The sequence below is a fragment of the Cheilinus undulatus genome, linkage group 2 (genome assembly GCF_018320785.1).
Source record: "Cheilinus undulatus linkage group 2, ASM1832078v1, whole genome shotgun sequence".
In the NCBI taxonomy this organism is placed as follows: Eukaryota; Metazoa; Chordata; class Actinopteri; order Labriformes; family Labridae; genus Cheilinus; species Cheilinus undulatus.
Genome location: NC_054866.1, coordinates 7,444,210 through 7,588,388, shown reverse-complemented (window position 1 = coordinate 7,588,388; position 144,179 = coordinate 7,444,210). Strand labels below are relative to the sequence as shown.

Below are 144,179 nucleotides of genomic sequence, written 5' to 3'. Positions count from 1 at the left end.
CTGTGTGTGATAACACTTCATGTTCTCAGGCTCAGTATGCACCATTGCTTCTGTGTTCCTGGCTGAGTTGATATCAATATGTTTGAACTTTTTTGACTGTGCACGCCCACTCGATGCTCCGCTGGCTCTGTCAGCAACAGCATGCTCTGCACAACCATGTGGCTGTTTGGACTGCACAATGAATGGGAGAGCATTTTCAGTTCACATAAACCCCCTTGCCATTGCAGCCCCATGATTGGTTGGATAGAGTGTATTAGGACTCTGCCATCAGGGGACAGGGCGACCATGTCAGAGGTCATAATAGAGAGGAGACGATTAGTTCTGTCTTTCATTGAGTGCAAAGGTGAAGAAGAAGTGTCATTTTCCTCCATTCTGTCTCTGCTCTCTTGGCTCTTGTCTTTTTCCCCTGCAGCCCCCGCTATACCTTACAGTTCCATTCATCCCTCCCTTGGATCCATCCCTCCTCTCCTCCTCCTAGGCTTCATTAGCTCTGATTGATCTTCTTGTCAGAGCTTATGGCACAGCAATGAACTGAGTTGCGACTAGCAGCATATAACAAAAAGGCAAGAATAGAAATCAGAAGACAAGCACAGTAAACATATCACTACAAGGACATAATGGAGGGAGTTTGTTGTCTGAGGATGCTCGCATTTCTTTGTGCTGAGATATTCCCTTTTCAGCAGAACAAATGTCTCTCACTGTTATCCTTGGTAAGTAGGAGCTCAGGACTTATAGGTCCTAGCTGCATAGTCTGATCTGAAATATTTAAGTCTTCAACCATGTCCTCATTGTGAACCGGTATGAGAGAACAGAGCAGCTGACCAGCGTTTAATAGCGAGGAGAACTGGTGAATGCATGAGGCGGAGTGGTATGTTTGCAATGGAAAATGTGTGAATTATTAAACAATCTATCTCTGCATGCTTCTCCAGCTTTATCCTAAACTAATTCATCAGTCAACATGTTGGTTTAACTTATGCTAAAAACAAAAGGATTTTGGTGCATTGGAGTGAGAAATACGTATCGATATTTGTTTATTATGCTGCATTATTTACAGGAGAAATGTAACTTTAGGGAATAAGTACGTCTATTAACATTTAAATTATAAATTGTGTGAGTGTGAAGACCCTCAGAGCCGCTCTGTGCTCGTTATATGTGAATACATAATTCATGCTCAAGCATGTTTTTTTCTTGTGCATTGAACATTGCAGTATCCACAGCAGACGTCCTAAAACGTAACACTTACATACTGTGGGGGTTGTATAAGATCGGGTCTGATTTCAGGTGAATCTGAATTCATACTCTTAGATATACACTATATTGCCAAAAGTTTTCACTCACCCATCCAAATAATTGAAATCAGGTGTTCCAATCACTTCCATGGCCACAGGTGTATAAAATCAAGCACCTAGGCATGCAGACTGTTTCTTCAAACATTTGTGAAAGAATGGGTTGCTCTCAGGAGCTCAGTGGATTCCAGCGTGGTACTGTGATAGGATGCCACCTGTGCAACAAGTCCAGTGGTGAAATTTCCTCACTCCTAAATATTCCACAGTCAACTGTCGGTGGTATTATAACAAAGTGGAAGCGATTGGTAACAACAGCAACTCATCCACGAAGTGGTAGGCCACGTAAAATGATGGAGCGGGTCTGATGGTACGGGGTTGCATTAGTGCATATGGTGTGGACAGCTTTCACATCTGGAGAGGCACTATCAGTGCTGAAAAGTAGATAGAGGTTTTAGAGCAACACATTCTCCTATCCATACAACATCTCTTTCAGGAAAGGTCATGACTGCAGATGTTTGTGGTTGAATAAGAATATTAGAACTGATCCAGACCAGCGTTATACTCTTACCCCAGTCCTCTTTCCTGCTCCAGCTGTGAAGATGAGTGTGCACGCATCCAAAAACCCATAAACTCACACTTTCAAAGGCACTCCATCAAATAATGATGTCTGAGGTCTGAAGCAGAGGTAGACCATGGATTTAAGCTTTAGTTTGATCGTAAATGTTGTTTATGTTGGATGTTATGAGCCTATAAATGCTTCTCTTTTTTTAAGTATGAAGCTGTTAAATATGATCACCCACACTGGTCTTTACTTCATATCATCAGTCAATGTTTCTCTTGGAGTTGCCCTTATAGAGTAATGAATTTAAAGTTATTTCTTTTCAAAGTAACTTAAATGGCATTGGTCTTAAATTGTACATGGAATGTAAACGACGGAAGAATCTCATTTTGATTATTTTTCACAAACCCTTTAGGAGGATCTTATTCTGGAGGGAAGCACTGAAACGATGCACGATTAAAACCGTTTCTTCAATCAGTAAAAGTGAACCAATGACAGGTGTGAGCTCATGTTTAGCCAGAGCCAACGCCTGATATGAGATATTAGATACGGTTATCAAAAAATGGTTCCATAAAAAACAAGAAAAGCACTTGGAGAGTGCAGACCTACGCCATTAGCCCTATCTCCTATGAGTAAAGAATCCTTTAAAAAATTCCTGGATCCAGATGGTGATCCAGATCATTCCCAAAATCTAATCAGTTCTTCCTTATGCCATTTCTGACATGTCCTGTAAATTTCATCAAAATCCGTCCACAACTTTTTGAGTTATGTTGCGAACAAACAAACTAACAAACCATCCTGATCACATACCCTCCTTGGCAGAGGTAAAAAAGAGAGAGAGAGACTGCATCTGAGTGTCAAAGCTCTAGCAATTTTGCAGTGATATTACTGATTTTAAAGTGCTAAAATGAAAATAAGGGAATTTAACTAAACAGAGTAAAAAAGTACCTCAGAAGGTTCAGCATGCATACGAGAAGGCTGCAGCTTTTCTGCAAGGTAACACCGGATTAAGCTGGTTTATTACGTAGGACGCTGAGCTGAGACGTTATCTTTCAAACATAGGTGTCTCCCTTTGCTTTATAATCTCAGGTTACTTACCCTTCAGGGAGTATCATTCAGGCTCTTGATTGATTTTATATCCATACATTAGTTTGACTGCCTGGTGGAGTATCAAACCGGTGAGGTTTTTACTTTCAGATGGTGTTTTTATCTTTTTTTGTTTGTTTGTTTGTTTTTATGTAAACTCTTCAGGCTGTCTGTATTGCACCGAAGCACTGCAAGTTTGGTCCAACCGAAGGTGAGCAACTTCGCCCACTGGAAGCAATTCTACAGCGCTGCATGGTGGCACGCAGCCCTGATCAGCAGGAAGAGATCATGGGAGAACTGCGAGTTCATGCAGGAATAGTATGTCAACAGTGGACTATTTTACCTTTGGGCTTAATTTATCAACCTTTCTGGTAAAAGTCCATGATATTATTGCTTCCACTGTTGGGTGAGTACATTAGGAAGTTAAAAGGTTATTGTTTGCTTAAAGGATCTGTGGTTTTATGTAAATGTTTTTGGCTAAATATCCCCAAAAGTTAACTTTTTCCCATCAATGGCGCCGTTGTAGCTCTGTGACTCACCGACCTCTCTGTGACCCTTTGCTCTCACTGCAGGATGAGACGTAATGTTGATATGGTGATGATTTACGATCAGGAGTCCGTGCATTGTGTTGTATTTTGAAAGAACTGGACATTCTAAGCTTGTGACTTCCTCTTCTGGAGCTTTCTGATTGATGGGTATTGACACGGTTTGGCAGCGAACAGCGCTGAAAATAGAGCTGCAGCTATCTCAAACAAAGTGGAGCAAAGTGTCGGTCCAGGCCTGTGCCACTGCCGGTCTGGAGCACCAGCTGTGGAAATGCTCTGATAGACCAGAGAGGGAGCGATGTGCTCCACAGTACGATTCCCAGCGCGTTTGCTGTATGTGGAAATTGGATGTGAGGAGAAAGACATTTTTCTAACTGTTTTGCATTTAGAGCTATCATCATCAGAACACTACATTTTGCCAATAGGATGTAGAGAAAGTCCAGACAAAGATGAAGTAGGATGACAATATGTGAAGTTATCACAAAATAAAGGGTTTCCTCCCTCACCAATTTTTCACTGCCCCCTAACATCAAATCCCACATACATCTATGCAGCAATCGCAGAACACTGACGCATATAAGGCATCTTTTTGTAAATTTCCTTCAACTATTTAAAAAAACAAACAAAAAAAACAACAACAATTGAGATAGATAAGAAATGTCCAGATTGGTTAATTTTTTAAATTAATTTTATAGAAATCCACCCGCCACCAATTGTTAGCAAATATGATGTATGGCAAACACATATTTTGAGTGCATTCTTGATTAAAACAATGCTTTTCTTTTGACCTCAAGTGTTTCCCCACCCGAGAATCAAAACTAAAGACTTTTCTCTTGCACAAGTTTTTCTCTAATCTGGTCTTACTTTTAGAGGCTAAAAATGGCATACATTTGAAAAAGAATAAAATATTTAAATGTGTTAATTAGACAAAAATGTACCTTGATTTAAGTTTGTTTGAAAGTCCTGCCCCCAAAGCACCCATCAAGGAAAAACCTGGCCCTTGTAGTTGTTGACCCCTGCCATAAAGGGACTGATTGACTGTAATGTTTGCTGGATTTCACCTGTTTTTGGTATTTCTGAATAAACAGCAGGTAGATGCTTTTTATTTGTTAGAATCCACCTGTTGTCGTCCCAAGTGGAGGCAGTATCTTTTTCAAACAAGCACTACATTTTTAGTGACAAAACCAAACAAGTACTACTTTTTTCTTTCATTCAAAATCTCATTATATTTCTATACCTCTGTGCTGGCTATATCCAGGCCTAACATGTTATATTTCTGGGTTATCTGTTGATCCGCGTCATCCTTGTAAAAACAATTTTAAGAAAAAAAAAAAAGCTTAATTTGAATGAACAGTTCTGCCAAAGCAGAACAAAATACCTCCAGAGACTCTGAGGGGTTTTCTTCAAACTTTTCATACATTTCCACTCTAGGACAGAAATGATCTGATTGGACTTTGAAGGTCAAAGGTCAAGGCCATTGGGTTTCATGTTTATCACTCACTTTTGAACATGTGATCTTTGTACAAATGTCCAGTTTTGGAGACTTTCAAGGTCACTGTGATCTCAGATCTTTTGAGCACAGTAAGAACTCTTAGTGTGAGTTGGGCTTAAGGATGAACTGAGGAGATTTTGAGGCCTCACATTCTGTAAGGTTGCAGCGACCTTTCGCCACATTGTAGCTTGTAAGGAGCTAAACCGTCTTGAGCCACCTCTTTACTGCACTTTAACTGTCACGCTATCGTATACCTCATGAAGGCATATAACCTCCAGGTAGTAGCCCTATTTCTTACACGCTATTAATCTTATTGTACAGCCCCCTCCAAGGGGGGAGCTCCTGTGCACACAGTGTGCTGTTGCACCCCTCCTAGTACAGAGCAGACAGCCGTCATTGGTATTACTTTGACGGAGACTAATTTGGTAAATATGAGTAAAAGTAATGTTTATTCATTAAGGAGTGTTTATGTTGGGCAAACGTTTCAGCCTAAAGCAGGGCCAATTACTGCATGACTGACTCCCCAAATAGCTCCAGGGAGACAAGCACATTTTATAGCATCTCATTAAATCCTTTAAAGAAATGATATGGGGAAACATAGGAAAACAATGAAGATATTAAGCATTGGAACTGGATGTCTGTTTACTAAACAGAGAAGTAAATGTGGACTTGACTTCTTCAGGGGGCTCATCCATCATGACTGTCCATGCTTCAGTCAAGACCCCCAGTGTCAGAAAGCCTCATGTAAGCTAAGCTATGTGTTAGAGGATATACTGTAGTCTGCAGGGTAGGGCTCCTTTTGAGACCTCTTGTACTTCACAACTGCAAAGTATTTGAAGTGTTTAATTTGCAAACAGACACATATTCCCAGTATCACTCCAAAGAGAAGCACTAGAGAGAGTAGACCTGCCCCCTTTGAAAAGTGTGTTGAGATAACTTTTGTTATGAATTAGTGCTATACAAAGAAACAAACCATTGCTTCCCTCTCGTCAACTCATCTTCTTTCACATTAGTAACATTTAGTGCCCTGCCAGAGCATACCTTCAGGAATATTGGCAATTCACTAGAGGGTTGCTTGCAGCCTTTGCAGACTTCTTGAAGGCCTTTGACTCAGTGAGCAGGGACGCCCTCTGGAGGATTCCTGAGCTCCATGGGATTCACCTGTCCAGCTGATGTCTACCCCATATTCTTGTAGAGAGAGTGCTGTGAAGTGTGGGGCTCCACCTTTGACTTCATCCCAGTTGACTCTGGGGTGAGGGAGGGATGCATCTTAGCTCACTGATTTGGACTTTGCTGATGCTGTGATCCTTGCAGAGACTGTGGATGTCCTTGTGGAGGCTCTTGACTTGCTGAGTCAGGAGGCTGAAGTGGGGGGAATGGGCTTAGACAAAGATCTAGACATTCAGGGATGCTTTGGGTGCTGCCATTGAATCTGTGTTTGTAAATGGTGAGAGTGTGGAGGCTGTGGAGCAGTTCAGCTACCCTGACTTTGTAAAAGGCTAAGATCAGCCAAAGACATGGACTATTGCATGAGGCGATAGGTTTGCTCTTGGCAAGGCGGTGTGGCACTCCTGGTATTTCATGCAGATGAAAGTCAGAGTCTTTGGTCCCCCTGGTCTTACTATACTCTTGTGAGGCCTAGACGCTGACTGATAGCCTTTGTAACGACTTCCCTTTGGTGCATTTCGGGGCATCGTTGGTATCGTCTAAGGCTAATGTGCTCAGTAGAGCAGGGAGGGTAAGGGCCAGCTGCAGCTTCATTTGTATGGGCACAAGGGGAACTTTCCCAGGCCTGATTTATCTCTCTTCAACTGGGGCCCAGGATCCACTGGGCTGGAAACGTTGGGAGCAGGTGCATGCGTTGTGCAGTGGTCAGCTGGGAGGGTACCTGGGGAGATGGGGCATGGGCTTGACGTAGGCCTGGATGATGGCCATCAGGAAGCCAGGCTTGCACAGGATGAAGGTTGATGCAGTGAAATGTTGAACCAGCTCTCACACCTGACCTTGCAAGAGCACACTTGACCATGTACACAGTTCATCACGATAGGTGGTGATATGAAAATAGTTGGTGTACAAATCTGCCTTAAAAAACTATAGAAGAAGCAGCTAATCACATCATCAATGTGTTGGGTTGTATTTTGTGAGGACACTGGAATCCGTCTTGCTCCTCTGGAGGTTCTTACCAATTTTGAGAAAACAACGGTGACCCTCTCTCTATGTCGACATGAACTGTGTAGCTTTGACATTTTTATAAAAGGACTGGAGATAACTAGAATTGCCTTGTACTTGAGCGCAGTTGCTTTCACATTTCCCACTGAATATGTTTAAACACATAAATCCAGCCTGAGACCACCCTTTCAAGTGGACTGAGTCATGGTTTGCTGGTATGCTTATGTTCACAGTGATCACATGAACCAGATCTTTGGGTCAAGTCTACTTGGATTTAGGCCAAATAAGAAAAATAGGAGACAAAAGGATAAAGAAGTGTAAAATACCTGAAATGTGATCCGGTGGCTGAATCCACAACTGAGAGAAGATATAATCCCTTAAGTGGAACAACAGTTCAGTGTTCTCAGTGGATTTGCTGACCAGGTGTCCCTTTACTTTGTACAAATTTGAATTCATGTTCCTCTCCTTTCATTGGGTTACTTATGTGTCTGCTTCATCAGACTACAGTCTTTAGGGTGGGGGGTGTAACCAGAAGACCAGATCATAATCTGACTTTAGACTATAGCTGAGGGAAGAAAAATACATCCCACCCCTCCATAAGTATCTATGCTTATCCCATTCATGGCTGCAGGAGGCCATGGATCCTAGCTGCCATTGGATGAGAGGGTCAGTACACCCAAGACTGGCTGCCAGTTAAAAAAGGATGAAATAGAACTAGAAACAAGTATTCACACTCAAACTTAATTTAGAGTCACCACTCAGACTGGACTCAGCGGACTGTAGGAGGAAGCTTCAGTACCACCCATGCATGTACGAGGAGCAGTGCTGCTCGATTATGGCAAAAATCATATCAACGATTTTGACTGATATTAAGATCACAGTTATAAAGTGATTTTACATCTTCATGCATGCATGAACTTCAAATACAGGGCAAAGCCAGTTGTTATGTTGCCTTGAGAGGCTACCAGAGTTGTGCAACACAAATTGTTCAAATTTTGTGGTTTTTAAAATTTGATAGGATCTTATTCCATCTTACAGGACAGGCTGAAGAAATGTGTACTCAATAAATTAAATTAAATTAAATTAAAAACTACATAAATAAAATAAAACAAAATACATTGAAATAAAATAAAATGAGTGCTCTACAATTGAACATATTAATCATTCTTTGTTTTACTGGCTGTTTGATCTGTGACCTCAAACCTTTTAGAAGAGTGGTGATGGGTCATATTACTTTACAGATCTCAGGAAAACAACCTTTCTTTATTTAAAGGGGCTCTATGTAAGATTTTTGCTTTAAAACTTCCCACTTTGAGTGTATGATGGTGTGCACTTTAACCCGATGTTAAGAATAAGGCTCTTTATGTCTTCCTTGTTTGCCTTTATAAGCCTGTGGAGTCATTTCTTCATGAAGAATTCAGGCTGAATTTGGCAAGAAATCTCAACTGAAGTGACGTCGGGTACTACGTAATGTGCGCACCCCCTTGCTCTGTTTATACCTGACAATGGCGTGTTAAATGGAGAAGAGAAACAATTAATGGAGAAGGCTGTTTCCGTGTGTAAACGACCGGCTAGCTCAGCCCAAACACCCACACAAACTCTGCAAAAACATACAAAACTAAGGTAGTTTTATCTGCTGAAGCCCATCAAGCTAAAAGAGAGTGTGACTGACGCAGGGGGATATCGAGGATAAATATCAGTGGAGCATTTGAGAAATGGAAGGAGCTTCGCTCAGCGCTCGGGATAAATACCGATCCAGAGATGGCCGTCTTTCTGTTGAAAAGGTAATGCATCGCTCCAGACCATGAAATACAATGTAGTGTTTTATGTTGTATAAACCATACGCTACATCACGTTAGCTTGCTTACGAAGATGCTATCCAAACAATGAGAATCTCACGTTCCTCATTTAGTGTTTTCCAAATAACACTGCATCCTTTTCTTGCTTCATGGCACTGGACTCAACTTACTGAGTTGATACTTAGTTCATAAAATATCTTCAACACATAATGTGCTGATATCTGCGGTCAAGGCACGATTATCAGAGCTAAGCAACATTTGCCCTGTTGCTTCTGCTCTATTCGATACACTTTACACATTACACATGTAAAAAGACAATAAAATTGGTCAATGCTGCACTGAGTAGCACAGTTGTTCATTCATAGAACTGGTCGCGAAAATATTGTCCTTTTTTAATTGCCTCATATGAACCAATATTTAATTTTGTGCCGTGTCTGCACTAGAGGTTCAAATATACTTTATTCATTTTCATTATTAGTTTGTGGAACTTTTAAGTGTTACGTCACTTACCTTCTCTGTATACATGATGCCGGTAAATCACCTTGGTCTGCGTGTGTATCAGCTGATAAAACGGAGGCTCGTTCATGAGCAAGGAGCACGCTGTCGTGGACAAGCAACACAGTGTTGTTGTAGTTCGCCTATTGGCTGGCGGTGTCACTACACTGATATTTTTCTAAATCTTGCATAGAGCCCCTTTAAAAAAGAGAGCCTAATAAACATACAGGTGCAAAAATCATTGCTTGCACTGCAAGTGTCACAGTTAGGTAGAGTAAGATCTTACATGGATAATTATCACCGTAGCCTGATGGTTTCAATCAGTTTTCAAAGTGTTGGAAAGATAGAGACACCACCCATAAAAATATGATTAAAACAACTTTATTCGAATATTTTTATATCATATATATTTTTGGTCCGCATGTGTTTTTCAACATCCATCTTTCCCAGGTAATCAGTTTCTGGATTAATAAATGAACTTATTGCCAATACCACCTAATTATAAGGCGCCAAGGTCTAATTTAGTGAGAACTACTACCTGTTATTTGCTTTTTGTCATTGTGGGTGCCAAAAACCTGCTCTTGCACAGCCTGTCTTAGTGATTACAGCACTGAATGTCTCGGTTACCTCCAGTGACCAAAATTCCTTTAACTTACCATCAAAAAATTCCCCTGGCTTAGCCGCTAGACTTTGTAATTTTGTCTCAGTGACCCCAGGGTTGACACAGCCATATGCTATCAATAGCTTGTGCACCTCTGTTAGTGGAACACTGTGTCTCTGGAGCATCATCAGGACCAATGCAGGAAAATCCTAACTTTAATATTCGACTCTGGTATGTCTCTGCATTTATTATGAATGTGTTCAATTTGCCACATGCACAGCAGAGGTTAGCAATGCAAAACACCTTATTTCAGTTTATGGTTCTGTGGCGCCCCCTCAGGGAGGTCCATCTTGAAAGGCTTTAGTGATTCATGACTGGTGAAAGCTCGATGGGCCTAAATAAAGATTTGAACAAATTTGCAAAGTAACCCCAATACTGAAACAACTTCAGAATAAAAAATGTTTGAAAACCCAGGCTGTTGTGTCATTGAGCTGATTGTGCTTTTACTTTGAAACATATTCAGGAAGTGAATTGTGCCCGACATTGTTGACCAGCATAATGCATACAGTGAGTCTGGTCTGGACAGTGGTTTTCAACTGTCTTTACCTCTCAGATACACTCATTTGGTGGCTCCAGACTGATCTACATTTACATTTTTTACAAATTATAACATTTAGCATGTTCAGACAATTCTGCAAGCACTCACTGTGCTTTGAAGGGTGGATGCATGTGCTCCATGTCAAAATGAGCACATAACAGCATAAGGCACAGTAATCTTTTACCTTCAATTTTCTTGCTTCAATGATCATTGGAAGCTAAAATCACAATCGTAACTAGGGCTGAAAGCAGGACTGAAGGTCCCCCACACCCCTGCACATTTTGGGTGTGTTGCAAGTGTGTAAGAATAATTGAGTGTAAGCAACCTGAGCAGTGTGCTGCAGCAGAGCATAGAAAGCATATTGATCCTCCTAGGACTGATATTTATCATATAAAATGAGAAAAAGACCAGGGCATTACATGTTAGACATGCTTCTGCTTTCTTATAGTGGGTGACCCATTAGCAAAAACATGTAATATACATTCAAATACAAATCTAAATATGTAGAGTGGCAGATTCTAATCATACATTTGAGATTTGATGCAAATCAGAAGTTTCATGTAAGAGTTGGAGTGACTTTGTGTTAACTGGCATAATAATAAATCATTCGCCAATAAGTACACTTCCTGTTGCCAGTTGGGGGGGGGCTACATCAAAATGATCAAATTAACCTTAGACTATGTAAATGGAAAGACATTGATCCTATGTTTGAAATTTAAAGGTAATCAGATGTATAGAATGAGAGCTGCATATACTTCCTGTCAAATTGGTGAGATATCAGAAAGCTCGCCATCTCCAGTGAGACATCCTGCAGTGAAACATATATTTTTGTGGCCAACTATTTAGGCCTTTCTTTCAAAATCAGAGCTTGATAGGTTTCGCACAACAAGAATGAATGTAGATATGATCCATTTGTGTCACTTCCTGCTGCCAGTAGGGGGAGCTGTGATGACATGTTGGCATGTAAGCATGTTCAGTTAGATATCATTGTATAGCAAGAAGGAGCAGAAGATCCCAGAATATTGCATACTAAAATTATAATGGGTTAAAGTCAAATGGCAGCATCAAAAATGCCTTTATTTTGAAATTGTGATTAAGCTGGTTGACTTCCTGTTGGGGAAGAACATGGCTTCCAAAGGATTTTTTGTAGGTCTTATGATGATTCATATGCAGACCAAATATCATAAGCCTAGGCTGAATGGTGGAGAGGAGGCTGAATATTTAAAGCAAAAATGTGAAAAAAAAAAAAAAAAAATCAGAGATGGAAATGTTCAACGGCCAAAGGGGGGCGCTGTGACACAGTAGTGATATTGATGCATGAGTGATGAATGTGTGAGCATCCCTGTGAAATTTGGTGATGATTGACACTGGCATTAAAAAGTTATAAGGCATTGTTTATATATTTTTACCACAAAAAAATTGTACAAAAAAATTAATTTAAGTTTGGGCTCTGGTCACGGCCCCACCCTATGGTGAAAACTCGCAGTTCGTACACCTCCAGGTTGTCTAGTATGAGCGAAAATATTCTGTGGTCAATCAGATAAAATCCCTCTGACTAGTTCATTAAAATATTAAATTTGTGAATCGCCTAAAAATGCCCAAATTTGACCTTTAGCTATTTCCAGTCCACTTCCTCTACATGTAAGAGGATGGTCCAAGGGCCTTTTTTCCATCTATTCATAATACATACTTATACCAAATGTAATACATTTAGCTCTTACCCAGTCCCCTATCTCAACCTTTTCAGCTTGCAACCCCCAAAATACAGGTGCCAGAGACCGGGGACCCCCACTGTACCTGAAGGTGGTTGATCACAGCCGTGCACAATTCGGAGTAATCATGTGCAGACAAGGCCGTGCATAACGGGGGATAAATGGGAGAGCTTTCTGGGGCCCAGCCAAACTGGGGCCCATGGAGGTCAGCAAAACCATGGTGCATTGTTATGTGATATCCATATTTCATATTTAATCTGAAAAAATAACCACTCTTTTTAAAGATGCAATTTTTAAATCATTTTTTTTTTTATCAAAATGGTTTAAAAATTGCTACAATAGTTAAGTAATGGCAAAAAATGGTGGAAAATACGATGAAACTGGATTTGAAAAGTAGCAGAAATGGGTTAGAATTGGCAAAAATTCGATAAAAATGGCAACAAAAAAAATGTGACAATGGATTAAAGTGGCAAAAAAGGGGCATAAATAGTGGTTAAAAGGAGTTCAAATGTGGTTGAAATTACTTTAAACTGGCAAAAATGGGTTTACTGAGAAAAAAAATAGGCAGACTTTGGCAGAAATTGCTTAAACTAGCAAAAAAGGCATATCAAATGGTGAAATGTGGTTAAAATGGGGGAAAAAATTGTGTAAAAAGGGATTAATAGTGGCAATAATGGGTCAACAGAGGCAGCATTAAGCTTAAGTGGCAAGAATGGGTTTAGATGTGGCAACAACAGGTAGAAAAGAAGCGGTGGAAAGAGATTAAAATTAACTCAAATAGGTGTTAAATGGTAAAAATGTGTTAAAATTGGTGGGAAAATATGATGAAAAGGGGTAACAAAATTGACAAAAGTTGGTGTGAAGTGGTTACAGTTTAATTTGAAAAATATTCTTGGCTTTTAAGGGCATCTGGAGAGCCCCTCACAGTGTCTCGCTACCCCAAGGGGGTACCGACCCCAAGGCTGAGATTGAGAACCACTGCACTATATCACCTGTGGGGTCCCTGTTTGATTGGTCTTCACAATTCCACCAAAATACAGATATTTTCACTCGCTGACCCTAGGGTGGTGCCCAGCCCTAGGATTGTGCATGAAGACTACACAGGAAAGCTGTGTCCAGTAGGGATTCAAACCAGGAGCCTTCTGGTGCAAACGACAGCACTAACCACTGCACCAATTTGCAGAAAAGATGCATGTGTATGACAAAGTCAGTGTTATTATAACAGGCCGTTAAGGAACAAAATACCAATTCTAGGGATTTCTGACTTGTTCTTCTGTGTGTGAAACAGATATGCACTTTTTACCTGCCACTGTATCTCTGCGCATCCCTAAAGGTAAAACAATAGTCACACTCCAGAGAACTAGACTGCAGCCTGCCAACACGTATAACCAGGACATACTTTTATACATGCTTCTCATCTCACACGTCATCACCCACTGTACTGAACATGCTGCAGCCACATCCTGACCATCTGCTCATGGCGCTGAGACGAACACATTCAGAGGTATGAAGTATGGCATAATAAAAGCATGCATGATTTCATTTGTGTTTGATGCAGTCCAGCAGAGAGCGGACATGCATTAAAAATGAGCCCTGTAGTGGAAAAACCCACAAACTGTGGGTCAGGCGTCTCATCTTTGTCCTCATTCTGGCTTGACAGCTGAATCCTGGTAGATGGGTTTCTCTCTAAACGCACATGTCAGCACAGTTCAGAAAGCACTGACATAAGCTCAGTTTCTGAGTTCACGTTACACCTTCAAATTATTGGTCTTGTTAACAATTAGCTGAGAAAATGACCAAAATACATGGTCTCCTCCTTATGTTAATGTCATAACAAGTGGTAAATGCTTTACAAGCAATCTGCAGAGTTCAGGATTGCTATGCCTGGCCTTTAGCACTTTGCCATTTTTACTCTGTGATGATGGATATGGAATATGAATGCTCAGTGACATGATGACCCAGCAAAATGGCTTCATCAGTGCATGACTGACCCACTCACACCCCCCTTTGTGCTCTCTCTCTCTCCTACACACACACACACACACACACACACGCAACCATTACTCCAAAAGTACCAACACATTCAGCTCAAACCAAGCAGACCAAACTATATAAAAGCCACTGAGCATAACTATGTGTTAAACTGTTTGTCATAATTATAAATTAAAGAGAAATAAATGAGTCTATCCTATTACGGGTCTAATGCCAGTGCAAGGAACTTTAAATATATCTATGAAATAAAACAGTGTTGCTGTACTTAATGATGATGTCTTCTGCAGACTGTGATATCAATAAACTAGATCCACAGCCTGGAAGGTAAATTGAAATCAGAAGATGAAACTGAAACACAGGCAGTCATCATTTTGGAGCTGTAAATCATCTCTCCTGGTTGCAGAGGTGCAACCTGACAGGTTTGAAGATGTTGCAGAGCAGCCTGTTGCAGGATCTATCTGATCTTGTCATGAATATTCAGTCTGAACTGATCCTAACAGACTGCATTCCACCAAGGGTGAAAATGCATTCCAACACCTTGTCCCTTGTCATGTCCCCTGGTCTTATCCATCAGTGGCAGGTCATGGAGAGTGAAAGGGATTTTCCAAGAGTCTGATTTAGCCACAGGGACTGAACTCTTCTTTTTCTGTAGATACTTAAAAAAAAAGGAGGATCACTTCTAGTATTCATGAAGACCATCTGTCTAGACCCTGGCAGAGATGTGTTGATGTCCAGTGGTGGGTAGAGTACACAGTTACAGTATTCAAGTAAAAGTACTGTTACTAACAATAATAATTACTCAAGTAGAAGTAGAACTACTCGTGAAAATAAGTACTTGAGTAAGAGTAAATAAGTACCTTATTAAAAAACAACTCAAGTAGTGAGTAACTTCATTTTGTGCAGTTTATTGAAATATAATGAGAAAAAAAAACAGACTCATTCTCTCATTATAGTTATCTTATTTCTACATGTATCTCACATACATGAATTTATACCTTGCAGTTCTTACTTTTTAATCACATTATATATTAATCATGTGTTATTGATTTTTGCCTCATATTTATGAAATTAATCTTATGATCTGTCCTCATTTCCAACTTTTTGCCCTTTTTTTGTTTAATTTTTACTTTTAAGCTCCAATTTATGACTTTTTATCCTGATTATCACTCAATAACTTTTGCCCACTAGCCTCATGTTATAACCGTGTTAGGTATAATCACTGATATTAGAGATATGCCACACACGATAATAGTATCACCTACAACGCAACTTTCATAATGCCGTGTAAAATCACATTTGTGGCAGAGTTGCAGAGGTGGTTGGACACGTGATATCATTTATTACTGACACAACTGTGTCTTTGCAGTCTGCAAGTTAAAACAGAGATTTCAACTTACTTTAGCTTCAGCTGACTAGCAATGCAGTCGTTAGCTTGTTTAGCTTTCTTACCACAACGTGCTTTCTTAGATGTGACATGCTATTTTTGAAGCTCGAGATTCCACTGTTTAAGGTAGACATGGTAAGCAGCGCATTATGTGGCTGTTGTTCCTCGTCGTTTGAAAGGCAGAGAGTCTTGATGTTAAACCAGGGATGAACACGCTCCTCTGAAGGAGGAGGTATTACATCTTCAGCCATTATCTCCAACTGTTGATAGTTCAGGGGGAGGGGGTCACTTCTCCGTTTACTCTGTGGTGCTGAGGATTTTACCTCACGCTGCTGTGAGAGCTCAGCTGAGTGTAAAAAAATACTTCATGAAAATAAGTTATAGACAAGTAAAAGAAGCGACCAGTCCCAATGTAACGGAGTAGAAGTATTGTTTTTTTATCACAAATGTAACAGAGTAGGAGTAAAAAGTACTCTGCTCAATAACTACTCTCAGAGGTAGGATTTTTCAAAAAAACTACTCAAGTACATGTAACGGAGTAAATGCAGTGGCCTGCACAGACTTTTTCAAGGGCAGGGCGAAAAGAAAAACTTTAGACATGTTTATATGTTATACAAATGGCACATTATAAAGCCTTAAAACAGACTACTCAAGTTAGTTTGTAGTTAGGATCAGCATCCACAAGAACTGTGTAGATTCAACAATGGACTGTGAAGAAGAAAAAATGTATTTTTCTTCTTATTATTATAATTATCTAATTCAATTAACATTTAAAATACTACCATTTACTTGTATTTTTGGTTGAGATAAATTAGTACAGGTATGGTGTTTAAATGAAGTAATATTAAACAAACTAGAGTTTTTAAACTTATTTGTGGTTTGTAAATCAAAGTGTCTTAATTCACTGAGCAATAACATCCGTAAACTGTAAACAAGCCCAGAAGACAAACACATCAGCTACAAAATAACTTCTAAAGTGAAGGATCAGGTGTGCTGTTACCTCCAGGTAGCTGAAGTTGCTGACTGATGTCCAGTGGTGTCTAATCAGTGTAAGGCCAGCTGCTCCACTTTAGTTGCCTTTTTAGCTGTCATACAGTTCGCGGATTCTTGTGACAGTAGTTCTCATAGGTGTTCTGTTGTCATCGGAGGCGACCCGGATGATGTCTTGAAGCCCCTTGTCATCGGTAATGTCAATGGTCTGCAGCCTCTGGCGACCCGTTAGCGATCGCATTAGTTAGCTTAGATGTTGTTTTGGGGACAAATCTGGGTCTGCTGGACTGCGCCGGTGTAGCTTGACATTATGGCTTGATCTCGTGTTGTTGTTGGCGTCTTTGCTAGCATTAGCAACATTAGCTATCATTGCTTGATCTCGTGCTGTTGTTAACGTCTTTGCTAGCATTAGCAACATTAGCTATCATTGCTTGATCTCGTGCTGTTGTTAACGTCTTTGCTAGCATTAGCAACATTAGCTATCATTGCTTGATCTCGTGCTGTTGTTAACGTCTTTGCTAGCATTAGCAACATTAGCTATCGTAGCTTGATCCCGTGTTGTTGTTGGCGTCTTTGTTAGCATTAGCAACATTAGCTATCATTGCTTGAACTCGTGCTGTTGTTAGCGTCTTTGCTAACATTAGAAAAGATGCGTTTTGCCCAGAGGTGGTACTTCAGACTCGTTGTGCTTCGGTGTCACCGTAGTATGTACACACAACTTTTGTTTCATCCAGACTTCCATTAAGCAGCTTTTTAAATCGAAATTTGCCGTGAAGCAGACCTGTGTCTGTCTCCTCACTCATCACTGCTGGCTGTTTTATCCGCCTTCAATCATTTCATCCCAGGGACGAAAACATCCGTGCAGGACTTCGGGAGGTAGTTGTGGTCAAACTTAGTCATATGATTAAATTGCGTTAATATTTTTTCAACATGTTAAGCTTTCCAGATTAATCACAAACGTTAACACGTTTATATTAACAGGTCTACTATTCAGGTAATTCCTCTGCCAGAGAAGAAATTTGTGCAAATTTCAAAGGTACCCTTGGAAGTGTTCCTGAGCTATCCCGTTCATAAGTGTGACACTGACAGATGGAGAACCTGACAGCATAATGCCTCTGGTCCTGGCCTTCGCCACCACAGAGGCATAGAAATGCACCAAAACAGCTTATCACTGGAATGACATTACTCTAAAGTGCTAACATTTTTCTGAACTTCCAATTTAATCTAATGCGTTAATATTAAATGAAAGTGATCATCAGTCCTGTGTTATATGTCTTCTGTCAGGCAGTGGATACTCAAAGGAGCACCTTCGGCAGGTGGTCAGTCAGAGATTTAATGGTGTAGGCTTGGCTAAACCCTCCACAGGTCAGGTGAAACACCAGGCTTTGACATTCAAGTATGTCCTACTAGGTTAACTTGGTTAATGTTGATTATTATGCTGATAAATGATCTTGTTCACAGATATTCAAAACTAATTTTCCTGGCCACATTTTTATTTCTACAACAAATACCCATTTGCTTCAATCAAAAACAGTAAAAGTAAAGGTAACCCATCAAGATTATTATTTTTTATATCTGTGAAAAAGAAATGCATTTGCTTTGGATGCCTCTAGACTTCTATACTTGAATCCAGACTATCCTACTTTAAAATAAATCTTGATGTCTTTTTTTGCATTTGATGTTGCTTTGACTGGAGTTAAATAAATGACAGAGTTCATTAAACACATTAAAGATGCCAAGAAAAAAAAAATCATTTGATTAACTTTCCAGTTTTTGTCCAGACCCAAACCTTTAGACAGTGATCAATATTAAAGAATGAGGGCCTGAGGCCTTTTGTGCTCTGGCAGCAGCCATTTTCTTTACAAAACCAATACAGCTCAGTGTTTTCATCACTCATGCCCAAAAACAGCTCCAGCATCAGCGACTTTTTCTCATAGCACCCATAACTCTCTCTGTTGAAAATACTGTGCAATTTCAAGCCAACTCTATAAAAGTCATGTTGGGATTTTACAGTAGCTCACTGTGCTGTTCAAGACACACAACTAATGCTAACAGTCTATATTCTAACACTGTATGGCCCAGTCATTGACAGCCTAAGAGCTTACCATGTGCGAGTTAAATCAGGACAAAATGTCAGAAATTTCCTTTGAAATGCCTACTGTTGCCGTGATGCTTTTAGAGGCTGTTCAACATTTTCACAGGCACAATCAAGACAAAGAGTCGGCTAGTAGCCCCTTCTAAATTTCAAATAGTCTGTGAACGCAGCGTTCTGTGGGTGCTGTGGTTTTGCGGATCAGTTACCGAAGCACAGTCCTGATGAGCTCGAGACGAGAGCTCATAAAGACCGGAGAAAAACTACGAAGTCATGAGAGAGTTGTGAGATCACATAATAACTGAGACCAATAACAGAGTAAATGTAAACAGGGGATTGCTCTGCTTTTGCAGGTTAGTTGGCTGTTTACCTCAATATTATAGTAGTGTATCAGGAAATTGAAAGGTTTATTCTTTTTAAGTTAGGTGACAACATCATGTGGTTTTCTACCTCTAAAACTAACTTCTCTTGTCCATGGTGTCTTATACCTCCGTGACCCACTGATGACCTGTGGCTAGTGCCACCAGCTGGGATGCCATGTAGAATGGTAAGATTAATGACAGGAATTCAGTGCATTGTGTTTTATTTTAAAACTGACTGGGTCCTGTGTGTGTTTTAGTCCCTGTTTGGATCAATCTGCTTTACATGGATTGATGTGTGCTCGAAGTGAGTTCCAAGCAAGTGTGCATCTCGAGTGGTGCACCAGAGATGGATCACGACCCGTGCTGTGGAATTACAAAGATTTGCTATAAAGGCAAGATTTGTTCAGAAGATCCGTAGATTTGAAATGCTGTACATGCTGGTCATGACAGAGTATGTGGAATTTGAGGGTCACTGTGCAAGTGTGTGCAGTCATAACACAAAGGTTCAAGGTTCAGTATCCCTGTGAAGGGCAAATTGTTTTGCAGCCAGTGGTCAAACATCCAGGCCAATCATAATGAACTGAAGCTTAAAGAGACAGTAGCTGGGTTTCCATTGCACTCGGAAATGCGCAAAATCGAAATAGTGCAATAAAAAACTGGTAATGGAAACACTTGAATTTCGAAAAGACCCTAAAATATTGCTAAAAAGTTTTCACACTTTCATGAGGAGGTTTTTCAGGCGTTTTGATATAGAAATATATAGCAAAAGTGCAATGGAAACACTTCCTCCACATTTACAAGTCACAAGACGTGACGTACGGTGTCACATGACCAGTCACTCCGAGACAACATGGCGCGGTACATGTAGACAGAAGAAGAGACCAGACTTTTCTTTACATCATACTTCTACCCTTATGCGTGGCTTTTGCCATACATACGGACTTTACCTCTGAACTATCATTTATTGCCTTTGTCTTTTGTTCAAAATTATCAAGGCAGCCGCCGTAGATGTAACCAAAACCGTACCAACACGCAACTGGTTTTGAGCGTCAAGCTTCCCTGCAGCGGTTTCACTCGAGATGAGATTTTACAAGAATTGCGAGGCCTGTGCCCAAAACTCCCTTCAATGGAAACGCATTCAAAGCGCAATTGTACTTAACTGAAATTTAAGAAATAACGCTTTTATTTTTCAAAAAACTGTAATGGAAACCCAGCTAGTGAGAAGTACAAGAGTAAAACAGGGAGCCAATTTCCATAGCCTAGCAGCATGAGTGCTAGTAAAATGCACTTTGAAATTGAGACTGTCAGCTCTGCTATCTTCAAAAAGTCATTAAAGGACAACAGCTCTAATAGCACTACTGCCCATTTATTTGATTAAGGGTCACATGTTTGACTAATTTGCATCTGAATGCAGGATGAGATCAAAAATGGCTGCCTAAGATACTTCTCAACAACTGATAATGTGAGCATTTTTCCAAGGAACAAATTAAAAATGAAAGCAGAATACTGCTGGTGATCCATTAGTTCATGTGTAGCTCTTAATCAGATTTATGGTCAGCTAATGCTTTGTTGAAGGTAAGTCAATCAGGATCGACTTCAATGAATCATTAATAAGCTGTTCCCTCATTACTTGTGATGGAGACTCTGATAATGATGTTTTTGAGGAACAGCCTGGGAGATTCTTGTATTAATTATTTATTAGTTATTGAATTGATCATGCACATCTGTAAATCATACACTATTTTTTACTTTAGTTCTCAGTTAGCTCTGAACCAATAAGGCAAAAGCAGCAATACTTAATATTTATTACTTAATGACTTCAAAAAGAAAAAAGGGATTGACTAAGTAGAGTCTACTGGCTGGCAGACATGTTGGCTGCAAATCAATGTGTAAAACAATAATGATTATTTTTGCTAATGGTTAAAGCCAGCAGAAAAAAAAAAAAAAAAAAAAAAAAAGAGATAAGAGACCCTTTGCCAAACCCACCCCATTAGGTTAATGTTACAGGGTTAAACCATAGACTGTAGAAAGTATTAGGCAAAGTCTGAGTGATGTTAACCATTTGGGTTCTGAAGGATTTTAAATCCAATCTGTGGTGGCTGCCATATTGAAAATGACTAGAAAGCATTGAAATGTTTTCTATAATAAGACCTGCTCATGTTCTCTAAAAGATGACAAAAAGAGCTTCCCTGCTTCCTTTATTATCTCCTTCAGCAGAGGATATCCTGGACCACCTTTTACACAAGGACAGATGAAAAGACGACCCACAATTCTTTGCCTTAATTTCATTTCAAGTGGTACCACTATTGATTGCTCATTTAAACAAGTGACCAACATGAGACAGGGCCATGTCTACCATTGTTTAGCATCCCCTCTTATTTTAACAGCAGTGTAAATATTTGAGAAGTGCTGGAGTTTTTGAGGAAGAATGTTGTCCCATTCTTGTCTGATGAAGCTGCTCAACAGTCCTGCCTCTTCATTGCTGGATTTTTCCTGGAGCAATGCTTCAAATGCTCTAAAACCTCTCCACATGTGTAAGCCACCCATGCCATAGACACTAATGCAACCCCATACCATCAGAGATGCAGGCTTTTGAACTGCGCCAGGTTAACACACTGGATGGTCCCTCTTCTCTTTAGCCGACAGGAAGAAACAGAAACATGGCAGGAGCAAAACAAAACTGATCAGGTACAACACAACAGAGTAGAACTATCCAATAATTTGTGCCAGAATGGAGTTAAAAAAAAAAAAAAAAAACAATTGAGTGCGATGCATGCGCTGCACATGTCAGAGTAGTTTTCTTCAGATTAAATGTATGATGCATGAGCATGCACATCTGTAGCATCCATGTGAACAGAAAAGTTTAAATCTCGGATTAGAAAAAACTCAATCAGATTGTGAAAAAAATGCTCAGCAGCACCATGTGTGTCTGTCTGCCGGTTGTTATAGTTAACTAAAACTAACTACATAACTAAAACTAAAATTCAACAAATACAGCATAGTGTGCTTACAAAACTAATGAAAATAAAATAAAAATAGAGAAAAAATATCCTTTGTTTTAGTCTTTGACACAACCATACTGACTGGCACCTACACACAAGTCTGGAGAGTGTCCAATTCCCTGAAATGATTTGTTAAGACAAACATCATCTTTAAATAAATAAAATGATAAGTGAAGAGTAGCCTGTTTTAATATGTTTTTATAAATGTATGACGTTTCCTCAGCCCCGACATCTATCCGAAAAACTAAAACTAACACTAAAACAAATAAAAACTAAACTAACAAACCAGCAGTAAAAAACAAAAAAACTAAACTGGAATTGAAAAAAGAAAGTGAAAACAAAATAAAAATAAAAACTACTGAAAAAAATACAAAACTATTATAACCTTGGTCTGCTGAAGTGTGTGTTGCAGCAACTTCGCAGTTCATTAATTGCTCACGATTATTTCTCCAGTAACAAATCAATTAATCACAGCCTTCCCTTGAGTAATGCCGTTAAAAAAGCAGAGACATCTGTCCATCTGGAAAGGTCAGAGCTATGACAGTACGAGACCTTCAGCTATCTGTATGTGCGCTCATTAATTGATCCTGGATCATGTTATTTATCCAAAAGTAAACCAATCAATATAAATCCTGATTAAGTGCTGAAGCACCTTCAGCTGTGTCTGTGGGTTTTATCGTATTTCTCTGGCTACGGTAGCTGAATTAATCCAGAAAAGCTCAGTGTTTCCTGAGTTAGACCAGATCAAGGTCAGTTAGTGTTCTCACCATAAATGAACCGCACCAGAGTGTGAATGGAAGTGGACTGAGACCCACCTTTTCAAGAGGTCTCAGTCTGGTTTGGTCTGCATCAGAGTTTGGCGGTCAGTTTTAACACCAGCAAACATGAATCGAACTAACTCTGCAAAGGAACTTGAGTTTGTTTAAATCAAACCAACAGGTTAGGTGTGAAAGCAGCCTAAGACAATTAAGGAGGTAGACAGAGGGGTTATTGCACCTTTTCTTGACCCTGTGATGTTTTTTATTGAGGTCAAGTGCACAAAAAAGTGCACAGGACAAGACTTAGAAGTATTTTTTTTAGACTTTTCAAACAGAGCCTTTAGATCTACCTCATAACAAGACAAAGAGGTGGAACTAAGCCTTCTGACCAACAGCTACATCGCTCCAGCTGTATGATTCTGTAAAGTCAAAACCCTTATGTGAACCAAAATGGATGAGATTAAAAAATAAATAAATAACTCAAATCCCCCTTCAGCATTTAGGAAGCACGACTCTTAAGACACAACATATCTCAACGCCTTTTGGAGACACAATGTGTTGACACTGATTTCTGAGACATCTGTGCACTGAAGAGCCATCCATACGTCAGTGCGGTTTTGTTTCTTTGTTCCAGACTGACAACACTTGAGGACAAAGTGTCCACATCATGGGCCCCAGGCTGTGGAGGCTCCCCCAGGGACCAGGTCTCTCCTGGGCTTTCCACTTCCCAAAACAATTTTGTACACCCCCTTGACTGTGCTGTTTTTAATGTGCTTGGATTTGTTACTCCCCCTCTCCTGTTGTGAGATGTTTTAAAGAGCTTCAGAAATTAAATTTCACTCATTAATTTCCAAACATTGATAAGAATAAAATGTTAACCCCACCTGTGAGTCATTTTTGATCAGTGGCATGTTTTGTTGAATGAACTATTCTTCCATCTCATAAACAGCAACAGATTTGTTTCTTCAAAATAAACAGAATAATTATTGCCCTAGTGAACCTCCATCTCTCTTATTAAAGAGGTAGTGAACACTTTAACATTTTTATTCATCTGTACACTGAGGTAATTTACTGAACTATAATAAAACACATCAGTGTTGATGTTATAGCTGAAATTTGCACCAAACTGATAAAAATCAGGATTTTACGGCTTTTAATTAGCTCAGAAAAAAAGTTTAGGACTCTTCAGCTATGGGATCAGGAAAGTGTTAGCGACTTTTACGCATCATGTGCCTTTCAGTCGGTGTCTACAGCTTTGTAGCTGAGCTGCTGTTCCTAAACGCTTCCACTTGTTAATAGCAGTTACAGTTGACTTTGGAATATCCTGCAGGGATGAACATTCACAAACCATATAACTGCGATGGCATCCATCACAGTACCACGCTTGAAGTCACAGCTCTTCAGAACGACCCATTTAGGATCACAAATGTTTGCAAATGGAGACTGCATGGCTAGATGCTTGATTTTATACACCTGTGGCAGCAGGTCTGATTCAAACACCTGAATTCAATAATTTACTGGTGTGACCAAATACTTTTTTCCACATAGTGTATTTGGAGATTGCAGTATTTCCAACATGCTTTTACTTGATATTAAGAACTGCCGCCATACTAAAGGAGCTACATCTGAGGTGAACGCTACACTGGCGGCAGCCATCGCTGTATGTAACTAAACCCTGACTGTAGATGACTGCCTCGCTCTCTTCAAATGATGCTGATCAATTGTTTCTATTCAGCTGTTTCAAATTGGAGCTTTGCCTAACAGACATGGAACTTAGCCAACCAATCTGCTTTGCAAGGTAAGGTTTATTTACTAAATAATATAATGTGTGTCTGCTAGTACAGGAGAATAATGGGTTAAAATTATACTGACAACAGCAAAATAAAAACAGCTTTCTATACATTAAAAATTCTCCTTTCATAAGTCCTCTTAATATGAGTATCTCTCGGTATCTGACCGTTCTTGATCGTTTTTGTTCTTGAATTAATTCACTAGCAATCAGTTGATCTCCAGCTCAGTGAAATCCACTCTAACATCAATCAGTGGGCTCATATGTATTGATTTTGTCACCAAATCAATAACTTCCAATAAAACGAGCTGTGATTACGGTGATAAGGTTTTTAACCAAGAAAAGTGTTTATGTTTTGGTCTGTGTTATGTTTAGCACTAGCATCTTAGCTAAACTTTAGCTCTGCCATCTCAGCAGGTCAGATTTATGAGCTGCTGTTGTCCTTAATTTCTTTTCTCTAAAGCGCACAGATGGGCAGACATTTTAAAGTTAGCCCTCCATCATATTAAGTCCACATGACTTGGTTTCTGAGGTGCATAACTGTAACTGGGGGATGTTTTGGCTATGACCTGTGAAACACATCCAGCTACCTAGCGAGCACCTACAGCTACCGTTAGTCTTGTTTAAAGGTAAAAGGTCACCGTGAGGTGTGTGAGATTAAAGACGCTGAGCCACAGCATGGTGGAACAGACTATGATAGCAAACTGCAGAGGCTCAGTGAACCGATCTCTAATGTTAAAACCAGTCCAAAGACCAAATCATGCTTCATTTATACCAATCCGGGCCTCGACGGGCCGATGCACCCAGACCTTTGACGTTAAGCTCAGGTAACCGATCCATATCGGTTTATCTTTGCACCGCTAAAAATAATTTTCACTTAACATATCTTCGTGAAAATCTGCTCATGAAAGGAAATCCCTACTATGTTTTCTGAATTAGCAATAAAAATACAGTGCTTAACAAATTTATTAGACCACCCTAACCCTAACCAAAGTAAAATTTATGCCACAGCTGCCCTAAATTAACAGCATTGGTAATTACCTAAGTCATTTTTTTATGTTTCTGCAATGGTTAATACACCAATATGTAGAAGCTCTTTAACCCATATATATTTTTAATGCTAAAATATCATTATTATTGTTATCCATGAAGTTTTAAATTTACTGATTTACCAAAAACTGAAAAAATAGTAAAGCACATTAATATTTCTTGATTAATATGTCAAATTATAGTTATTTACTTGCATTCCTGAACAGAAAAATGAGTTTTAGTGCTTGAATGTTATGCTTGATTAATTTCTGACTTCTCAAAGACGCCCAGTGAGCCAGCTCAAATTTGGGTGAATTCAGTTTGAAATTCCTCATTCCTGTTCAAAATGGTAAATGTCATGTTTTTTCAGGTTATAGTAATTCAAACCCTCAAATAAGTGTGTCTCTCTGAAACATTGTTTTTTATGTTGTTTTCATCTGTAAAGAAGTTTTTTTTTCCTTAACTCTAACCCTGTTGAGTGTAATAATGAGATAATTCGTTGAGATTTTGGCACAAGAGAATTTTATTGCTGTAACAATGCTACCTAAAGATGCATGTGCAAACTCAATTTTTACTATTACAAAAATCTAACAGTACTCATTTGATCTCTTTCTGATGCTATGTCTATGAGCCAGGCCTGACCTATCATTTGCAGTTTTGAATGTCTGTAGTTGATTGACAGAAACTGATGCAAATGTGGACAGACAGGCGCTTTGTTTGCTTCCACTGATATGTATCTGATTATCAACGGCACTTCAGGGTTAATCCTTTAAACATAGTTCTTATCAGTGAGGACCTGCAGTCACAGTCTTGTTTATGTAGGCAGTGAAAAGGGAAACATCTGACAACATCAGAAGATATGACCATTCAATCTGGAAGGGCTTGAGAACTACCACATTTAAACCTTACAATTTTTTGCTTTCTTTTGCGTACCTTACCATTATTTAAAAAATGGTTATTTGCTATATATAGTATGATGAATAATATTTCAAGTTGGACATGCTGGACTTTCCCCGCCACCCCACCTGATGGCTTGATTCCAAAGCTCACAGCAGACTGATTTTCATGATACAGCAGATCAGAACTCACAAACTCAGACACGTTAGCTTCAACTTCTACATACAACAGCTCTGCTTTTTTGGTGAGATGAATAAATATGACAGGCTAAACATGTTTTAAATGGGTGAAAAAGGACCCAAAAGTACCCACAGAGTAGTTCCTGCATTTCAAACTTTTATCGTTAAAATACTTTCATCAAAATAAATCTTACCAGAGGTTTCCTGTTGTGCATTGTTGATCCCTAATTTCACATTTTAATGTTTAAAATTTCTTTTGTCCATTGTTATATTTTGTATTATCAATGTAAAACTGAAGACAGCACCTTTTCTGCACATACAGTACATGGACAAAAGTATTTGGCCACACCTGACAGTAATTTTCATCTGTTTCAAGCAGACCTGTAGCCACAGGTGTATAAAATCAAGCACCTAGCCATGAAGTCTTAAACATTTGTGAAACAAAAAGGGTCGTTCTGGTGCTGTGATTGATGCCACCTTTGCAATAAGATGGTTTGTGATATTTCTAAGAGAGTTTGTTTAGCATTGAGTAGGCAACATGTCCCTTTAGCCATCCAGGCTTGAGCAAGACAGACACTTTGATGTCAGATGTGAAAGGTCAATAGTTTGAGTGTATTTGCATCTTCTGTCTAAGAGGATTAATCTGTGATTGATCCGTCCTCATTCACTGTTCATGATTGCCCCAGATTGCATTGTTGTCAATCAGATGCAGCCTCCACAGACTTTTAAGTTGCTAAACCAGCCCAACAATCAGTGCAGCTTTGTGGTCTGGTTGCCATACACTGTGGCCTTTTGTTGGAAATAAAAGGGATTAAAACCAGGGAGATGATCTGACAAACAGGCAAATCACTTGTTGAATTAAAAGGCTTATTGAGGAAAGCTTGTCATCCTATAACAATACAGTGGATTTAGAAGAAAAAAGGCAAGGCTAATCTTGTTGTGTGTCAACAGTAAAGTATTGTGGTCATCAATAGAATACACATTCTGCAGCATGTAAGGTAATACAGCGTTTTTTCCGTCACTTTTACTGGAAACAATAGAGTTGAAAAACTACTCCCTTCAAGACCTGCAACGTGTCTCTCCTTTGCATCTAGAACACCTTCAGCCCATGGACGGGTTTGGTTTCTGCTGACCCAAGAGACCAATATATCTGGCTCTTCTTTTTTCTATCTCTGCAGCTTCTCTTGTCCCACTCTATCACCCATTTATGCTCTATGGCCTCCATATATTATCCCACCACAGCTCTGCAGATGTTTGTGAAGGAACAAAAGTGTGTTGTGCTGAGCTGTGAAGCTCTGACGCTTGATTCATGGGCTCAGTCCCATCTCCAACATTTGAAAGGGATTAATGTTGTTATTATATTACCTTAGTAAAGTTGAACAACTCTCTAAGACCGTGATACATTATCAGAGCTTGTTAGTGGAATTTACATAAACAGACGTCACAATGTTTCTGTGCACTTACAGTATGCTGTCTTCAACCTGAATATTTGCTGTAGCGTGGACTATTGGCACCAAAGAGCTGGCTCTTTCATGTGACGGTTAAGAGCCGGATCCTGTTTGAGAGTCTTTTTATATCATTACTACTTTTATCATTATCATTATTATTATTATTATTGTTCTTATTATTATCACTATTAGATATTGTGTCCGTGTTATTTGATGGATTCGTAGGGATGACTTTTTTTCCACACTACTACAGGCACACCATGCATTAGGGACTCATTCTTGATGATTTAACATTAATGTTTCATATCAGGTGTGTTAACCAGGGAGCAGATTTCATCTGACCCTAACCCCTAACCCTGTCCACGTATCAATCATTTGTCATAACATTGCTTAATGTGGCAGCTCAGATGAAGCCAAACTGGTACCCAAATAAAGAGCCATTTGGGAGCCAAAAGAGTCGACTCTTTTTGCTGAGCCGAGTCAAATGATCCGGATAACTGAAAAGAGAAAAGAGAGAATTCCCATCACTAATTGAAACAATATTAAATTTAGAAAATACAAAGGTTGTCTCAATTTTAAAATCACATTATGAAAAAATGAAATTAAAAAATATACTTGCATTTGTTTAATTATTTCATCAATTCTTGCTGATGAATCACAAAGCATTCTGGGAGAGTTCCCATTGCACTCATTTTGCAGTGTAGATCTGGAAAATCTTAAGGGCCATGCACCAATAGCACTCATCCTATCCGTCCATTCCAACATAAACTCGGACAACCTACCACAAGACTTGAACACGCAAAGCAAAGATGGTAGTGGCGAGAGGTCCATGTCTTAGAAATAATTATATTCTGATAATTTGCAAAAAAACTGGAGTAAAACATGCATTAAAATGTCAGTTGTATTAATCAGAAAAACATACATTATTCCAGGGCTCACACTGAAACCTTGCCTTGTTGTGATCTGGTGAGGAAAAGCTGGGGTGGAAACAATGTGTCTTTGGTTAAAAAAAAAAAAAAAAAAGCCACTTTTATGAAATAATCCAAAGAGTAAAAGGATGATGTTTAGTCCACCCCTCCTTGCCACATGTACACGTAATGCATTCTGAAGTTTTTTATACCAAACACATGAAAACTTGTAATTCTTGGAGTTTAACGGTTTGGTTTGACCACAGTGAATGTTAATATTTTGTTAAAAAGATTTCTGAATGGGGCTCGGCTAGTAGAGCGATTATGCTAGCATGCCCAGTGTGCAGAGTCCTTGGCTGGGTTCAGGGCCGGTCTGTGGCTCCGCTACCATCTCCCTCCAACTTCTGACTCTATCCACTTTCCTTTGCAAATAAAGACTTAAAAGTCAAAAGATGAATCTTAAAAAGAAGAAAAGGCCTAGCTGGGCTGACAATAAATCAAAAATGGCACCAAATGAAAAGCTGTTTAGGGAGCCAAAGGGGCCGACACTTATTACTGAGCTGAGCAAAATGATCCAGATCACTAAAAAGAACTGTAATTCCCACCTGAATGTGTAATGCAGTGATGAGTCCTGAAACATGGAAGTAATGGCTATTTTTCTAGAAGTTGTTGGGAGTTTTGAATGAGATTTCAGTTAGACGCCCAAAACAGGGTCTGTGGTAAACACAACATTATGAGATCTGGGCATTTTTTCATGGAGTCAACCACGGGGCTTATGTTAATGAGGAAGTGTCTTTAAGGTGTTGGCAGAACAGTGAGGAGGAAAGATCCTCCCTTTATTCTGTGCTCTTTTGTGCAGGAAAACGGGGCAGGGGAGGGGTGGACGGCTCTTAACGGTGCTGCGTCTCCCATCATTCACACTAAAGAGCTGGTGCATAGTGCCAGCTCGTTCGCAACGACACATCACTACTCGCTAGTGAGGTCATGTGATGTGAAAGTCAAACTTCTGGACATTTTCTTGTTGGCAGAAGGCTAGAACCTCCTCGTTTGGCTTTCAGTGTTCGATTTTTACTCAGTACTCAATGCACCTGAAACTCCTTCAAACTATTTTAAGACAACTTTGGGAACAGAGAGCAAAAAAATAAGCCTAGTGACAGTGCCAGAGCGAAGTTTCCAGAACTTTTCACTTGAATAAAATCAAACAGGTATGATGGAAGCAGGTGACGTATACACTTGTAAATAAGGATATGCTAGTGATAAAGCCTACGAGTAATCAAAGAGGGCCAACCAGCTCAGTCATAGAGAGTACAGTGACGTGTTAAGGACTTAAGATTAGTTGACCTCAGAACCGCCTGGTACCCAGTATCTAAAGATACTTTAGTTAATTTTAACCAAAGTATCTGTGCTTTTACTTGAGTATATGGTCTAATTTATAGCACTTTTCATACATTGTAGCACAAAGAGCTTTACATACAAACAAAATAAAAAAGAATAAATCAACTAACATTTGCTTTTATTTTTGCCAATTGTGTTTCTGTTAAAAATGATTAAAGTAGTGTTCATCATTTTCCCGAACAAAAACCTGCAAGTGCACAATTTTTTTCCAAATAGATGTTATTTTCAGTCGTAATAATAAAAGAGAAAATCATATTAACCACACTGCCTCTGTTCCTGTGGAAACAACATGAAGGTAAATTCCAGGTTGGCTTTAAAAATGCGCCATCCCTGTATCCCTCTATCGCTCTTTTTCCAGATGTTTCTACCACCCTCTCTCCTGATCCTTGTCATTTTTTTTTACTTTTTTTGCCAGGCATCATGCAAAAACTTCAACCCCAGTTTGATCAGCCAATCAAAGGTGTGCATGCATGTTTCTATAGTAAATAATGCAAACAGAGTGTGTTAGTCATTGAGACACAGAGAACCAGAACCAGTTACAGAAACAGTACAGACAGGTTTTAGCTTTGAGTCATGAACATTCAGAGACTTTCTTTTCTAGGAAAACTTCATTCATAAATCATGACAACAGAAAACTTCCTTCACTGTGGTGAAGTGGGAGTGTGGTGAATAGAGGTCAGCTCGGCCCTTGGTGCCAGGCATCTGTGGGGTAAACAAATTATCAGAGCTGGGGAGGGGGGAGGGGGTACCTGATAGATCTGTGGGCGTAAACATCACCTGGTTGATTTGAGCTCTCTCAGACAGGACAGTATAAATGCAGACAGGTGTTGGTGAGCAGAGGAGGATGACACACCTACAGTCTCTGTGAGTGGTGAACAGACAGGAGCTGGGATTTGGCATTGATTTGTCTCTGGATTTGCTTTTTGGTTTGACTTCAGATCACACAGGTGAGTTTGGGCTAAAGAAAGTTATTTTTATGTTAAAACATTTTATTTTCTGCTGTAAATGTAGGATGGATGGTGTCTCTTTGGTATGAATAGTTCAGATTAAATGCAGAAAGAAAACTGGATTTTTAGTGACTGTTCTAAAATAAATAAAGAAATTGGGTGTAAAAACACTGTAGTTTGTAAGACTTTTCCCCCTATAAATATGACCATAACTGCAAATAAAGATTTAAAGTCTTTTTATTCCAGCAATATTCTCTTTCATTTAGGGGTGTCCAAACTCATGTAGCCTAAACTAATATATATATACCTTTTCTATAATTGAGAAGAGCAGAGTCTCTCCTGTATTAGCGTTGATCTGTTCCTTTTATTGTGAGTCTATTTGTTCTAGAACCCAACAGCAAGACAAACAACATTTGATCCTAGAATAAATGATATATTTTTGCAGACATTTAGAGATAAATAAATGAAAGAAATGTCTTTGAAATACATGAGCATTGAATGCAAAATTTATCTTGAATAGTTAATGCAAAAGCAAGCGTCATGTGCCTTTTTGAGAGCTACAAACATGACTGTAACAACCTGCAGACACACAGTGAGCATCATGGAGAACTAAATAGAAATGACACATTTTCAAAGGAGCTCATACTTTAAAATTAGAGTCAGTTCTAATTAAACAGCAGGTTTAACAGCAGGGTGGTTTCCTGAGACAATCCTGACAAAGTGCTTGAAATAACAAAAACATTCTTAAGAGCAAAAGTTTAACTAGATCAGTGCTGAAACGTCAGTCATTAAACCACATATAAAGAGGATAAAAAAGAAGCTTCTGCTGAGGGAGGTCTGTTGGTCCTGGTTAAAACTACACAAACTTAATGCTTCACTTTATTAGAAGTAAAAGTATGGCACATTTTCACATTTATAGATGTATAAGCTGTACATATCAGCAGAAAAATGTTCATAAATCTGCCAATACCAAGAATAAACTCCCTTTTATCTGATATCAGTGTTTTCCTAATAATATTTTGCAACCCTCCTTTATTGTAGTGTCTACCCTGCTGCAGCTGAAATTGTTTTACAGTCAGTAGCAGCTTTAATGATGCGTAGTATGATGGTAGATAGCCCTTACTAATATTAGAGCAACCAAAATAGATGCAGAGTTAAAATTAAGGCTGAATACATTTCAAATAAAAATATATTTTTGTTAATCTTACCCATAATTGGTTAACCAAAAGCTGTTGTATTAGTTGTAAAAATGTGTTTGTAGTTGTTTTGTTTAACCCTTTCAGTGGCTGTAAAAAAGTTCACGAACCCCTGTTATAATGCCACATTGTTCTAATGTTAATAAAACGCCAACATACAGCACTTCTCTTTTCCCACCTTTAATGTAACCTATAATGTAAATAATTCAACTGTAATAGCAGCAAAATTATTTCCAGAGGAATGAAGAAAAAAGAAAAGTGATACTACTGGATGTATATGCAAAACCTAGACCAATACTTTGTGAAAGTCTCTTTAGATTTCACCCAAACACGCAGTCTTTTTGCAGCAAAAGCTTTCAAACTGTCAAGAGAGTGTGGATATTTCTTGTGCACAGCCCTCTTCAGGTCACTGCATAGATTTTTAGCAGGATTCAGGTCTGAGCTCTGGCTTGTATATTCTTCTGGTGAGGCTATTTTTTTTTTTTTTTTTTTTTTTTTTAGATTTGGATAAATAATTTGTACGTGCAGGTAAAGGAAAAACAAGCAGATACTTAAATCAGAATGCACCTCAGTTTATCAATGCAGCAAACTGTAAAAAGATTGGTCATCCACAAAAAGCTCTGCACTCATTATCCTCGCTAGTCTGTTTATCATAAACAAAAAAAAATAATAATAAAAGAGCCATGTCTGCAGTACGCACTTCTATGTTGCACTGATTAAAATCTCATCTCAACAGAATTGTCGAAACAACTCAGAGTGATTGGTTAAAATCTGAATTAAAAAAGACTACATAGAGAAAGAAATGTTGGGTTAATATGGGCCGGGCTGGGCTTAGAGAGAGGGTGCATGGGCCCAGGTAGAGTCAGGCTGGATGATTTTGACTCAAACTAATCCCATCCCACCTCTACATGCAGTCTGAGCTATCAGATAGTTCGTCTTATGCACTGAGGTGCATCCATACCTAAAGATTAGTATCCGAATGCCCTAAACTGATGATAATGTAAGGTTTAAACAGGGTCTGAGGCTCTGTAGAGCTATGTAGGTTTAGTTTATGTTTAGATTTTATTTTGTACTTTTGGGGAGTATTTTTCATAATGAGATAATAGCCTGCTATAGTCACTTGTCTGGGTAACTCGTCTTACTTACTGTCGAAAAAATGAAAAGTCAGAACAATTACGCCTCTCTTTAAATGGTCTATGCAGTGGCGGATTTAGAAATTCTGGGGCCCTGGGTGAAAACAGACATGAGGCCCTCCACATCCATTGTTATCCCCCTTCTAAATTATTCTCTATCAAAACAGGTGCCACTTGTAACATGATGTAAAATACAACCAAAAATGATTGTTTAGCAGTGTTTTTGTACAGAAAAACCCAGGCAGTTTTTAAAACGTCTAAATGAACATCTGGTAACCAAATGACATCAGAGCAATGTAATACTGAATTTGCATGTTTATTCTAATGACAAAGGACAATTAACTTAAAGAAAAAAGTTCAATTTTGGATTTTTTTCTGGCATGTATAACCAATGAAAACCTCTTGAAACAGCTAAATATATTTGTTTATGTTTGTATTAAATCTATCATAAAATATTTGATGACATAACAGTTATACCAATTGACTTGTTTTTGGTGTTTTTAAATGAAAACTAGGGGAAAAAAATCATAATTCACAAAAATTTTTACTTTTACATTTTAAATCCTGGGCTGCACTGTGGCGCAGGGGTTAGTGCTGTTGTCTCACAGCAAGAAGGTCCCTGGTTCGCTTCTCGGTCAGTGCCTTTCTGTGTGGAGTTTGCATGTTCTCCCCATGCCTCCCACACCAAAAACATGCTGGTTAGGTTAATATAGGTGACTTTAAATTGGCCGTACGTGTGAGTGTCAGTGTATTCTATATGTTAGCCCTGTGACTGACTGCCGACGAGTCCAGGGTGTACCCCGCCTCTCGTCCGATGACAGCTGGGATAGGCTCCAGCCCCCCGGTGATCCCCAGCGGGATAGCTGTATAGAAAATGGATGGATGGATGAATTTTAAAACATTAACGCCACTACAACAAGACCAAGAGTACTATAAATTTCAAGCTTTTGATGAGTGTGTTAACCCTCTAGAACAGGGGTCATCAACCACATTAGTACAAGGGCCAGCTTATGTCTATGCAGATACTGTGGGGGCCGGACCATTAAATGACCTAAATAAAAGAAACAATTTAATCTAAATAATTATTTTCTTTGAAATGTTCCTGATTTTTAGCCTTTAGCAGTGAACTCAGTCCGTATTACCTTTACTGAAGCCAGCCACAAGGGGGCGATTAAGATATTTAAGCCACATTTTTCTGGGACTGTCATGTAGCTTCATGTGAGTATGCTGCATCATGATTGGTGGAAAACACATGAAGGAAACAGATCTTTTGTTTTCATGCTTGGGCAGTAGAAAATAGATTCTCAATCCCTCTGAAAATGTAAAGCCAGTCTTTACAAAGAATGTTTCCATCTCACTCATTTTTGGAGTTACTTAAATATCTGTGCAGATTAAAAGAAAACCTAAATACAGCAGCATTTTTATTTTCTTTAGCACATTTTCAGAATTTTTTAAGCTTTGGGGGGGCAGATTGGAAGCGGGGGGACTCCAGTTGATGATCAGTGCCCTAGAATTTTAGATGAACAGACCATAGGCCATTGCAGGAGAGGGAGGGTTTGTCATGTGTTCAGGGGGCTCCACGCAATTGCGTACCTCAGTCTAATGGTAAAGTCTGTCTCTTGATCTACGTGCAATCTTGCACAGAAAATATGTTTGATCAAAACATTAGCCTTCCCTGATATATTCCTAGCTTTGGTAACATGATGATTTTATGGTTGCCTTGCTCTGACTGAGTCATGGCAGAACGTTGAAGCCTTTTTAGATCCAAAGCTTAACATCCACTCTGTTGCAGACTCTCCTGAGGAGATAACTTTCACTGACCGTTTCCTTTTATGGAGACAGTTTTCTCATGCCAAGCATGTCATTTAGACTTACCTGTCATACGTACAATCAGCAAACCTATTACCTAAAATTATTCCAGCACATATCTTGTTACCCAGGGAAAAAATGCTGACCTAATGATTAGGTATGGAATGACAAGGTGTACGATGGATTTAAGCCTACAAACAGGCCACACCGTGTGATTATCAGATTTCTTTTTTGCAAAATAACTGGATGTGAGCTTTGAGGGCTGAAAACAAAAACATAAACTGATGGCGCTGATCGTTCTGTACTACTTCACACTCACTAACAAGCATGCAACGAGCCAAATGGGTAGTTTGCATGACTTGGCAAGCACAGAGGCAATACTTATTTGGAAACCTCCGCACAGCCAACGCTGCCAGTTACCATCCATCAAGTAGCAGACTTATGAGAAGTCAGAGCTCGAATAAAGTCAAAGATTGTTATGACTGTGACTAACAGGCCGCCTGGCTGGGTTTGTTCAAATTATTTTAATGTAATGTTTATTTTTGCAGCGATGAAGCCAAGCAAACAAAGCTGATCCTTGTGTTGAGACATTAGCATGGGATCAAAATTCAACCCAATTTATTTGGAGCACTCGGGAGTTGCACTTGAGTGGAAACTTTGTTCCTCATTAACTTCATGTCTTCCCCACGGTGTTGCATCTATGGAAGATTTTAGCCTTTTAGTGAAGTTTAATCTGCAGCAGGGCAGAGCAGCTTGGAACATTTCAGACTACAGTCCAAAGTGGTTGGGGCACATGGAAAATAATGAATTAACAAAGACATGAAAACAGGACTTCCCTGAACAAAACAGAGAGACAGGTGATGCAGCATGTCAATAAGTGAACAGAGTAATTTGCAGTAGATGCCATCATTTCATCTCAAGAGCTGCTCATGCATAGTGGTGGCAAAAATGATACTGGAAGCAAGCAGAGAGAAACAGGAAGAAGCATGCCAAATACCTGGTTTAGAGAAAAAAAGGTCCTGCAGGCGCTGTAGGATGGCAGAATTAAAACATGAACAAACCTTGTTATAGAATGCAATCTATAGATAAAACACTGATGCTTATGCTTGTATTTATAATAGTAGCAATTTTAGTGATTAACTTTGTTCTAACAATAGATTTTATAATTAACAAAAAGCTCATACCAGTCCAGCCGTTCAAGAGCAGTTAACCATCAGAGTTGAGTTGTTTTTGTAAGCTTATGACTTGTAAAACTGTTTTAATCCTTCCTGCTGGCTCATCAGTAGGTCAGCCCTTAATACTACGAACCATTTGACCACTTTCTGTATTTACAGACCTGGAGTCTCAGCTATAAATGTTGCGTACGCACAAAACAGGGCCTGAAGTTGACGTGTGCCACTTCCCATGCGAAGTATGTGATCTATAAACACGGACCTGTCGATTAAATGTGAGTACACGTAAGCTAACTCTGACCCAGGCGTACAAACGTTCTGGACAGCGAGGTGGAAAATTGAAGCCAGTTTGAAAATTGAATCCATATATATTTATTACTTTCACTGAATGCAAACTTTATTCCTCATCATCATCGTCATGAGCAGACTCTTTCATTTTTGCTCATGCCATGAGCCGTATTTTATTATCCAAAATGTGCTAATATTTATGTTTTTAAAACTGCCATGACTTTTATTATCAAAGTCTCCCCTTCATTCGTCCTCATCATTGAGGGAAAAAACTATAACTTTATCATTTGATGTAGAAATCCAAACACCAAGAACTGTAAATGACTGCATACCATAGTGTCAGTATTAACGTTTAATATCTTCCTTATCAGTGAGTTAGCGTACGACTTGCGGAAAAAAACGAGACACAGTGGTGTCTGCTTCGCAAAGTTTTGTCTTTGCCCTCTCGTCACTGAAAACATCTTTATACCTGCCTGTATTTGAATGCAAAGAGTGATTTTATTTTGAAAGTTGTCGCGTGTATTTCCATTCAGATAAAGATGAAATCTCACATGAACAGTCGAGAGAGTGGCCATCAGAGTTGTAGGGCATTGATCATCAACTGATGGCCCGGGGGCCACATCAGGCCCCCAAAGCTTCCCATTTGGCCCCGTAGAACATGTTTGAATTCAGAATAAGTGAGGGATAGAAAAGATGTGGTTTATAGGGTATCTGTCATCTTTAAATACCTTCAGTGATTAAATCGACCCTAAAAACAGGTAATTTTGAAACAGTTTTATCAGGAATTCTGGCAGGAATCCACCTCTCTGCTATAATTAGATAATATGACTCATGATAAACACATAACCTCTCAGTCCAATCCTGATTGAATCTGCAGTTTTCTGTGTCAACTCTCCACAAAATATCTCAATCGACCCCTTGAGGCTGCCTGCAGTATAGACTCAGGAAATACAAATACTAATAAGATATTAATTAGTAATAGACAAAGATGGTTAATAGACCAAAATGTTCTTATTTTAGCTTATTTGAGGGCCTGGCCTGCATAAGTACCTGGCCCTTGTACAACTCTAGTTAATGACCCCTGATGTAGGGTCCGCAGCCAGACTCCTCTCAATGCAGAAAGAGAGCTGGCTAGAGCAGTGGTTCTCAACTGGTGGGTCAGGAGCCAAAGGTTGGTTGTGGGGCAGTTTTTTTAGTGGGTGGGAAACAAGCATCTGGAAAAAAATGGTGGCAGTCTGTGAAGTACTTCAGTCCTTACTGGACATCTGTTTAACTGTGATAATGGGTAAATTTAAATGTTTTCTCAATATTTTAACTAAGTTATCACCTTTTCTCGTGATAACAAAGCTGCTTTTCCCATAATAACGGGGCTATTCCTTAAGACCTTTGTCCTGCCTCTTGAAGAAGTGGAATAATTCATGGCTTCCCTGGCCATCTTTTCTGTATATGCCAGTAGTAATGGTAAAAGTATGAGCGGTATTAGCAGTAACAACACTGAATGATAATAGACAGTCTTTTATTACTATGAACAACTATAAAGATAATGTCATCTATTGACAAGCTAATAGGATAATTGGAGAAAGCCTGCAGATTGTCCAGAAATTTCTGATGTAAATTGCTTAAGCTGTCAGTCTGTCGATCTACCACAAGATAATTTTCTATTCCTAGTATGGCTCAGATACCAAAAAGGTTCATGTGTATTGTTAGTACTGCGAGACTTAAACTGAAATTAGTTTTATTTGTACAAAAATGGCTTAAATATTTATATTTAAATATTTCCCATTTTTAACCAAGCTTGACCCTACCACTATATAGCTTATAGCTAACGGTAGCTACATTGGTATAAATTCCCCTTAACCTTAAATTGCATTATTTGTTCTTTGCAACACTGCCCTCCTTTGAGAATCAGCTCCATGTTGTTTGTTAATCAATTGGCATACACTGTTAAACATAGTATTATTGTATTTGAGGAGGATTACCAGTTTGAAGGGTTCTGTAGTGCTCTGTAGTATTACACACCAAGATCAACACATGTCTGGGCTGCAAAAGATTAAAAGTGTCCCAGAATTTTATCATCATGACAAGTCAGCTATTATTTTAGTAAGCTTTTGTTCCATGGCAAAGTTTGATTCAGTTTGTTTTGATGTTACTGAGTTTATGTTTCTATATTTTCCTGTTTTATTGTCCTCTAGGTTGTAGAAAATGATTGGATCGTGCAGCAAACGTCTCCAGGACTTCCTGGCTGAGCGGAAAAGTCGCAGAACCAGGCTAGTGACCAAAGATGGCCGGTGCAACATTGAATATGGAAACTTCAAATACAGCAAACACTTTGCCTTCCTGGCTGACTTCTGGACCACGTTTGTGGAGATCCGATGGCGTTTTGTCCTCTTCCTCTTCATCGCCGCCTTCACCCTAAGCTGGTTCATTTTCGGCCTGCTGTGGTACTGGATTGCTCGCAGTAATGGAGACCTCACGTGGCAAAGCCCTGCGTCAGATCACACTCCATGTGTTGATAATGTTGTCGGACTCACCACGGCGTTCCTCTACTCACTCGAAACCCAGACAACCATTGGGTATGGTGGGCGAGCGCTCACACCTCTCTGCCCCGGTGCTGTAGCCCTTCTCATCATTCAATCTCTCATTGGAGCCATTATCAACTGCTTCATGTGTGGAGTCATCCTGTCCAAAATCTCATCCCCCAAAAAGAGAGCCAAGACCATCACGTTTAGCGACATGGCAGTCATCAGCCCCAAAAACGGAACTCTTTGCCTGTCAATCAGAGTTGCCAACCTGCGCAAGACCCTCATGATCGGGAGCCAGATCTACGGGAAGCTGTTGAGGACAACAAACACTCCAGATGGGGAGACGATCATTATGGACCAGGTGAACATCGACTTTATGGTGGACGCAGGGAAGGACAACCTCTTCTTCATCTGCCCTCTCACGCTTTACCACATCATCGACAAGAGCAGCCCCTTCTTTGAGATGGCAGTGGACACGCTCAACAAGCAAGAGTTTGAGCTTGTCGTCTTCCTGGATGGCACCGCTGAGTCCACCAGCTCCTCCTGCCAAGTCAGGACCTCATTTATTCCTCAGGAGATCATGTGGGGCTACAACTTCCTGCCAATCATCTCCAGAAGCAAGGAGGGCAAGTACAGGGTGGATTTCTCCAACTTCTCCAAGGTGGTGCCAGTGGCCACTGCGCACTGTGCCTACTGTTTCCACAACATCAAGGGTCATCATCATCACTCCAGGAACGGACATGACAACCAGGGCTTTGAGGTGATTGATATCAACGATCCCCCAAATGTCACAAAGATGTGAGGACATGAATATACTGTAATGAACAGTAAGAACTGAGACTGCTGTCGAGGCCTTTACCTCTAAATGACGAATGCCTTAAGGACGAGCAGTTGCAGGGGGCAGCTGGGGTTACCTGATGGCAGACAGGGCATTGTGTAGCATTTAAATACCTAAAAACCTACGTATTTGTCATTCTATTGTGTTTAACACAGATAAGAAAGACGTCTGTGGGGCAGGACTGTATTGTGGACTATTTGTATTTTAAACCACACCTGTCACTGTCTGCTGACCAAAAACCTGTTTTCAAAGGGGGACACAGGTTATGCAAGGTGGTTGAGCTACAAATCAAGAACAAAAAATCCTCACAAATCACACAGGCTTTTGCTTTAAATCAAGATAAGTGGTTATTTACTTGCAAAATGATGTTTTATACTGTGTATTGACCTAATGCGCCTGATGTCCATCACGCCCTTGCATAGATAGCAAAAGGAACTTGTTACCTACCAGACACCAGTGCTGAATAAATAATTACTCTTTACAAATAAAATATCTGCATATTAAACCACGTTATCTCCCAGTGTGCCAACAGACAGGGCTAATGTAGTCTTGACAGAGGCAGATCACAGCCATACACCAGGAAAATTGGCAGCCATCTAATAGCAACCAACAGTTTAGTGCACATTTTGAACAATGAAAGCTAAAAAAGCTTGAAATGTCAGTATTAGATTATTCATTATTGTAGTCACAACAATTTTTCATTTGCAACAGAAGAATATGATAGGTTAATGCTCCTGCAAGCAAATACAAATGATATGGTTTAAAGTGACACTCTGCTTACTGTCAGCCTTGCAAAGTTACTGGATAAACCAGATCTCATGTCAGGCAAATTCGTCTTGCAAAGCTCCGATCTGAACAATTGTGCCAGGTCTGAAAACGAACCTGACCTATAAGTGCTAAAAGTTGGTAATAATGGCTGCTCCCAGTAGGAGTTAGCTTAGATGTTACTGTAGTATAGCTACAGTTTTATCAGAACTGAGCCAATTCCTACATAAGGAGGTTTGGCATGAGTTTGTGTAGGTACAGGTGAGGTTTAGTTGTACTGTGAGCTGGCATAAAATCCTGTTAACTTGGATGCGGCCACATTGGAAGTTTTGTCTAAACTGGACCACATTTCTTTAGTAGCAGTCTAGAGAACTGCACAGAAAGCTTTCTATGGCAGACAAGATGTTTCTGCTCTACTCCTGACCTGCTTCAGCATGAGATTGCGATAATTCTGGTTGGGGTTTAGTTGTATTGCAAGACAGTGGCAGTGACTGCCTGCGTTAAAGCTATTAGCTTGGATTTAACGTTAGTTGCAGTTATTTGTCTGATTTTTTTATTGAAAGAGGAGCAAAGAACCACACTAAAAAGCGAGACAGATGTTTTTGCTCTTTTCCCTACCAGCCACGGCATGAGTTCTATCCAACAACAAGCTCCAACATTGGTAAACAGTGACAGCACCTTATGCACAAATCTCAACGGTACTGGGCCGACGTGTCCCGCCATTTGACGCCCTTCAATAGCTGTCCTAAACACACATTGGCAGCAGTGCGTCATTGGTTAAACTCTCCGCCAGGCACTGCATGGCCAGGTACTTGATACCGGAGCCGAAAGCTTGCTCAAGGATTGCTTCACCACCTCACTAAGGAAGTGAATAACAATAGAGGCAGTGGTATTTTAACAGCAGCTGAGGCCTCCTGTTTATTATACATGTCAAACAAAATTGGCACTAAATTCTTTTTCCTGTGCCCTCAAACCTCAAATAGAGCCAGCCAAGATGTACAAATCAGCTGTTTTCTTGTGGAAACACTCCACGGCATGGCATGTCCATGCACATCTGGCTGCTGCCGTTCTGGGTTTGCTCATAGAAAGCAATTGCCGATCATTTTAATGCTTGTCAGATGGTGCTGGTGTGTTTTGGGCTTTACTGCCTAGCTTAATAGAGCTGAGTGTGTCTACTACCTCATTTTGTCTTGTCAGTCTGATTGGCCCGTAATGAATGTGACAGACAGAAAGTTCGTCCAATCACCTTCCAAGAATTTTCTTTAAAAACCCTGCCCTTTCCAAATCACCTGTATGGGAGGTTTCCCAGATGAATGTGAAAAAAATATGGTATAATATTAATATTAATATATAATAGCTCTGATGAGCCCATTTTGACATTTTAAAGGAAAAGCTACACAAAAAGGCATTTGTGAGATCAGTGGCATATGCATCCAGGGATTCATATTCTTTAAGATCACCGCCTGTGGGACAGTGGTGATTAGATAGAGACCCATAAATGCAGCTGGTCTTCCAGTCAGGCAGCACAAGTTTCCTGTGTGTTGTTCCCACCTCTCTTTATCTTAGTCTCTACACAATCACCATCCTGTCCTCTCCGAATAAAGGCAAGAGGACCTTGAAACACATCTTTAAAAAAAAAAAAGATCAGATCAACCTGTGTCAGGAGAAACACCTCTTTCAGTCCAATCTTCACACCTTTCTCTTTCCGTTAGCTTCCTCAGGTCGTCTCTCTTCATTAAACTGAGTCACTCATATTTGTGTTCAGTAGGCTAACTGTATTATGTTCCTCGCTGTAACTTTTATTACTCCCAAATCTCAAACTTGATTATCGATTGAAATACATAGCTTTGTCAACATCAGTGCTTCCACCTTTGAATGTAAGCCACATCACATAACTGCAAAAGGTCGATACATCATAGAATACTTGAAAGATCAGTGTTTTAGACTTTGAATGATAACATTGCTGTTCAATAACCCTGACTCCGCTGGTGTACACCAGGAAGGCCCTAGTAAAGGGTTAGGCTCAGGGGCCACACTTTTCAAAGTGATGATGATGATGATGATGACGTCTTTCCTCTTTATTGAAGACGCAGCAAGAGAACAAATGTCTTCAAATATTTATTGATGGGCTGCATACCACAGTGTGTATAGTATAAAAATCACAAATGTTTGTAAAGTCTTTTTTTTTTTTTTTTGCATTTTCTTCTCAGGAACAAAATACAATCGAATAAAGTCTATTTTTATCAAAAAAGTCTGTCCTGTCTTTTATGGCCGTATCCATCTGAGAGCAAAGAGTCAAATAAGGGTTAAATAAAGGCTATTATCAAGAAGGTCACGACAGCATCATGCCAGCTACCAAACCCCTATTATAGCCTTTCACCCATAAACAAAGTGAAGTTGTGACAGCAAACAAAGACCTAAAGACAACAGAGTGGAAGTGTTTGGGAGATAAGAGCGGCTGCTTGCTGCTTATTATTTTGCCCGCAGGTTCAGAACATGAAACCAGAATTCTCCATTTAGAGAAATAACAGCACATACTTTAGGTTAGCATGAAGATTTAACTGGTCTTCCTCGAGGCTAACCTCCCGATATGGAGTCAAGCCAGCTGTAATTTATAGAGTACATTTCATACACAGAAGGACGTGCCTCACATTCAATCACCAAGCATTCGTATTTCTTTATGCATTTACTTATTTTCATGTTTTTAAGGGAGGCTTTTGATGCCTTTATCAGACAGGACAGCGGATAGAGTCAGAAAACGGGGAGAGGAAGAGTGGCGTATGACGTGAGAAAGAGGCTACAGGCCAGCTTTCTTTAATCAGGAAGAAACCTCACATGCATACTGAGCAGACTTCTGCCTAAACTGATTAGGAAGAAAGACAAACAAACACAGCTACTACAAGAAGATAAATTTATGGCTGCAAAGTATTACAACCATGAACAATAATGCATGGATCACTCTAATAGAAACATCTGTGTCCGTAAAGATTAGTCGATGGAGAGGTGTCTACTATTTATGGTGCACAGCAACAGGAAGTCTCCCTGCCCACCAGGGGGCGTTCCCATGATCGTGTGCTGTGATTTTAATGCTGTGAATATATCAGCAGGAACAACCATGTTTGACTTATCATTCTGACATTAACAATAGCACCTATAATACTGAAATCTAGCGGTTATCAAGGTTAGCTTTTTCTTTTTTTTTTAATAAGGATGATAACACATGTAAGACTGGTATAAATAGTTATCAAGGGGCCTTACAGGTGTGCATATACATCAGTGATTACTTTAGTAATTAATATGGGATATGTATAAAGCACCAGGAGTGCTTAAAATAGCATCAAAATGAAATTAAATGATCAAAAATGTGCCTTTGAATGATGCCTTTGCCCCTTAAAAATCCCTTAAAAAGCCTCATCAGGTCTGCATATCAAGCAAATTACAGCATGGTGTCTTTATTAAATCAATACACATGTAGATTTCTGTGCAGTAAAATGGCAAAACAATGAATAAAAATCCTGATATGTGGTGGAAGAGCTGGTTTTACATTTAGAGTGCATATATTGTTTTTTTTTTTACTCAAAGGAGTGTTGATGAGCAAGTAATGATGGTTAACATTTGCGTATATCTTGTAGTTATGTAGTTTTGCAACTTTTTTATTGAGAAGAAATGCTTCAAAATATTTTTTACTCACTATGATATCTTTAAAAATGTATAACAGCCCCAATTTGTTACTTACCTTGGGCCTCCAAACTTCTAAAACCCCCACAGAGAGTCAGAGAGGTCCAGGGAAACAGCCTAGAGCAGAGGTCCTCAAATGGCGGCCCATGGGCCACTTCTGACCCGCCAGCAGGTGTCATCTGGCCCGCCAGACATTTGGGAAAAAAGATTGAAATTTTAACAAATATATTAATTTTTCATTTTTACCCTCTTAGGTGTTTAAAATACAAATTTTCACCCATTTATCGTTATCTTTCTATAGTTATAGCAAGGAGAGGTCGTAATGCTATGCAATAAATGAGTTAGGCTGGATACATTGAACTCTCTTTAGAGCAGGGAGGAGCATTGTAAAAAGACGCACTGTGCGTCACGCACAGCAGACTGCTTTATCACCTCAACTCTGCAAACATGCTGCCCAAAAAGAGGCTGATACAGACTGTATGACTTTTAAGACTGAAGGAGAAGTATTTATTGTCTAATTTCATATTGATTATTTTGTTGAAGATGAAGAATTTTAACACCGTGCGCAGCTGCACAGACTCTCATTGAGTCCAGGCCTTTCCGAACCTCTGATAGCTTTCCTGCATCTCAGGCCTTAACAAATGTCAGAGGGTTTTGCCTTGTAAAACCAAACTTCTATTCCTGCGGGAGATTAAAACATCTGCTCTCAGGATAGCAAACACTTTCCCTGCATAATTGTCCATCGGCTCCAAACGCAGACATATATCTCACTTTGGCGATTTAGTTCTATGTCAGCCTGATTTAATCCCTCATTATAAAGAATCTGTAATGCCAAACTAGTATCAACTACATTTATTTACATACAGTTTAATTTTATGTCAACAAGACATGCAATTATGGTCTTAATCATCAACGTTCAAACGGGACATAGTTTATAAATCCTACGGTATTTGACTCCAGGTCTCCTAAAAAAAAATGGTAAAAAATTACTCTCATAACATAAAACAAATTGTTTATAACTGAAAATATAACTATTCCTAACCTGGACACAGGCTGTCCTATGACATGAAAGATCAGCATTTTTGGTCTTTGTGCAGCGCTAAAAGACATAATTACACACAGAGATGTACTTATAAGTCAAGTTTTCACCCAGTAGGTGAGGTGAGGACTCTCTTTCTGGACTCTGCACTCATCCTAGGTTGGGTGAAATAATCACTCGGTAGGTGAGGGCTTATAGCTCTTTGAGCAGTAATAGAGCAGCCATCACATCTCAGCAGGATCCTACTCTCACTCTTTTTGTAGCATCCCTCCTGTCTGAATGATGGTTGACTGTCGTACTGATGGTTTTCGTGGTTTATTTTAACTGGAAAAGTCAACAAATTGTAGTTGCAGAAGACCCAAACGCATAAAAAATTCACCGTAAGAGCTTTAAGCCTGCACAGGGGGTGCTAGGTTTTCACTTTCTACCGTAGCTCTCTTTGTTTACATTGCTCCGCTAACTGTTCTCACCGTAGTCAAGTTACCTTGTGTTACTTCAGTCACTTCCTTTCCGGCGATTTCAAAGAAAAAGTCTGCTACTGTTAAACAGGAAGTAAAGTTACCTCAGCTTAAATCAAAACAAAACTTACAAAATAAATCATTTCAAAAGGCTATATCTGTAGAAACACTTAAGGCTCAACATTTACACTAAATTTGGTTACTTACTCTCTTTCTGGACTCTGCGCTGATCCCAGGTTGGCTGACATAATCTCAGGGTCTGATCAGATATTGTGGACAACAGGTTGCCATTTTAGAGCCATAAACAGTCATGCTGAATGAATGTTTATGATGAATATTCCAGTCTTGTAAAATTAGCATCAGTGGGTCTTAAAAACGTTAAAAATGCGACAAAATGCCACCTGATACAAGGACAGCATGACTGACCTGTTTAGATTACTTGCAAATAAATCCTCTGTCTAAAGTAGCTAATTAAGCCATACTCTGTGTGAGGGTATGTGTGTATATATCTATAATATATATATATATATATATATATATATATATATATATATATATATATATATATATATACACATATATATATATATATATATATGAACATCCAAGAACTCATGTCTGGCCCTCGGCTTTCTGTTCTTGAAAAATGTTGGCCCCCAGGAAAAACTAATTGAGGACCCCTGGCCTAGAGGGACCAGTGAGAGCCCTCTGATGAACTGCATACTGTCTGATGTGTGTCTGCACACAGGGGGATCTTCTTTAAGAAAGGAGGGAAGGATTAAATGGACAAAGATGAAACACATTTATTTAAAATAATTGATTTATTTTTATAAAAAAGCAAGAGAGAGAAAATGTTACATAACTGCTGTGGTTATTCAGCGCTGGTTTTGGTAGGATATTTTTGTTGTCATGGTTCATGCACGCTAATACACCAATTTGCAGAGCTAAAAGTGTCACTTAACACAGACACCATGCTGACACACTGCTCATTAAATTACTGACGCCTGTAATTTAAAGCTGCGCTCAGAGAGGAATTAAATGATGTAAACAGTCAAACACTCTTCAGACTTCCAATTTGATGCACATTAGTGTTAAATTCCTTTACACCTACAATGTCCTTGCTTTTGATGATTTCACACTTGAACATGTGTTAGAATTGAAAAGGAATGAGCATTTTGTTCACTTTGAGAAAATGAAACTTATCTTAATGGCAGAGATCTAAGATCACTAGAGAGAAATAAAAATTAACACAAAAAACTCAAGACTAGCAAACAGTGCTGTGACAAAGGATTTACCCTCTTCCTTTGTTTACGTATTTTTCAATCATCTTCATCTTTCAGACCATCAAACAAATTTAAACACTAGTCAAAGATAACCAGAGTAAATACCAAAGGGAATTTTTAATATCAATTTAATTTATTAAAGGAAAAACATCCAAACCTACGTGGCTCTATGTAGAAGGTAATTGCTCAAGTTAAGCACAGTGAGAGCCATTATCCACAAATGAAGCAAAATTGGAACCCCAAAGGGGAAAAATCCCTCCAAACCTATCTGGCCCTACGTGAAAATTGAATTGCCTCCAAACCTAATAACTGGTTGTGCCACCCCTGGCGGCAACAACTGCAAACAAGCATTTGTGATAACTGGCATTGCTGTGAAACAATTTTTGCCCACTCTTCATTGCACAATTGTTTTAATTCAGCTACACTGGAGGTTTTCCAGCATGAACAGCCAGTTTTAGGTCATGCCAGAGCATTTCAAACAGACATTGTCTAGGCCAGTCCAAAACCTTCATTCTGTTTTTAAGCCATACAGAGGTGAATTTTCTGATGCGTTTCAGATTATTCCTCTGCTGCTTAACCCAAGTGCTCCTGAGCTTGAGGTCATGAACTGATGATGAACTGAACTAACCTTGCAAAGCAGATGGAGGATACGCCCGTTTTCTTGTTTTCCATCTTGCGAAGCTCCCGTCTGAACCATTTAGGCCCAATCAGTGACAAGGGGCAGTCCTTTCAGACGTGGCAGAGTCGTGACGTAAGCAAGCAGCAGCAAGAGGCCGGTACAGTTATGGTGGAAGAGCTTAGCGTGGATGCTGCTAAAGTGCCAGTTTTATCAGAACATTTCTTGGTTAAAAGAAGAACAAAGAACAGCAGTGAGTTCTTTTCTTTTCAAAACCGACAAAAGTCAAGTACTTGCATGTCTATAGTCGCCATGTTTCGTGTTAGTCCTCGATAGTGGCTAAGATACATGTTTTGTTGCTCTGATTTGCCTGTAGAGATGTGACAGACAGAAAGTTCATCCAATCACGCTCCGAGTTTTTTTTTAAAAGCCTCTGTCTTTTCCCAAACGTTTCCTTTTGAAGCTTTGATGTGTTTCACAAATCCATCTGGCGTGTCAAGTTAGAACTGAACATTCGCCTTCAGGATTTTCTGGTGGAGATCAGAATTCATCAGTCCGTCAATTATGGCAGCAAAACAGCCCCGGACCATCACAGTTGTTTTATGCCAGATGTAACGGGCTGCACACCTTCCAAGAAGTTCAACTTTTCTCTAGACAGTCCACAATATTTTCCTGAAAGTCTTGGGGATCTTTAAGATGTTTTTCTGGCAAATGTGAGACGAGCCTTTGTGTTCTTTTTGTCAGCAGTGGTTTTCACCTTTTCCATGGATGCAATTTTTGCCCAGTGTCTTTCTTATCGTTAAATCATGAACTCTGACCTTAACTCAGTCAAGTGAGACCTGTAGGTCTTTAGACCTCCTGGATGAGTCGTCGATGCACACTTGGAGTAATTTTGGTTGGCTGGCCACTCCTGAGAAGGTTTCCCACTTTTCCAAGTTTTCTCCATTTGTGGATAATAGTTCTCACGATGGTTTTCTGGAGTCCCAAAGCCTTGGAAATGACTAACTCTTTGCAGACTGATAGCTGTCAATGCTTTTGTTTCTCATCTGTTCTTGGATTTCTTTAGAGTGCACCACGATGTGTCTTTTTGAGACCTTTTAGCCTGTCAGACAGATTCTATTTAAGGTTTCTGGATTCAACACTTCTGGAAGCTTTCCAAAAGATGTGGTCAATCATGGTTAATTCAAGTTTTAACTAGAGGGGATTACTTTTTCACACGGGGCCATGTAAGTTTGGATGGCTTTATCCCATAATAAATTAAATCATCATTCAAATTTAATTTTAATTGCATATTTTTACTTGGAAATGAGTCAGTCAGAGCAGTTATCAAAGAGGATGGGGCATCACAAAGGATCATTAGTTGAGTTTAAGGCACAGGATACAATTGTGGTCCATTTTACCATTTCAGTCAGGACCACTTTGTCAAGAAACACCCATGATATGTGGCTATACTGAATCAGGACTAATGCTGTTGTTTATGTTTGGCGGTGTGGCTGTTCAGGGACTCCCCTGCCCTTCCACAAGCCTACATGGAACGCACTGAACAGGAACAGCACACATTCTTGGTCTTCCTTTGCTGGTAAGAGAAACGTGAGGCAGGGAGAGAAGCAGCAGAAAGAAAAAAAAAACAGCAGAGCAGGCACTAATGACAACAGAATCACATTGATTTGGTCAGAAGCTGAAGGAGGAGCTAGGGTGGAGGAGGGTTTCAGGAGCAGCTTCTGGAGAGACCAGGTAAGAGCAGCTTAAATAAGGCAGCATAAGAGTGATTAGCCTATAGCTTGCTTGGAGCAAATCAGCTGGCCACCAGCTGATGAGGGCTTTTGTGAGGTCAGCTGATCTCACTTATGGTAGTGCTTAATCCTTTCCCACCTGAACTAATGCTATATGCTCAATTTATACAGCTTTTTATAATCTTTGTTTCCAAATGACCCTGAAACGCTACCATAACTTCATCATCTGTTCGAGAACTTGAATGATGGCAGACGACAGAAGAAGACTTGAGAGGTAAAAACATTTATTTTGTCACATTTCCTATACAAAAGCCCTTTTTCAAAAGGTAATACTTCATACATTGCAGGAATGACAATAAAAATAATACACTGGTTAATTGTAAAATTATACACATATATTTATATATATATATTTGATATCCAAAATACATTGCATATATGAAGTAGCACAGATCCCTTTCCATTGATAATGCTCATGAAACATGAAAATGAAGGGTTCATCGCAATAATTTCCTTATGCTACAAATACATCTCCTTGATTTTGTTCTTTAAAGCTATACATTTCCAGGAGAGATTGGTTCTGATTAGCAATAATGATTGTATAATTCTGCATAAATTACCTGACATTCTTGACTCATCAGGTAAAGCAACCAATCCCAGGGCTGTTTGGTGTGAAAAGGAATCCACAATGGAGAAGATCCATTATAAACTTACGTTGCATACAGAGTAAAGGAATCCCTGGCTATTGGATAATTATTCAAGCAGGCTATTTAGCTTTTGGAAATACAAGAAAATACCTTCTGTGCATAAAGTCACTTAGAACCATAATTCAGGACTTATAAAAATTACAAGAAATAAATGGTAACATGTATTGCCCAAATGTACAGATATAAAAACGCTTCAATGCTGAACAAACTACTTAGCAGAAGTGGACTTTCAAGGTTTGCATTTTTTGACCGAGGTCAACTCGTATTAATTCTCTTGACTTTTTATACTGTGTCACATATGAAAATAACTCTGCATAATTTATACAGTAAGTTGCTTTAATGCCTAGTTGTCTGATGCTTATAAAATAATAAAAAATAGGTCTGACAAACGCACAGCGTTTGCGAATCTGAGGATTTCTTTGTTTTGTCTTGTCATATTTTGCTGGTTTTGTTCTCTGATAAACTACTTATCCTAAGTCATTCATTTTTTTTAAAGGAATACATTTGCAGCCACGAAAACACCTGAAGATGGATATGTTTTAAAATGAGATTTATATGCATTTGGCCGGGCTTCACAGGTGCATCTAAAAATGGATATCATGGAAATTTATTTTCTGTAATTTAATTCAAAAAGGGGAACTTTCCTTTATTCTAGATATATCACACATAAGGTGAAATAAATTCAATCCTTTTTCTTTTTTAACCCTGATGATGATTACAACTTATAGACAATGAATATGCAATGTCCAGTATCCAAAAAATACTATAATATTACATAAAACCAATCAAAATAAAGGTTAGGACACAGAAATATTGACTTTCTCTTAAAGTGGATCACTATGCAGCAGTCTACCAAGAGATTTAAGAGTATCTCATAATTCCATGTGCTGAAAAGCTTTAGGGAAATTCTGATTTTCTTTTCCAGTAGGACTTGGCGCCTGCCTACAGGTGAAAAGATGAAAATTACATTTACAACAGGAGTGGTATAAGCTGAGAAGAGCATTAAAAAGTTATGATTCAATCTGTTTAGGTTTGTTAAGCACTGTATATACATTTCTTATACTCACAACTGTATTTAATGAATTAAAATGGCATTTTTCATGTCTTTTCTGTTCTTCTTGAATTGATATTTGAAAGCATCATGGCATTTTAATGGCCTCACTGTAATTTCCAAGCAGACCTGAATGCATCATACAAAACTGTCTTTGAGGTTGTTAGATCTACAAATGAATTTTCATTCTGCAGATCACACCACCGATTTCAACAGTGGATTATCATCTTTGAATAAAGGGACTTAGTACAAAAAAACTTTCAGCACTGCTCTGAGAATATATATTTTTAGCTTGCAAAAACAGATTAATGTTTTTACTCAAGTGATAATCAGGAAAGTCATAAAAATTCACTTGTGCTGTCAAAATGTTCATTTAATTTAGATTAATAAATCACGGAGGTGAAAATATATGCTGATTAGTCTCATTCTGATGTCATCACACAACGGTCCCAAGCAGCTTCAATTGGAACACGTAAAAACTCTCTGTGCTCTTAATTTTTATAATGTTTTGGATAAAATCCATATTCTAGAGATTATTATAATCTTAGATTAACTAGTAAGTGGATAGTCTGTCCTTGGTCTCAACTTATCTGGTTTTAAAAGCTGGTAGAAAGTTTGGTGCCCTTCAGAGTCAGGTCTTTTCTGACTGTTAATATTATCTTTAAATCTACAAGTCTTTCTCAAATGTTGACAAATGCCATTAACTGTGTTTAACTATAAAGCCCATAATTAATTAGATGATTTTTTTAATTAACTGACAGCACTGATAATGATCACAGAGCCTGGTAGACCCCACAGCAGTATCCGTTTGCTAAAATGTTATTGATTTGCAGGGTTTTTGAATTAAAAAGTCACGCCCTGCAGGCAGCCAGGGTTCGTGTAGGCCTGTGGCTCCTTCTCGCAAGTCTCACTCCAACTCTCTCATCCCTATTTCCAGCTCTACCCACTGTCCTTCTCTCTAAATAAAAAGCCCAGAGAGATCTAAAAAAACCAGAACCTCACTGTTTCAATCTTCATCCCTAAAGAATAGAGACACCAGATACAGACTATACAGAATACAGACGAGCTGAAGGCTGATAAGACTACCTGGGCTTCAAAACACCTCAGCAGTGCCACAGGCTGATTGCCGGCACATTGCATTCATACAAAAATGTGGTCAGCATATCTTACCAATAAGTCCTTTTTTGGTCCTATGTATTCCTTCCTTCTGAAATGTTGGATTACTGATTTTTATGAGCTCTAGTCATCAAGATAAAAACAAAAAAGAACAGGTAACAAATAAAGTTTTCCACAATATTCATTTGTTTTTAAATGCACCTGTGGATCAGTGAGAAACTAACATTCAAACACCCATGCTGCTCATTAACTAGGATCCAGCCCTGGTAAAATGCAACTTAATGGTCCATTAACAGGATTTACTACAAAGCCTCTTCTCTGTACTGACCTCTGCGGTCCTGACTGGCCTAAGGAGAGAGGAGACGGTGTGGCAGCCTTTAAAGTCAGAGTGCAATCCAAAATCAAAAGTTGTCAGATTTCTGGTGCAGATATCTAATCATGAGTATTATTTTCCACGTAATGCACTTATTGTCTTAAGAACTGAAATATGATACAAACAGCAGTTCAGGCACTGTGAGAGATATGTTTGTTTTTATAACACACATTTTAAAAGCGTGCACACATGGCACTGTAAGGCACTCTGGATGGAAATAAAAAAACACACAAAAAAAGTTTGCATGCAGATAACATCCACATTATCACTTCTGGATGTTTGTTTTTGGAAGGTTTGGATGTGAGCAGCAAGCAAAATGAGGGAGGGTTCAAAAACATCTGACAAGTTTTGATTTTGCTGCAGGGTATCCCTTTTACACGCAATTCACAAACCAGAAGACATTCACATTAATACTGACATGGTCGAGCAACAACACATCTGGAAATGGCATGGCTGAAAGGCATCATGGCAAACATTTAATAGGCTGCTGTGTGCCCCCCTGAATACATCCGACCTGGGTTGAATTATTGTTGCAAATGACTTCAATTATATCCCGCCTCAGCTTCCCCGGCACACTGGAGCCCACTGTGTACATCAGCCACCTCACCACACACAGGGAGCATTATCAGTCACTAGGTTGACCCAGGTCAGCAAAACATACAGCGCTTACTTCACTGGCAGTTAACTCTTCTCTAGCCTTCCAGTTTGGAGGATAAATTAAAATGTGAATGGCATATTCCAGTTGCCAAATTTCATTCAGTGCTGAGAAAAGTCCATCTATTTGAGAGCTTCCCCTTGTCCAGCGAATTTCAGAAGACTCTCCACACACATAAAAGATGCAGATGGACAGACAAGCAAACAGAGACAGTGGAAACAGGAGGTTGGACGTGTGGGAATAAGAAAACCCAGTAAGGCAGTAGACAAGCGGAAAAGACAGATGCTTTATAGCATAATGTACATAATGTACTGAGGATGTAGATTGAGACCCATAAATTAGGCCCATGTCTGGTACTGTAGGATCGCAAAGAGGCAGACAGAATGGAGCTGTTCACCCAGGCTTTAGGCTTTGGGTTTTAAAGGTTTTGGGTGGGAGCACCTATCGGTGCTTTTTTTCAGGAGAACATGAAAGAGAAGGCACAGGAAACTCAGATGCATATCTGAAAAAAATACAAAACATTAAAAAAGTCACTAGTCTTGTAAAAGGTAAGTAGTATTCCATTTTGGACCATAGCATCCAGTTGTTTACAGATTCTTACGATAAAAAAATCTCCTTCATTTTCATCATTCTTTCATCAGGAGCAGAATTCCTTCAGAGGACAAATCCTCTTCAACAAAGTCTTCATTGGTTCAGCATTATTTGGAGTGCAGGTCAGCAATCGTGGACTTCATTGGAGGGAAGGGATTTCTTTCAATGGTTAGATGGAGGTGTTTAGTAATAACTACCCAGGTGTGAAGGCACATGGGTGTTAGGGTGGCGGGGCACATTTGGGTTGGGGTAAATGCCTGCAGTGGGCGAGCTCCAGTACGGAGCAGTGGGTCCAAAGAAGTTGGAGGAAGTGACGGGCATGGATGGAGGGTGAGGGGATACAAAGTTGACCTTCTGCTGGTGGGCATGGTAGGAAGGCACATAGGCCAGGTCCGAGGGGTACTTGTACATGGAGGACTCAGTGGGGTGCGGCTGCAGTGCCTGAGCGATCCCGTGGAAATCAAACTTGTAGGCGTAGCGCTTGCCGTGCACCTTGGTCATGATATTTTTGTCGTAGTAGTAGCGCAGCGCACGGCTCAGCTTGTCATAGTTCATGTTGGGCTTGCTCTTACGCTCGCCCCAGCGCCGCGCCACCTCGTCTGGGTCCGTCATCTTGAACTCTCCGTTGGTGCCCTCCCAGGTGATGCAGCCGGCGTTGGCGCTGTCCGACAGGAGCTCCAGGAGGAACTGCCACAGTTGGATCTGACCTGAGCCTGACGGTGTACACAAACAGTCATCACTATGGAGTAACATTCAAATAAATATCATTCATCCTCTATTCACAGCCAGGCATCCCTTTATCCATTCACCTAGGCCTAAATGTAAGGACATTTCAAAAAACGTTCTAAGGCAACTGCCTATTCACAGCAAAGGCATTAAAGAGACTTTGGCATTTTCTAAACCTTACCTGGGTTGGCTAGGCGACTGCTGGTTGGACCCAGAATCTGGTAAGGATCTGTGAACAAACGGAGAGCTTTGTTAGATTTGGTATTTTTATATGCAGGTTAAAAAAGTCCAACTATTGTTAGTGCAACTTAAAGCAGACTTTTGAAAATGCATGAAAACATGTTAATCCAACTACTCTTGGATGTACACATTTCAGAGCAGACAGGATGAGGCAGTCTGTGCACAGTTTCCTAGTTGGGCTACAAAGTTAGTAAGCATAAATGCTAAGCATCACATTGTCATCTGACTTTATGGAAGGATAGTGTGCACTGAATGTGCACCTTAAGTAAAGCACAGAGTATGTCCAAAATAAAGAGATTTTAAAATGTGTCCAGTTTGCAGCTTCCTAATTTACAAGCAACAGAAGGAAGAAGTTCCACAGAGGCTACCTGAAAAGGGGAAAAATCAGTCTCCTGCTGTGCATGTACACGGGGACAATGACAATAACACTTCCTAATCGAGCTATAGCTTTAGCTTAACTTTACTATGCTTGTGAACATAGTGACTGGTCACTGCTGTAACAACAAGCAATGCCAAATGAAGCATGGAAATTGAAGTCAAGTGCCAAGCTGCAAAAAGGCGAAGTTTCACCTCCACTCCAGCCTCATCCTTTATCACCTACTGCCTTTATTGCACCCTCATTCAGTTTCATGCTACTGATGTGTAAACTGTAACTGAACTAACTCTAATTGAATTCTGAATGCATTGTCATATCTGCATCTGTCCATATGGAGGTTTCTGCTTGACTAACTCATCCAATTAAACTTGCACATCGATTTTGCATAAATGCTTAAATGTATAACGATAGTGTTTTAGACTAGACTTTACTTCTTGGCGAGAAGGTCGGCTTTGACTCAGCATCTTTGATCCCGCAAAACACGTGGTGACCTTTTACCTTTACGCAACAGCTACGCTTGATGTTGGGGCTTGCTGGGTAACTAAGTCGATGGGTTGCACTTTACATCAGTGAAACAGCTTACAGTTACGGTTCTCCATCAAATTAAGTCATATGGACTGAATGTGAAGGTAGGATAAGTTTTGAAATGTCTGCCCATCTGTATGCTTTGGAGAAAAGCGATGAAGTGAAACTGCAGCTCATAAATCTCACCTGTTGAGATAGCAGAGCTAAGGTTTAACTAAAGATGGTAACACTAAATGAAGCACAAAAAGACTTGAATATTAAGCAGCTTTTGAAATCAAAACTTGGGGAAATCTTCAGTTATCAGGGTGTCCACAGCCCATTTTAATTTGTGGGTTTACAACCATATGGCATTTTTAAGAATGATTGGTTTGGCGACATAAATGCAGACTATAAGCCGCTCTGGTCTGAAAGCCCCTGGTGTTTTTTGGAGTCACCCCAAAAAAACAACAACAAACAAACACTGATTTTGACTATTCCTGAGTGACAATTTCAATTTCATTCAGCAAAGATCACAGTGTGCATAGTACATCATCTGTACATCTTTAGCTAAGCCTGCAGTGACTGTAGTGAGTCAGACTCAGTCCAGGAATCACGTTACCCACCTCTACATATTGTCTTTAACTGAGGAGTCTTTTCAGTCAAAGCACCACTCCTTGAGGTTGACTTCAGTAAACCCCCTTTTAAATGCAGGATTATGACCTTATGAGGGAGAAAACTGGTGCCTACCCTGCTGGTCTGGTCTGCATTACTGTGTTATAGCACATTGTGAGCTGTGATTATTGTGTGCAATAATAGAAGTGAGTTTTCAGTCACATCAGGTAGTGAGATGGGTGATGGAGGCAGCTGCACTCATGGTCATGTTTCAGAATTTTATGCTGATTTTGGTGGATTTGTTATGTAGGATGAAGCTAGTTTAAAAGTAGAAATAGGGAATGAAAGTGTGTCTCATACACCAAATTTTATAGCTCTTAAAATAAGCTTAAATTAATTAGTACCAAACTCTAGTGACTGAGGGTAAAAATCCATTTTAAACAGACATATAATTACACAGCAAGATGGAATTCCTGCTTCAGAGTTACAGCTTATAGCTTTGTTGACTTTGTGTAAATATACATTGATCATGAAAGAATCTAAGCCAATACCTGGCTGAGCTCTGGGCTGCTCTGCAGTCTTAGTCACATTCTGGGTAACAACTGGTGAGCCTGCAGAAAGAGAGAGACATAGAAAGGTTTAGAGACAGCATCAGTAGGTTGGCTACAGATAACCACCCTTCACAACATGAATGCACGTCAGCACAGTTCCAAAGTAAATAAGGCAGTAGTACTGGCTTCTGTAGACTGTCTGTTAACGTTCTGACAACAGAGGTGGTAATCTTTAGGAGCCTGTCCCACACGTCTAGACATTGTGTATGCTGGAAACGCTTTTGTGGTCAGTATGTATGCATGCAGTTAAAAAAGTCAAATTATCGCATAACTTTGAATGAAACAGCATGTTTAAAATGCATGTTAATGCAACTCATGTAATTGTTCGAAGTTGGTCTAACACAACTAGATTGTGCAACTGGAGATCAATTAAACCTTGTACATCTCCACCTCAATCTGACCAGACAGGACTAGGCCTACTTTACATGCTCAACAGTCTGCACCAACTTTTGACCTGGAAGTAACAGCAGAAGTCACACTATGGTCTCTGTTTGGGTTTCACAATAGGCTACAGATGTAGCTTTCATCTCATTTGCACCAAAAGTAAAGCACAAAGCACAACGCTGGTGTTGTAAAATAAAACAATCTGGTACAGCAGACCCAAGACTGTTGAGTATCTTGAATCCTACATCTGACAAGAATGGGACAACCTTCCTCTACTAAACTCCAGCAGCTGCACTCCTCACTTCCCAGGCATTTACAGTCTGTTGTAAAGACAGCAGGGGATGCTAGTCAGTAGTAAACATGGCACTGTCCCTACTTTTTTGAGATGTGTTGCTGCTATCAAATTTAAATGAGCTAATATTTTTCATGAAATGGTGATATGTCTCCATGTTGTTGAATAAAATATGGGTTTATGAGATATGCACATAATTACTTTCTACACAGCATTTTTCAAGGGCCCCAACTTTTCTGGAATTGGGGTTGTAAAATGTGTTCATATTTTTACCATCTGACATATAGCAGGCCAGCTGATGCTGATGCTGATGATGGCCAGCTTGTCAGTAAGGTAAACAGGAAGAAGGTCCACAGTAACTCCTTGAAAGGGGGCATATCATCATCTAGCAGAGTCGAACACGCTCCTGTCAATAAATCAGTGCTCCTGCTGTGCATGTAGACGGGGACAAGGATGGTAATTTGGCGAGCCTGCAAGCTAATTCAGGCAGACAACTTGAGCTGGGCTGATTTCACACTTGACATAGTGCGTTATTATCCAATCACCTGACAAACATCCTCCCGACTGGCAGTCTATTTCAGCGGCAACATCTCTGGTCTCTTCCTCTGCTCTGCCATTGCCAGCCTTGCCCTGCATCAGTACTGCACCCTAGTTTTCAACCTGCATACACCTTCCCGGCATTCACCTGTGGGCTTCACTCATCACTCCTCAAATGGTGCATGTTAAATGAATCAGGGCGGATGAGATTGGATTGCCAAACCTGAACTATCACTGCTGCTGTAACCAAAGTTCAAACCATTATGACTGAATTTTCTGACTAAAAACGGGTCGATCCTAATTAAGCTGAAGCTGTAGCTCACTTTTACTTTGCATGTAAATAGATTCACCAATGTTGACTTTAGAGGTTGAACAGCATTTTCTTAATCCTGCTTATGAAGATATAATTGAACATAAATGCATTCCTCACCTTTGCCACTGTGCATGTTGTTTGACCATCCTGTCCGCCGTACAGCATCATATGAAGAGTCTGAAAAATAGAGAGAAAAAAAGAAGTGAATGGGCGAGTGGGGAGCGTGATGAGTCAAGAGCACTGAAAAATAAATAAACGTCTTCCAAATTGAAGAGTATTATCAATAGTTTCACATGTGAACGAGCCTGGTGACAAGAGCTTTTGTCAAACCTATCAACAGAAACCAACAAGGGTGGGGCTCCCAGAGGGCCGATTGATCAGAGTAATCAGTCTGAGGTACTTTGCCCAAACAATGCTGGCCCCGCCCCTCTCTGGGTGAAAACATTCAATCTAAATGAGTGGTCATGAATGAGAATGATGCGGTCGTTAGGTCACACATTGACACACTCTGATGTTGGATGAGAACGCCTGGCTCTCAGTCTCCGCTCTAATTCATCCCAAAGGTGTTCTATGGGGTTGAGGTCAGGACTCTGTGCAGGCCAGTCAAGTTCATCCACACCAAACTCTCTCATCCATGTCTATATGGACCTTGCTTTGTGCACTGGTGCACAGTCATGTTGGAACAGGAAGGGGCCATCCCCAAATTGTTCCCACAAAGTTGAGAGCATGGAATTGTCCAAAATCTCTTGGTATGCTGAAGCATTCAGAGTTCCTTTCACTGGCCAAGCCCAGCTCCTGAAAAACAAGCCCACACCATAATCCCCTCTCCACCAAGCTTTACACTTGGCACAATGCAGTCAGACAAGTACCGTTCTCCTGGCAACCGCCAAACCCAGACTCGTCCACCAGATTGCCAGATGGAGAAGCACGATTCATCACTCCAGAGAACGCGTCTCCACTGCTCTAGAGTCCAGTGGCGGCGTGCCTTACACAACTGCATCCGACGCTTTACATTGCACTTGGTGATGTATGGCTTGGATGCAGCTGCTCGGCCATGGAAACCCATTCCATGAAGCTCTCTACCACTGTTCTTGAGCTAATCTGAAGGCCACAGGAAGTTTGGAGGTCTGTAGCCATTGACTCTGCAGAAAGTTGGCCACCTCTGCGCACTATTTGCCTCAGCATCTGCTGACCCCGCTCCATCATTTTACGTGGCCTACCACTTGGTGGCTGAGTTGCTGTGCTTGATTTTATACACCTGTGGCCATGGAAGTGATTGGAACACCTGATTTCAATTATTTGGATAGGTGAGTGAATACTTTTGGCAATATAGTATATATATATATATATATATATATATATATATATATATATATACACACACACACACACACACACACCCACACACCCACACCCACACACACATTCCAGTCAGTGCAATTCTCTTCTTTCCGTTTATCTATCAAGTAATTTCCAGCCAGCGAATGGGGAAATTACTGTGTGTAAAGCAGAGGAGTTGCAAAAAATCTGCAAAAAAAAAGTCATACAGCACAAGTGGTACTCAAAATATTTTGTCAGGTCTGAAATATGTACGTATGCAACACTAGCCATAGGGGAGTCAATAAGTCAAAACACCTTCAAGCTGCACAAATTAGCAGATGTTTGACAGAAAACCTGTGTTATTTTGTTTCACAGTTTTTTAGCCTAACAAATGACTGCAACTGCAACAACTAGAAAGCCGCTGCCAGGTGGCATCAATAAATCTATCAAAATATGGTCCAAGGTGCTCTTCACAGGATATCTGGGTATTGAAATGTGGTTTTTGTTTGGCACAGTGAGATGGGTAAATGATGGCACAATCTTTGACAGGGTACGGTTGGTTCAGCAGCTTGCAACACTCCAACCACAAATAAAAGAGCCTGTGCAAATTAACGTACAACACAGCCACACATAGACAATACATGCTCCTAATATTCACCCTCATGCCCCTCCCTACACAAGCTGCTTTTGTCAAACCTTGTCAAACAGCCAAACCGGCCCAGTTTGCATGAGCTCTACCTGCTGTGTGTCTGCGCTTCAAACCCCACTGAGAGTGAAGCTGGACTGCTTCCAGTAACAATCAATCACTCTGACACAAGCAGATAAAACAGAGGATGCAACGTTCCCCTGGCAGCGTCTCAAAAACACCCTGGTATACTCAGTCTGCACCTGGCCAGTACCCTTTCTATTATTTCAGGCTAAAATAGTTCAAACAGTTGCCAGAACACTGGGAAACATGATGCCTACTATGGCCAGATATGCTTTACACTCTCTGTTTTGTGCAACATGCTATTCACAGGGTTATCATGATGTGAAAATCTTTTTGTCAGCAGTGTTTCTCCCATAGGGCAGCGAATAGAGTCGATGTAATGGGGATGACAGAGCTTGTTGCTGAGATAAGCAAGCTGTTAGAAGGTCAAGAGGCAATCCTGTTTCCCATCAGTGTAGGTGGAATTTTTGAGAAGCAGGCTTACTGACGATCAAAGCTGACAGTTTCAATCTCTAAAAATCTTAACAGCGAGAGACTCATCTCGCTGTAACAAAGCACACGTTGGATTTCTTCTGGGTCAGCGGCTGGCGTATGTAAGCTGAAGCATCATATGCCTTATAAAGAGCATCAGGTACATGCTATGAAGATACAATGATCAGTTTTGAACATTTTAAAAGAAAGGGCTCATGCATACCCCAGACAATAAACGCGCTGTTTGTGTTTTTATTTGTCTGCGTAGGTGTTTGTTGGCAAAGCATGAATATTTATGCATTTTTAAATTATGCTCAATTTTGTTCTAACCACTGTATTTATGTAACCTGCAAGCTCACAAGCTACCAAACATTGAGCAACTTAAACTGCCATCTTTGAGCATCTATCCTATCATACTCATACAAATGCCACATAACATTATCCAATTGGTTTTAATATTTGCTGCAGATTAAGTCCAATACCCTTCTGCTTCTTTAGCTTCCATTTAGATCTCTACGTAGCTCATTTGTCCATAACAGCACATTTCTATGACTACATGTGATAAAAACTAGGACAAGAACGATGTTTCTAAGTCTCTGGCCTCATGCAGCTTCTCAGAGCATCAAGGGACAGGAGGTAGACTTTGAAGGGAGCTACAAGTACCCTGGGACTTTCATGATAAGATGAATTTAAGCGTTAGATCCCTGCAGTGAGTGTTGTGCCTCCGTAAATGGTCTCGATTTTATGTTGACAAGTCCCTCTTGATGTTACTCTTCCAGTCTGAGATTATTCTGACTCTCTTTTTACTTCAGTCTGAAGGTTTGGGAATAACAGCAACATGGCAAAACATTGTATGGTGAATGAAGGTCCTGTGACCGCAGAAGGCCTCCAGTTTTTGCACCAGCGCTAATTATTGCAAGGTTATGAATGCTGACTTCTGCTTTCCTTGGTTGTATTTTATTTACAGGTCTGTTTTAGATAGCTCCCTTATTCAATCAAATATAAAACCATGCATCCCATTCTTGCATCAGGCAACTCTAGACATGGAAATTTAACCCTTGAATGATGATATCTGGTTCGTTTCAGCGATGCTCCTAGGTGACTGTTTTCATATCTGGGTAACGTGCATTTAAATTGCATTTAACCGACTCATCCAAAGTGGAGAAAATGCTGACAAAACATTCATCATTGTCATTATTGTCATCGTCATTGTGTCCGTATGTTTATGTCAGGCTGTTGTGCCGAGTAGAGTGTGGCTAAAGTTAGCAGCTAGCTCCACTAGCTTTCATTCCTCTATCATGCTTGATGTTGTTACGTATCAATTCAACCAGGTGGTTTATACATGACTATAACCCTCAACAGCCTACAGTTTTATTCTGTTTTTTTTAGTTAAAAGTATTGAACTGTTCTTATGACATGCTAACTACTTAGCCTCTCAAGTTTATGTCTGGCAAAGAGCCAGGGACAATTCTACAAGGAAGGTTTTTGATATGCTTTTAATGTTACTGTATGTTACTTTGAGTTTCTTTGATTTTGTGTAATATTGTGCTCATTTTCTAAATTGTATTATGTGGAGGCTTAAAATAAGCTCTATGAGTTTCCAGCCTCTTTCTGCACTGTAGATCTATTTCTGTCATTTTATGTATTTTTTTTAAATGTGCAAAATAAAATAAAATAAAATGTAAAAAAATAAAAAGGTTTTAACTGTGATTTACTGAGGCTACAGCAGCTATTAGTGGTGTGAGGCTTGATTACAGTTTTCAAAGAGTATTTGACTAGGAGAGCAAGCCTGTTTGTTATAATATTAGATAATCAGATTAACTAATTACTTTGATGTTGAATTTATCTGCTTAGCTGGCTAACTGTGCACATTGCTAGTTAGTTTCTCCATTGAAATTTCTATTGACAGAGTAGATATCCCACCCTTTCTTGATTTGATTGGTCAAAGAGGTAGAGGTGACATTGGCGGGCACAGTGCTGCTCCAAAAGTTGAACTGTTTTCAGCGCTGTGAGCACAGTAAAAATTAAAAAAGGCTGACACTGAGGGCTTTTATTTGGCACCACTAGACTGGTTATGTATTAGAAAAAGCACTGCCATTGCAAGCAGCATCATCTGTATGCACAGGTCCGCCAATCACAGAAAGGTACAAACTGAAGATGAATCTCTATTTTTTTCCAGCCCTTGATTTACATACCTTTACCTCCAGCATTACTCTTTCTAATGCAGATGAGTTTTTATTGTTGTTTATTTAACCTGATATTGGTGTTTGTAGTTATAATGAAATAGGAAATAAGTTGATCATATTATCAACATATTTGGTCACATTTTATTTTGAATGTCCATACTGAATTTGTAGATATATATGTGTCATTTGTAGCCCTAATGGTGAATTTGTAGATGTTAATATTGAATTTGCAGATTTTCAATCTGAATTTGTGGAAATAAATGAGTAATTTGTAGATGGTAATGTTGATTTTGAGATGATAATACTGTATTTTTAAATGTTCAGGATAATTCGTAGATGTAAATGATGAATTTTAAGGTATGAATGCATAATTTGTACATTATAATGCTGAATTTTTAGATGTTATGGACAGATTTGTGCACATTAATGATAAACTTGTTGATTCTAGTTGCGACTCTATAGATGTTAATGCTTAATTTTTTGATGTAAATAAGGAATTTGAAGGTTAGAAATGCATTATTTGTACATTTTAATGCTGAATTTGTAGATGTAAAGGACACATTTGTGGATGTTAATGAAATAATTAGTTGATTCTAATTGTGACTTTGTAGATGTTAATGCTGAATTTGAGGTCTTAATGCAGTCTGAGTTTGGCATCAGTAAAAACAGTTGTTAGACTTACTGTCCTCTGCAGAGCATCTGTTTCTCCCTACAGCGTTGTGTGTCTGTGTTGTTTCTATATTGTACTCTGTCCCCAATGTCTCACCAAACTAAACAGAGTAGTCGAGTTCAAACACACAACCTTGACCTACTACCCTTATAAAACCACACCAGAGAGCCATCAGTGACATTTAATACATCGTCAGCTTCATCTTCATGTATGGTCCCCTTCAAACCCTGTACAATACTGCCCTCCTGTGGATCAAAGCATAACTACACCTCAGCCTTACTGAAGGGGAACCCTGCATTATAAGACATCCTTATTAGTGCCTTTTACATCTATGTCTGTAGTGCAAAGAAAAGTTCGATGGCACGCACATCCCATAAAGTTGAGCACTGGGTGCTGGACCAAAAGAGTGAATCAAGTAGAACAGGTAAATGAGTCCGCACACCAGAAGCTGCTCCAAGGGCTATTTAATAAAGATTATCACCACATGTGACGTTTCGGGCCTAAGCCCTTCATCAGACAATGAGATACAGGGGATACACCTCCATATATGTATGGTCTGGATCACCTGACAAGTCATGTGACAAAATAATGTCAGTGAAAGGATAAAACATACCAAGAAATATATACACATCTGCAAGTCACATATTAAATTCTGTAGACATTTTTCAAGTCACATATTTTTGGACAATTGTACACTATTAGATCACAGTCTATGATCAAAGACTTTGAAGTGAGTCCAAAATACCTCAATATGGGTGAGAACCATCTTCATCATGGTGACATGCAAAGGATATATAGAAAAAGTAGTAGTAAATTACCCCTGTCAATTAAAGACAAGTGATAATCTTATCGTAATAACCATATAAAAATATTCATACTACAGGTAGTGACTAAATGTAAATATCTATCCCACAGTAAATGGAAAACAGACAACGTACACATTTCAGTCATTGACTGGGGGAATGACATCCACACAAACAATAGGACCAGATAAGCACATCAACAACATCCTTAAAGTCGTTAGAGAAAAGGCCTAAGATCAAAGTCCTCATCGAGCCCCCTTGAAGACAGTGTGTCCAATGTATAAATCCAAAAAGCCTCCCTCTTCAACAAAATCGAATTGATATCTCCTCCATGTCTTGGTAGTTTAACCAGTTCAATGCCACAGTATCTAAGAGTGGAGACACTGTGTGAACAGATTGTGAAGTGTTGTGCAATTGGGCTGTTGCTGTCATGGTTACGAATGCTGGATCTGTGTTCACAGATTCTCGTTTTCAGGGCTCTTGTTGTTTTACCTACGTATGCTAAGCCACAAGGGCATTTGAGCATGTAAATGACATTTCTGGTGTTGCAGGTAATGACACCTTTGATGTTGAAGACTTTCCCAGTCCGAGGGTGGTTGAAGATGGAGGTCTTATGGGTGAAGTTGCACTGGGGGCAACTACCACATCTATAGTTACCAGAGGGGATGGACTGTAAAAAGTGAGGCTGTGTAATAGATGGAAGGTTGACACGTACTAAAGAGTTTCTGAGGTTAGGTGGTCTTCTGTAAACAATGCGTGGTGGTGTAGTGAAACCTATGAGTGATGGATCAGATGCTAAAATATTCCAGTGTTTATTAAGGATGGACTGCAGGCTGTTACTAAGAGGAGAATATTGAACAATGCAATTGATTCTTTGTTCAGAAGATTTGACTCTAGTTTTATCGAGACATTCATCTTGTGTTACATTGTCAAAGCGCTTGCGTGCTTGTTCAACCCATTCTTGTTTGTAATGTCTTTGTTCAAACCGTGTTGCTAGGTCTGAGGCTTGAGCCTGGTAGTCCTCATCTGTGCTGCAGATGCGACGGATGCGGCTGAACTGAGAGATGGGAAGACTTTTCTTGAGAGGAATGGGGTGGAATGATTGTCCATTCAGTATAGAGTTTCTGTCTGTACTTTTGCGGTACAGGTTGGTTTCTAGTCTATTACAGTTTTTATAGATGAGAATGTCCAAGAAGTTCATTTTAGATGCATTAAAGTCCATAGAGAATCTGAGATGATGATTGTTTGTGTTAATGAAGTTGTGAAACTCTTTCAGTTGGGCCTCAGTACCTGTCCAGATGAAGAAGATGTCATTGATGTATCGTCTCCAGTTAGAGATGAAGGAGAGGTAAGGGTTGCGATGAGTGTCTGGCGAGTCCGGTATGGTTCTCTGGGGGGAGGTCTGCCTGCATTTTTCCGGAAAAAAATGCAGGCGAGGGAAGAAGACCTCCCTCCAGAGAACCATACCGGACTCGCCAGACACACAAAAACAACAGGTCTCAACAACAAGACTCAATCATAATCCCACGCTAGACTTCAAACAGCTAATAAAAAACAAACTGGATTCCCTCCTGGAAATGGGTGAAATTGCTAAACAAGAGCACTGCTTCATGGTAGTTGAATGTCCAGTCACTCCTGTCCTCTACATTCTCCCCAAAATCCACAAAAGTTTCACCCATACACGCCCTGGCCGCCCCATTGTTGCAGCCATTGGTTCTCTTACAGAGAACATTTCGGCCTTCGTTGATCATTTTCTCCAACCTCTTGTCACTGCCTTACCATCCTACATTAGAGACTCTATGGAGTTCATCAAAATGATTAAATCGATCCAACTGAGTGACAACTGCTTTTTGGTAACTATGGACATAGAATCACTCTACACTAATGTTCCTTTTGAGGGAGGATTACATTCTGCTGAGTTTTTTCTCTATCAACGTCTTGACTGCACTCCTAGCACTCAATGTCTAGTGGATCTTATTGAGATTGTGCTTACATCGAACTTTTTTCTCTTTGGCTCTGACTTCTTTCTTCAGGTATCAGGCACTAGCATGGGAGCAAAAATGGCCCCTAGTTTTGCCTCACTCTACTGTGGACATTTTGAAAAGGAGCTTATCATGAACCCTCATCGCAACCCTTACCTCTCCTTCATCTCTAACTGGAGACGATACATCAATGACATCTTCTTCATCTGGACAGGTACTGAGGCCCAACTGAAAGAGTTTCACAACTTCATTAACACAAACAATCATCATCTCAGATTCTCTATGGACTTTAATGCATCTAAAATGAACTTCTTGGACATTCTCATCTATAAAAACTGTAATAGACTAGAAACCAACCTGTACCGCAAAAGTACAGACAGAAACTCTATACTGCATGGACAATCATTCCACCCCATTCCTCTCAAGAAAAGTCTTCCCATCTCTCAGTTCAGCCGCATCCGTCGCATCTGCAGCACAGATGAGGACTACCAGGCTCAAGCCTCAGACCTAGCAACACGGTTTGAACAAAGACATTACAAACAAGAATGGGTTGAACAAGCACGCAGACGCTTTGACAATGTAACACAAGATGAATGTCTCGATAAAACTACCTTTTAACTAGCTATCACATGCAATTGCACTTTTTATATGTAGTTGTAAAGTTACTGTTTTCATATTGTCTCAGTACCTCCTTAGGTATTTTGAGTGTAATTCATCTGCTAAAAGAGAGAACACAACATAAATAAAGTTAAAGATAAATTTGATTGATTGTCCCATTATTTTCAAAATTTTTGTTGATATCGTGATATCGTTATCGTGACATTTTTTGCCCACGATAACCGTGAAGTGAAAATCTGATATCGTGACAGCCCTAGCCTGGATTCATGGCTCTGCCAGTGTTGTAAGACTACTTCCTGTTTCATGGCAAACAAAAATCACCATGGTTATGTTTTTTGATGTGGATTGAGTTAAGGCTGACTAGGGCCTTGTCCACACAGAGACGAAACCAAAACATTTCTGAAAAAATATGTTTTCCGTTAATATGGGATAATTTCAGGAAATTGCTCATTGAAAACAACTGGAAACGCTGTAGTATATATGCCAAGCCTGTAAGTGGCACCTTAATGCTGCCACGGAAATGCACCAAGAGATAGAAGAAGATTACAGAAAAGGCCACAAACTTTCTCCCAGTCGCCGGTCTGTTTTTTTTTCCGTGGTGGATCTAAGAACATCTGGTGTGTGCTGTTCTCTGTGGTGGTAAAGGGGTATCAGATTTTGCTGTAAAAGCCATAATAAGCTCAATAGCATCTGCAGCACGAACACAAACCTGTAATCCGCCATTGTTGCTTTGGTTTGACTCTCACATGCGGCGTACGTAGACTACATTATGTGTGACATAATCGTTTCAAGAAAGAGATGTTTGGCTGTCTACACGGAGACAAAACAGTAAGCGTTTACAGAGTTGTTCACTCACATCTCCCAAAATTCCCTTTCTGTGTGGATGAAATGCCGATACGACAAAAAACTTTTGTGTATACTCCTGAATTCGTCTCCATGTGGACGGGACCTTGAACCCTCTGGTAGTTGTAAAAAGGTGACAAGAAACGACGATAAAGTCAGAAAGACTGCAGTAACACAGATATGACCAAACAAAGCTTTTTCTTAAATCACAGATAAAAACGTAATGACGCTTCAAGTCCAATTACGTGTCCTGTGCTTCTTTCAAAGGAAGTTTTGTTGCTTTGTGTTCCTTTTTCCATTAATGCAAAAACTTCCTGCTGCTAAGAGGCCTCTTGATCTCTTAACTCATTTCCAACTTTTCAACTTTTACCCCCTGACTTTTTCAGCAAAGCTCCCAGTCCTGTCTGGAGATGACTGGAGGGTTTCTGTGATGAAAAGAGGGATAATAAAAACAGTAAAAGTGCATGAGCTACAGGTGACGGTGCATAAACCACAGAGTCATGGAAGTTATGAGAAGTTAAAACAGGAAAAGAAAAATGGAATAAATTGATTTAAAAAAGACGAGTAATGGAGAGTGAGACAAAAAGAGGAAGAAAAAGGGACAAATAACATGCGGGCTGCCGTGGCTCAGCGGTGCTGTCAGGTTCAATCTGGTGTGGGCCGGCAGGATAGCCAAGGAGCAGCGACTGGGGGAGAGTCCTGGGAGACTTGCGTTTCCTGCCTGCCTCGCTTGCAGACAACCTCTCTTTGTTTTACTGGCCCTTTTTTCCCCTCTACTCACCGCCAGCCGCCACCCCCCCTCTTTCCCTTCAACTGCTCCCCACCACCCCAAAAAATACACCAGGGCTACCTCCACACGTGCAAAGAGGGGGGTAATAAACAGGACGGAGCACGATGGGGGAGAAGTGAAGAGGAATGAAATTTTACTTTCTGTCTGGAGGCACAGAAAGAGATTTTATTAACCAGCAAAGGGGCAGAAGATGGAGACAGAGAGGCTTGGTGCATGAAAAAGCTGAAAGAGAAAGAGGAGAAGAAGAAACGTAAGAGAGGGGGAAGAAAAATAACAAAAAAAGAGTCAGACAAAACACAACATTGGAATTCGAAAAGAAAATAAAGGCAGCAAACCCTGCTACCGTCTGGTATGGGCTGGATGAGATGCCTGGTAATGCTTCCTCACATGTTAATAATCATATGGTGGGCAGAATATTACTTTAACCACCAGAATCACTACCTACAAGTGAGAATAGGCATGATAAAATATTAGCCACTCTTTTTGGGGTGAAGTGAACAGAGTGAAAGGGAGGGAAGCTGAAGGGAACATGGACAAGAAGGAAGAAGCTGCAGAGGCAAAATGTGCAAAGCCCAAGTGGTCGGGGGTACTCAGGGCGAGCCAGCCATACAAACACAGACACAGACCAAAATGTGCACACATAGAGCCCCCCTCCTCCATCTCGCCTTCATTTTTCCAGGCTTCGCTCTGACTGAGACTTGAGCCAGTTTCCACTCTGGTCTGGGGTGTGGTGCACGCTCCTGGGAGACTCTGACTGCAGGACCAGTTAGTCAAAACAAGGCCGGAGTGCTAGACAGAGCGGGAGAGCGAGAGGCAGAGAGACATAGAAAGTAAGGGAGAGAGAGAGATAGGCAGAGAGGGAGAGAAACAAGCTTAAAGGGTGAGCAGACAGAGAAAAAGAAGATAAGGCGATAGTCGAGTCATGGACTGTTTTTAACCTGCAGTCTGGGCCAAGGAGAGAGACCCAGACAGGGTAAACTTTTTTAATACCCGTAATACAGGTGCCTTAAAAGCCAGCTGTGTGAGGACAGAGCCATGAGAGGAGCAGAGAACAGGAGTTAGACGAAGTCAGGATGCAATGCTGCTCACATGCAGGAATAACGGAAAACTCACATGCAGTATTACTGTCTGACCCTTCTTTGAATTTCAAAATAAAACTCGTAAATCTAATGCAGCTCGCACAAACACCAAAATGCATCGCCAGTTTGACGTGGCAGCAAATAAATAGATTCACGGGGGTGAATCATCTGTCCTCGTTCACCGAGGAAAGAAGCAGCGGAGAATATGAGTGTCCTCGCTAGGAATTAGAAATTTCCAAAATGTCATAGCAGCGACACAAACAGATGCTTAAACTTGAAAAAAAAAGGTACAAAACTGCCAGAGGAAGGACAAATGTGCTGTAAGCAGATATTCACATCCAGGTATTGGCGATGAGTCTGTTATCATACATGGTTGTTTTACAGGGCTGCAGTTGTGAATTTATCTGTTCGTTATTGTTGCTCTGCATATTTGTCTGTTTCTCTTTCTACATCTCCCTCTATCCCTCCATATCCCCAAATTCTTTCAGCAGATGGCTTTAAAACCCAATTCAGTGTAAATGTTGGCAGCTTTTTAAAATTTAGTCTTTTTATTAGTCTTCAGAATAAAGTTTTTATCCCATTGGGGTTATTCTCCATGGCTGTCTCACACAAATGCATATCTAAAATGCTCTGCATAACAAAACACACAAATGCAAACAGCTACAACTGAAATTTAAGTAGCTGAAACACCAGTACAGACAGGTGAAAGTCAACCCCAAGATGCTGTGATCTCTCCGCAGCACTGCACTACAGCCCTATCCTAGGTACTAGGGATGAGTGGTAGCCAATGTTTTTAATTCGATATGATACCCACACTTTTTGATGTAAATTTACCGATACCGAAGAAAGCATAAAATATTGGGCTATCAGTCTTTTTGAGGTATACATTTCAGGCATATAAAATGTGTATCCAGATCGTTCAGAAATTTATTTTCATTAAATTTAACTCAACAACTTAAATTTAAATTTACTAGGATTTAAAAATGTCAACTAAATTAAAATGTGATTGGTCCCCAAAGTCACATGATACGGTAGGGTAGACATGTCTGATTGGTCTCCAAAGTCACGTTACCTGCAAAATCAACACAGTCTAGGGGAGAGAGAGGGTCCGTTTGAAAAGTCCAAAAAATTACCAAAGTCCTTTTCTAACCCCTTTCCCTTAACCTTGGTGAAAAACGTAACAGGGTCAAGGAAAGGTGGGAGTAAGAGGATAGAAAAGGAGAACAGTAGTGATTAAAGAATCCGACTGCACTTTCCCTAGGCGGATGTTACAGACGTGATGTGTGCTAAAAACTACAATTTAACGTAACCAAGGACCAATCAGCAACCAGAAGCAGTACTATCAGGCATGGTGGAGTCGTGACGTCAGCAAACAGCAACAAGAGGCCGGTGTAATTATGGCGGAAGACATTAGCATGAATGCTGCTAAAGTGCCAGTTTTATCAGAACTTGATGACATTTCTTTGTTTAAAGAAGAACAAAGAACAGCATTGAGTTGTTTTCTTTTCAAAAATGACAAAAGTCTTGTACTGACATGCCCACAGTCGCCATGGTTCACGTTATTCCTCAGTAGCTGCGCACGCGCACCTCAGTCGCAGCTATGTCACATGTTTTGTTGCTCTGATTGGCCTATAAAGACGTGACAGACAGAACGTTCATCCAATCACCCTCCGAGCTTTTTTCAAAGCCTCTGCCCTTCCCCAAACGCTTAGTATTGAGGGTTTTCCAGATGGATGTGCGAAACATTTCCATCTGGCGTGTCAGGTTAAATTTAACATTGATGGACTGCAAAATTCGCATCTACCACTCAGTGCGTTCTCCATGTTGTTATGAGCAACAAGTGAAACGTGAAAACCTCGGTGAGAAATGCGAGCTCATTAAGATTTTTATATCCTAAAGTTTCTTCAGGGGTCTCTTCTCAGCTGAGAGGAGGACCGCTACTTTCATCAGGAGAGGAAGGCGAAACTTTCTTACAAGCAGGGAGGGCCAATCAAACCTGGAAAGTGTACTTTGCATAATATGAGACCTTTAAAAACTCTAAAAACTACTTCCTGTTTCATGCCGAACAAAAATTGACCTTACTTGTTTTTTGATGTAACTTGAACTGTAGCTGACTTGAGGCCACACAAACAACAGATGATCATAAAGATTTTTCATGTTCATATTACATTTATGGGAAATTATTATATTTTTACCTTCCCACAAATGTAATAAATGTTATAGTTCTTACCTTATGGGGAATTTATTACGTTCATAGGATTGGAAGATGAAAAACTGAATATTTGTATTATGTTTGTGGTTTATTTCATTTGTAGACAGGTTTGCAGTAGTAACAAGGCATCACACATACTGGCACCAGATTTTGACTGCACAAATGTTTTACTGATTAATGTAATGTTTGATTAGATGTGAAGCATTCAGCATGTGTGTTCCCCGGTTTTTAGAAATGCTCTGCATACATATAGTCTGACTTGAGTTGTCTTGATAGATAAAAACAAACTAGACAACAATAGAGAAACTTTTCAACATGTGCACTCAAAGGCGATCCATATTCAAAGGGTAACAGATGCTATGTGAGACAGTCAGCTTCCCACCTACACACAGGCCTGTCCACAGGCACACTGTAGACACAGACACACACCCTTTCATAGCTGCTGCATTCCGTGTTTTATATGCTCTCTTTTATTCATAACATTGCATTTTACACCACCAAGTCTGGAGCAGATTAAGGGTTGTCTCCTGCTGCATGCTTGTGCTTACTCTACCCCAAAGAGCCTGAATGGTATTTGACTGTTCTCTAAAGGCAATATGAACTGGAACATCTGGCAATGCTGCTCTGAGAAAATGTCCATAAAGGATTCTCCTGCTGTAAGACTTTCTTCTAATGTTCAATCACAAACTCACAATTCCAGTTTTCAGCTTTTCCTGCTCAAACTTTTGAAACTCAAACTTAGTGATAAGAAATGCTGCTCCTTAAGACCAGTTTTTCATAGTAGGTTTTAAGTTAATGAGTCACATAATTTGATAATAGGTCCTTTCGTGTTTCAGACCCAGGTTTCTCTCAGCAGATCATCTGGGATCACGAGACACAGTCAGAGGCACCGCCAGTGTTACTGGAGCCCATAATAGAAGTCACCTCTTGTGAAAGGGAAATGCTGTTGAAGGGAGTGACCCTCTATTCCTGCCAGTGCAAATACCTGGCGCTGAGAACCAGGAAGAGCAGGGTCGGGGGTGACTGAGCAGAATCTTATCTGGCCTGCCCATTGCTCTATTGGTATTGAAGCGGGGCGAGAACAAGTACACAGCCTGCTAATGCTCACCACTGGGGCCGATAGCGAGAGGCAGAGGGCATTCTCGGACACTTATCAGACCTAGTGTTTCCTCTCGGTCGGCCTTGATAGGGCCCCTCATCCTGTGAGCGAGGCTATCACTGTTATTGCAGTCCTTTCTCCCGTCTCTGGTGGTGACACCATATAGCCGATGTAAAGGATGTGTAGCTTTTCTTTTTCACAGATATGCAGCGTAGCCTTCAGCAAGCTGCCGTTGTGTCAGCACAAAGTAATGTTTGTAGAGTGAAAAGGTATCCAGAGGAAAGAGACAATCATCCTGGGCCGCTGTGGGCGTTGTTCTTAGAAACTCTGCTTGACTTTTAGAAGACTTTAGCCACAACTACTGACATTACAGCAGGCCTCACCTAACTGTTGCATTTTTTTTACAGCTGTATAGTAAAAATAGTAAAGGTTATTAAAGTGTTAGATCCAGTAAGCTGATGTTCAGCTATAGTAGCAATAGCTCACATAATAAAAAAGAGAGAAACTTTTGCCTAATGTGTCTTAATGAATCCCTAAAAATCTAATATGCATTATTATGACAAACAACAGTTCCCAAGATGCTGCATTTGCCAGTTTCCTTAAAAGTTTCTAAAAAACACCCATTGATAACTTTAGGACACACAGAGCATAAGAAATTACCTGACTTGCATTAAGAAACTGCAGTAATTGCATTATGAGCCTTAAGACTGAGGCTGAATTAGCATTTTAGCACCACTGTTTCCACCGTCTCAAAGTTTGGAGGATTTTGGACACATTTGTGGTTAGATGCCCGGTGTAAAGTCTCCACTAAAGCTCTAGAGATTCAACTTTTCATTTGTTACATCTGTAAGTGACCTACCTGTGAATTTTGAAGCTTTTTTTGACATCTTATAAGACGCAGCTTCTATTAAGTGGGTGTCAAACATCATCACATTGAACATGCATGTTGTGCATTGCAATGTTTTATTGACAGATATTTAAAATTTAGTCTCTTTAGTCTCTTCTTTTTGCCCTGTGTGGCTTTAGTCAATAAAAGAATCACACCATTCAAGTCCAATCAAGTCGCTAAAACGTCCTTAAAGTCGAAACCTTAGTCAAAACTTTTTTCTCTTTGCCTGACATTGGTGAAAATCATACTTGTGTTCTCTATGCACCCTGCAAAACTTGGTATCCCTGCTTTCTACAGCTGACAGGCAGAAGAGCTTCAGATTCAACCTGCCTAACAGCTTGTGCTCTCTCATGAATTCAGGATGTCAGACCAAAATTAAATTATAAACTCAACTAGACAGCTTTTTAGTAGCAGGTTTGTCATCAAAGATATATTTTAGTTAGTCTTGTCTTCCTCATGGAAACAATTTAGCCAACTAATATTTTTAGTCACAGTTTTAGTCAGTGGAATTAGCATTTATTCTAGCATCTATTCTAACCATCTGCTTGTTTTTTTGCCCTAAGTACCCTGACTCAAACGTTGCTATTTGTAGTTTGCACTAGGAAGACAGTCATTTATAGAAGAGGTGAGAGCAGGGTTGCCAGGTCTGGGTGACAAAACTAGCCCAATGGCAGATAAAAACTAGCCCAAAACCATGCCCAACACTGAAATTCAAACTATGCCAGTAAAAGCTATACCATCCTGCCTCTGTGTGTGGCGTGTATGTCTATGTGGGAGTGTGGCACAGAGAATCTTTGGTTGTGTGCCGTGTCTTCCTGCTTTTCTGCTGGTTGATTTAGTTGCATTAGAGGGTAAATAAAGTACTTTATTCTGCTTTGGATATTAGATACTAGGGGTGCACCGATTGTAATTTTCTGGCCGATCACTGATCATCGATCTTTAAAAAGCCTGACCTGCCGATTCTGATTTTGGCCGATACCGATTTTTTTATAACTTACAGCATACACCTTCAATGTTCCAGTCTTATTTTATTGAATAACATTGAACAATACCTGTGAAACAATACAAACTTGTTGTTTTAACTGCACATGAGATAGTTCTCTCAAATATAAATGAAAAGTTTAAACCATTGCTGTCCAAACTACTAAATTATATCAGTTCCTTTAGTCTTTCATTTTTCACATTTTAGTAGGCAGAGGCATATGAAACTGATCTTATCCACCGATTTCATTTACAAGGATCGGCCGATTGGCGATCTCCTAAAATTAAGGAAATCGGCACCGATACCGATTTTGGCCAATCGATCGGTGCACCCCTATTAGATACACATACACAAGACATCAAAAATGGGTTCATTCAACCCGCGGACAAAAAATGTCCCTGCGGCAGTACATCAAAAGTAGCCCAAATACGCAGGATACGCAAATCTGAGTAAGAGTGTGAAATAAAAGTTGAAAGTTTTGTGGTGGTGATGTTGAAGTCAACTGTTTTGTACTTTCTTTAAAGCTGAACATTATCTTTTGACTTCCATAAATTGGGTTTATACTTAAAAATTGTGACAGTATGGTTCTTTTATTTGGATTATTTTGATAAAATCATGCAAATCATGAATACGGCAGTGTTCTTCTATTTGTGGCATTCTGTGTTGTTCAGGTAACAGCGTGATTCCAAAACAATTGTAAGGGCTAGAAAATCTTCAACCCTCAACAACGTAATGATGTTTTCATTGCAAAATGGTTAAAAGTGGAGCTGAGTCAGCCTTGCTACAATAGTTCACTTTCACACACTGTAGAGAGCAACAAACACATCACTCAAGTAATCAGTCAATCAAGCTTTATTGATATAGCTCCTTTCAGAAATCCAATTGCAGTCTAAAGTGCTTTACAAAAGGCTCTTTTTTTTACTCAGACTCCTCTTCTCTGTTTACCACCCACTCTGTTGCTTTAGCACCCCTCTATGACATCCCTCCAACAAACAGCTTCATTCACCAGTCTTATGTGCCCCTTCTTTGCCATAATCACCACATTTACCATCTGTTTTCAGCCCCATTGCTGCAGAAAGGCCACATCAACACCCAGCTTTTGTCCACTTGTTAGTTTACCTCTATCCTCAGAGTGCCTTTTATAAACATGGTGTGTGCTCACAGGTAGAGGCTCTCTCTAAAAAAGGTAGCTGCTGCAGCAGCCTGGCACATGTTGCTTTTGGAATCACAAAAGGTGCACCTGCACCGAGCGTAGTCGAGGGCAGCTGGGCTTCAGGTGTGGATTTGTTGCTTTTATGTGAGCACTTTCAGTGCTACTGTCTGTTTCTGCTTGTCTCAAAATTTGTCATTTTATTGTTCCCACAGGGTGAGCTTCTCATTAAACTCGTTCTTTTTTATTTCAGGGCCACAGTCTCACCTTGCCTCTTTCTAACTGTAACACCAGCCCCAGTGTACCAAACACACATGCATATTACAGCTCAGAAAAACTTGAATAAACAGGGTCCTTACCATCTTTGGCAGCCAGGCGTGGGGATGGGTCTGTATGAGATGGTGTGTTGTAGGATAATGATGAGCTACCTGGAATACAAAGAGACAAAGGAGAGATGGTAAGACAAAAATAACATCACAAAATCCACTTTTTAAGAGATTTAAAATCAATTCATAGCTGTGCACATTTGTTTTTTGGTATAAAAGTAAAGCTCTCAAGATAAATTGCATTAATCTTAATTAAATAAGATCCCCAATTAGTGCATTACATTTTTGAATTGCAATTAGCTCATGCTTTTCCCCTTTTAGTAAACTGGTTGAGCCACTGCAGCTTCTCTCTGCAGCCACAGTGATGTAAAATAAGTTCACCACTTCTACTTAATGCCATATTTCTCTCTGAACAAAAAAAAAAAGAAACTTTCAGACTGCTCAGTGGACAATTAAATGCTCATCTGCACCTTGTATTAACAAACATTTACCATTTTACTATTTTATGGTTTCCTTTTCTGTGGTGTATATTAAAATCTCTACTTATAAAAGCAGGCATGTAGTAAGAATGAGCCAAAAACAGTTATAAACACAAAATATTGGATTTTTTAAATGCAATGAAAGGGATGCAATTAGTCATGAATAACTAAATAAATTCAGAAATTTAAAAGAAAATCTTTGACTGCTCTAACAAAAAGCCGACATTAACTTTAAACTGGTTTAAGTATGGCCTAGTTAACCACATTTCACATACGTAATTATAATATTTCTATTTTAACTCAACAGAGTGCCTTAACTAAAAGGTTTTTAGAGCCATAGTGTAGGATTTAGCATGTAGCAATTACTGTTAGCCAACCGATGAAAAGGCTGCAAAGTGCAAGATATATGGTGCACATGCTACAAGAATATCAGTCAGTGCAAAGATTATTTTATTTTACCAGTGTGATGAGACAGACAGCTGCTTTTTTTGTTAAAGAGAGAGAAGTGCATAGCTGAAACTGCAGCCTTGAGCTGGACTCTAGACATGAAACATCCTTTTTTTTTTTTTTTTTTTTTTGTTGTTGTTTTAGATACGAGATCCTCCCTCATTGCACGCAGCCATAGCTCCAATGTTGACAATGACTGTGAGCACATCACCAGCTGCATCTGATACAGACAGAGCATGATACAGGTGGTCATCTCTGTGAAGAGGATTCCTGCCACAGACCTGGACTGTTTTGTAAAGGTCTGTCACATATGTGATGTTTCATAACAGTTACAGTTGGCTTACTTCCCCATTACCGCCCCACCTTTCCCTCTCTGTGACCTCTGTCTCGCCCTGTTGTAGCAACTCTAAGGGAAATGGCACAGTGCTCATCCTCTGCACCAACTTCTAATCATATGTTGATATATACAGTAATTCACATTTCTCTTTATTAAAACTGTATGTTCTGTCATTTGTTTTTTAAGGCTATGGAGAGAGAAAGAGATGAGAAAGTGACAGTGATGGTTAAGAGGTGAACAACACAGCCTCACACAGCCTCAGAGTTAAGACAGGTTTAGGCTAGTTTCATGTTACCACCATTAAAGGTTACTTTTACTCTGAGATAATACATGGATTTGTTCATTTACAGTGCATTATCAACATTAGTCAGGACCCACTGTTCTTAAACACTATGGAGTTTGAAACTTAAGCAGTTTTAATTGCATGCCTTATGCAGATAGTAAAATTTTCAGAAGCCCATCCTCAGTACAAACACCCTTCTTCTCTCATTGCTCAGTGGCCAGGCAACAAGAGAGTCATGGTTGTGCCAAACTTTTACCATTTGAGAATTATGGAGGCCACTGTGATCTTGGGTGCAGCAGATTTTTTCGAAGCCTTCTCCAGATCTGTGCATTGCAACAATCCTGTCTCTGAGCTCTGTAGACACTTTAACCTCATGGCTTGGCTTTTGCTCTGACATGCATTGTCAGCTGTGAGGCCTTCTTTAGAGAGGTGTGTGCCTTTTCAAATCATAATCAATCAATTTAAGTTGCCACAGGTAGACTCTAATCAAGGAGTAGAAACATGTCAGCAAAGATCCAGAGAAAAGGGAGGGACCTAAGGTGAATTTCAACTATTTTTGCAAAGGGTCTGAATACTTATGTGAATGTGATATTTCAGTTTTTACTCTTTTATAAATTTGCAAAAACTCTAAAATTCTGTTTGATCTGGTACTGAGTGTAGATTTTTTTGGAAAGGCACTGTAAAGACTTAACCATGGAGAAAGCATCTTGTGCAAAGAGCAGATGACTTTAGACTTGTCCGATGAGCTGTCTGTGAGTTCTTTAAAATGAAATAAGACAGTCAGGGGCAGCAGAGGACTTATTTCAGTACTTCTCCCTGCTGGTTTGCTTTTACATCACCTTGTGTATGTACTCAGTCTGATACAACAGGTGGCAGTATGCTGGTTTACAAACCTGCCAAAAAGGAGAAAGAAGAAGAAGCTACCATGGCAACCCCTCAGGTCATGACCTGAGCGAATAATTTTTATGTTTTGACCATGGATGTTTTTTAGATCATTTTTAAAATGATCAAATTGGCTCACGCTGCAAACATACAGACGTTCTTAAGGGGACAGGAGACTTTTATTGTCTGTCCATCTTGCCTTACTGACTCCAACTTGTGTTCATCCATAAGGCGAGTCATAACAGACGGTTTGTTGACTTGATTCTGATGATTTCCGCCTTGTATTGAGGAAAAATGTGAGTACACTGTTGCACCAGGGTAAACAGTTTGGCTTTTACAATGATGTCATACAGCTGATCGACACTCTGTCCTGAAACTGGATGCAGCTGCATTCACATCTCATTGGAACTGTGCCAGATTCCACTTGGATTGTGCTTGAGAGGATCTCCCCAAGTGGGCTCAGCGCCTGGGCATGGTTTGTATGCATTCACATGGACCAAAACGAACTGGACTTTGGGCTCAAGTGCACTTGAAATCGTTACAAGGGCCCTAGTGTGAAAGACACCTTACATCACTGTGGCTGCAGGGAGACGCTAACCTTGCAAAGCAGATGGCAGACGCCTGTGTTTCTCACTGGTGAATCCATCTTGCAAAGCTCCCATATGAACAGTCTGGGTCCAGTTAGAAAGTGACAAGACCAATCAGCCACGAAGGGGCAGTACTTAGAGCTGTGACGTAAGCAAGCAGCAACAAGAGGTCAGTGCAATTATGGTGGAAAAGCTTAGCGTGGATGCTGCTAAAGCGCCAGTTTATCAGAACTTGATGACGTTTCTTTGTTAAAAGAAGAACAAAGAACAGCAGTGAGTTGTTTTCTTTTCAAAAACGACAAAAGTCGTGTACTGACATGTCTACAGTCGCCATGGTTCGAGTTCTGCAGTTCTGTATCAATTTACTCCTCGGTAGTGGCTATGTCACATATTTTGTTGCTCTGATTGGCCTGTAAAGATGTGACTGACAGAACGTTCATCCAATCACCCTCCAAGATTTTTTTCAAAGGCTTTGCCCTTTCCCAAACGCTGTCAATGAGTGGTTCATCAGATGGATGTGTGAAACAAATCCATCTGGCGTGTCAAGTTAGTGAGATGCTGCATTCGCTCAACCAAAATGTGCTGAAAGGGACAATCAGTGATTTAAAAATGTGAGCACCAATTAGGACCTTAATTAACTGTGATTATGCCATTAATTGTGACAGCCCTGGTTAAAAACATTTTGACTTTGACTTAGATTTGCAATAGGAGTCTTTTGCCCTCCTCTGGTAGTGGTTTCAGCATTAAAAAGCCATTTTTTCATGTTTTTTTTGTGTGCATGCAACACTAATGTCTTTTTGCCAGTCTGCCTAAATGATGAACTACACTACTTTTGGTTTACAGCTGTCACAGATGTTTTCAGCATCATCCTATTATCTTTTTGTCTTGTGCTTCATGACTATAAACCCTGTCGCTCCAGTCCTATAGACAACAGGTGTTAACATACAGACCTGGATGATGCCATCAAGCAGTGAATATTTAAAGTAGAAGATATAAACAACTCTCACAATATGACTGTGAGTCTACTGACACTGCTCTCAAATGGTTTTAGAAGAATTAGCCATTATAAACCAATCCAGATTGGAGTTACAGTGTTAAGAATCAGACATTTTGACCATTATTTACAAAGCTGTATGAGGATGTATGATGACTGTGTTAAAAGCTCACTTTGTTTTAAAGTAGCCAGCAGGAGGCAGTAGAGGGTTCAGCTCATGAGGACACAGAGCTCTTTTCATGTTTAAAATTGTGCTCCTGTTTTTACCGTTAAAATAGTCTACTACAATAATTCATGACGCATAAATGTGGTCCCAAACAGAGTGAATCTAGCACACAGTCAGCTCTTTAAGAGGAGGGAAAATCCTGGAGCCTGTCCGTGTTTTAACTGCAATCCTTCCTCCTGAATAATAAAGTCAGGGAGGAGAGAGTCTGCATATGGCTGCCTATTCATTTCACCTTATGGAGCAGAACTCTGCACTGCATTCCTCCACTTACACAGGCACCCTGGGCGGCACCAAAATGCTCTCTTAATTTTAGCTGCCCCCGGGCATAAATCAGCGAGTGGAAAAACAGAGCCAAAAATGCACAGAGAAAACACAAGAGCAGCTACTACGCAGGGAGTGTTAAGATTTAGCACTGCGATGGCTACAGAAAGCTGCTGAGTAAGGGGGATTTATTTTCTGAATGGCATCGTATGAAAAAGAAGAAAAAAAGCCAAAGGTAGCGTTAGATTTGTGATGTGCTTTAGTTGAGATTTGATGCAGGACCAAAGTGGCTGTGCTGCAGGAGGGATGGGGGTAAGGGGCCCATGGTGGCAGACCAGGGGTCTGTTTTTTTAGGGGGTGGCTGGGAGGGGAGTGGGGTGCTCCACAAATGTATTCTCACCTCCCAACACCCCACCCCTCCCAGTTCTACCTACTCCACGGCACCCCCAAGGCTCTGGGTCTAGTTTAGAAACCTGGGGGCCTCAGAACAGGGGAGCCATTGTATGAGGCCAGGTCCCTGCACAGCAATCAAACGCAGCTCCCCGTACAAAAATAATTCCACACGCAGAGTGTAAGCGCGCAGGGGCAAACGAGCCACCAACGCGCCATCTTTGGAATGAGGCAGAGAGTGTAGGAGAAAGATGAACAGACAGAAAAAATGAAGGAGAGGGAAAGAGGGGAGGAGGAAGGGGCCATTAACCCTTTTCCTACTGTGTGCCACATATGTGGGCTGACCCAGACGGGCAAACAGGCAGCATTGCTGAGAAAACCTCAAACCACCCCGCAGAGAAAATCACGACTGCTGTACAGAGAGAGTGAGAGTACGTACGAGGAAGAGAGAGAGAGAGAGAGAGAGAGACAGCTGACTGTTTAGCAATGGTGGACAGCAACAAGGTACGTTTACTTCACTATTGCAGTAGTTAATCATCACAGTGGTGTTAAAATGCACCAAAACTGTTCAGAATGTACCGTTGTGCAACACTGAAATCATTTCAACAAGTTTTACATCGAACACCTTTTCCAAAAAAGTTGGGGTGCTGTGTAAAATATAAATAAAAACAAAATATAATCATCTGCAAATCTTGCAAACCCAAATTTTATTTACAATAGAACATAAACTAAATCAGATGTTTAATTTAAGACATTTTACCATTTCATGAAAAATATTAGCTCATTTTTAATTTGATGGCAGCAACCCTTCTCAAAAAAAGTAAGGCCTCAGTCCATTTTAAATCAGCTTTAGCCTGGAGAAAGATGGCGGCGTTTCTGGATCCAGTTCACGCATGGCTCTTTGCATGATACAGCTTTAACTTACATTCATGGATGGCATGACCAACTGTGTTGTTGTCATTTCCGGAAGTGTTTCTGAGCCCAGGAGGTGAAATCCAGCACAGAATCATGCCTGTTTTTAATGCAGTGCAGCCTGAGGGCCCGAAGATCACCACCATCAAGTACTGACCTTCGCTCTTGGCCCTTACTGACAAAAATTTCTCCAGATTCTCTGAATCTTTTGGTGATATTGTGGACTGTGGACTAAGGCTGAAAATTTTGGGAGAATACTCTAAATGCAATTTCCTCCCAATATTGCGATTGCAATTAATTTACAATTATTTTTACGTTCCTAATTGTATGTTTTTTCTCTACAAACAAGCTATTAATCAATCTTGATTGTAACAAACACAATATTTGTTGAATTCAACTAATGCTGAACAATTCTAAAAAATTTAGATTATTTTGACTCATTGCAAACTGGATATAAACTGTTACATTTAAGAGGGAATTATGATTTCATGACTTTCTCATTTTTTTTTATAAGACAAACATTTACAAAAACAATGAAAGAAGGAAGAATTGACACCACAATGTTGGAATGAAGTGAGACTCACAACATCTCTGTCTCAAAAATGTGTTTAACTGGTAAACATATGACTGTTGCATCTTCTGCGATTTTAAAATTGCATTAGGATTTATTGAAATTTAATCTAAATCTGGATTAATTCTCCAGCCCTGCTTTAGATGGTGGGGTATTCTAAGTCTTTGCATTTTACATTGCCAGTTAGCCTTATTTGTTGCAAAATGCGCCTCCAGCTGTTTTTCATTAGTAACACCTACTTTTCCAGGCTTTTGGTAGCATGTTCCAAGTTTTTTGAGACGTATTGCCACCATTAAGTTAAAAATGAGCTCATTTAGTTGTAAAATGTGTCAGTATGAACATCTGATATGTTATTTATGTTCTACTGTGAATCAAATCATTGCATTCTGTTTTTCATCATCATCGTCTTTATTAAAAGACATAGAAGTCCAAATTTATCCCAATTTCCAAATTTGTCCCAATTTATAAAAGGATCTATACCAGAGTCTCCACAAAGATGACTGGTATCTTACAACACTATTTACATCTCAGTCAGTAATCTCACGGTGTACTTTGTTAAAGCATTTATTATGACAACATGACATGTTTGGCGTCAGGCTCCAACTTGATCGCTCCTCACAGATTTTTATATACAGAATTTGAGGAGTGAAAAGATAACAGCGTAGACCCCCAGTCGGAGCCAACAGGTGGATGCTGGGGTGGAGGAGGGTTGAAAGCGAGAGCAAAGTGCTGATCCAGGACAGAGCAGGGGAAGAGACCAGAAATCTTGCAGCTTAAATAGACCAATAACTCAGGAGGATGTCAGTCATATGATTGGATTTAGATGCATGCCAGGTGTGAACCATTGCCCTCGAGATTATCGGCAGAAATAACTTGCCAGCATCGTTTCATTTTACACAGCGTCCCAATTTTTTTGAATTTGGGAAGGTAAGTACCACATGACTCAATTTAGAAGCAAAGAACATTAGCCACTCTTTGCAACGAAATATAAACATATAATAAGAGAAGAATATGAAAAGTGGGATTAAGGTGTAAAGATAACTGATCAACCAGTATGTGGCTGGATGTCAGTACATGCTACTGTAAAGCTGCTGGCGACACAAATAACCTGGGGGGGCTTTTAAAAGTAAACATAAGAAACATCTTTTCAATCTGGGTTTTAATATGGTTTAATTTTACTCCTTTTTTCCTTTGTTTTATCATTGTCTTATCTTAAGTTCTTTCAACAGTTTTGTTTATTTTATTGACTTTTTATATTCTAGTTTCTAAAATGTAAGGATTTTGTTTGTATTATTTATCAGCTCATTGTTTTATTGCTTAAACTCTACTAGTAATACAACGAAAGCTAAATTGAGATGAAGTTGGCCGCAATCCAAGAGGCTAGCAGCGCCTTTTTAACAGCTTTTCTCCACCATTTGGTCATAAACATGCTTCTAAAGGAAATTATGCTGTACTATTAGGCAAATTAAGCTTGAGGGGTGCTGGTTAGATAGAAGAGACAACTCATACCAAGACAAGAAGGGACAATAGAGAAGTGATGTGTCTGTGATTGAGCAAAAGAGCCAGCATGTTTATGTGAACAACAGGAGTGCGGTGTCCTTTTCTCCAATTGTGTATTTATTTAATAAAATATTTTAAAAAGCCAGAATGTTACCAGAGCCATTTTGGAGCCAAAAGATTATCTCTGAGCTGAACTGAATGGCCTCAATCTTTAAAAAAGAGCAGGAATCCCCGTCATAACAACAAGATTAGATGGCTCTAAGCAAGCCACGCATGAAAGTGTTTAATGCATGTAAACTGTAATGGTTAACAGACTTGACATTTTTCTAGCTGACAGCACAGCAGGAGCTGGGGATCGAACCCTCGTCCTGATTGAGAGCCTTCTGACTGTACCTGCTGATCATCTGCACCACCGAACCCTTCTGGATGAAAGAGTCCTAGACCACCTCCACATGCATATCAGATAAGCTATCATACACCAGATCATCCTCACTTTGCACTGAGGTTTGTGCACATCTAGCATTAAGGGTAACTATGGAGGTAATGATTAGACTGAACAAATTTCATTTGTACTAGATTAATAGTTGACCAGGATTTGTAAAGTGATCGAGTTGTGTGCTTAGTCCACCACCCCTGTTTAGTGGAGGGGGTCCTGGCCATGCTGCCTATTTATTTGGACGGCTTCTTCCTTCTCTCAGAAAACAAACACGTCCTGGTAATCTGACAGCACAGTGGGAGGACTGGCCAGTGTTTAGTCTTTAAAACCCTTACGCTTTCTTTCCTTCCCCGGTCACATCTGCTCACAGTCTGCTTGATTACATAACATCCACAAACAATTTTCTTTTCTCTCCTTTTTATGACTGATGACTTATATGTAAAAAAAGCCCCATCCTTCAATGCGGCACCCCTTTAATATTGACAGGGGTCTTAGAGGGCTTGATCTGGACTGTGATTGGCCTCTAGGGATGCAGGTTCAATGCCAACTCCTATGACGACAATAGGCTCCTGTTTGACACCGCCACGCACACTTAACCATGTTTCATATCAAAAATCATGTAACATGGTGTTATTATGGGAATACACGTTAGTTTAACTGCAATTAAGAATTTCTTCAAAATCAATGCACACAAATCAGACATTTGACCATAAATTCAATAAAAATCTGTAATAAAAGCCCAAATGTTATGGGCTGTAATGGGAGCTGAAAGATTTGCCTCTTATTGCTGAGCTGAGTCAAACGGTTCAGGTCACTAAAACAAGCAGAATTCCCACCAATATTGACCTCCATCAGGCCCCGTCTGTTTATTCTGTGTGATACTGTTGCCTCAAACATGCGGTCGGAGCTTTGTCAACAAACTGAGGGCTCCAGTCACCCTGTTTTGGGCATCTTGCCACCTCAAGAGGGGGCCAAGTGGGCTCCAGCCATCGGTAATGTATTTGTTTAGGTTTGTACGATAATACTGCATGTGAGCTTAGTTTTACACCAGCGTTATAAAGTGTACAGAAGAAATATTAAACCAGACTGCTGGTGAATTCGGGGGTTCATTCCCCAGCTCCAGCAGTCAAATGGTTAAGTATCCTTGGGCAAGAAACTGAAACCTAAATTGACCCTACGGCCTTCAGACTGGGGTCCTCAACCCCAGCATCCATCCATAGGCTCCGAGGAGGGGTTAAGATGTTAACTCCTGACTTCTGCATGTGAAATAAATCTGCAATATATCTGCAAATTTTGAAACAAGTCAAAATTAGACCAAAATGTGAAGTCGGCACCCAGAAGTCAGCACCCAGTGCCCAACAAATGCTGTGATGCCATAATTTAGCTTGTACAAATTCCAAACATGAAATGACTGAAATAAAGTCGTTCTAACCACCTTCATCTGACTTAGCTACAACTGACGACTGGTCCCAAAATGGCCAAGCTAAACTGACAGCAGTCTGAGTTACACCCGGTTTTATCATGTACGCTCATGGGACCTTTCCAGAGTACCATGCATTGCCAAGGAACACGCTTCCATCCTTTCCCATCCTGTCAAACTATTGATTTGATAGGATTCAAATACACCCTCACCTTCCAGCCCCATATCAAATCTGTGACCAAAACTGCCCTTTTCCACCTTATGAACACCTTCCAGACTGTAGCAGAAACCCTCATACATGCACGTATCACCTCTGGGGTAACAAAGCCCTGGAGAGGTGCCAATATGTCCAAACCTCCACTGCCAGGGTTCTCACCCACACTAGGGCCTGGCAGGACATCCGCCCTACCCTCATCCACCTCCACAGGTGGATGAGGGTAGGGCTAAATTCCAAATCAAATACAAAATTCTCTTCCTCACTTACAAATCCCTTCATGCCCTTGGCCCTCAGCACCTCTCTGACCTTCTTCACCTGTACACACCAACCCGGAGGTTTTGGTCCTCAGACACCGGCCTTCTCGATGCTCCAACCACCAAACTTCATACCTATGAAGACAAGATCCTTCAGGACTTCAGCCCCCATCCTCTGGAACACCCTACCTGAAAACATCTGCAACACCTCATCCTGGGACATGTTTGAAAAACTCCTCAAGCACCACCTGTTCACCACAGACTACAGTCTCTCCTAAACCTAACCCCCATACACTCAACTTAGTTTTTGTCTTCTGTGTTGTGTCCTGTCTTCTGTTCTTCTGTCTTTATTTATCTATTTTTATTTTTATCATTATTATTAGATAAACCAAAAGCAAAGATGTTTTTTTTTCTTTATAAGGCCAAAGAAATGCATTTAATGGCCAGTCATGTTGTCCAATAGGTAACCTGTCGACCGTGTTACTTAGGCCCCATGCCGTTTTTATTTAGGAGCTTTTTTTTAACCAACAAAAGCATCTCACAAGTTTTCTTTACTTTATAATTTCTCACTTTTTCTTGAGGTAAAGGTTTTTGCCGCACACTCTCAGCAATCAGCCCCTGCTGGGTGGAGGACAGCTCCATGTTTCTGACATTTAAAGGTGTTGAATGGAAACTATTCTGTTTATTCAAATGTGAGTCTACTGCTACAGTGATTTTTTTTTATCAGCCCATTGTCTGAGTAAACTTTATGTGGGTTTTATGTTCATATGCATGACTTTTTCCTTTGTCTTCATGTCTTTTTCATTGATCAGTCTGTGAATACATCATGCATGAGTTTTAGTGACCAGTCCACTATTGTCTGGCTTTTTAGACTCATGTCTGCTCTGTCTACGGTACAAAATTCACCCCTTGGTTTAACTTAAATAGAGCTTAAATCTAACTGATGCACAGAGCAAAACTTAGTCACAAATTTAAGCTCTATATCAGTGATTGTCAAACTTTTTTGCTCAAGGCACACTGAAGACCAAGCCAAAATCTCCAGGCACACCACACTTAAATCCATCCAAATCACCTCTTTAACATGTGGTCTTTACTTGGTTTTGTTGTAGTAATAATGCATGTTTGATTAAATTCACAGTGCACACCTAGACATGCATTGCTACACAATTTGGCAGCAACTAATTAAAAAAAAATCAGCTGTCAGCTGTATTTACAGTTTATTAAAGAAATCTGGTGTAGCAAATTAAAAACTTGTTGTACCTGTTATTTGCTATTTTAACACTAAATTATCCCAAATATCTACTTTTGAAACAAAAGCACAGTTAGAAAATACCAGAAATCGAGGAAAAAACTAAAAAAAACTTTTCAAAGAGGTTGTTCAAGCTTTTATATTTTGATATTATGTGATATTGCAAGTTTTAAAACAATATTATAGCATCAAAATACATGAGAAAACACACGCGGATGTATATTTAGTTTTTGTATTAGTGTAGTAATCAAGCATGGTTTACAAATTCCCAAGGCACACCAGTACATGTCTCACTGGTGAATGTGAACCACTGCTCTGTATCAGTAGTGTCATTACATTCTGATCAGCTGGTACACTCAACTCTAAATATTAATTTCTATCACATTTAAACTCTGAGCTTTGTTGTCCTCCTTCATCTGTCAAAATAATGGATGATCTTGATACAAAAAAATATGCTTTTACACTCCTGAATTAAAGAATTCTGTGGTTATTTCATTCAAATACATAATAAATGTCTGATCACAGATGGTCGTGAATTAAATTGTCCTGAGAAAACGTTACATTTACATCAAGTTGCAGATTAATTCATTGGGGGTTAAGATTATCAAAAAGATTCCTTAAATCTTACAATGTTATTTATCAGATGCTTTTATCCTAAGCAACATACATCTGACAGGTAGACAGGTGTTCCAGGAGTTAAGGACTTTGCCCAAGGCCTCAAACTAGATACTGACTCTGTACTGACTGCAATTCTAACCATCGATCTCCCACACCAAAGTCAGTGGTGTAACCCACTGAGCTATCAGGCCCCCAAAATCTTAAACAGAGCAGATCTCTTTCAATACAGGCACAGCAGTCTAAAATCAGCTGCCAGCTTTGGTGCAACTCTAACTGTAAATGAGAAAGCAGTGCAGATTCTTAGGGGTCGTATTTCATTTGTTTTAGTTAAGGATTAAACGCTCATTGTAAATGGACTTCAGCTTGTTCAACTATTTTTCAAGTCCTCTGTCCAGGTCACACTTTAGCATCAGTTCTCACATTCACAGACTGAAACAAACCAAGCTGATTTACAGAGGCAGTTCATTTCTTTTTTTTCTTCTTTGACCAGTTTTGGCACGAGTTTCATTCATCATCTGGCTGCAGTAGCAGCGTAGCAGCTCAAGTGCCGAGACTAGCTGCATATGCAGTCTACATCAATTCTGTCACCCTGATTGGCCTGTAACATATGAGACGGACAGAATGTTCAAACATCCTCCAAGACCTTTCAAAGGTTCTGCCCTTCCAGAACACTTTTAATGGTCAGGTCAGGTATTGCTGGTTGGGCACTTTGCCGCATCAACCTTGATCCTGTACTGCTCTGGCCTCCTGATGGCCATCCTCCAGGCCATTGGTTCCAAACCTGGGGTCCAGGACGCCAAAGATCTTATGGGGGTGTGTGAGGCTTTGTCTGCTCTGAGGCTGCAAACTTAGTTTTGAAAATATTGATTAAAACAATGATAAAGCAGTTATTAAGTAGTTTAAAAAACTGTCTTTTGATACAAAAATGATGCATAGGCCTTTTTAAGGTTTTATCAGTGAAACTGTTAAAATCTACGTTGATTTATGATGGCAGTGTGTCACTTTTTCTTCTCTCTTGGGTCCTGAGGGGGGGCCGTACTTTTCTTAGGTGCATGTTGTGGGGGCTCTAAGAAAAATGGTTGGGAAACACTGCTCTAGGCCTACGCCCCATTCTCACAGGTATCATCTCCACAACGCACAAAGCCACCCATTGCATCTTGACCAGCCCATTGGGTCATGAGCACCCAGTAAGCAGTGAGGCCTGCAAAAGCCTGCTAGGTGCCCGTATAAGCACATCTGCCATTCCCGTATCAGACAGCTGACCCTTCCCATCCTCACTCTCCTGAGCACGTCAGCATTAGACACACGGTCTTACCAACGATAACCAAAGATGCGCCAAAGAGAAGTTGTCACAAAGGAGTCCAGTCAGAGCCTCTGGCTATCAGTTAGCCTCCAGACCTCATAGTAAGGCTGGAAGGACTAAACACCGAAAGACTCTGACTTTTGTCTGCATGCTCAGATACCAGGAATGCCGCACTGTCTTGCTCAGCGAGTCCATCGCCCCATGCACGAGTCCAAGTCTATGGCTGATCTCAGCTTGCAGTCAAATCGATAGATTACGTTGCCAAGGTAGGTGAACTGCTCTTCAACTTCCACGCCCTAAATGGGCAGTTACCCAAAGAGATGTGCATGCATTTAACGTGCAACAACTGAAAGAGTTCTTTGATTTAACCCTTGATTAATGAAATGTAGAACTAATGGAAGGTCCTTTCTCCTTTATTTACCCTCACTTATCAAAGCAAACACAGCCTGAAGTGGGTGAGCTTTTCAATCCACCAGGTCTGAAAGGTGGAGGGAGTTATAAATCACTTCAAACATGTACAATTGTCACAATTTTCCTTGTATGATAAATGATCAGTCTGAGCCTATTTTGGCTGTTTTTGAAAACTTTGGATTTTGCCTTTATATACCCCATATAAGAAGTTTTACCAAACCCATGTTTGGTACCTTTTTTCATCACAGCTTCCTCTGTATGATCTGATAATTATTTTTTTCACTTTAACCTACTTTATTATCATATCTGGCCTAAAAATACACAAAAATCATCAAATCTGATTGAAAAAAATATACTATTTATTATAATAAAAATCATAAACATGCTCAATGAACTGTTTTGGAATTTGAAAAAGTAAACATAAGTTGCAAATATCAATATATAAAGATAAAATTGAAATATAGTAAAACGATATCCAAATATTTCCCATTAAAACATGTATAATTATAGTCTTTTATCCTATCCAGTCTACCCCATCCCACTTTAACTACCAGATAGATATCTTTGTACTTTCAAATTAAAACTGTCATATCTTCTGTTTTACAAGGCCTAACAATGTCAAACAAAAACTGGGAGAAAGTTTCAGATCTGCACTTTTGAATAAAGTTGACAGCAGCGCAGTGACCTAGTTTTTTATTTACAGCACTTTGAAAATGTCGAGTGAGCTGATCACGCCGGCGTGACCTGAGGGTTGAAGAATAATTGAACTCATTTTTTGGATAAAACCTTGAAAGCGTCACTGACTTAATCATAACTCTTAACTGGCTGTAAGTCCAATTATAACAGACCTCTAAGCAGCATGCTTAAATTACAGCTGATCTCATCTCAGTGTTTACATGAATAGCAACTGCTTATTATCCACCTCCACTTATGCTAATGTGATACGTACATAAATTCCTGTAGCGCTAAGTGTCTGCACCCCAGCAGTCAAGTGAGCGGCCACAAAGTGCTCTGTAATGGTGGCTAACAGCAGACAGCTAACAGTAAAGGGCTCAGAGCCAGACTGCTGAGCCCCTCTGCACCAGTGATAATCTGCCAATAGAAAGAACTAATGCAAAGGGAGCTCAATAAAAATGTTGTGAGGGGGAGAAGGAGAGAGAGAGAGAGAAAGCGAGCTCTCCAGACCTCCTTTTTCCCTACTCAGCCTTCGAGCCCAGATGTTTATGGTCTGTATAAACTATTGAGGGCTCGAGAATGTCCCCCACTCTGGAGCGAGCTGCAGAAGCCCAGACTTATCACTCTCTCCCTTTCTCTCACTGTGTCTTGACTCCCTCGCTGTAAATCCATCCAGACGCACAAGCAATGGCGACAGCTGGGAAACAGAACCGATGCTGTTTTCCAGCAGCACTCAATCAAGAACATCTCGGACCATTTCCACGCGATTCTTAAAAAATAGTCGACTTCTTGCTAACACTCGCTTCTCCTCCTTCACTCTGCGCGCTTGTCCTCAAATAACTACTGTAAATTTCATCCGTCAAGGACATATTTCTTCATCCAATTTCTGAATTTATTTTTTTAGATCCTCAGTATATTTACTCTAAATTGTCCGCCCTCTGACTCATTTATGCCCCCCCCCCTTCCATCTCTGTGTCGGAGGATACAGACTTTCGTTGTCTGAGGTTTTGCTCTGCTCCTTTTCCAGCACATGTGGTATCAAACCGACCTACATGGGTGCGATAAAGCAAACAGTCCGCGGTCCCTCCTTGACAGACTAATTTGAACAAATTCTCAAATTGCATTCCAAATTGAAAGCACATTGGAGTGCGGGCGGCCATTACTTATAAAAATCTGGATAAGTGACCAACAATGAGGCCAAAATAATGCATGGGCAACTACCCTTGTTACTGCGAGCAGCTGGGAAGCCAGACAGATGTTCAGATTGTGCCAGCGGTTGCAGCAGTGTGGCTGTCTGCGTGATATTTTTGCACATGACGTGGCAGGAATGTTTTGTTATCGTATGGTTGTAGGGTGGGGAAGCGTGTCCTTGCCCGTGCCGAGTGTACATACAGAGCTTAATGACTTTGAGGAATGTTAATCAAAGGTTCAATAAACAGAACTGAAGGCACACATGATGCACACAGATGTTACCGAAGCCCCTAGGACCATCCAACTTTTAGAGGATGAGGGATAATGTATGAAAGATTGGTGATAGACTAAGAGGAAGACATCACATGATCTGGAATCACTAATACTTCCAGGGCTTTGGCTCAGTCTCTGTATTCTAAAAGCTCGGCCGAGCTCCAGCTCTCGTGAGTGAAGCCAGAGGACTATTTTCTGGATGGGGTTACTCCTTGTCTGTGATTGTGTTTGTTTGTGCTGCGGGGGGAAAGGAGAACAGCTTCAGTTTCCAAATATCAGCCCTGCAGGGTCCACATTAAGCCTCCACCCTCCTCCTCTTCCTCCTCCTCTTCAGTCTTCCTTAGACGTTCATTTACTAACATGGTTCCTCTTGCCCTTAGGCTCCCTATGTCAATAACACACACTGCCTGCTTCTCACAGAGCCGCCCCAAAACAGGTCAGTCAGTCCAGGCACGGGACGGGCGCATTCATCTTTTTGATTGTCGGGAACGGATCCAAAGCAATTTCAACTGGCAAGTGGAGAGGATTCCCGAGACATCTCTTCTGTCTCCAAAACACACAAGGTCTAAATCAAAAAAAGGGCAGCGTTGGGCAAAGACGCGGTGCAGCACGCCTAAGCCACGGCTAAGTCCCGCAGCCAGTGGCCGTAATGAAAACTGCTCTGCGGAGTGTGCCCAGTGGCGGTCAGACAGATCCACCCGCTGCAGCGCTGCACAATGAGGCTGTTATACTCATGACAAGCATCTTTCTTTGCCCAGACGCTGTGCATAGAGAAAACTGTTGACACCCACAAAATACAGTTCCCATTACATCACGCTGAGGCCCATCGCAGTTTTTTTGGAAGTTATGTTAAATTTAGTTGAGCCATCAGTCACTCCACCCAGCGTGGTGTCATGATATCCTGCAGCCACAGCAGAGGCAGCTCTCTCTTTCTATACAGAATGCTAAGAATTCAATGATGGACACACTGTTCTCTTTACGGTTGCAATATGCATGACCTTCCTATAGAAAACAGCGTGTGCCTTTTGTCTGAACTAGACATCGCTGCGTGTTTAAACCGACAGACATGCCAGATGTTACATCTTATACTCAAAAGGTCATTTGCATACTGCCTCAGAAAACGGCTTAGTCCGCCCGCCGAAACATATGAACCAGGATTGATTCGAGGAACTCTTCAAAGGTTAGAGCTTCAAATTTAGTTGCCTCCATTGCAAATTGCAGATCAACTTTCTCTGCCGTGCTCAAGACAAAAGGCCTAGCGTGATTCCTGAGGCAATGCACCTGGCCTTCATCTTTCGGGACCATGTGGAATAAGGCGCTGCAAAGTCAAGTGGGGGATGCAGTCGATGGTTATCTCGAGACTGGAAAGAACCTTCTTGGTTTCCACAGCCCTGCTTAATACTGGGTAGCTATTATAGAGAAATGAGCTTCCAGTAAAAGCAGGGTCCTTGTTTATTGATGGTAATATGAGCGCAGAGTGGTGACAAAAAATGTGACACTCCTCAGGTTTGGTTTTTTGTCTGCTCTCACTTTTCATTTAAAAGTAAAGAGGAGTATATGGAAAGACACTTCAGTGTTTCCCACAGGAATTCGCCAGTAAAGGTGGTTGTTGGCTAGTGAGTCAGGGGAGGCTGAGGTGGGGGGAAGTGTAAGTAAATAAAATGTATTTTTATACAAGTAACATATAGGCAACATACATGTAAAAATGCTATGCATTAGGTATTTATCTGTAGTTACTGCTTGTGTTTGTAGTTTTTATTATTTTATTTCTTATTTATGGCAGAGCGGACAGGAAACATCACCACATGCTGTCATGCATGGTTGTAAGAGGAAAGGCTTCAGGACACTTTACTGTTATTTCAACTCAGACACTGATACTCTGTTCACAACCCTTATTCCAAAAAAGCTGGGGCGCTGTGTGAAATGTAAATAAAAAAAAAGAATGCAATGACTGTCAAATCTAATCAACCCATTTTTTATTCACGATAGAACACAAACAACATATCAGATGTTAAAACTGAGGCTTTTTATCATTTCATAAAAAATATGAGCTCATTTTGAATTTGAGGGCAGCAACACATCTCAAAAAAGTAGGGACAGATTAATGTTTAGCATGTTTAGCATGCTAAACATGAATGCTAAAAAATGTTGCTTTATTGTGTTAGCCTGACTACAATTTGACTTTCAGAATAGATGTTTAAATTGAGACATTTTATCATTTCATTAAAAAATATAATCCCAAAAATTAGGGACAGTTTCATGTTTGCCATTGTGTAGCATGCTCTTCTTTTAAAAGGTATCTGTAAATGTCTGGGAAGAGAGGAGACCAGCTGCTGGAGTTTAGGGAGAGGAATGTTGTCCCATTCTTGTCTGATGTACGATTCTATCTGCTTCTTTGACTTTCTGTTCCATGATGCACCAAATGTTTTATTGGTTACTCCCTGGATTTTAACAGACTATGGTTAAAGAAGGTGGGATGCTACACGATGGTAAACATGGCCCTGTCCCTACTTTTTTGAGACATGTTGCTGCCATCAGATTTAAAGTGAATTAGTCATTTCATGAAATGGTAAAATAGGGATTTTATGAGACTTGCAAATCAATGCATTTTTTTTGTTTACATTTTTTCACAGTGTCCCAACTTTTTTGGCAAGGGGGCTGTACATGGCGTTAGAAAATGTTGCTTTATTGTGTTAGCCTGACTACAACTGGGCTTTCTGAATAAATGTTTAAACTGAGACATTTTATCATTTTATATAAAATATGAGCTCATATCATGACAGCAACGAATCTCAAAAAAGTAGGGACAGATTCATGTTTACCACTGTGCAGCATCCCCTCTTCTTTTACAAGTAGCCTGTAAATGTCTGGGAAGTGAGAATAGTTGCTGGAGTTTAGGTAGAGTAATGTTGTCCCATTCTTGTCTGATGTAGGATTCTATCTGCTTCTTTGTCTGATTTTTCATTTTATGGTGAGCCAAATGTTTTAGTGATAAAAATCACTATCTGGATATTTACAGACTTTGATTAAAGATAATGGGATGCTACACAATGGTAAACATGGCCTTGTACCTATTTTTTGAGACATGTTGCTGCCATCAAATTCAAAATAAGCTAATATTTTAATGAAATGGTAAAATAGGTTTTTTTCTGACACTTGCAAATCAATCCATTCTTTGTTCTTTTCATTTTACACAGTGCCACAACTTTTTTGAAAAAGGGGCTGTACAGGAGTTAGAAAATGTTGCTTTATTGTGTTAGTCTGACAACAACTGGACTTTTTGAATGGATGTAAATTTTGATATCATTCTACATCAGATTTCTTAAATTTGGACTATCACATCCACAAAACGCGAGTGGAGATCGATGTACCGTAGCGTGTTAATGCTTCAGTCAGGCTTATACTGGTGCAGACTTTATGCACACGCTCCAAGTGTCTGTGCCTACCTTTGACTCAGTAGTAGAACTGCATAAATGCCAACCATAGCAGGAGTAATGATGTCACCTGCCTTCAGTTATCACCACAAGCCAGAGGGATGATAACATCACAGTTCTACCTAGAGTAGAGTGTAGAGTATGTTTGATATTCACTCTGTGACATTCTTAGGCATATGACACGCAATCTGATTAAACACAATATGTAATTGCATCTATAGGCAAGTAAACACATTACCGCAATGGGAAACAATGCTGCACTCATAAAAATTGTGAATGAGTTAAACTGACTTGTAATTTAAGGATTTACCCTTTAGCTGGCTCACTGCACGCTTCACTAAAATGTACATAGCTGCACAGCTGTGTCCACATTTTTACCGATAGGAAGGAATGAAAACTTCAACCAGATACTGCTGTTGGGTATCACAAAAAGACGCAGGACGTTTTCAATCTATTTTTTCATATAACTAAAATACGGAAGGGGCGTGGGTTGTTAATGTCGCCTGCTGCCGTAGCAGGATGTAAAGTAGGAATACTACAAGCACATTTATGAAAGCTGCTGTTGATATTATTACCATTATCATAGATATTTTGATCAGTTTTGTACGTTTTTTTATACATCAATTGCAAACAGCCTTTGCTTATATCCACTATCTTGTCCACAGGCATTTGCTCTATTGCTGTTCTTCATTTTCCAGTCTGTTCATTCTTCTAGGTGGTACATTTGCACAAAGAGGTCCAATAAGGTTTCCAGCAAGATGTCTGTGTAGGTTCTCAGTCATCCAGGTCAGGGTTTCCCAAGGCTGATCAAGTGGCAACTAGACTGGTTCCAAGTTCTTGGAGATGTTTAGGCTCTTCTCCAAAAGGCCATTGCTGTGAAAGATGACCACACAGGCCATTTGCATAGCAATGGTCAGCCTAGGCTATATACTCCGACTCTCCCCCTGTCACCCTCAGAACTGAAAAAGCCTTTTGGAGAAGAGGTGAAACGTGTTCAAGACCTTGGAACCAGTCTAGTTTCCCCTTGATCAGCCTTGGAGAAGGTTTACAGCAGTTTGATATGGTACAGTAAATCCTGAACCTGCTTGCGGTTCCCTCAAACTTTGCCTTTAATGATGGGAATTCCAGGATGCAGATGGTCTGGTGGTAAGGAATGCAGGCAGCCTGGGTTCAAGCTCCTTTCCCACATGTCATTTCCCATTCTCTCATCCCTGATTCCAACTCTATCCACTGTTCTCCTCTATGATAAAGGTATAAAAAGAAAAAGAAATGCTTTTGAAAAATGATGGGAATTCCAACTCTTTAAAGAGACCCAGATCATTTTTCTCTTCTCAAATGGCTCTCCATCTGGTATTTATTTGGCCTTTTATGTCTTTCAAACAAAACTGAAAAGAAAACAAGCTCTGAAATGAGAGCCTGGTTCTGTCATTCAAATAAAAGAGCTGGCTCTACATAGCAAATCTTTCACATAAAGCACATCAACAAGCCTTGTAATCTATTGTATGAACTGTCATTTAAACCAAGTCAGTACCCCCCAAGGGTTACTTGCTGATCTTTCTTGTGGCATAATACAGTTTCCTTTAGCATGTTTATGGCAAAAGTGGGATAAAGATGAACTGTTTAGCACAAAACATGGCCATTGTGAGTTTGTCAGGAAGTTGAGATTCCTTCGACCAGACTGCAGAAGGTCTAGCGCCAGTCTTGGTACCACAACAGAAGGGTGCCAAAAAAGAGGGACGGTACAGATCAGTATTTCGGTACCTTTCCCAACATTTGGCAGCAGACAGGTGAAGCTGCATAACTGAACTGAACCAGGCCTTTGATGTAAAGGCAGCTTCAGGTGCATGACTTACTTTCCCTGAGGTAATTGAGATGAGAGAGAAGCACTTCAGCGTTGTACATGGTGGTGAGCCGGAGGAAGTCGTCCTTGCCCATCTTGCAGAGCTCTTTGCCATCTGTGTTCTGAAACATGGCTGTGTCTATCTCTATGAGGCCGTACTCCTTGATCGCCCACTCCAGCCACTGGCGCACATGGTCCTGGGACCATAACGATGGGTCTGCGGGACAACAGAAGAAGAAGAAGGGAGAGTAAACTCAACGTTCTAACAGTTGTTCCTGGACAGACATGCTGACAGTTGGAGGAGCCTCATATCTGGAAAGGTAAAGGGCAGGGGAGATGTGAACAAATTGGAAACAGAATTTTATATCAGTAGCAGACCTTGTTCACAGAGTTGTAAATATTCTTTGTTTTATTTTTACCACATGGATGGGGTTAGCCTGAGTGAGATGAGTCATATACTCTTTCAAGGGGATATCTTTTATGAAGAAGTATTGACTCTGAAATCCCTTTTAGTGATTGTTCAGAATTTTCAGTATTTTTCAAACAGCTCCATATACAAATAAACAACACAGTATTTTGAAGAGACTTGCCTTAAACTTGTGAAGCAAATTTGGAAACCAAACCCCAGAGTTACCACTTGTGGTTAAGGAGTGGTGTCCATGTTGAGCTTCTATTAAGTTTATAGATGAGTAGCTATTTGGATCAGTTCAGCAACAACATTTCAATAGCCTTTAAAAGTGGAAAATGTACCAAGACTCTTTCAAGTCTGAATAAATGACATGTTTTCTTTTTGGGAGAAGAACCTGATTCTCTTTGGCTTTAAGGTGCACCATTCTCAAATAAGACCTTAAACTGTGCCATACTGGAAAAACAGCAAACCCCATGGCTGAAAAAAGAACCCAGTATCAAAGTAAAAAAACTGCAGTTCCCTGAGTGTCCACTTGAGGCTGGCTGCAAAATCACCAAGTCACATATACAACCCATGCTAAATGCCACTGTTTACAGAAATAAACATGTTACAAGCCTGGTTCACAAAACTGTTTGGTTGGAATATTTGATGTCATATGGGCACACACTTTTTTCTTTTATTTTTCATAACTCATCTCTTCTGGTTTCAAGAAGGAAACAAGATATTCATGTTAGCGGCATTGGTTAATATGACTGCAAACCAGCATGTTTTAGCCTTTTGTCAGGAACAGTGCTGGGTCAGGACCCAGGCTACAGTCACATTAACTGATGCTTGGCTAATCCAAAAGAAACTCAACTTCCCAGACAGCCTCAGAAGGCCCAAGGGTTAAGCGTGCAAAGGAGGAGACGGGGGTAATGTGGCCGCTTCCAGGCTTTTGCAGTGCGGGGTCAAGACTAACATTAGTCCAGAATTCACCCTATCTAAGCAAGCACTGACCATCAGATCAACCAACCAACCAGTGATGACACAGAAGGCAGGCCCGATGAGCAATAAGGTACTAAAATAAAGATGTTGGGTCATGAAGGCTTGCACCTTCTAAAACGTGGGAAACACTGGGTTAGAGCACTGGTTCCCAGAGTGGTGGTCAGGACCCCACAGGGAGGTCATGAGATAGTAAAGGGGGTTGCAGAGTGTTTTTCATAAAACAAAGAGAAATGTCACATGATTTAAAACAATACATTTGATCTATTATTTGAAAAAAAGTTAAATGGGTTTAAATTAAAATGAAAATGTAGTTATTAAGTGATATTTGTGCTTAACTGTAAGTACAAAGTCAAATACAACCTAAAATTTAAGTTTTGAACATGCTGTGCAATATGCTGTTTTTTTAGGGGCTGTAAAGTTTGGGAAACCCTGCGTTAGAGTACTCAGATTACTTAATTGTTGTAACAAGTACCGTAACACGTTAGTTTTACAATACGACAAATCCATCATTAGTTTCCTTTTACAGAAAAGTAATCCATTACTGGAGAAAAACCCTCATTTCCTCTCTCTTCTGTGACCTCCAGATAAAGAGAAAAAAAATGACATTCCAAGAAGTATCAGCACTGTTTCTGTTTCTCTCCTTCCTGTTGGCACATTGTGGCATGCCAGTGGAAAGTAGCACAGCTGTGTCTGTACCACAGACTACAGAAAGAACTGGACAAACCCTGCGTGATGTCAGCCGCCTGCTTACAATAGGCAGACTCAAACTGCTTTTGAAGCCAATCTTTGGTGGGCTCCATATTAAAATCGTGGTCTCAACCGAACTTTGGATCAACCTAACAGCCCGCCCACTAACTCCACTTCCTGTCAGCTAGCTAGCTAGCATTCTGGTTGACAGAAACGTAGCTTCTGCCTGTCGAGCTATCTGCCAATCAAATGAGATGTGCCAATCAGTCCACAGTGAGGTTTTTCCTAAATATAATCTAAACCAAAATTCACCTCCTGCCACAACTCCTCTTTGTCTGTTTGATTGAAAGTTAGTTCCAGAAAGCATCTACAATATGGCCGCAGATTGGCTGCAGTATCTCTCAGTAACTGACATCACTCAGGCCTAATCTTTCTACTTTCTGCAATCTTTGATGTGAAAATACAAAGTTATAAAACCAGTGAAAAAAATACAAAGAACAAATCTCCACCTGCACAAGTCGATATGTTCTTCTATAGAAACTCCATGGAATTTGCAAAATTATAACTTCCCAGTGCAGTTTATGTCCCATTACCAAAACAACGACACAAAACCAAAAATGCCTTTTATTTTGAAAATGCCATTCTCACCTGCAGGGACTATGACTCTCCGCTCATTGGTTGTCATGTTGGGGGGAGGGGCGTTCTTCTCATCCATGTAGTTTCCATAGTTCATCTGAGATGAAGTGTCATTACTGCCCACCAGCTTATTACATTTACCCACACTGCAGTCTACGGGAGACTCCCTGCTACACAAACACACAGAAGAAAGTTACAGAGATTTCATCAGCAAATAAATCTGCTGTTGTTGGTTTTTCTGGTGCAGTAATTGACTTTGGCACGGGGCTTTTAAGACTTTCACTTGCTATGGCCAAGTATATCACAGACAAAAAGCAAAGAGTGAGGGTTAATCAAGGTAAAATAAATCGCCTGTCCAATGATGGATCTCAACATGTGGAGCAGCAGCTATAGTTGAGGACACTGTCCCATAAATATACATGAAGAGACGGTTGTCTCTGATGCCTGAATAACGTATGACACTTCAAGTGGTTGTCATACCTGGATCCATTCATGTGCTCATATTCTCTCTTGACGTTGACCCGCACCGGTTGGTTGATCCACTCCTGCTGTGGGGGTAAAGGATTGATTTTGTGGGTCTGGCCGTAGTCCTGTGTGCCAGATGCAGTCATGTCTGTCTTGGGGAGAGGGGCAGCAGCAGCGTACGGAGGCTCAAATAAGGACTGGTCTTCACTCACCACTGATAGCGCCTCCTGTAGAGAGAAGAGAAAAGAAATACATGGTTAATCTCTAACAATTCACTTTACATATCTAGTGATTCTATTATCCACCTGAGTCAGAGACGACATGGGTGCACAGTTTAAAGAAATCCCACAAAACTTTCTTCAGATTTTGCATCAACAAGAATGGCCAGAGAGATAGACGGACAACTTGATAGCATAGTGCCTCTAGCTCCTGGATTTAACTTCTGTCGTGGCATAAAAAACAGACGTAGCAGGCCAAAATATATCACACCTGGGTTTTAACCCCAGGTTTATACCTGTTTGATAACCAGGGTAAATTCTGGGCCAGTTCAGTTAATATCCCACGCCCAGGTATTAAACAGGTGAGACTATTTTGTACTCTTCTAAACCAGTGTTCCCAAAGAGGAGGCTGGGACCCCCAGATGTGAAATCATTCTTATTCATTATCATAAAAAATACTATTTAAGAATAGTTCCATTCAACACTGTTGTTATTAAGTGATATTTGTGCTTAAATGTAAACAAAGTGTACAGAAACACTTTAACCATCTCCAGGGAAATTGGGGCCTCCAAAACTCTGACGCCATTTAATATTTTATATAACATGTGTTCTGAGATCTTGATTTGTCCCTATACACCCGTTGTATCGTTGTCGTACTTCATTCACATGGGTCAAGTTTACAAAACAATAACATGAATAAAATAAAACAAAAAATAGTTAAACAGCGGGGTATTTTCAGTTGTTTTGAATAGGAAAGAGTCTGGCTAACCTCGTCACAGTAACCAAAGGGAGCAAAGCTCAGCAAAAGATCAGTTACTCTTATAACAATCGCTAATCTAAAGTCTTTTATTTTGTTGATCTTAAATGGGATTATTTTCTGGATGCTTTTTTTTTTAATCATAATGAATCTATTAGTTTGGTACAGCCTGAACTCGACACAGGAACAAAATAAACCAACGACTCCACTAAAGCTCCATGAAAGGACTATCTCTGATAAAGGAAAACATCTTTGCCTGTTGGGACATAACAAGTCATTAAAACCAGATACAGGCTGTCTCAAAGATTACTACTCCTTACTAACGTTGTTCATAAGGGGCATAAATGGGTAATGGTCTTTCTGTGGCCCAGCCAAACTTGGGGCCCATTACAGTCAGCAAAACATGGTCCGTTGTAAAGTTAAGCTGTGATAACCATATCTTATTTTAACCTGAATAATGACCACTCTTATCAAAGCAACAAAATGTTTTTTTTTTTTTAATTCATGCTGTAGTATAGAATGTGCTTTTTTACAAAATGTAAAATATGGATGGGCACACTGGACTAAACAATAAGGAAAGTCATTTCAGACTTCATAGCTAAGTCATAAGAAAAATATTGGGCAACAATTGGCAATGATGGATATGAAGTGGGAAAAACAGGTCAAAAGTAGAAAAAAATGTGTGAAAAGTGGCAAAATCTAGACAATAAGTGCTGAAAATTGGTTAAAAAGTAGCACAACAAAATATTTTTAACATACAGAAACCAATAAGCTTGGCACAGCAGCCCTGTTAGCCAGGATGCTAGCACATATTCTACTGATTCAACACACATGCATTACTATCACCAGTACATCACAACTGGAGAGGGCCTATTTTGAAGGTTTTTTGGGGGCCCAGCAAATTGTATGGGCAGGCCTGCTTATGACTACACACTTGAGCATTATACCACATATAAACTACCAGTTAGCATGCTGCCCCCCTTTATCTAAAAGCCTGTCTCCTGCATATCATGTGACTTCAGTGTTTACATATTTACAGGCCTAAACTAGCAGCAAGCTAGCATGACATCTGGTCTGAAAATAGAGCCCAGTAACAATAAACATTAATGGAGCTAGTCATTTAAGCGGTCTTTAACATTTAATGACAACTTGGTCTGATGGCCTTTGACCTCCACTATCATATGGTCTGAAATAAGCCTGGTTTATGCTTCTGTTTTGTATCTACACCACAGCTAAGCAGCAGTGACCTATGCTGTTGTGGGAACTATACTTGTGCCTAGCTGTGCCCACGTCACACTGCCATTCTCAAAACCCAAACGTTACCTGACATTATGCCAATAGTCTATCCTGCTGCCACATTTCCTGCTTCTTTTTAAACAGGAAACCACTTGGACTAAAACAAGGGCTTTATGTTGGAGTTCTGGCTGATAAATACTGAGAAGCAGTTGATTCTATTGTAGTTATTGCAAATTTCACTCAAGAGTACATACATTTAGCCAGGAGACATTACAAAGACAATGGCTGTCACCCTGTGCTACCTAGCTGACCAATCACAGGGGTTTTTGTGGAACTGCACATGTGCTGTATGTGAAGGTTTCTGTGCAAGGTTCAGGTTGCACTGATATAGATTCCATGCGTAAGTACACATCTTGCAAATACAAATCAGCATGCTGTGAATTTTGGAATGTATGCATACAAACGTAGAGTCACATGTAGTTTTAACAGTGGGAAAGTAACGGGCAAAGGCATAGAGTTGGAAGCTAATTGTCCAACCTTCAAACAGATCTGGTCAAACTGTTTCCCCCCTCTTTTCTTTTTTAAATTCTGCCAAACTGACCTCTCCCTTGCCCTTGTTTTCCCTTGTTGCCCTTATTTTCCATATGTTACAGACAAAAGAGTGGCATAAATCTCCTCATCTTACCCCCTGCATGTAAACAGAACTCTCATCTGACTAAACCAGAACCTTGTGATATCAAATTTTGATTCTCTGGTGTATTTTTGTTTACAGCAATTAGACTGCAGTTATTGGTCATATCGCAGTCTGGCATCCTAAGTAGTTTGTGTATACAGCCCACGTAGCAACTGTAGCTTCCTGTTGATGTTAGCATGACTTCAATCAAGGCCAAAGTGGGGTAAGGCCGAGATGTAAGCTTGGGCGTTACTGACATTATCTGCTAATACACTCAGCTGTTCCACCAGAAAATACCCATCAGCTCACTCAGAAATGACTCACTGTGTGCTGATAAACATAATATTGGTAATATTTGACAGGATTCTGTTCTAACTGTGGTTCGTTTTCCTCCATCATCAGGATCTTTTTGACTTTAAATCCTCAGCCGTGCCCTGATGTGTCTGTCTTGTGTGTCCCTCCACAGCTGAAGACTCAACAGAAGCAGAGGAGGTCACAGCTACACCGACCCCTCTGCTGTGGCTCAGCTGGAGCAATGTCAGTTTATTAAAGAAAACAAACTCAGAAACTCAGGGCCGGCCAACTTATTACGTGGTTTCAAGCATGCTCCTCGTGTAACTGCTTGGACGTACAGCATGTATTACAGACTCAAAACAAAAGTAGGGCCGGAAAATATATCCAGTTTTTAAGATACATTCTTTTCAAACATGGTAAGACGATATTTATTATGGTGATAAAGTTTATGTTGACATTAATCTGCAAAAAAATACAGGGCCTAATGCTCAGTTAAAATATCGTTTACAGTAAGAACCAAAAACAGTATTGACCAAAATCATCTATGTGAAATGTTCAGTCTGAATGAGGAATAGATATTTAAGAAGCATTCATATTATTAGAAAAGAATCTTATGATATTGATACTTGTTTGATACATCAGCAACAAAAATAGAAGACCTAGACATCCAATTTTGGGAAATGTTTTGTTTGTTATGATAAAAACATGCAACCAAACTCCAAAAGTAGGTGGAGATGGTAATGAAACACCAGTTCTACCTACTTTTCAAATGTTGCCAAGTGCAATTTAGATAGTGATCTCTACTTTTGTTAAAATATGACTAAAGATGGAGAAGTTCCTGCAGTTTTTGATACACCAATCACAAGATTTTATCATTTGAAAAAGTGTGGTATTTCAGTTTAAGTGCAGTGGGTCTAACTGATGGGTCAACACCAAAAAGAAGATTACAGGGCCGTTTTTAGTGAATCGCAAGCAAGCGTAACCTCGCAAGGCAGATGGATACGCCTGTTTGGGCCTGCTTAGAAAGTGACAGGACCAATCAGGGACAAGGGGCAGTACTTTGAGGCACAGCGGAGTCGGGACATAAGCAAGCAGCAACAAGAGGCAGGTGCAATTATGGCAGGAGAGATTTCCGTGAATGCTGCTAAAGCGCCAGTTTTATCAGAACTTGACTTTTCTTTGTTAAAAGAAGAACAAAGAACAGCAGTGAGTTGTTTTCTTTTCAAAAATGACAAAAGTCGTGTACTGACATGTCTACAGTCACCATGGTTCACCATATACAGCTCTATATGGAGTTTACTCCTTCGTTAGGGGTGCAGCTCAGTAGCGACTACGTCATGTGTTTCGTTGCTCTGATTGGCCCGTCACAGACAGAACCTTCATCCAATCACCCTCCAAGTTTTTCTTCAAAGGCTCTGACCTTTCCCAAACGCTGTCTATGAGTGGTTTTCCAGATGGATGTGTAAAACAAATCCAGCTGATGTGTCAGGTTAAAGCAAGCGAGCTCTCAATCAAAACAACAGAACAATATGACAAAGATAGACCACCACGCTCTGCCTATCACCAATGTTTACTTTTTGTTTGAACTCTGTTCATTAAAAATGGTACTCCATTTTATTTATTAAACACAAAATTGATGGTTTGTTTTCATTAATAAATTTCTCACAATGAGGGAGAAAAGCGTTAAAAAGTACACTGTTCATGTTGGAAGTGAGCCCAGAATGTGCATGCACTCAGTGACCACTGGAGTGCATCTTTAAATGCATTTTTTAATTCATTATGAGTGTTTACTAAATGCACCTTATGAGGTGACATTTTTAATAAAGAGTCCTCAATTAAAAATAGGACGTAGAATCAAGAATGAGGCTGCATGAGTGAGCAGTGCTGGACTCTACTCCATGGCAAGGGTGGAGTGTAACTCATTACATTTATTCAAATTACTGTAATTGAGTAGCTTTTCTTTCTACTTGAAACATGAACATGAACATAAAAAAAACCAATCGTCTGGCTTTCACAACACATGACAGTCAGTACATGAATGTATTGAGAGAATGATTCCATATTTCTTCCCCAAACAGCTGCTGCATTGTACTTTAGGTTAGATCATACCTTATAATAAATAATCTGTTTGGCGGCCCATATTTTCTTGTTATTGGACACTGAGGACAGGTCATTTTTACTGTGAAAGCCTCTTGGGTATCAAAAGTAGCAACTCAGTACTTTGAGTAATTCTAAATGGCTTGCTTTTTACTTGAGTATATTTATGGACCACTACTTTTACCTCTACTCGAGCAAATTTTAACCAGAGTAACTCTACTTTTACCTGAGTACAATAGTCTGGTCCTTTTCCCCTTCTGCTCCATGGATGCCTAGTGTGCTTCTGCAAATTGCACTTCTGCATCACTGGGGTGAGTTTGGGCGATTCAACTTGCAACCAATGGCAGCCTTAGAACAAGAGTCAAGACATTCCCCCAAACAATTACAAAGCTAAGTTTGTCTCTGGCTTTAAAACACTTTTGGAAACATTGAAGAATTTAAGATAGTGTAAGATAGGAGAGTCCAAACATTTTCCACTGAGGGCCACATACAGAAATATTTAAGGATGGTGGGGCTGCTTTTATTTTCCTTGCCTTGTGGATATTAAAGTTAGCAAGACCACTCCATTGTAAGTCCATATGTGCTTAGTGATTGAGTGCGCCTAAATGTCTAGTTATAGCTGACGAAGCAACTCCATAATCGTTTGAAGGGTTTTAGGGAGGTCAATTAGATTTCACGGAGCCCTGTTAGGCCCTGGCTACCACTGCCTCTGCCTCGAGGGTTTTAATGGTGCTGCTGTTTGCTGCCATAATACAAATCAAGACATCATCATTACTCTAGTTGCCAATGTGTTTGTCATTACAGAGCTGTCTCAGTTTAGTCATGAAAAACCCAAATCAGGTCTGTCTTGTGCTGAAATTAAGAAGTAGACTAAAGTCAAGCACAAGCTTTCATTTGACAATGTAATTTTTATATATACAGGGAGAAGTATGAAGCAAGTAAAACATGAACACACCACGGCTTTTACAGAGCTCAGATAGATATTGATAGATAGATATGTACAGAAACTTTAGAAATTAATAACATGAAATTGAAATTAAAATAGACTTGAATTTAATACAGACATTGGGGTCACAGCTTTTCATGAAGGAGTTGATGGTATGTCTTGAGGCTTGTGCATTTGACAACCATTAATTTGGAACACTGCTTGCCAAAGTGTGGGATACCTGATGATACTGCAGTTGAGCCGCAAGACGACATTCACCAAACACCAAACCATACACATAGTTTTAAAAATTAAAACCAAGTTTTAAATGATTATAAAATGTTTGCTACATGTAAAAAAGCTCTTTGAAGTCCAAGAGCTAACAAAACATAACCAGAAGATTTAACTAACATGTCACCTTTTCAATATTTCCTGTCGGATGGACAGAGAGGGTGTCATGGTTTAACTGGTGCTGAGTTAACTGGTGACACTCCATCGTTCTACTATGCTGCATTAATGTAACTTTGAAGAGTTTTAAGGACTCTTACCATACATTTTAAGTGATTAATACTGGAAAAGAAAATATAAATGACTACAGAAAATTGTTTCAATAAAATAACCGCTGGTGGCTCATTAATTGTATTTTAAACTATGCTAACATTTTCTTTTATGCTTATGTCTCCTACGTTGCATTGTAATCCTCTATTATAAAATAAATAGAAGATTCTTAGTATCAGATTGGGCCACAGGCTGTTTTAGAGAATTTTGACAACCTTAACATGTGGAAATACTACGAATGTTTTGTTAAAATTTGGATGTTCTGCAGCAGCTTGTTTCCTGTTTTCATAGAAAATAAAAAATGACTAAAAATAGGGTGACTAGGACTTTTTTCATTGCTGTGGTATTAATATGGTTTTATATTTAATAGAATCAAAGTGTGCACTTCCAGAATTTTGACAGAAATTGTTATTTATTTTTACAAAAATGAGACATTTCCACATAAATATGGTGTGTTGCCAGTCAGCCAGAAAAAATCAACATGTGGTTTTTAGTCAGTATTTCCCAGCCTTACTTGATATGTTATATCTTACATGTAGATGTTGGTGCCAAGATTTCAATGATGGGAAGAAGGGAGTAAAAATGAACAAACCTGAAGCTTGAACAGACTGGACTCTTCTCAACAGTGACTCATTGACTGTCTCAGTAGTAATTGCTTCATGTTTCACTGTAAACAGCTATGTAACAAATGCATGAAACCTATAAGCCAGAATATAAAGTACAATGACTCGAGTCATATGGTTCTGCTGAGGATTAGGACCGAGTCTGATGCACATCTGGATCTGATGGCACAGCTTAGACCGAGACGTGTCTAATTCCAGAGGACTGAATTATTTCATTCCAAATGCCACATATCTGCTTCAGGGAGAAAATGCTACTTGATATTCATTGATCAATATTTCCAACACGTAGCGTTTAGCATTCTCTAAAATGAAAAGCAAAATGAAAGCGAAATCCTCGATGATCCCGCAGAACTTCAAAATCATTCCATTCTCAGACATTTCATGCAAGTCGAGAGTTTTCACTTATCCCCGTCCTGATTGTAAACGTCTCCTTCGGAGCACATGTTATCGTTGTTACATGAAGATGAGGATGGAAAATGTTTGGGGTTATTAAAATGCATATTATAGAACATAACAGCCAGTTTAAATGGAATGGATGATCTCTTGTAACCCCGTTTTAATGCTGCATTAAAAGTGCATTGTGCTTAAATATGCCAAATAAAAAATCAACCCTTGAGTTGTTATGACCATAACAGCTGCTTTTAAAGTCATAATGACAAGTCATATTGCTCTTAAATGTTGTTCTTGTTCTTCTATAAAGCCTGTATTCTGATTTGGTCTGTTCAGATAAATTTAGTTGGAACATCAACTCGCTTTTTATGCACAGCATCTATAATAGTGTATTTATTTAACTCCATTGTAGGCTGGTTTTATCACGGTTATGTTTCCTAACCACTTGAGGGCAGTGTCAGTAGATAAATAACAAAAAATACTGGCTCAGTCGTCACTTCCTTATGTTCTAAATATTCGCTACTTGATGATACAACAATCCAAGATGGCTGACGGTGGTTGTCAAATTTCTCAGGCTGTAAAAACTGTTTATTCAAGGAGGTCAATGTAGGTTGAAAAAATATGAGTATGATAACCATTTTTATGCTTTTTAAAACCTAAATTTGGAATAAAATGCAGTTTGAATTGACCAAAAACCAACAATTCACACATGTGGACATCATACAATGATAGAGCGTCTGATTGGTGTTAACCTGACACAGCAGGTGGACAGTTCAACGTATCCGTACCATGGGATATTTCTCACATCCATGGAGGTAACACCCCATCAGTGGTGTTTGGAACGAGCAGACCCTTTCAGAAACATCTCAGAGAGTGAGAGGGCAACATCACATTCATTACAGTCCAATCAACAGTTATTGTTATTCACTATCAGTGGAGCCAGTTGGTGGATCAAACTCCAGAGCAACTCCAGAGAAGAGCATAAATATCTGCTTCAGGACATATTTCAAAGTTTGCCATTTTAATCAGAAGCAAAGCCGAACAAAATTAAGTCAAGTTTAGCTAACACATCTAAGAGGCGGGGCTTGAAAACTGTGCCCTGTCCACAAGAACTGTCCATGGTTCTGCCCCCAGCTGCTTTCACAGAGCTGGCCAATCAGAAGGTAGTGGGCATGTAAGGTAAGGGACTCTTAAAGAGACAGCACCGAAACAAAGTTCAGCAGCAAAAATGAGGATGTTTCATATGTCAATGTGAGATAAATAAGGAGTTTAATGTCCTGCGAATCATGCAGCGCTTCCCCACAGGCATCTCAGATTGACATAATGAAAAGAGAAAAGCCGTCCATTTCTGATAAAACTGCTGCTATAGCTGCACACATGGACGTAGCACAGGGGGAAAAGGGTATTGATTACCCGGGCCCACAGTGAAGGGGCTCTTAAGAAGCCTGCAATGAAAGGTGTGTTTTTATTTATTTTTTCTTAGCGCCATTATTGAACCAAAAGCAACTGAAGGAATTAGTCAACAGGCTGAAATTTGTATCAAATAGAGAGAAATAAAATACTGGGGAGCCCTGCTCCTCCCTCAGAAATATCCAAATGGTACAGTCCAGCGCTGCCAAATGAATTAAGCAAATAAATTTGATTTAACCATTGTAAAAATATTGCTCATAAATCCAGAAATAATGGTTCAAAAATACATTTAAATGTATGGATATTTGTAAATAATGGAGCAACATTTGTTGCTTGGGTAGCTGGTAGAAGGGGGGCCCTGTGTAAAATTCTTTCTGGGGGCCCAAAATGCCAAGCTAAGTCCCTGTCTGCACACCATTCTTTTCAATGGTCACCACTGTTTACCAGTTTGCAACTACACCCCTCCCATAGCTACCAAATCCTTCTCCTAAAATGAAGCTGATTGGTCCATTCATTCTCAGACTAGAGGCAAGTGTTTCAGTCCAGTGTTCATTTCGTCGACTACACTGTGGCTAAAAATGTTGGTTGTCAGCCTTTTTGCTATGAGAGACACGACTAAGACCATCCAAAAACAGATCTGTGATGACTTAAACTGACTAAAAGTAAGTTGTAACTTTTGTCAAGATGACTAAAACTAGACTACAATGTAATTTAGTTTTTGTCGACATTAAAAATCCATGATATTTCTCCACTGTAGGTAAGTCTTTCAAAAAACAGCGTATCTGCAGCTACTCAGCCTCTCAGCTGTAGAAAGCTCAGACCTCGGGTTTGACAGAGCGTTCGTATGCACCACTATAATTTAGTACCAGATTCAAGCAAGAGAATTAATGCTTGGACTTAAAGTAAAGACAAAAATCTGAGGACGTTTTATGGACTAAACAAGACTAACATGTTTTGAGTTTTCATTGACTAAAAAAAGGGTAGCAATTACTAAAATGTGACTAAAACTTAAAGGCATTTGATCTAAAGACTGAGACTGAAATTAAAAAAGCTGTCAGAATTAACACTGCTTCAGTCTGAAGCTTTGCGAGACGGCTCTGCCTGATGACAGACCTGAAATCTGACCAATCTATCTGCTTTACTGGGGGAGATTTGTATCATCTGCTGGTAAACTATTATGCTTTTTCAAAGATGATTTGAATTCTAAAAACATCAACGACCATACAGTACTACAAATTAGGCCAATGATATGATGATTTTACCAGGACGTATTTGCATTTTCTCTTCCAAACAGGGGGAATGGTAAATGTCGGCTCAGATATCTAAGCATGAGTCTGCTTCTGCTGGAGATTTCAGACTGTTAGTAGCCGTCTCCTCTCTGCCACTCTAACTTTGTTAAATGATGCTTAGCGCTGTGCTCTTGAGAGATTAATGCTGGGTCTCTGTATGTTAGAAAAACAAAGCTTACAGTGCAGATCTGGCCTCTTTAAAGTGTCTTGGGTTAACATTCGCTATCTATTTTAACCTATACAAATAATATTGATTAGCTGAGAGTCATAAAACAACATTAGGAAAGAATAAAACTGAGACTTTTTAATAAAGGTGTACCACGTTGATAGATTTCCAAACATATGTAATAAAACTTGAAAATAAAATGCTCGGGGTGCAGATGCCTGGCGGTTGACTCTATCCACTGTCCTCTATACATGAAAGGCATAAAAAGCCCAAAAATATAAATTTTAAAACCAAAAAGAAAACATTCCTCTTTTCGTTGCTAAAATATGTGTTTAGTAGAAGTTGATAATAAGCCTGAATATTCCTCACTGTCTGCTTTGACTTTATTCCTATTTGGTGCACACTGTCCACGTATATGAACGATAAAATAACATTACAATAAAATATGCAATTTTAAAACGCACTGGGGTTTAATTTGGGCATATTTCTTAGTTATTAAAAATGATCTTTTTACAAGAAATACTGGTGGTTTTTCCACAATGTTAAACCCAGTGCAGCTACAAAAAAGAACATATGAAAGTGAGTTCTCGCTCTGTACCATTTATTCTGAGTCATTAGAGCCTTTCAACAAACTGAATAAACGCGTTTTAACTGCTCCAGTGAGCTACTGTTCAGGGTGATGCTCTGAACCTCTCCAGAGCGTTTTAGCATCTCTCCAGAATGAGATTTTCCAGTGATTTCATCAGTGGATCCATCATGGTCTAAACCCTGGCAGAGGTACGGTCTATCTGCAGAGCACAGCAGCTCGTCTGAGGATGATAAAGCGCACAAGAGTGAGGGAACGTCTCACTGCAGCTCGATAAGGGCCGACTCAACCATTATGACTGTTACACGTTATATTTACACTGACATATCAGCCCGGACAATTGTTACCATGATTGGCAAGTGGTGGGAGCCTATCGAGATCATAGATAGTGTTTTTTTTAAAAATAGGGCAGGCCGCACTGGTGAGGAGGAGCTGGGAGGATGACAGACCAGCGCCTGAGTTTTCTTTCCAGTATCTGTGAGGAACACACTGCCAGGGAGAGTTACTCAGAAACATTATTTTTCTTTCTGTCTCGTAAAGCCACAGATCTCAGGGGCTGTGTGCCACTTGTCAGTTTCTTGTGAGGACGGTTTCTGAATATCTCTGTGGATTCTGAGAAAATAAAACTGGTGTTTGTACATGGAATCATGTTCAATAAAAGCAGAGGGTAAGTCAGGTCGAATGGGAGCTAGTCTAGTTAAACATCAAATAAGCTTTGCATGGGATGCAGTGATATTTTTAATACTTGGTTGCAAGCCTCTTTGATATTTCCATGTTAAAAATATGGAAACAATAAAAATGTGTTTGAATTATGAGAGCAAGATGTCTACTTTTGATCTGTGGGCCAACTGTGATTTCCAGAGCTGGAAACATCTCCATTAATCCATAAACTGGTAGTTACTGGCATAACGTTTTTATTCATTTTCAATTTTCATTCAAAAATTATTATGGAAACTTTTAACTTCTGTTAAATTCAGTTTCCTTTGATATCAAAGCAAAAGCACACAGCCTCTTAGAGAATTAGTCCCAACCTGTGGTCCAGGACGTCCTAAAGGGGGCACCAGAGAATCCAGTGGTGGCACAAGAGTTTGTCTGCTTAAATGATCACGTACTGACTAAAACCATCATAAAACACTTACATGTAGTTCATACAAAGGTCCTCTGAGTGCATTTTGTCTGGGCTGTCCCTGGATTACATTTTTAATCACAATTAATCTGGAGTTCTATCGCAAATAATTTCATGCTTTTTAAAATCCCACAAATCCCCTTTTTTGGTCATTTTGAATTTTTCAACTCCCTTGAAATGAAGCCTAGCGTTAGCTCATGCACAGTCGTAAGCTCAGCCACGATCAGCTGATGGCCAGCTGATCCCAGTGATCGCCTCCCAGCTCCCACAGCCAATCACAGCTCTTACTCTCAACACAGCGGCGTATTTAAATATGATGCAATTTTCACTAATCCCTGCTTGCATTAAGGCTGATGCACCACGCTGCTGCAGCTGGAAACGTTTAACCTCCTCCACCCCAGCCTCCTCCTTTATAGCATACAGCTTGTTGCACCCTCATATTCAGATTCATGCTACTATGGATTTTGAACTCATTTTATTGTATTCAGTATGCATCATTATAAATGTATTGATCTATATGGGGGTTTCTCGCCATGTGGAGTGGAGCAGAGCCTTCTCTGCTAAGTAAAATTATATATCCAATCTGGAATAAAATAGTTAAATGTATGACGAGAGTAACCTTGCAAAACAGATAGATATGCCCGTTTCCTTGTTTTTCACTGGCGAATCCATCTTGCAAAGCTCCCGTCTGAACCGTTTGGGCCCGGTTAGAAAGCGACAGGATCAATCAGCGAAGAGGGGCAGCACTTTCAGGCGCAGCAGAGTCGTGACGTAAACAAGCAGCAGCAAGAGCTGGTGCAGTTATGGAGGAAGAGATTAGTGTGGATGCTGCTAAAGCGCCAGTTTTATCAGAACTTGATGACATTTCTTTGCTAAAAGAAGAACAAAGAACAGCAGTGAGTTGTTTTCTTTTCAAAAACGACAAAAGTCGAGTATTTACATGTCTATAGTCGCCATGTTTCGCGTTATTCCTCAATGGCTGCACACGTGCAGCTCGATAGCGGCTACGTCACGTGTTTCGTTGCTCTGATTGGCCCGTAGAGATCTGACAGACAGAGAGTTCACCCAATCACCCTCCGAGTTTTTTTCAAAGCCTCTGCCTTTTCTCAAACGTTTCCTGTCGAAGCTTTCCCAGATGGATATGTGAAACACATCCATCTGGCGTGTCAGGTTATGACGAGAGTGTTCCTGATTGAACTAAGGGAAACTCACTTCCTGTTTGAATACAGGCCTGCTTTTATAGATAGAATACAACATGAGCTTAACTGCTATAAAAGAACTTGCCTTAGATTGAAAGGAAAATAAGGAAACTGTAAAAATGTAAATGTTTGATTACACATGGTGCAGATGAGGTTCAACTTGTCCTCTAAGCTGAGTTTTTTTTTTTATGTAAAATGAGACGTTAATAAGGGCTGTCAAGGTAGATCGTGACTAATTAAGGTCTATAATGAGAAGATTCATTTAATTTGTAAAATTGCAATGAATAGCACACTAGTATTCCTTTCAGCAGATGTTGGTTTAGTCACATGAGCATCCTCCTGCAGCCACAGAGATGTAAAATACATCCACCACTGCTCCTTAAAACAAGTAGAATGGTTTTTAATTGTCGATAACATTATATCATGTCACATCGCATGGGTATTGTGGAGGCTAAGCTTTCATAGCTACAATTAGGTGGGCTCAAAAGGAACGAGGGCATTTCTTTAGAGAGTTTATTGACTAACCAGCCAAAAATGCCTTTAATTTTGAAGTGCTTCTTCACTGATATGGAGTTACGCACTTCTGGAGCTCCACTAGACTGAAACAAAAACATTTTTGTGATACAATGTTGACATTTATGGACATAATGTGTGTGATTTAAATTTTTACTGTATGGTGGCGCCCCTTCCTCATGCAGCAGGATGTTTTTTGAGTTAAAACCTTCTATAGATCATTGATTGTTTCTTAAAGATCAGACGGATGCTTTGATTCTGGCTGCTGTGTTGGCCGGATTGGAAAAGCTTGGAGAATCCTGATTTTTTAATGGTGTCTAGCGTGAGACTTATTCACAGCAGATTTTTAAATAATCAGAGGAGAAAACTCTGACAGCCTGGGGGCGGACAGTGGGACTTTTCTGTTGACATGAATGTAAGCCTAAATTCGGTCTGAGTGAACTAAACAGATGAACTGTTACTGATATTAATGTCTTTTTGAAAGGATTAACGGCTAATAAAGTTAGTTGTTTGATTAACTGTGTCTATGTCTTCTGATTTCACGTCGAATCTTTTCATTTCATCAGCAAAATAAAACAGATGTTCTTTCTCTGTGTTGGAGTTTTTGTTTCTCGTGTTTGACACGTCATAAACGTGAGGGACAATTTTTAGAGAAAATCCAGATGTCAAATTATTTTGGACAGCAACTGTGCTGCTTATGTGCATTTGCACCGTGCTCTATGGTAAACTTGACCAAATCTGTGCAAAAAAGTGAAAAAGAGCTTCATCTCTCACTGTCATTTATCCACCTGTTGTATTTTCTCACTCTTCTGCTCTCTCTTTCCCTTCTCTGTCTTCTTACAAACTCTCCACAACACATAAATAAAAATATGTTTTTAAGATTTTGCATCTCTCATAACTGGAACTATTAACATGTTTTGCATCCTAAATTTCATTTTAAATGAATTCCATTTAAATCTCATCGTACATTTACACAGCCTGTTTTACTATTCTGGTTCAGCTTTAGTGTCTCAGCGTCTAACATGACAGATCCCCACTGATACCAAAGTTTATCATCATACTTAAACCAGGGCTGTCAAAGATTACAATTCTAATCATGATTAATCTCATCATTCCTGTAGTTAATCGCCAATAATCTCCTGAGGCCTGAGCTTTTGTTTGAAATGCATTTTTAGTTTCTCCCACTTTTTTAATAAGTCAGACCTGAGAAGTCTAAAACCTAAGTCCTGTCAAAAAATGATGTCTTCTTATGAGGACAGCAGGCTGATCTTACTGTACACCATACAACTTTATCTGTTATCTTTTTAAATACATGTTGAGTGTTTTTCAGTAGGGGACTGTTCAGTCAGCAAGGCCAAGTAGGAAGTAAAATAAAGTTCTGGAGGTCACGGAAACATTTTCAAAACATAAAATATTCCCTAAAACTACCAAAACAAAATGGCTATCAAATTAAAAAAAAAAAAATCACTTAAAAATGTCCTTAAATATAAATGAATGTAAGTGTAAACATGCCTGGAAAAAAGCCTTAAGATTTACAAAAATTTGACCAAAAATTCCAGAAAATTCCAGGAAAATTTCATGTAAAATTTCTACTCAAATTTTCAAAGTTTAACACATGAATTACCTGAAAATTCCCTGGAGGATTACCCCAACATACATAAATTTTCCTTAACATTCCATCATCCTCAAATTCTCATTAAAGTACCAAAAAATAAATTTAAATAAACAAATCAAATAAAACAGATCCCCAAAAGTTTTCCAGAAATTTCCTAGAAAAAATCAAAATAAATTCTACAAACATCCCAACTGAATAACTTAAACATTTATGGAAATTCTGGACTACACTGTTAACCCGAAAGTTGTTTGTGATCAAGTAATTTAAGAAAATATTACTTTAAAAAACTAAGTTTTTTGCATTACTTAAGTCATTGTGGTGTATTCTACTATTATAATGTGACTGTAGAGTGTACTTGTTGTTTTGAGTTGAACAACTGAAAATTTCTATTTTTTTAACTTAAACTTTGGGTTTACTGATAATATCAAATGCTTCAAGGTGTTGAATTCAAACTTGGCTTGGCTTGTTTGAAACAAAATTGTGCAATTTCCTTGTTCAAACATCTAAGACAGAAGCTAAGAAGACTGGTTGGTTCTTGCACTGAGAAACGCAACATCCATTTTACTCAGAAACACTGAGTTGAATTAAAGGTGCAGTGTGTAAAACTGAATATCAACATCTAGAAGTGGGTTCTGGATTACATTTCTCTGCTGGAAACTGTGGCAACCAGTTTAATGTGTATATGATACAATACAATAACTTTATTTATCCTTTTTCCTCTATGTTACCATGGAAACATGTAAAAATCCAAGATGGCGGCATCCATGGAGGGGAGCCTCCCTATGTATGAATTAAAGGTTTATTCTGAGTTGTTTTTTTCAAAATAGCTATTTTTAAATTTAGATGACTAAACTCTATCTAGATAGACCGTCTTAGAAATGTTCTGCTTTATTTTACCACGTTTGTTCAGCTAAACGCTACTAGGCCAAATATTACACACTGCACCTTTAACTCAGTTTTTTGTAACCTGTTCTCCATTCTTCTTTTAAACAAGTACTTGTACTTCTTGGCCATAACAGCTAAAGTTCTCAGTTTACTTTAGTTTATTTGGTTTAAACAAATTCAATAAAAAGGGGTGAAATTGAGTTGTGTTCACTTAAAAATCCAACACAATGATTTCAACTGTATTTTTATGAGCTGACTGAACTCATTTTAGTTTGAAGTGAACAGTACTCAAACAATTCAAGTATTTTTGTTATCACTGAAATTATTTGAGTTATGACAAATCTACAGTTTTCCCAGAATGCCTTTGGGCACGAAACCTTTATGCACTCTGTTTGCTGCTGCTTTCTTGGCCAGAGCACTTTTGAAAAAGAGATTTTTAACCTCAAAGAGGCTTTGTCCTGGTTAAATAAAGGTTAAATAAAATAAATAAATAAAATGAACAATGAGTGAAGTTTCTGTCTCAGTTACATAGGGGGCCATGTTACTGTTATTAAAGTCTATGACTGTTGGATGATCCTGACATTATATCAACCACTGCTTCAGTGGCTCACTAACAGACATTTACAGTGTACACATTTAGAAAATATTAAGTTGACTTAATTTAATTTTCCAAATTATTTTTAATTAAATCAACTTGTAATTTAGTGCAATAGACTTAAAATTTAAGTTTAAAAATTGTGCAAAGAAATTGACTTTGCAGGAAATTTTGAGTTAAATCAACTTGGCATCTAGTTTGTTGTGCTTAAAAACTTCAGTTAAATTCACTCAAGTTTTCATTTCATTTTTTTAAGTAAATTCAACTCATCCGGGCTTACAGTGTAGGAATACTGACCAGCTTAGGGAGATCAAAGACTCTAACATGAACGTTACCACAGAAAAGGCCTTGTCGTGGATCCTACAGTCAAATAAAGGGAAGAGGAAAAAGGTAAATGTTGGTGCCATCATGTTCAGAAGACTTCTGACTCGTCTGAGCTGTCTGTGAGGTTTTAAGGTGAAATGAGACTTTAAAGAGCAGTGGTGTATTTATTTCACCTCACTGTGGCTGCAGAGAGACTGTTGAAAGAGACGATAAATTATGACAAATAAGTGCACTAATTGTGGATCTCAATTAATCGCGATTAACCTGAATAATCTTGACAGCATGTCAGATGATGGCTGACTGGTAAACTCTCCAGAATGCTCTGTTTCTTTATACTCTGTTTTTTCTTGGCCATGCTGATTTTCTGATCATTTCCCCTCCTTTATGTCATGTCACACTCTTCCCTGCTCTCCTCTCACACAAGACCACTAAGAATGCTGTAAATTGTCATAAAGGGTTGTAACAATAGTTAAAGATCAGATTTATGATGCTTCAGTCTCCCCTGATGGCTCATTTTCTCTGAATCCACCTTAAATAAACTGAAATCCTGTTTTGATATGATACAGAGCTGCAGACAAAGCTGGAGGAAAAGTCCTACAGGCATCATAACAAGCATTGTGTGATTGTGACACCTGCTGGGAGCCACCTCTCCTCTATTTACATCAGCAGAGCCCATCTCTCCAAATGCGTCACGACGCGTCTGGAGCAGCAGCTCCACATTCAGTCTACACGTGTGATTGTTTGACGTTCACACTCAGCCATCTAGCAGGAGCCACCCAGGGGGGGGCATTCCTGCCCTTTGTTTAAGGAGGAAGAGGAAACCTGTCAGGAAAAGATTGTGTAGAACAGGAAGCTCTCATGGCTAGAGAGCCCTTCCTTTCTTTTAGCGAGCATGAATGCAGCTAACAGCCAGTCAGAGGATTCAATTATGATTAGATTAATTGTAGCAGACTCTTGTTTTGTTACCAGCATCCCATCTGAGACGCTCACGTCCTCCGGCAGCATGGCATTCACCCCCTTACACATGAATCCAATCAGAGGGCTGTGAGCGGTAAATGACGGGATTTAAGGGACTATACGCAGCCTGACATTCTTGTCTGGCCAACGTTTACACTCTTCCAAAACTCACACCACACCCAGCCGCCACAAACCAGCTACTTTAAATTTCCAACAAGAAAACAAGTCGCTTTACTTTTCAGCAACAATGAGAGCAAAGGCAGATGCTGCAGTGTGGAGCTCCCACTTGTTGAGCAGAGGACAGACTGGAGCACTAATCGGGACTTGCCATTCAACATCTGGTGACCGCAGCCATACTGCATCTGGAATCTGACTGTCGGGGGCCAGTAGCTTGTGTTAAAGCACACCAGAGCTCTCCACTAGCAACATACCGTTTCAAAATAGTTGTGTAACTATACGAGGAGCAAGCCAAGGTATCATTGTGAAGCCTTGCGGTTTTTAAGTTTTGCAAACTGAGCAGAGTTACCAAATGACAGCTTTCCCTTCATATAACGCTCTGAAAAGTCTCCACAATCAACAGCAGCAAAGACAAAACCCTTATAATGAAGACAACAGACCGAAGCACTTTTTAACTTTTTGACAGGATCCTCTGAAAAAGCCGGGCGGTGTGCCACACCGCCGTTGCGCAGCTCGACACATCGTATCCAGCGGTCCATCCAGTCATGTTGAATCCCTCCACGCCAGACTAAACTAACTCTCTGAACTCGTGGATAACAAATACAGACATTAAATGTACTCTAAGATGTGTCTGAAACACAAAGCCACTCCTTTCCGTCCTTCCAGACGTGCGTAATTGTGCGCTCGGTCCCCAAATCCAAAGCGTGATTCTGATTTGAATCCAGCGTAATCTCACACCCCGCCAGATATTTTCAAAACAAAATAAAAGAGAAGAAAAAAAGTTTCAGAGAAGGAGTAAAAATAAGGAGATGTGGTTACCGCTCTCAGGCTGAGACAGAAAAGCCGCTCATCATCGTCACATTGAAGGTCCCAGCTCTCACACCGACACACACAGGGGCATTTCAAGCCATAGCTTTAAAAAAAGGAGGCGCAACTCCGAAAAAGCAGTCTCCCACAAACCCATACACCCCGTTCTCCACCCTTACCTTAATAGTTCCGTCCATTTTGCGCAATTTTCAGCGGACCCCGACAATATCCCGAACATGACACGCTCCTGTATTAATTCCAGCCCCCGGTATGTGGCGGAGAGAGAAAGAGACACTTTAGAGTTTTTTCTTTCCTCTAAATTTGGGAAGTGAAGTCACCACTGTTGAGAAGGTTGAGAAGGAAGCTGTGTGTCACCGAAAGCCCTGCCTTCAAAAAAGCAGGATACTGTCCCAGAGAGATAAGCAGGGAAAACAATTGAGTGTTCGCTCGGCTCTTATGTTTTTCTGCTCGGAAATATTTACAGGATGGCTGCCTGCGTTGTGCACAGCCATTTCTGTGTAGCCTGCTGTAAAAAGCCTGCTGTTGTTGTGGAAGAGTTTACTATTACTCCGGCTGGAGAATTATTTCTGCACACATTAGAGCGAGCTTTTAGGGAATGAGCTTTCCTCTCTCAGGTTATGAGATCCGTGCTTAGAGCTCTTTCTGTTCACGCCTACGCTGGCCGAGCCTCCATCCCTCTTTTAAAGTTCAAAATGTTTTTAATGATGGATCTAAAAGTTGAAAATGTAAGATAAGAGTCAAAGTCAGGAGTTTTAAAGGTCAAAATGAGACCTAAAATGTTTAATTATGAATCAAATAGTTTGAAATATAGGATTAAAAGTCAAATTCAGGAGTTTTAAAGGTCAGAATGAGACCTACAATTTTTAATTATGAAACTAAAAGTTAAAAATGTGACTTCAAATATTGATCTATGAATGTAAAAGTTGAAAATGTAAGATAAAAGTCCAAGTCAGGATTTAAAAGGTCAAAATGAGACCTAAAATGTTTAATTATGAATCAAATAGTTTTAAATATCGGATTAAAAGTCAAATTCAGGAGTTTTAAAGGTCAAAATGAGACCCAAAGTTTTTAATTATGAATCAAATAGTTTTAAATATAGGATTAAAAGTCCAATTCAGGAGTTTTAAAGGTCAAAATGAGACCTAAAATGTTTAATTATGAAACTAAAAGTTAAAAATTTGACTTCAAATATTGATCTATGAATGTAAAAGTTGAAAATGTAAGATAAAAGTCCAAGTCAGGAGTTTAAAAGGTCAAAATGAGACCTAAAATGTTTAATTATGAATCAAATAGTTTTAAATATATGATTAAAAGTCAAATTCAGGAGTTTTAAAGGTCAGAATGAGACCTAAAATGTTTAATTATGAATCTTAAAGTAGAAAATGTAAAATCAAAGTCAAATTCAGGAGTTTTAAAGGTCAAAATGAGACCTAAAATGTTTAATTATGAACCTAAAAGTTAAAAATGTGACTTAAAATATTGATCTATGAATCTTAAAGTTTAAAATGTAAGATAAAAGTCAAATTCAGAAGTTTTAAAGGTCAAAATGACACCTAAAATGTTTGATGATGAATCTTAAAGTTTTAAATATAGGATTAAAAGTCAAATTCAGGAGTTTTAAAGGTCAAAATGAGACCTAAAATTTTTAATTATGAAACTAAAAGTTAAAAATGTGACTTCAAATATTGATCTATGAATGTAAAAGTTGAAAATGTAAGATAAAAGTCCAAGTCAGGAGTTAAAAGGTCAAAATGAGACCTAAAATGTTTAATTATGAATCAAATAGTTTTAAATATAGGATTAAAAGTCAAATTCAGGAGTTTTAAAGGTCAAAATGAGACCTAAAGTTTTTAATCATGAATCAAATAGTTTTAAATATAGGATTAAAAGTCAAATTCAGGAGTTTTAAAGGTCAAAATGAGACCTAAAGTTTTTAATTATGAAACTAAAAGTTAAAAATTTGACTTCAAATATTGATCTATGAATGTAAAAGTTGAAAATGTAAGATAAAAGTCCAAGTCAGGAGTTTAAAAGGTCAAAATGAGACCTAAAATGTTTAATTATGAATCTAAAAGTAAAAAGTGTGACTTAAAAAATTAATCTTTGAATCTAAAAGTTAAAAATGTAAGATAAAAGTCAAATTCTGTGACTTTTACAGGTCAAACTGAGACCTAAAATGTTTAATTATGAATCTAAAAGTTAAAAATGTGACTTAAAAAATTGAATTATATATATATCTAAAAGCTGAAAATGTAAGATAAAAGTCAAATTCAGGAGTAAGGTCAAAATGTGACTTAATTTTTTTAAATTATGAATCTAATAGTTATAAATATAGGATCAAAAGTCAAAGTCAGGAGTTTTAAAGATCAAATACGAGGGACTTTCCTAGATAACCAGAATCTATTTTGATGTTGTTTTATTCCATACTGGCCTCTTAGTTTTAGATGCATTTCTCATATTTAATTCAGGTCTATAATGACTGTATCCTCAGAGCACCAGGCACCAGGCATTCCCTGCCTTTGCCTCATGGTTAAACCTGCTATAATCCTGTGTTTAATGCAGGGATTCCCAAACCTTTTAGCCCGTGACTTCCAAAGTAAAAGTGCCAGAGACCGTGGACCCCCTCATGTAGAAATAAGTTTCTGTACACATTGCTTTAAATTGAGCATAAATCTTAACAGTTTTAATCAAAACAGAACTAATTTTAAGGGTATTTTAACAATAATGGCTGAAATATACCACCTTGAATCATGTTAAACTTTTCTTTATTGGTTTGGAACGCATACCCCAAACAAATCAAGAATAATCAAATCAATAATCAATAATCAAAATCTATTTTGTTGTTTTTCATTCACTCTTGATCCCTTATTTGTAGTTTTAGCTGCATGTCTCACGTGTAATCCACAGCTATAACGACTCTATCTTTGGAGTATGAGGCTTTTTGCTTAATGGTAAAACCGCCTATAATCCTGTGTTTAAAGCAGGGATTCCTGGACCTTTCAGTCCAAGATATCCACAATAACACCGCCAGAGTCCAGGGACCCCCCACTACCAGGGCCGCAACTAGGGATTTTGGGCCCCAGAAAGAAAAGTGCACAGAGCCTCCTTAGTTGGCCAGCCAAACAAAAAATATTTTACCAATATCAATAAAGTTTTATGGATTTTTTAACTAAAATTCCTTATATTAACAAGCATTTTTTTTACTATGGTTGATTTAAATGTGCTTATATTATTTCCTCACATTAGGTAATGTGTTCATTAGCCTATTCCAAACGTCTGTATCTTTCATGTTTGAACAAGATGCCACTGTTCAGTTTTACTCATCTTGTTTCATCATGCCCACTGACAAAAACAAACAAACAAACAAAAAAAAAAAAACAATAAAAACAAACTTTTATTACAGGCTTCTCAAGGGCCCACCCCCACTGTGGGCTCTGGTAATCAGTGTCCCGAATGACAACAGGATGGCAGAGGTAGAAGAAGGAGGAGCTGGGGTGGAGGTGGGTATAAAAAGCAGCTTGCAGAGGTAGCAGGAAAGTATAGCCAGGCTTTAGATGTGGCAGCATGAGTACAGGTATCCAGTAGCATGCCTAGAGTGCATCAGCTGGCAGTCAGCTGATGAGGGCTTTCGTTAGATCAGCTGTTCTCAATGATACGGCAGTGCACTTTGGGTTCACATCTACACTGGCCATGCATATCCTTCTTTGCTTATTCTATTTCTTATCCTGTATTTAACAGGGAATGTGATATTAAATAAAGTTTAGACTTTAGACAGTTGTTTCTCAGACATGTAGGGGCGGTTTGAAGAATTTGGAGGCCCCTGGCTAAAACCAATATCAGGCCCTACTCCATTTATCTATAAGCAGTTACGGGGGAGCATACAGATATTTTAAAGCATCTCTTTTCTGGTAACAAAGCAGGACATGCCAGATTTTGAAATATAAAGACCCAGATACTCAATAATACTTACCCATCACCTCTTAGAGGAGCATCATAACTCAAACTGACTACATTTGAATACATTCACATGTCTCTAGGGCAGGTTTTACCTCTGAAAACATAAGAAATGCTGCTGCAAGAAACATTTTTCAGCAACAAATCCTACATTTTTACCACACAGTAATCCACCCATTATTGTTTTAGTATCCTTCTAAGTATGGTTGCTTGATTTGAAGATATTTTACTGGATTTTTTGTAGGGCTGAACAATTTGAAAAAATAATCTTATTGTGATTTTTTTCCCCCCAATATTGCGATTTAATATGCGATCATTCTCAGGTCAGTCTTATGTATTTTTTGACAAACTCAAGCAATAAATAATTCCATAAATAAGACCATGTGTATTGAAAACAATGAAATTATTTCAGAAGCAACTAATCCATAGTAGCATGAATCTGAATACGGGGGTGCAACAAGCTTTAAGCCATAAAGGAGGCGGCTGGGGTGGAGGAGGTGAAGCTGGCTACCAGCTGATAGCAGCTGGAGTACGACTTTCATGAAGTAACGCTGGGCTTCATCATTATTTAGAATGAGCTAACTATTTTTGCCCATATTGCAAATGTGATGTCATTTTCTTTGTTTAAAGACATTTAAATTTTATGTCACTCATTTTGATTAAGAAAAACATACATAAAAACACAGAAAGGAGGATTTTTGTAAACCAGTATAAAAATTAACACTTGAATTATTGCATAATGTGCATAAAATCTCTGCTGCTGCCAAAAACTGATTCATTAAACTGTATTTTGACACATTTCGAGTTAAGAAATATTGCAACTTCTATGATTTGTAAATTGCAGCCCTAATTTTTAGCAGGTAGGACCTTGCTGTTGGACTAAGGGTCCCTTGTTTTCATCATCTTTGATCCCTTATCAGTCCTTTTATCTCATACTGGATTCACACCTATGTCTTCAGGCCCTCTGGGGCACAAAGTCCTAGCTAATTCCCTTCCTTTGCCTGATGGTAAAACCTATAATCTTGTGTTAAGAGCACTTTCACTTTACGTCCACACCAGCCATGCCTCCATCCTTCTGTAAATCTGCCCGCTCTCTGTTTTATCCCATATTTCATAGTGAAATTGATACATTAAATAAAGTTTATCTTCAGATTTTGGACAGATGTTTCTCAGACATGCCGCTGAAGGAGCTCTAAATCAAAACAGCAGAGAAACCTGAATACCTACAGGAGTTACAGGAGTTGCAACCTTGTCTTTTTTTTTTAAACAGCTCTCTGTGGAGCTTCTGTGAAGTTTTCCTGAGACACCATTAATAAAATCCAAGCATTCAGCTCCTAACCGCACTACAGTCTGCGGGTCTGTGCTACACGTGTGCGTCTGCTGTTCAGCACTCTGCTGGATGAAATACAGCCTGCATCGACAAGAGCACACATGAACGGAGGACATAATACCAATTATCATTATTAATCCCAAACAACACAACACATTTGATTGAGACGCCTTCTGGTATTCGATGATTTGCCTGATTTCAAAAGTAGAAATCCCCCTAATCCCCACCCCCACAAAGTGTTTTTTTCCTTTTTGTCTGCTCTATGAAATTGCCCTCATCAATTCCAGCATAATTTTAGTGCAGATGCTAGACATGGGGCCAGCTCTGAACGTGAGCAGACCAATAACACTGCAAGAAGAGTCACCGTTTCACAGCTTATTACCACGTTTCACTTCAGCGTTGCTTCTGTAGATAAACATGCAACTCACAAAATGTGAAGACTTTAAAACACTGTAACACACCTTTGCCTAGATCTTATATACTTGAAATGGGATACATAACAAGCAAAGTTAGAGTTGCATTTACTTTAGGCTGCTTTACCACAGGGAAAAGACAAACACTGTGGGACTGAACAGTAGAAGGTTGTTCCAAAAAATGGGTTGTGATAACTGAAAAATCCACAATGGCTATTTTAACTCTATTGAGCTGATTGAACACATTTTTAGTTTTAAGTAAACTCTGTTTAATCATTCTTAGAAGTTTGTCGTACTCAAATTATTGATGATCATCCATAAATCTGCATTTTCTTTAATCTTAGTTTTCCCAGAATGCCTTTGGGCATAAGACATTTATGCACCATGAGTGAAGTTACTGACTCAGTTAGACTGTGAGGTGCAACCATAATTTACAATGCATGGTACTGAGCATTATAGGATAGGACTTCCTGGTTCAGTGTACACTTAAAGTCCCTCAAGTGGCACAAATGATTAAGATTAAAGTGTGTGATAGAAAAAGGAAAATTGCAGTGGATGTAGCACACAAAGTTTTACTTGAAGTATTTTAACATGTTGTTTTGAAATTGATAGAAACAGAATTTACTGTAGACTGTATAGTAAAGTGTCCACAGTGCAGTTTAACTTACAAAAGTCGACTTAACCCAACATAAAAGTACGAGTACTGATGATTTAAAAAATCTATTTCCACCACTTTTGAGCAGTTTCAACTTCTCAAAATGTTTGGTTGAAACTGATCAACCAAACATTTTGAGCAGTTTCAACTTCTTCAGTTTTGCAGTGTAGGCACTTCAGCTGGCCTACCATGAGTAGCATCAACGTTCAAGACTGAAGTCTGTGGTAGAAATAAGGGAAAACTGCAGTCGATGATGAACATGTAGCTTTACACCAAACTTAAAAGTACTTAAAAAAAAAAAAAAACAACAAACGTTGAAAAGGGTTTTACAGTGCACCAAGGCCGCAAAAACTCATTGAATTAATTGAGGTATGCAAAGAATTGCACCAATAATTAGAATGGGTATTAAGATACTAAATAAGAAGCCCAGAGTTAAAAAGCCTCAAATGAGAGTTTGATGGTGCAAAAGATTCTCCTGAACCCCCCTCTGAGGTTCAAGCCCCCATAAAGGCCAAACTATGTCGTCAAATTGCCATTAATAGTTAGGAGGGTCCATAAAGAAATAAGATCCATTAAAAGACAGATGTAAAATTACATTTAATGGTTTTGACTTCATGATTATTGGCAGCAGAGGTGAAATCCCGGTTGCTGTGAGCATAAAGTGTTTATTTCTTTGAGTTACATTTTTCTTTGAGACGTGTGTAAGTAAAGTTAAACTTGGTGTTAGGCCATGTTTTTACTCTACAGATGATCTGCAAGTTTTGCTTGTTTTTCCTGTAGTTAGGGTTTTTTTTAACTAAAAATAGATGCTTCAAATATCAGCTATGAGTGCTTAAATCAAACTGGAGAAGGGCCTTATCGTGCTTTTTACCTGGGGACTCCAAATTCTTTACTTTTCTTTGTCTCACTACTGCAAAGAAAACTTTATGGAGGACAAATAACTTGAGACAAACACAGTGCTAACCATCCCAGTCTGTTAAACATGCTGATTTTAGCTGAAACCTTGGTGGTAAATACTTTTTACAGTGTTGGGGTTCTGCCTTGGGGAGCGGTCTCAGACTGGCCAAACAGAGAGCGCGCCGTCGCAGCAACTGACAGCAGGGCCGGCCTGTCTGCTCTCGACTTGGGGGTCTGGTGGGGCTGAGGGCCCCCACCCTTGGGACCACCACATCTGGATCCTGCTAAGGGTCAAGGCTTCTCCTGCCTGAGGCCAGTTCAGACTCGTGTAATTAAGGGAGACACCTTGTTTAACTCTTTGGTGACTGCTTAGGTTTCTTTTTGTCTTTTTCTCTGTTTACTTTGTTTTGTTTTTCTTCACATTCCTGACTTTGGGGGATTTTATGTATGCATCTTACCATGAGGGGGGCAAATTAAACTGATGCTTAAGATATGACTCACCATGCACAGCTTGATGAGCAGAGATAAAAATATTTTCTAAAAACATTGTCCTTCTTTCAGTTTTGCTCCGCCATGGCCTCTTTAGATTTTCCATTTATAACCGGCATGCTTACGCTCCACTCCTCTGCAGTGTCCAAAAGTAGCTCAGGTTATGTAAATAATTTAAATGCAATGTTATTAAACGGCTGCAAGTTTACATAATGCTTTTCAACTGACACAAAACCCTCATGTTTCCAGAGAAATCTAATTTTCTAACATAAAAATAGCCAACACACGAGACACTTTCCTCCCTGTATTTACAGTAAATATCTGCCATAGAAATCATTAGGACGACTGGGGGTCCCGGACCCACCAGCCCGTAATGAATACAGTGGTAACAAACATTTTGGAGGGCCAATAAACAGATGCACGTTGGTTTACACAGGGAACCACAGAACATCTGGCTCTACGCTGGATCTAGACAGCCAGACATTTCTTCCTTACACCACGAGCCAGTAGCTCCTCTGTCTCTTGGCTGCACGGGGCAAAGAGCCAGAGGTGGGCGGACGCTACTCACAGTTTATGTTCAGCAGTCTTTCAATTGTTTGGCTCTTCCTTTCCTTTTAGGCTTATATGAAGATCTACTAAGATTTAGGGTCTGAAGACTGGGTACAGTCCCAAAACAACAGGGAAAGATTTGGATTTGTCACATGATTTTGATCTAATTTTTAATCATTAGCACAAAACTTTCACAAAACACTCAATAATGTGTTTTTTCTTGATGCCATTAAAATGTCAGTGAGGCTAAAATCCACACGGCTTTGTTCTGAGGTGAGCATAAAAAAGTTCTGCAGGTTTTGTGAATTTCTACATGCAGGAGTAGGCAGGTTTTACCACCAGGCAAAGCAAAGCAATTTCTTCCAAGGACCCTCAAGTCATCATAAGTGTGCTTCACCTATGCTTGCAATGAATAAGATGTGTACTCTGAACATAAATAAGAGGCTAAGAATGAAAAAGTAGTCTACCAAATCTCATTAGAATAAATCAAAATAATCCAAACAGCTCAAGAAAACAAACTATCACTAAAGCAAGCAGACGATCAGCTCCCATGTCAGTGAGGACAGATGCACAGGTCACCAGAGCAAAAACATAAAAGCACTACAAATACAAGACCAGAAAAACCAACTGAAGGATTCACTGATGCGTCACTTTGACATCGGTATCGGCTCTGGTGACAAAAACCAGCCACTAGCAAATAACATGGCAGAGTCTATTTATCAGGCATGTGATAAATCTAACTGCTGAATCAAATAAGAGACCCGCCTACTTGTCATTTAACCCTTTATAGAGCAATCACTGAAATACTTGGAAATTAAACTTAAGTCCTAGAAAAGTGGAGGCCCAGGGGTCCACATTAAGCTTCCCAACGACTTCCCATCCGGACCCCAGAGGATTATTAAATCCAGAAAATTTAGGAGGGCAAAGGCATGGTATGGTTTCACATTTTCCCTCAAAGTTGAGATAAAACCTCCAACGTAGTGGCATGGTAAACATACTTCTCTTTATCCTGATTTTGTTGCAGTTTTTCTCATTAATTTTCCACATAAGACTCTTTGAATGCAGTTTCCTTTTCTGACAATCTTTACAGAAAATTTCCTTCATGTGTTTTTGGCCAATTACGACACAGCATATCAGCATCAAACTCAGTGATAGGCATCAAGAGGGCTCTAGAAGTATGCAGCAAAAATATCTCAATCGCCCCCTAGTGGCTGGCTGCAGTATGGGTGATAGGGACTGATCTCACTGTTGAAGGCTTACAGTTCCATTGATTTCAGAAGCAAATATTTAATATATATATATATATATATATGTGTGTGTGTGTGGGGGGGTGTGTGGGTGTGTGTGTGTGTGTTAATTGAACAAAAATAATGATTTTATTCCAGTTTATTTGAAGGTCCGGTCCCCACAGCGTGGGTCAGGAAAAAACAGGTCGTTGCAAAAATGGAGTTGATGATTCTGCCCTAGAATATTATTTTTATTCTTATTATTATTATGATGAAATCAAGGTCAGCAAAGCAACCATAACTGTATAAAGTTCCTTGTCCATTTATGGTAAGAAAAAAAGCCACAAAGTGTATGCATGTTGAAATGTAATTGGAAAATACAAACACCCCATAGGTCAACAACTACATCTCTACATGGGCCGGCTGTTCCCTTAACAGCCAGTTTGTGGGCCCGATTTTTAATTAAACTAAATTTTGGTCTAATCAACATATTTTAGTTGGAATATTTTAATTTTCTTTCAAATGTACATACATTTTATCCTTCCGTCCTGATTTGCCAATACTACAACCAGCTACAAGGTGGTGATTGTAATAATCAGACCACATATTTCAGGCATTATCATGTTTTCCATCATTCCAACAGGTCTTTTTTTATTCTCAGGCAGGAAAAATTACACTCTTGAAGAACCAGAAAGTTGATGCAGAAAACTGAAGCTTTAACCAAGAATGGACTAATGGGTATATGTTTATTAAGCATTATATTTACTTATTATTGGCTAACAGGTGGATTTCCATCATTCTATCAAATTTTAAGTCATTGCTGATTAAACTTTTTTCAATCCCAATTTTTATGGGCTCCTTTAGGGATTGACAGAAAAAGATACCCTCAATACTACTCCATCATATTCATTTTGTGGGGGCCAGATGGGAGGCTGTGAGGGGACAGTTGATGACCACTGACATGTAGAGTTTCATGAGTATTTACCTGCACTTTTTAAAATTATTTAAATACAAAATAATCATTTTAAAAGACATGGTGAGGTTGCCTTTTTACCTCTTTAAGCAACCAGACATGACTGGCTTCAGAATAAATGATGGCGGCACCACCAGTTTAATCTTATAATTCCAACAGGAGCCCTAAAATTATCAGAAGTATTGAACATGAAAGTGAATTTCAGCAGTGATGAAGCTCACAATGAAAATATGAGCTGATATATGCTGTCTTACTTTATTAAAACTGTTGCAAAACTGACTAAAATCACATATTTCACTTTTTGTAGCACTTTTTCCTTAAGAATTCCATAAAAAAATGTAAAAAACAAAACTAATATTAAAATGTCTAAATAATTTTAAGCAGAAATAAGTCTCACAGTAAAACTTAATGCTGATTTAAATTACACAAGCATAATAAAACTGTAATAAGGTCATAAAACTGACCAAAAATCACATCTATTTTACTATTTATACCTTGAAAATGTCTTTAAATTGGTAGAATTTACTTGCGATCACTCTTTATTTTTTGACAAACCTGGGGTGACATCCATCTACATATAGAGCAGTATCATCCTACATTATAATGAGATATTAATGAAGTAAATGCCCTTAGCATGGCAGCTAGATGAGTTATCCATATGTCTTTATATAGGCGACGTTTACACTCCTGAACTAACCTGACACGCCATATGGATTTGTTTCACACATCCATCTGGAAAACCTTCAATACACAACGTTTTGGAAAAAGCAGAGACTCGGAGTGTGATCAGATGAAGGTTCTGTCCATCACATCTTTACGGGCCAATCAGAGCAACAAAGAACGTGATGTAGCCGCTAACAAGCTGCATCTGCGCCCCTACCGACTAGGCTAAACTCCATAAAGAGCTACTTAATGCAAACCATGGTGACTGTAGACATGTCAGTGCATGACTTTTGTCGATTTTGAAAAGAAAACAACTCACTGCTGTTCTTTGTTCTTCTGTTAATGAAGAAATGTCGTGAAGTTATGATAAAACTGACGCTTTAGCAGCATCCGCGCTAATGTCTTCCGCCATAATTGCACTGGCCTCTTCTCGCTGCTTGCGTACGTCACGACTCCGCCGCGCCCAAAAGTACTGCCCCTTAATGCTGATTGATCTCGTCACTCTCTAACCGGGGCCAAACGGTTCAGACGGGAGCTTTGCAAGATGGATTTGTCTAAGAAATACAGAAATGGGCGGATCCATCTGCTTTGCAAGGTTACCCCTAAACAAGATCAAATATGGCTCCTCCATTTTTCACACTAAAATTTCAGTAAATGAAAGAAATCCTATGCAAACAAAACCTATCATGACTTTTAGCACTGCTATTTGCCGTTTCAATGTGTGCGTTTCATCAACTTATCGTGGTTATTTGTGATTTTAGGGCCATTTGTTTGGGAACAAAAGTGATGCAAACCTACATTTCACAAGTTCTGGAGGAAATAGGAAGTTTGAGACACTCTGGGCCACTGCTGATTGGTTGGATGGTGTGATGTCACTTTCAGTGACGTTGACTGATCTCTGATTGGTTGAGAAAAGTTCTATTGAATTACAGAGAGTTGGGGGAGGCCACAAAGGAAGTCTTTACAATCAAAAATAAAATCAAAATACTTGTGTCAAATATCCAATAAGTCTTTGGGTTGACCCCTGACCTCAACAGGTGTGATTAAAAGTGTGATTTCTTTAGTCACATAAGCTTTAAAGAAAGCTGCCATGCTTAGTTCTCTAAACTGTGATAGAGAGGAAGCGTCTCACATCTCAGTCCTGCAGTTTCAGCTGAGAACCGCTCAGTATAATGGCTTTTATGGGAAACTGTTTGGGTGTTATTTTAAGAAGAAACAGTCCCCTTCAATATGAGCCTGCAAAGTTTGCTGTTTATTAGACTGCAGACTTTTATTCAGATCATTCCTTCTCCCGGGCCAGAAGGCAGCCGAGTCAAAATACTGAGGGCAAAACGTGGAGTCTGCAGCACACATAAGCACAAACTGTCTGGCCCCTCGCTCTAGGCCATAATTAATTTGAGATTTATTTTTATTGGAGAGTTCCAGTCTCGCCTGGCCTTAACCAAACAAAACCAAATGCTGGGCCGTGGATTCGCTCGAATGAGGAATATTTCTTTAAATTTTGTATTGAGGCGTGCCACATTCTGACCGATATCTCCTGAATGTGTGTGAGAGGCACTTGCACGCAAAAAATGAGCCTTCATGCAACATCTGAGTCCGGGCAGAGGAGGAGAAATAACATCACTGGAATAAGTTCAAACAGGAATAATCGAGGCTGCATCTCCAGAGTCCAGTTAGAATATCTGAGAACTCCTAAAATGCCATTAAAACCACTTGTGTACCTCCAATATTGACCTCCTGAGGAGCAAAAATGCTCAATTTAACACATTTAGAGCTCAAAACAGTCTATTCAACTCTCTCAACAAATCAGGAATTGTTCTGAGCGCTGAAACGCTGAGCCTCTCTGCAGTGGCACAAAGCTGGATGAAAAGAGCCCTTATTCAAAGGGGGAATAAGTCTTCAAAACATTAACAGGTCTCCCTTGGAAAATACCTTGATTATGAAGATATTACCAAAGCCCGCCTGTGCACAATGGTCCATTTTAATGAGGCACAATCGGAGCAGTCACCCTCGGCAATATTTTGATGGATGTGAGCAAACGTGGAGCAGCCAGCCAAATTAACTGGCACAACTGTGAACGAAGCGCACGTTGAACTTGGCGTTCTGTGGACATTATATGGTCACATATGATTATATAAGAACGTTTTAATGGCTCCAGTGTCTCAGGTATGTAGCTGCTGCAGGTATTCATGCTGCGCCATATGGGCACGATGCATTTCTTTAAATGTGAAAACCAGATGTGGGCTGTTTGCCTTATTTACATTCTCAGAGCAGTGGTGGAGAGAGAGAGAGAGAGAGAGAGAGCCGAGAGGGGGGTGACGTCAAACATGATAATGAGCCATAACAGAGGCTTTCTGGACCGTAGACAAAGTTTATCTACAGACGATGAATCTTAATGACCAAAAAAATAAAAAAACACTTTTTTAATTTCAATTTGGCTCCTATAAAAATGTTTTGTTTTAACACACAGTTCACTCAGGAATCACACATGATTTGTGGCTATAAATATTTCTTTATTAGCAGTTATTAATGAGCACTTATGCTGTTACTTATGTTTGGCGGTGTGGCTGCTCTGGGATCACCCTGCCCTTCCAGGAGCAGAAAAAATTAAGCAGGAACAGCACACATTCCTGCTCTTCCTATGCCGATAAGGAAAGTAAAAGGCATGGAGAGAAGCAGCAAAAAACCAAGAGCTGAGCAGAAGTTTAATGAAGGAGGAGCTGGGGTGGAGGAGGGTTGCAAGAGCAGCTTGCAGAGAGAACGGCAGAATGTTGCCAAGCAAGAGCAGTTTAGATAATGCAGAGTAATTAACCATTAGCGTGCTTAGAGTAAATCATCTGACTGTCAGCTGATGAGGGCTTGCATGAAATTAGCTGATCCCAATTATGGCCTAATGCTTGATTTTTACAAAGTATGTAATTTTTATTCTTTGTGACTAGTTGGGAAGTTTTAGAAAAGATGGTTGCTCACCACAGCTGGGGCCGGTTTTAGTAGTTTGGATGCAAAGAGCACCCAAATGCTCCAAGCTTGCAAAGCAAGCGAAGAAAAATGTTTTCAAGAATAAAGCCACAGAACTACAGGATGTGCAAGCAGTAGTTGCTCATCACCTTTAAAGAGATACTTCAACATTTTGGCAAATTCACCCATTGCTATAATCCCTATAGTCTTAGTAATAGGTTCATTACATTTAGTTGTTGGTGCAAGCTGTTTTTAGATCAGCGGGTCTGAGATAGGAGCTGCTCTGCCAAAACAATAGAGTCTTATGGTAATTCCAATCTCATCAAATACACAATCCAACGACTCCAAAACGCTCTCGTGGACAAGTTGTGACCTGAACATTCACCACGCTATGAAATAATCACGGAACATTACGAGACAAAGTTGTTTTAGAGGAAAATTCAAAGCCAGAACTACACTCCAGACACAGCTGATGGGCGGAGAGATTTTTAAAGCGGTAAAAGTGGTTTACTCAAGAAATAGTTCCAAGTATTTGCTTCATGTGTTGTAATGTGACATAATTATACGTTATTATGTCATAGCGTGGTGAATGTGCAGGTCACAACTTGTCCACAAGAGCGTTTTGGAGTTGTTGGATTGTGTATGTGATGAGTTTGATGAGGGAACGCCAGAAATACCATGAGACTCCAATGGCAGAGCAGCTCCCATCTCAGACCAGCTGATCTAAAAACAGCTTGCACTGACAACTAAATGTAACGAACCTATAACTAAGACCATAGGGATTATGGCAATGGGCGAATTTGCCAAAATGTTGAAGTATCCCTTTAATATGAGCAGGAATACAACTAAAAATCTCCAAATCAATGATACATGCTCACTGCATGGTGTAACATCACGTCCTCTGTCTTGAATAAGGACCTTAAAAATGACTTAATGCCATTTTACCTCTCTGTAACTGAACATGTAAAGGATGTTACATCTCCCAAATTTGCTTTAATCGCTCATGATAAAGATGTGGTTGAGTTTTTAAAAAGTGCTGAACTCCATATAGGAGTCCTTCTCAGAGAATATTCTGAACTTTTAAGGTCTGTTTTGACCCTATGTCATGCACTCAGGGCAACTTTTTTACTGTCTAGATCAGTGATGGGCAACTGGAGGCCACATGTGGTTCTCCCCCTCAATCACTGTGGCCCTCAAGTTAATTTCAGATATCTAGAAGATGTAAAAACGAGGAACATGTGGTAAAGATCCCATGGAGACATGAAAAATAGAATTTATACACTTATATTACTAGCATGTGTAGCAAGAAAGAAGGGATATAATGGGCTTTAACTTTCGCTGTAAAATTGCCTGATGGCATCATTAAATGCATTTTGCCGGTGTCAGGCCAAAACCTCCTATCTCCAGAATCACAAATTTTCAGGGAATGTCAAAAATACTTTTTTTTTTTCTAATTTAACACTGAATGGTCATAGCATCTTTTTGACGCTCTGCTTTAAAAATGTTTTGCTTGTTTGTTGCTCACATTTTTTTTTTTCGCTTAAAATTTTGTTAAACCACTAACAGATGTAAAGGGTGACCAACAGTACTGGTCTATGAAAATATTTGATAAATCAATGAAAAAAAGAGATACAAGGTTTTGGCCCGATGCCAGTGATTTGTGTTTAAAAAAAAAAAATCCATGTCAGTAACATACTGCTAGCGTTGGGCCAAAACCTTGTATCTCCATTTCTTACAATTGAATTTGTTTTTCATGAATCAGTGCTATCAGTCAGCCTTCACATCTGTCACTGAGTTTTAACAATTTTTAAAGCAGAAAAAATTGTCATAAAGGTATTCACTATGATCATTCAGTGTTGAATTATTTGAAAAATAAAGTTTTTTTTTTGTTTTTGTTTTTGTTTTTTTAATTTGTTTGTTTTTGTTTTTATTCAATTGCTAAAAAGTGGTGATTTTGGAGATAGGAAATTTTGTCCCAAAGCTAGCAATACACTAAAATAACCGTTAAGTTCATTGCACAAGGAACAGACTTTATATAACTTAAATAATTTGCTATGCTGATGAAGTGGAGCATAAATATCTACATTTGCATGATGAAACTTCAGTTTGTTCCTTTTGTTAAATTAAAACTAATTCTAGATGATAAATTGAGAATATTGCACAGTTCGTAAGAATCTGGCCCTCTGGCAGTAAGAATAAAATAATGTGACTCTCTTGTTAACCAAAGTTGCCCGTCCCTGTTCTAGATCTTCATCTTCACTATTGAAATCGTGTTTGATGTACACCTCACACCTCTGCCTCTGCTTTGACACCCTTTGGTGCAGGAGCCACAAGACGCTGCCAGCTTCTGCCTGGTGGTCAAACCACCAGTGACAGCCTCAGTGTGAAAAAAGGAAAAGAAAAATGATGATAAAAGCACGGTTTTCCCTCCAACTTTACCTGGTGGTAGAGACGGTGGTGTCTTACCTTGACGTAAGACGACGTGTCAGGGACAGTCTGAAACATGTCTACAGACAGGCCCAGGGGTGATCGGTGTCCAGAGGGCCCTGAGGAGGAAACGATGAATCAATGTTAAAACCAGCACCAATACAATCATTGTCTGAGTCTTTTCCATGATTACTTTAAAAGATGCTTCACAAATCTGTTTTTCTTAATGCCATCAAATTATTAATTCAACTACAGATAACATTGTCATGTCAGCTCTGTGCTGAAGCATGCTTCCACAAAGTTCTGCAGACTTTGTGACCTTCTGCGTGCAGATACTGACAGATTTACCGTTAGGCAAAAGTGGGAAATTTTCTGAAGCTCTGTGCTCCAAGAGGCCTCAAGAGGAAGTCTTTATAGGTGTGCATCAACCTGAAATATACGTCTTAAATTGATTTTAATGATTATAATGTGTATTTGAATGTAAATAATGCTCTGAAGGGAATAAAATTGTATTAAAATGAGTTTAAATCATGGTCCAAGCCCCTTAAACAACTAAGTGGATGCCTGTAGACATATTTAAACAAAGAAGTGGTGATTTATGATGTGGTTAAACGGCTGCAACAATTTTAAAAATCATCAGATTAACAGATATTGCACCAAAAGCAGTTATAGTAGACACATGCAATATTCTGAGGAGTTATGATGCTCTTTAAGAAGCGATGAGCATGTACTGTTGGGCATGTATACTTTAGTTTTGTGGCTTTTTTTTTTTTTTACAACAACAACAAAATCTAAACATTTTGTTCACTCTGTATAAAAACTTCAAATTAAAAGCCTCATATCAGTTTTCCCGGAGGTCTCCAAATGACTGAAAGCACCCCTGCATGTAGGGCACTCCTGGGTGACCACTTCCAGCAAAATAAAGGGAAAGTCAGATTTGCTTAATGGCCCCCTGTACGTCTAACTGCACACATAATCCCTTGATTCATTCAGGGAGAGGTCTTTTTTCTCTGAGAGTTATTAGACAGGCTACGGCTCCGTTTTAATTACCTCTGTCCGTACATTAACAATATCAACAGATGGAAATTACACCAGTGAACTACTGCTACCATGGATGAATTACTCCAATAGGAGCTGGGGTAGCAAGAAGAAGAGGGCCCCATCCCAGCCCCCATCACGTTTTCCCCTCAAGCTTACCACATATTGAAACACTTTTCGCTTTAATAAGTGCAGCTTACAAAGTCTAGGGTGAAAGGGCACTTAGAGGACGGTGTCTTTAGCCCTTCCCTCCCTGTGCAATTATTAGGAAGGCAGTGGCACATACCATCACAAATGGCTGTTATATAGACTGTGTGATTACGCGTAAGAACGTATATGGAGCTCTATATTGGCACCAGGACGCACCGTTAAAATCCCACATTTCATAACGGAGCAGCTGGGACGCCCTTGTCCTGTTCGGTAGCCTGTTCAGAGCTGTCAGGATTATAAATACACAATCAGGGGCCTTTTTTTTTTAGTTTTAGTCTAATTGGGAAGGGATGCAGATTGCAGGCCTGTGATCTCAGGCCAGAGTCTGACAGGTTAATTTAGCAAAAAAGAAACAAAAAAGTAAAACAAGAAAATACACAAGGGGACGTAGACATGATTTTTACAGCAAAAGAACACATTTTTTCTACCTCCTCCCCCCAGGATAAATAAGTAGAAGAATGTCTTATACGTGAACGTGGCACAGTTTAATTCCACGCATTAGACCAGTGGCTTTTTTTCTGCAGGCAAACGTAAGGCTCGCCTCATAAAGTTCTCCAAATGCATCCAATTTCTGCGCGGTAAAACGCACATAGGGCACCGCATCTGCAGCCAATTAGGCAGAGGAGGACTGGTGAATAACGGCGTGAACCTCCCTCCGAGACAGCCCCGTGGGCTGGGACCCCTCTAGTGTTACATTTTAAGCATCTTACCTCGCTGTTATCCATCATAAACGAGAGCCAACTGATTTCAGCTAATACGCGTACCGTCTTTTTTCTGTTTTTACGCACAGACGTGAGTCAGTCATTAGGTTTGCTGACACCAGAGGAGTATTTCTAGACTGTTAAAGTCATCATCAGCACTGATTATGATTAGAGTAAAACTGTTTTTAAAGTCTGATCCAAATAAAGAAAATAAAATCATCAAAACAAAGAAGGACGAGAGCGCAGCGGTTTTCATTTACTGTCAGAGTCCTTCCGGAACATCCAGCCTTTTAAACGTGTAATGTGCAGTGAGATTACAGCATGATCGATCATCAATATTTGCAATAAAACAAGTGGAAATGATTTATCGATGTCATGCATGCGCACCAGCTCTGCAGTGTGTCCAAAACTTCAGCGATCGCGAACACTTCGGTGGTTTCCTCACTCACCTGCCGCTTTAACGTTTGATCTCCTTTCGACCTGATCACTCTTCCGCCAATTTTCAATAATTAGTCCCGTCCTGGCAAAGCCGTTTCCCCCGATGCTGATGACAGTGAGTTATTTAGAAAGGGGCTGAAAAGGAGCGCAGGGTGCATGAATGGAAATGTTGCTGAGATGGGGAAAGCCGCGACCAATGAGCAGCGAGAGAAAACCTCCCCTTGCCTGCCGTGTGAGGCCACTGAACCATGAAATAAGGGAAAAGCAGAGAGAGAAAGAGCGTCATAAATCTGCTTCGAAAAAGAAAAAATGTCGAGAAGAACGAAAAAAAGTTTAATTGTTCAGAGGTGGTGGTGTAGAAGTATTTATCAGACATTTTGGAAATGTAGACGGTCTTTATATTGGAGACAGTTGGAGAACTAAAAAAAAAAAAAAAAAAAAAACACCACAAAGATCAACAAAAACAATGTTTTCCACCAGAATAAAATGTCATTGTTTTATCTCTCACCTTTAAAGTTTCTCTCCGAAATCTAGAATGCGCGTAAAATATGTTCAAATAGGAAATTAATCTACATGGAGCATTTAATCCCACACCATTAGATCTGTTATTAAAATATTTATTTGATCTCTTTTTTAGAGTTGAAAAAGATCGTTTTCAAGCCTTATGTGGGAATGTTTTACATGTAACAGACAGTCTTTATATTCCAGCACCTGCCCTGCAAACACGAGCCACTTGTCCCTTATTTTATGATGAATAAATAAATAAATAAATAAATAAACATTTAAGTAGTAATTGTATGCGTAATCTTGGTCTTGATTCATGTTTCTGTGCGTCCTCGCGGTGACAGTTCCCGCAGGAATTTTTTTGTCTTTTCCTGCCCAGTTGACCCCACTCACTTCACTAACTTCATTTCCTTCACATTGCTGCCCTCATCTTCGACCAACAGTTCTCCCCCCTCAAAGGATGTGGGGCAATTCACGGTGAGGAAAGTCGCCCAACCGTGGCATTTTATAGCCTCATCAAGGTCGCTATTTCACGCAGAGCAACCAAAGTGGGGAAAAAAAAAAAGAAGAGAATCCCGGAGCGTCTTGCTCTGCAGAGGTAGTAAGTGCAGCCAAAGATGACTCTAATTCAGACTTGTTTTATTTGCGCCATGCGTAAAGCTGTTCATCATAAGGAGATGCTCATTTAACTTTTTCATTCCAGTAGGAGCTGATGCGTCAGAGAGGAGCGATCAGGCATCCAGGGTGGCATTCACAGAAAGGAAGAAAAAAGTCAAGAAGCAGCTAAAACACTTCAGCTACATAACATCATCTCACATTTACAGCCTGTAAAGTCCTCACGCGCGTTTGTTTAATGTTGGGGTCATCTGGTAAAAAGGTCGTCTTTCATCACTGGCTAGACCTTCTGTTTGTTGCACCGTTTCCTAATGCAATGATTAAAAACAACAACATTGATAATAGTGTTCCCAGCACCAAACAATGGACGGAAATCCCAACATCCGTTTTACTGAAAAAATGGCATTCACGCGCCTGCTGTGTTGCCTTCCTCAGGATACAGTAGAAGAAGTTTTCTAACACATTTAAACACCAACGGCTGAGAGCTGCTCAGATGGGACACTAACGGAAAAAGGGCCTTGATTTGTTCAATCTTTCCACTGCCAAAGCTCCAAACTTTATAGATGATTATAAATATGAACTCTCCTGAAATATGCAAGAGGAAAAAACAGAGAAAATCAGACACAGAATTGATGGCTGAACCATCGTTTTATCAGGTAAAATGAGAGCTGAAGAAATAAGAGAAAAATTAAAAGATAAACCTCTATATAAATATGAATAACCATGAAATGTTCCTAAAGGATGAATGTGAGAATTTTTTATTAACCGGTATTAAAGAATTAGATATCAACCAACAAAAACTGCAAACAATTCCTTTGTTTGTTCTCACATTAAATACTGAATCCTTACTGTCATCCTCTACACGGTGTTACTCAACCCTGCTCAACCTAAGAGCCAAATTGTTGAAAAATACCTGTGCAAGAGCCACAATTTAAGCAGTGAAAAGTTGCAGAAACGGTTTTAAGTAGCAGTAAAAATAAGTTAAAGATGTCAAAAATGATCAAAAAGTGGCAAAAATGGATGAAAAGGGGCAAAAATGGGGAGAAAAGTGGGAAAAGAAACAGAAAGAAGCATAAATGGGTGAGAAGTTACAAAAACAGTGAGTTACAGGGGGCAAAAAATTGAGTCAACAATGACTAAAAGAGGCAAAAAGCAGTCAAGAGTGGACAAAAACAGGCAAAAAGATGTTTAAAAGGGTAAAAAAGTGGCAAAAATGTTGAAAAAGGGCAAAAGAGGGAAAAAAGTGGAGGAAAAAATGAGCAAAAAATAGGAAACTAGTGGTATTTAATTGCAAAAGGTAGCTCAGTTGGGCAAAAGGTGGCAAAAAATGGAAAAAAGTGGCAAAAAGAAGTTTCAAAATGGGCAAAAAGGTATTTAATGATAAACGGTAGCTTCAATGGATGAAAAGTGGCAAAAAAAGATGAAAAAGGGCAAAAACTGAAAAAATTGGGAAAAAGTGGCAAAAGAAGAGGCAAAAAGTAGAGAAAAAGTGGTGTTTGATTACTAAAGGCTCTAGAGCCACATGTTGAGTATCACAGCTCTACACCTTCAGTGTGGTCTGAGCTAATCCTGACCTGGGTCAGGAGAACCCTTATGAAAAGTTTTTATACCTTTATTTAACTGTAAATATATATTTAGAGGGTAGGGTAACCCTACCCTAACCCAAACAGCTGATTTGACACTGATAAACTGACGATTAGGACTTACTTTATGTTTCAAAGTGCAAAGAGAGTGCAAAATGTAGTTTTTTTGGAGAAAAACATCAACTTCCACACAATACCCTGTCCTATTCTTTCCTGAAACATGAAAACATAACAGCCATGATGATTTAAATAAAGTTTATTTGGACTTAAAGTGGCAGAACTCTTCTGAAAATGTTGGGTTATGTTAGTGTATTACATGACACTGTCTGCACTGCTTTATCATTAAATATGCTCATAGCTATAACCTTTTTATTCACCACTAATAAAGGCTTAGTCCATGACACGTGCCTGGACACGAGGTGTGTCATCAAAGATAGTAAATCTGACTGTAAGACAGTCAAGGAAATGTGCTTTCCCCACCGGCAGACTTTTATTTATCTCTGCAGGCCTCAGTTCCCTATTTTCAGGGCCTATGTTGAGATGAGATTTCTATTTTTACAAACAGTTACATCCATAAAAGTTGCTCAGACTGACATCTTTGCATGTATTTTCCTTTATTTAATAAAGTCACATTTGGCCTTCTACAGCTTCTATGTACAAAAACATGTAATACCTGCACAAAAGTAACAGATATTATGTAGAGTAGGAAAAGAAAAAAAAATCAAACCTGAGGTTTAAACAGTGACATATATGGTATATCAGAATTTAAACATTTCAAAACTGGTCAGATTGGACCTGAAGAGTATGAAAGGTTAGACGTTTCACCTTTCAAATTAATGTCATGGATCATAGACTGTAGAAAGAATTAGACAAAGCATGTTTGATTACAATAGGCAGACTCAAACAGCTTTTATAGCCCATCCGTGGCCAACTCCATATTGAAATCGCCATCTCAACCAAACTTTGGATCAACCTAACAGCGGACAAGAGCCCTCCCACTGAGCTCAACTTCCTTTGAGCAAAGCTATCACTAAAGCCGGCCTGTCCCTACCCGATCCGTCCAGGGAACCCGATTTGTACTGCGCATGTGCAAACGTGTCTACATCTGCGTCTACATCCGCGTCTACATAAATTAATTCTAACCCTAACCCTAACCAGTGGAATATAAATGCTAAACCTAACCCCAGGAAGCTAATTAATTAAAATATAAACCTACTCCAATGAGCTACCCCTAAATCTAACCAGTAGAAATTAAAATGATAAACCTAACCTAGCTTCGATAGGCTGCTGACCAGATGTAGACGCATGTTTGCGCATGCGCAGTACAAATCAGGTTTCCAGGACGGATCAGGTAGCCACACTGCCTTCTGGTCATCGCATCTGCCTGTCAGGCTACCTGTCAACCAAATGAGATGCACCAACCCTGGCATCATTGAAAATAAATTGTTATTGTTGAACTTTCACCGCTCTGCATGCTGTTTGG

General features: G+C 39.6%; 2 protein-coding genes across 5 annotated transcripts; one reads left to right on the top strand and one right to left on the bottom strand.

The window, feature by feature from the left end:
• The first annotated feature begins 39,314 nt into the window (after window positions 1-39,314).
• On the top strand, window positions 39,315-40,589 carry kcnj1a.1 (potassium inwardly rectifying channel subfamily J member 1a, tandem duplicate 1). The gene has a single exon (XM_041812547.1). The coding sequence runs from the start codon at window positions 39,315-39,317 to the stop codon at window positions 40,434-40,436; it is 1,122 nt and encodes a 373-aa protein (XP_041668481.1). The 3' UTR covers window positions 40,437-40,589.
• Window positions 40,590-50,311: 9,722 nt separating this feature from the next.
• fli1 (Fli-1 proto-oncogene, ETS transcription factor) lies at window positions 50,312-140,157 on the bottom strand. Of its 4 annotated transcripts, none has more exons than XM_041802757.1 (10): window positions 140,006-140,157; window positions 137,647-137,726; window positions 101,648-101,859; window positions 101,180-101,337; window positions 98,465-98,668; window positions 77,295-77,363; window positions 59,250-59,309; window positions 57,547-57,606; window positions 55,445-55,492; window positions 50,312-55,250 (listed from the first exon to the last, which is right to left on the bottom strand). In XM_041802757.1, the coding sequence occupies exons 2-10, from the start codon at window positions 137,683-137,685 to the stop codon at window positions 54,721-54,723; spliced, it is 1,380 nt and encodes a 459-aa protein (XP_041658691.1). In that variant the 5' UTR covers window positions 137,686-137,726; window positions 140,006-140,157; the 3' UTR covers window positions 50,312-54,720. The 4 variants fall into 4 exon arrangements, with proteins under 4 accessions (XP_041658691.1, XP_041658702.1, XP_041658711.1 ...); XM_041802768.1 differs by having other exon boundaries at window positions 101,180-101,334; XM_041802777.1 differs by lacking the exons at window positions 137,647-137,726; window positions 140,006-140,157 and adding an exon at window positions 121,232-121,414.
• Between the last annotated feature and the right edge of the window lie 4,022 nt (window positions 140,158-144,179).

Coding starts and splice junctions, on each gene's coding strand:
- fli1 (XM_041802757.1), bottom strand. CDS start 137,685: ATGTTTCAGACTGTCCCTGACACGTCGTCTTACGTCAAG. Junction 59,310..77,294: donor ACGCCTGGCTGCCAAAGATG/GTAAGGACCCTG, acceptor TCTATTTTTCAG/ACTCTTCATATGATGCTGTA. Junction 55,493..57,546: donor GCAGCCCAGAGCTCAGCCAG/GTATTGGCTTAG, acceptor GTTTGTTCACAG/ATCCTTACCAGATTCTGGGT.
- kcnj1a.1 (XM_041812547.1), top strand. CDS start 39,315: ATGATTGGATCGTGCAGCAAACGTCTCCAGGACTTCCTGGCTGAGCGG.